Source organism: Cricetulus griseus, chromosome 8, assembly GCF_003668045.3.
Source record: "Cricetulus griseus strain 17A/GY chromosome 8, alternate assembly CriGri-PICRH-1.0, whole genome shotgun sequence".
NCBI classification, from domain to species: Eukaryota; Metazoa; Chordata; class Mammalia; order Rodentia; family Cricetidae; genus Cricetulus; species Cricetulus griseus.
Window position 1 is genome coordinate 63,059,842 of NC_048601.1, and position 144,179 is coordinate 63,204,020.

General features: G+C 41.9%; 3 protein-coding genes and 1 pseudogene across 5 annotated transcripts in view; 3 read left to right on the plus strand and 1 right to left on the minus strand.

Moving 5' to 3' along the window:
- The first annotated feature begins 2,757 nt into the window (after window positions 1-2,757).
- On the plus strand, window positions 2,758-7,297 carry Cd8a (CD8a molecule). The gene is made up of 6 exons (XM_035448967.1): window positions 2,758-2,838; window positions 2,907-3,269; window positions 3,757-3,847; window positions 4,031-4,141; window positions 4,857-4,887; window positions 7,246-7,297. The coding sequence occupies exons 1-6, from the start codon at window positions 2,758-2,760 to the stop codon at window positions 7,295-7,297; spliced, it is 729 nt and encodes a 242-aa protein (XP_035304858.1).
- Window positions 7,298-12,213: 4,916 nt separating this feature from the next.
- Window positions 12,214-66,217, minus strand: Rmnd5a (required for meiotic nuclear division 5 homolog A). Of its 2 annotated transcripts, XM_027429532.2 has the most exons (10): window positions 65,892-66,217; window positions 53,771-53,913; window positions 35,859-35,993; window positions 34,499-34,599; window positions 23,249-23,415; window positions 22,357-22,522; window positions 20,200-20,302; window positions 18,045-18,199; window positions 16,463-16,549; window positions 12,218-15,347 (listed from the first exon to the last, which is right to left on the minus strand). In XM_027429532.2, exons 1-9 carry the CDS (start codon window positions 66,031-66,033, stop codon window positions 16,486-16,488), a joined length of 1,176 nt encoding a protein of 391 aa, XP_027285333.1. In that variant the 5' UTR covers window positions 66,034-66,217; the 3' UTR covers window positions 12,218-15,347; window positions 16,463-16,485. The 2 variants fall into 2 exon arrangements, with proteins under 2 accessions (XP_027285332.1, XP_027285333.1); XM_027429531.2 differs by having other exon boundaries at window positions 12,214-16,549; window positions 65,892-66,216.
- Window positions 66,218-88,546: 22,329 nt separating this feature from the next.
- LOC100770257 lies at window positions 88,547-89,487 on the plus strand (annotated as a pseudogene).
- A 48,757-nt stretch (window positions 89,488-138,244) lies between these two features.
- Window positions 138,245-144,179, plus strand: part of Rnf103 (ring finger protein 103) — a 23,264-nt gene continuing 17,329 nt past the window's right edge. Inside the window, exons 1-2 of one of the 2 annotated variants that reach the window (XM_035448788.1) lie at window positions 138,245-139,268; window positions 141,482-141,621. In XM_035448788.1, the coding sequence (XP_035304679.1) occupies window positions 139,043-139,268; window positions 141,482-141,621 (366 nt within the window). In that variant the 5' untranslated portion in view covers window positions 138,245-139,042. The remainder of the gene's footprint in view (window positions 139,269-141,481; window positions 141,622-144,179) is intronic. The other variant, XM_027429529.2, reaches the window with a different exon arrangement.

Consider the following 144,179-nt stretch of genomic DNA (forward strand, 5'->3'; position numbering starts at 1 on the left):
TGAGATAGCTACAAGGGTAAAGATGCTCACCGCCAAGCCTGACAACCTGGGTTCAATCCCTGAAACCCACACAGTAGAAGAAAAAAACTGACCCCCCCATAGTTGTCCTCTGGCCTAGAATGCTGAGGCACATGGGGGTACACACACTAAATAAATAAATGTATTTTTTAATTGAAAATGTTGTGTGAACTTTATGACTTCAATGACACAATGTTACAGGAGTAATATTTCTCTCTCTCCAACAGCCTTGATAGTACAATAATCACACAAAATAGGAACTGCCTAAAAGCCCACTAATAGAACTAAATTATGAAACAGCCATGTGGAATGCGTCCATGTCAAAGAATGAGGTGAGTCTACACCTACTAGTGTGAAAAGCTTTTTTCTTCTATTCTCAAGTAAGAAAATTGAATATATATACATATATGTGTGTGTGTGTGTGTGTTCATAATACTACCTTTGCAATACATAATTTGAAATGATAAACATCTGTGCACAGACAACATCTAAGAGACATAGCCAACTGTTACAGTGGTTTTGACTGAAGAACTGAGCCAATGAGGAGTGATGAGATGGAGGACTTTCTCTGTACTCATTCTTGTATTGTCTGGCATTTTAGAATTTATAGTTGTTTATACATGTGATATGTATGCATGTGTGCCTCGGGGGGGAGGGGGGTGCGCCAGTGTGGGGCTACAGGTGCACATGTACAAGTGTATTCAGGAGTGCAGGGCCCAAAGTTGGTATCTTTCATTGCTCTCCACTTTATGGACTGAGACGGAGTCTCTCAGTTGAACACAGAGCTCACTGATAGAGCTGGTCTAGGTAGGTATCCCCTGTCTCTTCCTCCTGGCAATGGAATTGCGTGGGTGCTGAGGATCTGAACTCAGGACTTCAAGCTTGCACAGCAAATACTTTACCTATTGAGCCATCTTGCCAGCCCCTTGTCTAACGATTTTTTTTTTTCAAGAATGTATTACTCTTGTAATTTAAAAAGTCACTTTAGAGCAGAGGCGATGGTTGAGTAGGTGCTGTGCTTGCCATAAAAGCCAGGTGATCTGAGTTCGATCCCCAGGACCTATGTAAAAGTGGAAGGAGAGAAAGGACCCCATCAACCTGTCCTCTGATTTCCACATTCATTCTGTGTCACCTATGCACCTCCCACGTCAGACACAGTAATAATAAAATACATAAAATTACCCTTTAAGCAACTCTAAACATAAAATGTTCATGTTAGAGTAAGCGTTTGGCTGTTCTAAGAGCAGGGAGCATTGAAACCAAAGCTGCTTTTAAGAGCTCATTCCATACTTGTCTGCATATGTCAGCCTTATTGAGCTTGGTGGCTCAAGCCTGTAATCCCAGCACCCTGGAGACTGAAGAAATCAGAATACTGTGAACCCAGGGCCTATCTGCACTACATAGTAAATTCCAGGCCAGCCTAGGCTACAGAGTTGAGATATCATCTTCAAACAAAAACAACAGAAAAGCAAATTTCTTCAGAGGAGTGTAGTTCAGTAAACACATGTTACGGTGTGACATCAAAGACACACACTATCCAACATTTGTTTTTGTAAATTGGACATGGTGACTCAAGCTTGTAGTACCAATACTCTGGAGGCTATAGCAAACAGATTGCCACTGGGCAGAACTCAAGTGTTAGACAAGGGGCTGGCAAGATCCCAGGTGACTCCCCTCAAGCTATAATCAAACAGTAGCACTAACGGTTCATCCTGTATGGGATTCTAAGTGGGGAAACACCGCTAAGTGGAAACCCTGAGAAACTGAGAGGAAAGCACATCACTGAGGCTTGCGGCATTCAGGACAGCAGTGGGCAAGAAAGAATGAGGTCCATGTGTGCCGGGGACAGAAAAGAGTAAGTACCTTCACCCAGGATTCACCCAGGACATGCATGCAAACACTCTCGCAAGCATGCATGCCCACATGCTGGCTCCTTTGCTTGTCTTTGAGTAGAGCAGTAGAGAAATGAGGTCCAAGTCAGACTGCAGACTGCAGGGTCCTGGCATTTGCCAGGTAGAGAGTAGCAAGGGTTTGAAAACACAGGCTCCAGGGGAACCACCCCCTTTGAAGTCCTCTTGGTGGAAGGCACAAGACCCTTCTGGTTATGTCAGGTCTGCCTTGTTGTGATCGCTGTGAGTCTGATCCTTCCTCTTTTCACCTCAACCTCTGGTCCTCACTGAGCCGGGGAGGATGGGGGGGAGGACGGGGGACACAGCATAAGAGACACTATTGAGAGCAGAAGTGGGGGAGCGGAGGATTTAGAGTTCAAGGCCATCCTTTGCCATGAAGTAAGTCTGAGGCCAGCTTGAGCTAGCTACCCAAGACCCTGTCTAAAAGAAAAAGAAAAAAGAGTGGGCACTCCTCCCTTTCCTTCCTGTCACTCTCGTTTTATTATTTTAAGATTTGATCTTTTTCCTTCCTCTTTTCTGCCATTCTTGCAATAGAACAATCCCCAAAGGGCGCTTTCCAAGCATTTTCTCTTGCCCCAACCTCAGTTCTCAGCAGGCCCCAGCTGCTCTGCAAGGCTCCAGACTCTGAGCTCCCTTCCCCCTGGGAGGTGATAACCGCGAAAAGGGGGCTAACAATCTTTTCAGCGGGGGCTTCGGATGACATCATATCCTCAGATGCGAAATGAGCAGCCAGCTAAAGGACTAGTTTCCTCACCCACCACGCCCGCCCTGTTCCTGGGCCCCTCCCCTAGCGCCCTAGCTTGACCTAAGCTGCTGGTGGAAGCACACCATGGCCTCACGGGTGACCTACTTTCTGTCGCTGACCCTGCTGCTGGGTGAGTTGATGATCCTGGGGAGGATAGGGGCTGGAGTACTTCGAGGGTGTGGGGACCCCAGGCTCAGCCTCTTAACCTGGCACCCGCAGACATTGTTGCTGAGCTCCAAGGTTTGGAACATTTCCAAATGTCGCCTAAGAAGGTGATCACCCAACTTGGCGAGAAGGTGGAGCTTTCATGCCAAGTGCTGTTGACCACTTCGCAAGGATGCTCTTGGCTCTTCCAGAAGGAGGGCTCCGGAATTAAACCCACCTTCCTCGTCTATGTCTCTTCGACCCGGGAAAAACGCAACGAGGACCTACATTCAATTAAGTTCTCTGGCAAGAAGAATGGCGACAAGTACACCCTCACCCTGGAGAATTTCCGCAAGGAATCCGAAGGCTACTATTTCTGCTCTGTCACAGGAAACTCGGTGGTGCACTTCAGTCCTCTCGTGCCAGTCTTTCTGCCAGGTCTGGGCACAGAGGTCCCTTCCCCTGGGTGTTAGGTGTCACATCTGAACATGTTTCACACACAGATACCCTCCTCTTAAATCTCTTGTGGCCCCTTGGGGGCTATTTTCACACCATCTCCATTTCACAGACCAGAAAACTGAGGCTAAGGTGGGATTGGAGGTGACTCTTAATGCCTGGGATCTGGGATGGAGTTTGAATGTGTGTATTGCCCTGTCCTTGTTGGCTTGGGGGTAGAATCAGGTATTGATTCTAGGGCCACGTCTGCTGTTCTACGGGATCTGGTCCAGGCACACTAGGCCCAAAGTCACACTTGGCTCCACATGTGCGAGCAAGAACAGCAGAGTGGCCCAGCACTTGTCCAGGGGTCCCTTCTTCCTCTCTAAAAAAGCCAGGAGGAGGCGCCTTCTTGGGTAAAAGCTAAGCGGGAGGAAGTTGGGGCACCAGGGCATCCACCACCCCAGCCTGACCCGCAGGCATCCTGTTGCTCCTGCAGAGAAGCCCACCACGCCAGTGCCGCGACTGCCCACACCAGTGCCCACTACTGGGACATCCCGGTTTGTGCGACCAGAAGCTTGCCGACCCGGGGCGGGTGTCTCAGGTTAGGTCCTCTCATGGTCGGTGATTAGGGTAGGCAGACGACCTGGGAGGCTACTTGCCAAGGAAAACCCTGATCTTGGAGGGGATCTGGACGGGGAGAAGTGCTGGGGTGGGGTGGGGTGGGGTGGGGACTGCCCAGAAGGTTTCTCAATGCCACCCACTCGGATCTTGTCAGTAGAGAAGAGGGGATTGGACTTCGACTGTAATATCTTCATCTGGGCACCCTTAGCCGGAATCTGCGGGGTCCTTCTGCTGTCCCTGGTCATCACTCTCATCTGCTACCACAGTAAGTCCTGGGGAGTCCCCGCGGGAGGAGTCTGCCCCACTCATGTGCTTGCCCCAGATAGCTCTCGAAGGAGAAGTTCAGGTTCAGGAGAGCTCAGCTGCCCTGTAGGACCTGTGCAGCTTTCCTGAAGGCAGGAGGCAGGCAGGTCACTCTGCTGCTCCTTCTACCCTCTGGGAACTTTTCGGAGCATAGAGCCCTATTCCAGGACTGCCAGAAGCAGCTAAGCCTGCAGCTAGCACAGCCAGGGTAGTGTAAACCCACCAGGGAGGAGGCCGATGAGGCCCTGAAACCTGGCCCCAAGAAAGCTGGGTCAAAACCATGGCTGCCTTGAGATTTGCCCTTGATCCTACCCCACAAACCAGTCACTCTTCTGAGTCCTGTACAGGTGACTTATGCCAGCCAGGTCAGCAGATTCCCAGACTCACATCTACACTTATAATGTCATCATTGTGTGTCATCCCCCGTCCCCTCTCCATCTGGAGACAGGGTTTCACGTTGTCTAGGCTAGCCTAATACTAGTAATGTAGCCTAGGATAACCCCAAACTTCTGATCTGATTCTTCAGCCTCCTTCAGTCTGGAAGTGCTGGGACTGCAGACATAGGCCACCAAACCAAGTTTAAAATGTTTTATTTTGAACTGAAGTTTCAGGATCAGCAAAGTAGTGTTCACGCCAACTCTGAAGAGTTATTTACAAGTCCCTTCTTCCTTGTCTAGGAAACCGACGTCGTGTTTGCAAATGTCCCAGGTGAGTCAGTCTCTGAACTCTGGCCTGATCACCCTGGGCAGCCAGGGTCCCAGTGGTCCTGGCTGCCCAGTGGCATGTGGTTTGGGAATCTTACCCAGAGAGAGGTCATGGCAGTGAAGTCCTAGTGGCAGGTGTGCAGGAGCCAACCAGTCCCTGAACAAGGAGATGCAGAAGGCTGGTAAGGTATTGGAATTCATTCCTGAGAAAAGAAAGGACCACAAAGGGCTTAGTGGAAGAGCAGTGTGACTTTCTGACAATCCTGTTCAGTCTAGCTCACCTCCTCTACCACCACCAAAAACCAAAAACAACAACAAAATTCCCTCCAACTCCACATAGCTCCAGGAGTATGTGTGGTCCTTCTCTTGTTCTAGATGATTCCATATGGGTGTTTTAGAGGTGAATTAAGACACCTCTTTACTTTTCCCTCTTAATTGCTCCTTTTTAAAAGAGAAAGCCAAGCTTTATTACTGAAACATAATAAACAATGACCCCAGTTCCTAATTTTCTCATGAAAGCACAGGGCCTTGAGGTCCTTTCAGGGCCTAGGGGATAAAAGGACCAGAAGCAAAGGCAGTTTGCTCTCTGATAGCTCAAATATCTGCCCCACCCAATTCCAGTTCAGTCACTCTGAAGTGATCAGAAAACTCATTACAGCACCTAAGAGAGGTCTCTGTTTCCACTCTGCTTTGTCCTTATGTTAAGATAGCTCCTTCACCCCATGGGTGGCATCCAACAGCCCCTGCACCCCAGAGGGTGGCATCTAGCTACCCTTGCCTTCCAAGGATGGAATCATCTAATAAGTGTTGTCCCAGCTTGGCACTGGGGCAAAGGGATTCCACTTAGAATCTGTCTGAATCTACATAGCAGCCACAGCCTCGTCTTGTAGATATCATCACCCCCAACTTTCAGACCACAGCTGCAAGATAAGGAAACCCATCTAAAGGGGCAGAGATGGGATCACAGTCAGATTATCAAAACCAGACCTCTTAAAACAAGCCTTCAGTGTGCCATGAGTCCCACATTATCAGAAGGCATGACTATCATGAACACTTTTTTTGGTCATTTTCCCTAAATGATAAAGATATTTTACAGTTTTAGGTATTACAGGTCATCTAGAGATGATCTGTGTGGCAAGGGAATGTGTATAGGCTATACACCATTTTACATAAAAGGAATTCCAAAGATTTGGCTATCCAAGGTGGGCACTCCAAGCAGGGATAATATTGAAGTCCTCCTTAGATTGGAAGGACAACTGTATGTTTTGTTTTTCTTTTCAAGTCAGGTTTTGTAACAATCTTTAAAGTATTCACTATGCCCTCCATTTTACAGAGAAGGAAACTGAGGCTTAGGACTTTTGGTGATTTGTCTCAGGTCACACTGAAAATAAATATCAGGCTTGTAACTTCCACCTAAAACTCACTTTGGCTTCCCTGGTCACACACTAGCTGGGACTGAGTGCTAAGTACAACCCACTGTACACATTTTTTCCACTAGATGAAAGTATTTAACTTTCATATCTGGGTTTACACTTTGTATCTCCCTGTTGGAATCTGTGTTCAGAAGCTTAGCCATCACTTTAACCCAAGGCAATGTTAACAGTGTGGTTGTGTTATAGGCCGTATGCCAAGGACATAAAGACAAAAGCCTGTGAAGGGATTTCCTCATTTTCATGATCCCGGGTGTACTTGGTTGCTTCTGCAAGACAGTCACTTATTTTTACTTCTTCTGAATACTCTCATTTTGAAATGTAAAACAGAAAAGCCTGCCCTTGCCCTAAAAACCAGAGCTATGCTTATTAGCCCCTAGGTATTCACACAGCTGAGTTCCAGCCGAAAGGTAGAGAGGTTTTGAGGAGCCACTCAGGTCTCTCAGCTAGCCCTGAAATAGCACCCACTTTTAGTGTGACATCAAGTTCAAGGACCTTGAGCTTCAACACTCTGCCTGACTGAGGATGGCACCCTAATCCCTCTGCATCCTTAATTTTGGGCTGTGGGGATAAGAATCAGGTCACCTGGTAACTTAAAACAATTAGCTTCAATATCTCGCCTTCCTGGGACTCCAGAAGGTTTGAGGAAGCCTAACTGGGCTCAGATCCTGCTTCAGCAGATAGTTGTGTGACCTGAGACAGGTTCTCTAACCTTCCCTGAGCAGTGCACACCCCTATATGGGTGCCACGAGGACTAAAGGAAAGGGTAGCTGAGGTCATTCACCCATTCCTGCTGGCACCCTAGGGACAAGTTCTCAGAGTCATCAAAAACTGGCGGGTAGACCAGGTTGACCTTGTGTGTGCCATCCCCACCCAGGCTCATTAAAGAGGTTCTTGCTACAATGATGTTCAGTCTCCTGCCTCTCTTTCAGGCCCCTGGTCAGACAAGGAGGCAAGCCCAGCCCTTCAGAGAAATTTGTGTAAAGATGACCAGGAAGCCACATCTACTACATGACTTCAGAGACCTCTTCACGCAAGAGATCAAGCCCTCCTTTTCCAGTATTTCTCACCTTCCTATATATTGTTCTCTGTATTATTTTAGTGGGGGAGGGTTGGGTGGGAGCAGTTTCTTTTCTTTATGAATTTACTTTAACACAAAACAAGACCACATAATGTCTATAGGACACCACCACAAGGGCGGCAGATCGGTTGTTGCATGCACAGAATAGGGTAGAGAGCAGACCAGAGCTTGCTGAGTTCTTGGGGTTGGTGCATGATCAGCATCCACCTGATGATCTAAATTCCCTGTGTGCCCATCATATAGAAGAGGCTGAAGATGGGCAGATGGGGACGTCAGAGGTGGGGACGGCAGGATCTGTGGGCCAGGAGAGAAGCCAAGCTGGAGGAAACCTCGCTGGCTGACTCAGGACTCACTTCCATACCCTGAGCTCTCCAGTCAGGGCTGCACTGTGTAACATGCAGGCTGTAGAGTGGTGTGCTTGTGCCTCAAACCACAAGGGAGCGAGCAGTGTCATCCTTGATCTGCTCAGTGCTGGCCGTGAGCACAGACATCGAACAGCAAAGACAGAACTGCCTTTATGCACCTGGACATCAGAGCTCCTTGGAAGGAACTGGGAGACTGCAGGCGGTCCAGACTCCTACAAGCCAAGAGGTACCATCAGTCCTGGGAAACAGCTCCCTCTGGTGCTGAAGACCACCTCTGTGAGATTCTTTTGGAACTGATTTCTCTCAGCCCTTGCACTGCAGAGGGTGAGGCTTGACGAATATGATTTGAGCATCAGAGCATCAGAGCAGCTGTAGACAGGCCCTCTCCCATCTCTAAACATCTAGACTGGGATGTGCTTGTGGTCACAGACATGTTTATACTTCATACACACAGAATCCTTGGAGAGCACTCCTTAGCACCCCTGGAAGGCAGCTGTACAGGTGAGGCAGGGTAGGCTTGGGAGAAGAGGCTGATTGTCAAGAATGCTGCCCCAGTGTGAATTTCCTCTCACGGTATCATAAGCAACAGATGCTATGGAATAAAAAACCTGAAGGAACTAAGAGTCACCCATGACCTTATTGTTTCCTATGCATATATATATATATATATATATATATTATATATATATGCAAGAAAGATATACACTTTGGGTTTTCAAATGGGATTGTATCACGCCTTTTGTAAGTGGCTTTAGTAAATAAACATTTATAATATCATTTCATATTTGGTTGTGCCCCATTTACTAGTTAACATTAGATTGTGTCAAATTTCCCCCTACTTTTACACTACTGTGCACACATCTTTGGGGTTTGTTTGTTTTCATTGTTCAAGAAAGGGTCTCATGCGCCAGCTGGACTTGAGATCCCTAGGGAGCTGAAGATGGTCTCGAATTTCTGATCCTTCTGCCATCACTTCCCAAGTGCAGGAATTCCAGGTATGTGCCACCATGTCCTGTTTATGTGGTGTAACATGAAAAATAAAAACCCAGAGACAGATATTGGGCTTCAAGCTTCAAGCTGAAGATCAGAAAAGCAAAGCAGCCACTAGCTCTTACCTCTACCTCAGGCTGAAAACGTGGTTGGGGAAGAAATCTTCCCACCAGATTGCCCTCCTGACTCCACCAAGCCTCAGACTGCAATCCCAGAGTGCTGCCTCTTTTATACCTCTCAAATCCTGAAATTAAAGGCACGTGATCCCAAGTGCTGAGATCACCTTTGTGTGAGCTATTTCTCTTTAGGACTGGATCAATTTCATATAGCTCAGTGTAGCCTTGAACTAGCAGAGATCCATCTGTTTGTCTCTTGAGTCCTGGGATTAAAGGTATGTGCCACCATTGCCTTGCCTATGGCTTCTGGCTAGCTTTGCTTTCTATACCCTCAGGCAAGCTTTAATAAATCATAAATAATATACCACCACAATGTGGTGCTGGAGATATCAGCCATACAGGCATTTTACCAACTGAACCACACCTCCAGCCTTGACATGCCTCTCTTTAGGGTACACACTTGAACCCTCAGGCAAGCTTTAATAAATCATATATCACCACACTTACCTATTTTCAAAACCGTAGCAGACTATCTCCACAGAAAATACTAAAAGTAAAACTAGCAGGGGTTACAGAGGCGGTGAACCCTGCTTCCTAGCTCAATTATTCCAATGTGTATTCTCTGGCAAGTGACTTCTTTTCTTGGTAACAGGCCCTATCCCAAAAGAAGGAACATGTATTTATAGACTTCTTTAATGGACTAGAACCGTTGCTTGCAGGACAATAGATACTGAGGAAGTGAACTACTGAACTTTTCACAAGCAATCCCATATTGACTGGGTCTCCCCAGAATTTTTATTTTCATCTATGTGTATGAGTACCTTTGACATGTCCCCACCCCCACCGGAGCTGGAGTTACAAGTGGTTGTGACTGTGGAGATGGTGGGTTTTTTGTTTGTTTTGTCTTCAGAAACTGAACTTTTTACCTGACTTTCTAACCAAGTTAAAAATATGCATGTGAGCCGGGCAGTAGTAACACATGCCTTTAGTCCCAGCGCTTGGGATGCAGAGGCAGGTGGATCTCTGTGAGTTCAAGACCAGCCTTATCTACAAAGCTAGTTCCACAACATTCAAGGCTACATACAAGGCTGTCTCGAAAACAACAAAACAAGCCTGTGACAAAGCCTGCTTCAGTGGGATGCCAGTCTCATCTATGTCACCTGGATGTCGAGTTCCAAATGTGCCCAGGAGAGACCTACATTGTTTCCCAGACACTGCTAACAGACTCAGGTGGCAAAGCATAGACCATAGGAAACCAAAGCCTGAGAGGCGAGTGTTGGGCAGAAAGGCTTTGTTCTATGGCCACAGAATGAAAAGGAGGGAGCTTTGCTCATAATTTAGCTTCCCCACTCCTGAGACTTATGGGAGTCACAGATACAGGGAGATGGCCTGACCAGGGGGATAGACATTCATGTCTCTTCAGCAAGGAGGGGGATGATCTTTGAGGAATTCAACTGTCACTTTTTAGTGAGTGTTCTGCCTGCATGTACACATGTGCACCACATGCATGACTGGCACCAAAAGAAGTCAGAAGAGGACATGGGGTCCCCTGGAACTAGAGTAATGAATGGATGGATGGTTGGGAGCCACTGTGTGGTTATTTCTCTGAAAGAGCAACTAATACTCTTCATCACTGAGCCATCTCTCCAGGCCCTGTCACTTTTTTTTTTCACTGCTGTGATGACCTGGGTTGTGTCATAGTGATTGGTAGGTGTCACTAGCCTTCAATAGGAGTTGGCAGGGGAGAAATCATTAGGCAAGTCTAGTGAGTCAACCCTGTTTTGTGACAGCACTGGTCATTCCTCAAATGATCAACAAGTCTACATACCTGACCCAACTCAAAGGTTAATAGAGCAACAAGGAAATAGTTGTGTGACTATTTTGTTTGTGATCTAACAAAGTTTGCCTGAAGGTCAGGGTGCAGAGCTAGTCACAGTAGTTAGCCATAGAGCTAGTTAGGTAGTAGTGGCACACATCTTTAATCCCAGCACTCAGGGAGGCAGAGGCAGGACTGATATGGCTGGGCAGAGAGGAATATAAGGCAGAGACAGGAGCTCAGAACATTCAGTCTGAGGATTCATAGGAGAGGATCACCCCTTTGGTCTGAGGATTCAGTAGAGGTAAAAGGTCTCCCTTGTGGCTGGCTCCTTTACCTTTCTGACCTTTCAGTATTTACCCAGGTATCTGACTCCAGATTTTTACTAAGACCTATTAGAATGCATGTTACATAGATGCAACATAAAGGAAGAGATATCAAACATTTTCATCAAGTTCAGTCACCATCAGATACCTGCAGGTCCAAATAGTGTTTTTGGCTGTCATGCCCTTCACCTAAAGTAGCCTTGGCAACTGTTACCATAATGTGGCAAAGGTATCATACAGAGTTGGAAGTTGCCAATATATTGCCTAGACATGTACCACCACCCCCAATTAGCAATGTTTAAGTCGACTAAAAGGTAGAATTTATGTAGGGCTTTTTCCTCAATGATACTGTACTGGTTAGCTTTGTCAATGTGAAGAGGAAACCTCAATCGAGGAATTGCCTCCAATAGACCGGCTAATAGGCAAGATGCTTCTGGTCACGGTCACGGTGTTTGTAACAGCAATAGAAAACTAGGACAGACACCAAGGGAAACCAAATTATGATGGCACAATTCTGCTCTGAGACTGTCCAACACTCAGGTTGCCTCTAGGGGCTCTTTAAAGCCATTTCATGAGACAAGACTTTCCCTTGGTAACAATCTCAACCTCTTTAAAAACTAGAAAAAGGAACACAAATAAATTCTTGTTCTCTATGACAAGAGAACTTCGCTTCTTGTTCTTAGCTTCATATTGAGGCTAGACAATTCAGCCTCTGTTCTCGCCCAGCAGTGCTGAGGTACACCCCCTTACCCCAGCAACCTGGAAACAGTGTCTCCTCATCTCAAGCTCTAGAAGGTGTCCAGTCACCTCTTCTTCCCACACTCCTGGTGGTGAGATGTTGACAAAGACACTTTCTGTCCTCCCCATGCATAAAGACACTTGCTGACAGGGGCTTTCTCCTCGCACCAGTAGCACCTCCACACCCCACCGGGCCTTGTCACCTGGCCAAGTTCACAGACCAGTTCCACAAAACACTTTTTAAATGTGCAATTCTTTAATCTTAAAAAATATACACGGGAGAAGCCATGTGTTTTACATAGGAATACACACATTAACAAAGCATTTCTTATAGTTTTCCAAACTCTATTATATAAGTCCGAAATTTATAAATTAAATATATCAGAATTTTTAAGTTAAATGAAATCCCTGAAACTACTGGATATGTTAGACTTTTTTTCCCCCAAAAAATCAAATGAGCAGAGAGTATCAGTATGATTTAAGTAAGGTTTATTGTTACCTTTATTGCCTATAATCTAGAAGATGCAATTTTATTGTGCCTTTGCAAACAGGATACATCTCTTAAAAAAACTGATCAAAAATTTCCATACATATAGCTCTATATGATAGATTACAGTGCAACACTATTCATAATTATATAAACACTATAGAACCCAGGAGCATGGGGTAAGCCAAAGAATAGAATCCTGAGCCATCTGAGCAAGAGATGAGCTGATGAATTCTTAGTGTAGTTAGAAAACATGGTGAAGAAATACATGCACGCTGCAGTCATGAGTGACGGGGCCGACAGCGGTTGCCTGCTAGCTGCGGGGGTGATGGTGAATTTCCACACATGCACACCCACTCACACTCCTGTTTCCTTCCTGCCACCCCAGTACATTCACTCCAGCCCCTTCCCAGAAGAAATGTTCAGGCACTAAATCCTACAGAACCCCTCACCTGCCTGGCTGTGAGTAGCTTCAGACTGCTACTAAGAACAGTGTAGGTATCCCCCCACACCATGGAACGAAGCACGAGTACAAGCGAGTCTAGTTGCTTTTTGCCTCTTTGGAAGTAAATGAAGCATATGCCTGCTACAGCTTAAAAACACCTTAAAAAAATTTCTCTTGCTACATCTTGAAGTAAAATCAACAGTGGAAAATTCACCCTAAAACTAACTGCCTCATCTGCTACTAAAATACATTTGCCACTCTGTTTTTTGGTATCTACTCAATTATAGTTCAGTATGAAAAGTTCATGAAGCTTGTACCTGCTTATGGTGAACACTACAGTACCACATACAACCCGTCAGCTGCAGGGTTATGAAACATCGAGCTTTGTATGTGGTCCTTGCTACATGTTCCCTCTGTGTGTTCCCCAGGACCACAGTATTCTATTTTTACCAAAATAATGTACAGACAGTTCAATGGTGAAAAGTATTTGGTTTGTCTTCACCATACATATCCTAGAGATGATCTGAACAATCCATGTCTCCACACTTTCCCTGAAGATAACCTGAGTCAGCTGACTAAAACAGACTGACAGCATGGCTGACAGTCTACTTTATGAGAGGTTGAGCTGGGAAACCAGAGGGCTTGTGTAGTCTACCAGCAGCTTGAATTGTGCAGACAAACCAAGAGTTCTTGGCTTTTGATATGCACTGTCCCAAAGGCTGACACCACCAAGGTGGAAACATGGGAGTCTGAACTGCACAGCCTATGGGACTGGCTACCTGGAGAGGATGATTGGGGGGGGGGGGCGATCCTCATCCCCACATGATTTGGTGTGGGTTTAATGTCTCCCTACACATTAGCTGCTATGGAAAAAGTACAACGAAAAATTTACTTCCTAACTTTCTTATTTTCAATTAAAAGCTCACATACTCACAAAATACATACTCTATGAATATGAGGTGGCTCTTTTCTTCAATTTTTTTTTTAAAAATAAAAGAGGCACCAATACCCGTTCATTTATGTATTAAAAGTCTAATCATATAATCATCAATAAAACAGAAATGGCATCTGCGATGATCACACAAAGGAGAAAAAGATTAACGACAACCTTAGCCACTGTGGAGAGGCTCTGGCTACACCAGAATCTAAAGGTTTGCTAATAAGGTTATATTGGTTTAGCAGAGTCCCATGGCAGCCTTTGTCCACTACCGGGAAAGCAAATGGCTCTCAAAGAAGCCATTCTGTGGCTGTTTCCAATGCCTGTTATCCATGTGACTGGCAACCCTTGCCTCCAGCATTACCTTCTCTAACAAGAGGCTGAAAGAAACAGATGGCATCCTCCTGCATGCTACCATGTGAAGAAGGTTCTAGAGTACAAAGGTCCTAATGTTGTACTTCAGCATCTTTGGTCAAGATCTGGCTTCTTCAAATCCACCTCTGCTGCAGTCAGTCTCTCACAGATTAAAGTCCACACAGTTAAAGAAAACCTTAAGACCTAATTTCCACGATAAATTGTCAGATCAAGTTTCTGGTTTTGGCTCTTGCCCTCCCTGTCCAGTGGGACTATAAGACCTTACTTTACAGAGGAAGCTGTAAGGCCAAATACTTGTTAAAACTCATTCTTTTTAAAGTTTCATGAGCTTCACAAGAAACTGCCAATGTGACTCCCAGCACCAGGAGGACCAGGCAGAGCCTTTGTCCTTAAGATGGCCTGAGCCCACTGTGTGAAGTGTCTTGTTTCCAAAAAAATTTGCCACCAGCCTCAAGAACATGTCTGTATCACACAAATTTTTATGCTAAGTCTAAATGTCATGTAGATGTTTGAAGTTGGAAGGTAAGAATAAGTTATGCGGAAAAAAAACCCTAAAAACTAAATTTGGTTTAGGAATATCAAAGTTGTTTAAAAAAAAAAAAAAAAAGCCTGACACTCTAGAATTTAATTCAAAGGAAAGATTATCTATAGTAAACAAGTTTACTCCAACAGGATACTGCCTGGCACTATGCCTTTCTCCTACAGTTCAGAGGCATCTATCTCTGCTCTCTTTCACTGCTTCATGGGGCACGGGGGACCTCACAGAGCATCCCAACACTGAAGCACAAGTCATCGTGAGCCAGGCTGAGTTTGAACAAAGCATGCACTCTGAGCTGGGCCAATCATGATCCCGGCTAACCTACATGGCAAATGGTAGCCATCAACGTGAAACTGACCACCTGATCATGGCACAGGGCTTTCCTGCAGTATTATTCTTTCCCTTCACAGGCAAATGCCAGCTCTCCCAGGTAAACATTTCAGAAATGACCATGCAGGCTAGTATACCACTGTGAACACTGTCAATTTCTAATGAACTTAGCACCAAAGCTGTTATCCCCATCCCCTTAAACCAAGTCCATCTGTAGTTTAAAACCGGAAGAGTCACATTTCTCTCTGCTTCTGTGTTTACGTTTTTCATTTTCTCGTGAGGATATTCCTATGTTGATATTCAGATCTATGTCAGATGAAATAAAGTTGTGAACTATTTGGTGATTTCCACACAGCACTCTTCTCGATGTGAAGTATTTCATGGGTTTAAGTCAGAATTATGTCCACAGAAGTCCTTTCCATGCAGTTCCTCATTCAGAGAATAACTCCTACACACGGCTCTTTCTGGGCAGTGCATTAAATGAAGATACCTCACAAAAGAAAAGATCATTATCTGTAGCCATCTGATTAATGTACAGGTTCACAGTCAACTCAATAAGACACACTGCAGAAGAGAGGCATGAACAATATACTAACTCAACACAAAACAGCAGTAAACGTGGTCCACAGTACACAAAGTTACTAGCGTCTATCCTTAAGGACCTGAAGTGATGAGTCTGGCAACTGCATTTAGAACTGGAACATGCTTCTTCCCTTCCACATACACAATGTTTGATGCTGGTGTGCGTATTTATATACACATGCACAACACCGTGTGTCTATGATGACAAACTAATGTGATACCCAGCCAAGTCTTGAAGGCAGATTTCAAAGGGCAGGGTGCTCAGACCGAGAGAGCACACATCAACTTAGTAACACCCTAACTTCAGAATTCCATTTATTAAATACACTTTTTAAAAAGCACCTCTTGGTAATAAAAGCAAAGAACCAGTAATATTTCTTTCATTCTCACATCAGCCTGCTAAATTCATGATGGGATTTTAAACAGGAAGCCTGCTGGGGCTATGGACAACTCAAATGCAGGCGGGCTGACTTTGAAGCAAGAGCTGGAGCAGAGTAAAACATCAAAAAGCAACATAAATTTGGAATTTATCACAGCTTTCTTAAGCCAAAAAGAAAAACAAAACCAAACAAAAAAGCAAATTCGTTGTATAACCACAATTCAATCTGTCAAACTACTATGAAGAATTTTCATTTAATTATGTATACATAACAAGAAAGAAAGTTCTTCCACAAACACGCTCAAGCTTACAATTATCGAGAAAATGACAGAAGTAAAAGCAGGAGGAATATCAAACATATGCCAGGAAGGTCAACTTCTGTTTCTGCTTTTAAGTAAAAAAATCGCCATATAGTAAGTACAAAAACCTGCACTGAATGACAACTGCTGGTGTATTTACTTGATCAGAAACGAAGACCAAGAGTGAAAAAAGCCCTATGTAACACCCATCTGGAGCACTCCCCTTGTGCACACTCGCGTGTCAGCAGCTTCTGGTGCACAGCTTATTAACCCGGCAGTCCTTGGATAGCTGCAGTCAATGGATCGCTCTTGTCTCGAATGTACCCATAATTCAGTTTCACTTACAAATTGCAAACAAACTCATTTCTTCAGAAAAATATCTGTTTGGCATCTCCTGGACTTTGTTCCATTGGGCAATATGGACATTTTAATCTAAATACAAGATAGAAAGAATGAGTCAAACAATGTCAGCACTGAGCTCTCCATTTCCACTCAGGCACACACACCTACAACATGTACAAAAGCACAGCTTCTATGTTTACTTTGCCTGGAGGATTAGCTACGCTCTCTTAATGTAACTGCTAGCCAGGCTTTCAAGGGTCACAGAAAATTAACACCTCGGTCAGATCTTCACTGGAAAGCTTCTTTAATTCTTAGTAACTGATGAAAACTGTTTTGCAGTAAAACAAAGACCATTTTCTGAAAACTGATTCTTGAGTTTCAGAAGTAAATCTAATCTTAGTCCACCCAAGGTTTACACTGCACCTTCCCCTAAGTGAATTTCAAATGTGTGAACTGTGTTATCTATTCAAGGACAGCAAATCCGTTGTGAGCTGCCAAGCCTGCACCAAGAACAGCCCACATACCCTTCAGTGACAAAGAACACTGGCTCCATGTGAACAAGGTCACCAGTGATCTGCACTGCCAGACAACACCAGTGATCTGTGTTGTCTGGGAAGGGCACAAACAGTTTCTTTCTATCAAGAGACCTTGCAGGAAAGGGTTTTACCATAATGGGGCCAGAACCAGCAGCAGTGAAGACTCCCCTAACTACCTAAGCTAGACTACCTCTGAGACTTTTTGTTTTTTAAGTTGGGCTCATTATCTACAAAAATTACCAAGGTCTATGCACTTTGAACCGTGTTTACAATGGTAGGAATTTATCACATGTGGATAACACATGCTGGCACTGGATTCATCAATTGGAAACTGACTAAATAATAGTATTTCCATACTACAGAGTAGTCTACATTTTGGGGGGATGAAAGCAGGAAGCAGGCTGAAAAATTTTTATATAGTTCAGGATAGCCCTTCCAACTTGCTATGTAATTGAGGATGATCTTGAACCTCAGATCCTCCTGCCTCTATTACTCAAATGCTGGGATTATAAGCATGTAGAAGCATGCCATGCTATTCTGGTAACTGTAACAATAACAAAGGGCTCTTTTGCTGACTATAAAAAGATCTCAAAAATAAAATTCCCAATTAAGAAAAGCAAATCACAGAAGGGAGAAGGGTATATACAGTACATTACCCTTAAAAGCTTGGAGGGAGGGGATGCCCACCCAAAGAATAAGACTACATTTATAAATCTAATCACCAAATCCTTGAGCAGATTAAACTAACAAAAGAGATTAGATGTTATCCACTTTTGATAAATAGTTAAGAAACTACTTTCTAAATCTAATTATGGGCTGAGCATGGTGCTGTACACCTTTAATGCCAACACTTGGGAAGCAGGGACAGACACAAGTCTGAGTTTGATGCTGGCCTGGTCTACAGATCAGCCAGGGCTACACAGAGAAACCTTGTCTCAAAGAATCAAATAAGTAAATAACTACATAACTCTAGCTTCATTCATGTATCCTTATTACATCTTATCTTTACACAAGAAGGTTTATTTAATGTTAAGAAATCAGACACTTACTTGCTACCATTAAACATTTTATTCAGGGCATCTCTTGATATAATATGACCACAAACCAATTTCATGGGTGGATTGTTATCTGTTGTTTGCTGACGAAGAATGGGGCAGGCAAATATGGAGTGATACCAGCACTTCTTACCAAGGTCCACTTCAATCTGTTCAGAAAAGAAAAATGTAGAAAGGCTCGTGAAACCCTGAAAACGCTCCAGACACCTGTGCACGGTGCAGCAAGAACATGTTTGGAGTGACTCTAGGGGAACTGTCTTAAAGAAAGGGAAGTCTTAAGATTCAAAGTTGAGTTAAACTGGTCTGCAAAACTACACTACTACTTTGTAAACCAGATTTTGGGGTCTGAAGGAATCAGATACCATGCTTCAGAAACCAATACTTTTTTGTTGGTGGTATCAGGCAGCAAACTCACAGCCTAGACCACAAGTGACCACCACTAAGCCACATCCCCAGCCTAAACACCTTGAAAATTTATTAGAACATATATATCAAAGGCAAAACCACCAGATATCCTGACTGCCCTGTAGGCAGCACTCGGTTAGGTGATAAACTCAGTGAAACAACTCCTCCAAGCACAGCCTAAATATAGTTATCTTCTGTATGAACTTTAGGTCTGAGTTTCCTATGTCATTTGTGTGAAGTGGTCCAGAGAAAACCTGAAACAGGGAGGTAAGCCAAGTTTTGTGCCCCCCCCCTTTCTCTTTTCTTATTTTGCAGTGGTGGGAACCCAATGTAGGGCTTTGCATGTGGCTAGGCAGCTTGAAGCCAGCACCCCAATCCTATCCCTTATGCACATGCTTTTTTTTTTTTTTTTTTTGCTTATTGAGATAGGATCTCATAAGTTGTCTAGGCAGGCCTTGAACTTGTGATGCCCTTGCCTTAGCCTTCCAAGTGCCTGGAATTACAAGCTTGTACCACCAGTATCTGCTTGAGCCAAATCTCAACAGGATCTTTTGTGATTTGTACACTAAAGCTCATGGCATGCTATCACCATTATATTTTTGCCACAAACATATCTAATTATATAAAAGCTTGAAGTCATATAGCAGAGCAGCTGCTTCACCCCAGAACCTCAACACACACATTGTTTCCCTTCCTTCTCAATCTGCAACAGCTATAGTTCTACAAGAACTTCACTGCCAGGTGTGGTGGCACCTTTAATCCCAGCAGAGAAAGGAAATCTGAGCTTGAGGCCAAGCCTGATCTATTCATGGAGTTCCATGCCAGCCAGGGATACACAGTGAAACACTGATTCAAAAAATAAACAAAAATAAAAGGTTCTTTAAGGAAAATTGACAAAGCGTAGGAGATGTATTCACAGGGATCTGAGTCCAAACTACACTACCACAAAAATGGTGGAACAGACCTACAAACCCAGAGGAAACTAAATGAGACACATAGTAAGAGCATCTTTAAAAACAAAAACAGGAGGACAAAAGCCAAAGCACATCAAAGTAATCCTGAGGAAGGATTACCAGCCACTACCTCCTGTTGCTTTCCTAGCCCCCAATACACACTGTCAGTTGGATCCTACTGATTGCTCTACTTCAGTGTGCAAATTTCAAAGATGCTCACAGACAGTAAATAAAATTGCCCAAGCTGGGCACCTGCTTACGGAACTCACTATGTAGGCCAGGCTGGTCTCAAACTCAAAGATCTGCCTACTTTTGCTTCCTGAGTGCTGGAATTAGTGTGTGCCATCACTCCCTCAGGTCTATTTTAATTAGTTAACTGATTTGTTTCCTTTTTAGAGTGGTGTTGGACCCAAAACTATACTCCCAACCTTATTTTTTACTCATGTTATGTGCATTAAAACCAAACCCGTTAAATGGGTACAATAGTGTTTTCTGATTAAATGGCATGATGAGCATTTTAACTCTTAAAACATCCATTTTCTTTCTTCTTCCTTCCTTCCCTCCTCCTCCTCCTCCTCCTCTTTTTTTTTTTTTGTTTTACAGGACAGGGTTTCCCTGTGTAGCTTTGGAACCTGTCCTGGAACTCGCTCTGTAGACCAGGTTGGACTTGAACTCACAGAGATTCATCCGCCTCTGCCTCCCAAGCACTGGGATCAAAGGCGTGCACCACCACTGCCCAGCAAAACACCCAATTTCTAAGGTGGGAAGGGAAAACAAACAATAGAACTCACAGGTAATTCGTCTTTCTGGTTCCAGACTCCAGTACACTGCCTCTGTTCAATAACAGCTTTGATGTTGATTAGTGCTGGCAGTGCCACACAACCTGCCGAGAAACTGAGGACAAAAGAGAAGCATCAGGGCCAACTCCAAGGGTGCCAACCCCAAAGCAAAGAGCCAGGCAGCTGTTTCCTCTGAAAGTAAAATGAACTGATTTTCTCCCCCAATCCTTCTGCTCCCAGCCCTCAGCTATATTTCCTGTAGTTACTAAACCCTTTACAAACAAAACATAAAACCCTAATGCTACCACATAAGCTTAGCCAGTATGGCAGAAATGGGGAAAAAAAAAAGAAAGAAAGAAAAAGAAAAAAAGAACAATCGTTAAAAAGACCATTTTCTGATTGGATGGTTTAATTTTCATTTAATTCCTCAGCAATTAAAAAAAATAGTAGCTGGTTCTGCCCTATCAGAAGAGGGTCAGCACTGACATTGGTGCCGAAAGGGAGGAGCCACCATGAGAAGCATGAACGCCCCCACCCCCCAGTCACCTCCTTCAGAAAGCAGGGCACTAAAGTGCTGACTGATGCCTGCCTCCAAGCACAGCGGACTGTCCTTCTTCACATTTAAAGGGAAAGAGTATTTCTGAGTCTCTTCTCTATGAGTATGACTAGGTAAGGTTATATGAATTACACCTTCCAAAGTTTCCCTCCAGTTTACAATATAGAAAAATCTACAATCCCATCACCAAACTCATCAGAAAAGACTTTACAAGCTCATACCCAAAATTTCAACTTTAGCCTAAATTTTTAACCTTTATCATTATGTCAAAAGAAACACTTATTTGGCATCACTTGTTTCCTTAGCTTCCGTCAACCACTTGGAAAAATAACTGTCAAATCCAAAATGTGAGTAACTGTGGTTTTGGTTCTGTGGATTACATAACCTAATGTTAAAAATTAAAACGTACTAGCGGGACATTGGTGGCTCACGCCTTTAATCCCAGTACTCGGGAGGCAGAGGCAGGTGGATCACTGTGAGTTCAAGACCAGCCTGGTCTACAATAGCTAGTTCCAGGACAGCCTCCAAAGCCACAGAGAAACCCTGTCTCGAACCCCCCCCCCAAAAAAAAAAACCCCAAAAATTAAAACATACTAATTCACTGAAAATCACAATAAACACACTACATTGGAGTGTTTATTGCAAATTATTCCAAGTAAAAACCTGTGGCAGGCTCTCTTTTGGCCACCAATCAGCCCCAAATCATGACAGGGAGACTTATTATTAGTTATGAGTACGCCGCCTTAGCTTATGCTTGTCCCACTAGCTCTAGTAACTCATTTTAACCTCTTTCTCTTTATTTACATTTTGCCTTGGGGCTTTTTACCTTACTTTCATTCTGAATGTCCTACTTTCACTGCTTCCTCCATGTCTGGCTGACTGGCAGCTGCTGGCTGGCCCAGCATCTCCCTCATTCTTCTCTCCCAAGCCTAGATTCCTCCTCCTATTTAGCCTCTCTGCCCAAGAGCTCCGCTTATTCCTCTACTGCCTAGCTATGGGCTGTTCAGCTTTTTATTAATGTAATACATCTTTACCTAGTTAAACAAATGCAGCACAAACAAATATAAACACACCTTTACATAGTTAAAGTAATATTCCACAACAAAAACCATATTCTATGACAAGACAGTTCATAACTTTATACAGATGCTTTATCTCAAGCATCACCCTAGGGCATGAAACTAAGTGCTTTGTGAAAATGCCCTATTTACTCAGAATGCTAAAAAGATGTAGACCCAAATGTCAACTTAAAGCAAGTATTTACTGCCTACCCAAGGCACTGCAAGCTCAACAAGCATTTCCTAGGCAGCTAGCAAGGTAGTGGGGAAGCACAGAGAGTACCTGGTAAGGCTGGTGTCAATTCCCCCACAACACAGACCTTCATCTGTGCAAAGGTCATCAGTGGAAAGGGGGTTTTGGACTCGCCAGTTTCCAGACCACACTTGGAGAACAGCTGTCCTAAAACTGTCCCTGCCAACTATAGCAGACACTTAAAGTACCCACTGTACACTTCCCCAGAGAGACAACACAATCTACTGGGTTAATCATAAAGGCAACAGGCAAAGTTGCCCAATATAGTGCCCATTTCAGAGCAAGCAGGACCATTACTGCACCTGACACTGAGAGGAGACTCCACAGAGAGCCCCAGGAGGGCACAAGCATCCCGTGTAAAGATGTCACAGATGTCAGCCCACTGGTTTGCATCAAGCAGGTGAACATACGGTGAGTTCTCAATCCCTTGTCTCAGGTACACGAGGCTTCCCATCAACACCTGAATGTCTAAAGAAAGCACAGCAAATGAAGGTGTGCACAGTCATGTCTGAAACTGCACTGACTTGTGAACAACAGGTGAGAAAGCTGAGAACATCTCCAGCCTATGGAAGACATCCTAAAATAATGTAAACATTACGGTCCCCAAGCTTCACTGCAAAGTCCCTGCCCCTAAACTAAGGACACAGCATGGGAGAGAATGAGAAAAGGAAAGCACTAAAATACTGAACTCGGAATTTCTAGTCTTTAACTGTCACGTATGTTTGGTGATGAAGTGGCCATACTCACCACACTGACTTGTGAAAGCAGCACATGGTGATACAGGAGTGTCCAAGGAGCATGCACACCTTTGTCAGTGTCCTTACATTAAGGAATCCCCAACTCTGCAATAGCTGTGGCTTCAATGGTGTCCTGCTGCTCTAGTGTCAGTGTGCAGTGTTTCTATTATCCATTATCCCAACAATTTTATTCACTAGCAAATGTGTATGACAGACACCAAGTGAGGGCTCCTGGCTCCTTCCAAACACTAAAAATCTAAAGAATCTCTGACTCAAGCCATGCTAGTGGTGCTCACCTGTATTCCCAGCATTCTGGAGGTGGGCACAGGAGGGTCACAAGTTTGGGACCAGCCTGGACTATGCAGAAAGACTGTCTCCATTCCCTGTACACTCCCTACCCTGCCCAGGTTCCCTTCCCAAAGTACAAAGGAAAACAGATGTCTGACTCCAGACTCACCTTTTTGATGATTTAGGGCAAATGGCTGGAAATTTTTCGCATACTGTAAGGCTTCCCGCTGGTTTGTAGTTCCACCCATTAACAAGCTAATGAAGTACAGCCGGTGCAGCTTAAACTCCAAGGAGCTGTTCTGGGCTATGAGCATTTCTCGGTTTGACACTGCCCACCTAAAGCAAGAGAGAAATCAAGGGTGTGAGCAAGGTGTTTTAAAAACTGGTTGACATCTAGCATGTGAAAAGGGGGTCTGGTCTGCCATCTTGTGGGAAGCGATAGTAACATCAACCATTAGGAGATGTAAACACAAAGGAAAACATACTAAGTTAGAGAACAATACTTCTTTAATGAGGTTTTATAGTAAGAATAGCTCTGGTATGAAGAAGCCACACTCTGGAGTGTGAGTCTTGCGAGACACACCTAGATTGCTTAGAGCTACCCTTCTTCCTATTAAATCAGCCTATTGGCAAATGAATCAGAACTCTTAAGGGGAACCTCTTACTTTTTAAATTACATTCTCCCACTTATTTCTGCATTTGTTCCTTATTAGGGGGCACTCATATCATGACCTTCATGTGGAAGTCAGAGGACAACCTATAAAGTCATGCCTTTCCTTCCGCCATGGTGGATAGAGGGTACTGAATCCAGGTAAGGCTTGGTGCAAGTGCCTTTACCTGCTGCACTAACTCACTCAGAATTTATGCTACTCTGTTTAGTATTAAAAACTAGCTGTGGATACAGCTTAGTGAGAGAATGCTTGTTTAACACATACAGTAGGGCCCTGGGCTCAATCCCCAGCATTACAACAAAAATATATAAAACAAACAAAACCAGCAGACTATTTCTCAAGGTACTTGCTGTCTTTTTTAAAGATTTATTTTATCTTATGCATGTGTTTTGTCCCCATGTATGTATGCACACGGTGTGCATGTCAGGTGCCCTTGAAGGCCAGAAGAGGGCACTGGATCTCCTGGAACAGGAGTTTTGATCTGCCACATGGGTGTTGGGAAGTAAGCCCAGGTCTTCTGGAAGAGTAACAGGTACTCTTACAGTGTTGAGCCCCAGAACTTTCAGTCTTATTAGGAAGGAAAGAAAACAGCACACATACTGTATGTACATATGTCAAAAAGATTTGTATAGCTATAATGTCACTAAGGGAAAGAACAACATTTTGTTCTGAAACTGGGGGGGGGGGTGTGCCATGAGTGAGTAGGTGCCAGCAGCACAAGCAGGTACTAGCTCAGTGAGCTAGGACTGCCATGTCAAGTGTGACAAAACCAGAAATGTACCACAGGTCAGCTATCAAAATCACAGTTTACAAATGTAATAAGGAAGCATTACTACCCTAAGGATTCAACTATAAAAGCTATTCTTTAACTGACCTTTACTTGACCATGTTTTCAGCTAACCTACTTGAATCTGAGCTAGGTATGAGTAAAATGTGAGTAACTTGAGATGGGACTATGTTTCAGTGGCACAGTGCTTGCCTGGCATACAGAAGACCTCGGGTTTGACACCTAGCACCACTGGGTGGGGTGAGAGTAAAATAACATGACACAAAATCTGAGTAGCTCTTACTACACTGTACTTAATATTAAAATATTCCTTAACTAATAAATTTCCTGGCAGGACTCTTGTCCCCACCATTAGCTTTCTCAAGTAACTTAACACTAATCAACAATTTGAATGGATGAAACAAAACAATGTTTTTTCAGACCCGAGACTAAGGTCTTTTCCCAAAGGTTCACCCAATTTCAACATTTAAGCTGCCAGTTAGTCAAATTCAAATTTTTATAAAAGCAAAGGCTTTTAATCCAAAGCAGAAGTAAATGTGCCAGTCAGGTATGTCCACCCTTTTGACTTTGTGACATGATGTTGCCATACTCAAAGTTCATCCTCAAGAATCAGCAAGAGGGACTGACCACCTTCCCAACCCCCAGATTGGCTGATGATGCTTAATATTATATACTCTAAGTCTACATTTTCCTGAAAATCTTGTAATTTAACTTTTCGTTAGAGTTAAATAATATCCTACTATACACACACACACACACACACACACACACACACACACACACACATATCGTACTTTCATTATCCATGCATCTGTTGGACTAGGTTCGTTTCATTTCCTGGCAAATATCTCTGTGGCAGGAAACAGGGTTCTGTGTGTATATGTTCAAGAGTGGAATTCAGGCTTTAAGTAAGTTTACACATTTTTGTGTTGGGCTACTCAGCTGTCTTGGGACACAGGGTGCCTGAGGCTGTGTCAGCCTTCTGCTCAAAATTAATTCAGATTCAAAGAGACTGCAGCTACTCTGCTTGGTTTCCTCTTTACACTACAGCTTCGTATGGGCTAAGGACTCATCCTAGCTTCCCATGCTGTTGTCAAAGGACATGTAAATGTCACATCCCTTTAGCCACCACAGTCTCCGAACGAAGAAACCTTTGGGCCTCTTTCATAAACAGATCCCTAAGTAATGCACTTGGTGACTAAGCAGTGGAGCCCACACGATACTCATTTGGCAGACATCAGCATTCTACTCTGATTAGCCTGTGAAAGCTTGGTACACTTGGAGCTCTGTTTTTACTCCCTCTCCTCCCCTAAATTTGCCATAGGGATGGGTGTCTAGTTCTGGTAACAATGAAAGAAAAATACACCTGGCCAAATCTGACAACATGCACTACTATACCCTTCTTCAGCATGTTAAAGGCTGCAAACGCCCTCCCACTCTAGTCTTCCTTAGGGAGCCGTTCTCTACTCACTCCTATTTTTTTAGTCTCTTGGGAATGACTGACAATACTCAGACTTATAAGTACGAGCTTAATGGGAAGCTATTAATAGTACAACTCAAATGTCTTCAAAATTCAAACAGCAAAAAAAAAAAAAAAAAGCTTGCAATCCTGTAACTTCACTATGGAGATGAACCACTACCAGTTAGTTCATTCAACAGTATTATCTGCCATCTGGGTAGGGACCCAGGGTCTCACTGCCCCTCTCAGCCTTTTCTTCTATCCCATCTTTGTGTCCTGCCAACCTAACCACAAAGCACTCTCAACCAGGAATCCCAGAGCATCACAATTAAATAGGATCCAGAAAGGGCAACAACAACCAAAGAATGAAACACTTACCCTAAAAAAAACAAGTCCACATATCTACACCAAGAAACATCTCAAACATCTTAACTCCAGATACTTAGATCCGAGCCCCAAAATGCAAATAGAAATAGCAAAGACAACATGTCCCTCCAGAAACAACCCTATTACAATAGGCCCCGAGAAATGTAATTTAAGTGATGCACAGAGAGGGCCTTCAAAATACCAATTGTGAGTATGTTAAAGAGGGTATGAATAAATGCCTCAATGAAGACCATGAAAACACAATGGAATCAACATTTCAAATACAAACAGAATCACTAAAAAAAAGTAAACTGAGATAAACCTGGAAATGAAAAATTTAGGAGATCAAAAAAAAACTTCATAGGTTAGCCTTACCAACAGATTACAAGACATGGAGAATCTCAGGCATTGAAGACAAAGCAGAAGAAATGGATAACTCAGTCAAAGAAAATGTTAAATCCAAAAATAGCCAGGCATAAAACATCCAGGAAATCTGGGACACAATGCAAAGACCAAATCTAAGAATAATAGGAATAGAGGAAGAAGAAAACCATGTCAAAGGCAAATAAAATAATGTTTAAACAAAATCATAGGAGAAAATTTCTCCATCAAAAGAGAAAGTTGCCTATCAAAGTATAAACAAACAAAACACCAAACAGATGGGACCAGAAAAGAAATTCCCCATGACACATAAATCAAAACACTAAACATACAGAACAACAACAAAAAGGATGTTAAAAGATTTAAGGGATAAGACCAAGTCACATATAAAGGCAGGCCTATTAGAATACATCTGACTTCTTAATGGAGACTCTGAAAACCAGCGCCTGGATGGATGTTCTACAAACTCCGAGAGACCACAGATGACAGCCCAGAATACTATACACAGCAAAACTATCACTATCACTAACAACTGACAGAGAAAGAAAATAAACATTCTATAATAAAACCCAATTTAAGCAATTTTTATCTACCAATCCAGATCTACAGAAGGCACCAGAAGGAAAACTTCAGTCAGCAAAGGTTAATTATATTATCAATAGTTTCAATTCCCCAATAAAAAGACATGAACTGGATTAGAAAACAGGAGGAGGAGGAGGAGGAGGAGGAGGAGGAGGAGGAGGAGGAGGAGGAGGGAGCTCTCATTTATTTAATAACACACACCTGAAATCTCTAAAACAAGAATATCCAAAAAGAAAAGGAAAGAATAATCAAAATCAGGGCTAAAATCAATAAAATAGAAACAAGTAAAACTTCAAAAGAATCAATGAAAGGAAGACTTGTTTCTTGGAGAAAAATCAGTAGATTAACAGTCTTAGCCAAATTAACCAAAAGACAGAGAGAGAGAGATGAGCCAAATTAATAAAATTAGAGATAAAAGAGGCACCATACCATAGACATCAAGGAAATGCAGAGAAACATAAGGACATACTCCAAAAATCTGTACTCCACCAAATAGAAAACAATAAAACAGATGAATTACTTGATATGAAAGTTAAATCAAAACCAAATAAGCAACTTAAACAAATCCAAAACCCCTAGTGAAATAAAAGCAGTAATCATAAATCTCACAACTAAAAGAGCCCAGGGCCAGATGTGCTCAACTCAGAATACTACCAGAACTTCAAATATGAATTCATGCCAATACTCCTCAACTTCTTCCACAAAACAGAAACTGAAGGAATGGTTACTGATTCTTTTTATGAAGCCACTATGACCTGGTACCAAAACCACACAAAGATCCAACAAAAAAGAAAATTATAAACCAACATCCCTTATGAACATAGATGCAAAATTTCTCAAATTACTTGCAAACCAAATCTAAGAACACAACAAAAAGGTTATCCACCACAATGAAGCTGGAATCACCCCAGACATTCAGGGATGGTTCAACATACATAAATCAATAAACACAATCCATCATATAAACAAACTGAAAGACAGAAACCACACAATCATCATCTCATTAGATGCAGAAAAAGCCTTTGATAAATTCCAGCATCTCTTCAGGGTAATAGTTATGGAGAGTCTGTGCATACAAGGTCATATCCCAAAACAATAAAGGTGATTTCCAGCAAGCATTTAGGTGAAGTCAACATTAACCTAAATGAAGAGAAACTTAAAGTATTTCCACTAAGACAGGAACAAGATAAGGATGTCCATTCTCTCCCTACTGTCCAATATAGTACTTGAAGACTCTGTTAGAGCAGTAAGACAACTGAAGGAGATCAAGGGAACACAAAACAAGAAAGAAGTCAAAGTATCTTTGTTGGCAGATGATAGCAGTTTATTTATACACAAAAGTACCTGAAGACTCCACCAAGAAACTTCTATAGTTGGTATGCACTTTCAGCAAAGAAGCAGGATACAAAACTAAAATTAACACCTACACGTAAACAAAAACAAAAAGAAAAATAGAAGTCTTCCAGCCGGGCGTTGGTGGTGCACGCCTTTAATCCCAGCACTCAGGAGGCAGAGGCAGGTGGATCTCTGTGAGTTCGAGACCAGCCTGGTCTACAAGAGCTAGTTCCAGGACAGCCTCCTAAGCCACAGAGAAACCCTGTCTGGGAAAAAAAAAAAAAAAAGTCTTTCTATATATAAATAACAGAAAGAAATGGATGGAGAAAACACCTTTCACAATAGCTTCAAAAAAAAAAATCTTGGGATAATAAAGACATGTATAATAAAAACACTAGAAGACAGAAAGATCTCCATGCTTGTGGATCTGTATTATTAATATTGTGAAAAAGGCTATACTACCAAAAGCATTCTACAGATTCAATGCAATTACTATGGAAATTATTATTATCACAATTCTTTAGAGAACCTGAAAACACAATCTTCAGTTCATATGGAAGCTGACAAAAAGTTTTTTGGTGTAAAACCAGTCATGGTGACCAATGACTCAAACTGAAGACACAGACATAACTGACAAAGCAAAGAAGCCCAAAATATACACCAGAGAAAAGACAATACTTTCAAAACTGGTGCTGGTCAAACTGGATGGCTGCAAGTATATAAATAGATCATATTTATTACCAGCACAAAACTTAACTCCAAATGTTAAGGTCCTTGATCTATGTGTAGTTAAATTTTATGACATGCCTGCAAGGCATGCTAGTGCTGTAATAGCATAAATGTTATGGGTGCAACTGATTGTATTTAAGGCCCACTCCATGAGATGGAACCCATATCTGACACTGCCAAGAACCAGAGACCTACTATTACTCTGCTACTGAAGCACAGCATTAAAATGACTCCTAATGACACAGTGTTACACTTGTAGATGACTGCTGCACTCAACCCACATCAGACAGAGCTCTTTCATTAGATGAAAATGAACACAGAAATCCTCAACTGGACAATGTGCAGACAGTGAGATAAAAAGCCCCATGCTCAGGTGGAGTTGGCCAACACAAATGAACTCAATGGTATTTTTGTAGACTTTTTTGTTTCATTTTGCTTTGTTTTGGTTCCTCCTCCTCTTGCTTTTCTTCTCCTTTCTCTCTCTCTCTCTCTCTCTCTCTCTCTCTCTCTCTCTCTCTCTCTCTCTCTCTCTTTCTTTCTTTCTTTCTTCTTTTTGGTTTTCCAAGACAGGGTTTCTCTGGCTGTCCTGGAACTTGCTCTATAGACCAGGCTGGTTTTGAACTCACAGAGATCGGCTGCCTGCCTCTGCCACTCAAGTGCTGGGATAATGGGTGTGAGCCACCACGGCCATGCTGTTTGGCATTTTCTGTTTTATTGGTCTTTTGCTTATTTTTTTACATTTTCCTTTGTGTGTTTCTTGTGGGTTTATGCTTCTTGTGTTCTTATGTTTTGTTGTTAGCTTGTTTTCTTGAAAGAGAGAAAAACAGAACATAATACTGGATGGGTAGGGAGGTTGGGGAGATCTTGGAGGAATTGGGAGAGGGAGAAAAACATGATCAATATATAGTGTATGAATTTTTTTCATAAAGGGGGTATTCAAACAGTGAAGTCTTGGTTATTGGCTAACTAACATCAGAAGTACTTATGCTTTCTTCATCTCAGAAATATATCTTTCTTAAAAGATTTTATTATTATTATTTTAAAAGTTATATCCATGTGTAGGTATGTATGCATGAGTACAGTCTAGAAGAGTGTCAGACCCCCCTGGAGGTGGAATTACAGATGGTTGTGAACCATTCAGCATGGGTGCTGAGAATCGATCTTAGGTCCTTTCAGAGAGCAGTAACTGTTCCTAACAGCTAAGCCATCTCTTCTACCTTTTTTGTTAGCTGTTTAAAACACATGCAAAGGGACAAGATTACTCAGTGGGTAAAGACACTTACTACCAGGTCTGACAATTTGAATTAAATTCCCAGGGTGCTTATGGGGAAAAGAAAGAACTTCTGCAAACTATACACGTAGCACAAAATAAATAAAATGCTAATTATCTTTTTCTTAAAGAACTTGAAGTCACATGTGCTGGTACATGCCAGTGTTCCCAGCACTAAGAAGGCCAATGCCAGCACTAAGAAGGCCAATGCCAGCATGGGCTATAGCATTAGTGAAATTTTGCTTCAAAAAGAACAAGGAGAAGTGGGAGACCAGAGTATTACACATGTGAATAACACAAACAAACTGGTCACTGATCCCAATATGTGGGAGGGAGAGGCAGCACAATCAGAAATTCAAGACCAACCTAAGCTACCCGAGACCCTATCTCATAAGAACAATATTAAAACAAAATAGCAACACACACACATACTCAACTTTGCATGAAGTTCTCAGACATATAGGTCCACTTTGTTCCAATGTTGCTAAGCCCTCCTCAGTGAGGATAGATTATGCATTTTCTTGTCCTGAGGACTAGGCTTTCATATAAGAATTTATAAGAATTTCCTATAAGCTTTCATCAGTAGTAAATTTAAACAGAAAAGGATGTTATCACCGAAAATGTTTTTTCCTCTCTTCGAGTCTCCCTGCTGCACTGCATTATCTTTTCTGTAACCTTGTCACTGGCACCTCATTACACTACTTCCTAAGACAGGCAGCCCAGACTGGCCGATAACCTTCTACGTAGCAGAGGATGACCTTCAATTCCTGATCTTGCCTCCACCTTCCAAGTGCTGGGATTACAGGTGTGTGCACCATACCCCACTCTTTTTAATTAGCTTCTGTTTAATTGAGGTGTTCTTTCTCTATCACTTTGCATATAGAAAGAATTCGTCTAAAATGGATCATCCTTTTTTTTTTTTTTCCCCTCTTTGGTCTTCTCAGAATTAAGGCCAATTAATTGGGTGAGAAGAAAATCAAACTCTAGGGGAAAAAAATCCAGCTTGTTCAACCTTGGATGCCCTTCTTCCTTGTCTCCCCACTGTCTGTAGTGACCGAGAGCAAACTAAACTGAGAGATGCACACCGTGCGTGAGAAGCTTCAAAGTGCAGAACAAGAAACAGACACCACTACTTAAAATTTAAAAATTATTTTGTGCATGCATGTTTTGCCTACATGTATGTCTGTGTACCATGTGCATGCCTGGTTTCCACAGAGGCCAGAAGAAGGAGTCAAATCCCCTGGAACTTGAGTTATAGATGGTTGTAAATCACCATGGTGGGTACCCAGAATTAAACCCAGGTCCTCTGAAAGAGCAACCAGTGAATGTTCTTTTAACTCTCAAACCATCTTTCCAGCCTCAACAAGAAACTACAATTTCTGTACAATTTAGTTTGTCATTCAAATCTCCAATCATCTGGTACTTCCACTTGCTTCTTCTATTTTTTACTTTCTAACCAGTTTTCTATTAAAAAGCTATATTTTATTCATTCATGTATAGTTTTCTCTTAAGTCTAATGAAGGTTTTCTTATCCATAAGACCACTAATCAAACATTATACCACTAAACCAGAGGGTAGTCTCATCTCATTTCCTTCTGACCTTTCTTTCCTTCCCCACCAAACTTCTGGCCTGGTCTAACCTGCCTGCCCCACCTAAAACCCTTTTGTGCAGTATAAACCATTTTCCTATCTGAAAAATTCTGCAACCTTTATTTTTCTCTCTTCCTTACAACCACTTATTTATTTTGGTTCCTCAAGGTGTCTCGTGGAGGGTTTTGCACTAAAAGAAGCAATGGAGAAAGCTCTCACAGGTCCTGGGAAATCCCATCATATATCATCAGCAGTTATCCTTAAGACATTCCCCAGAGTCAAAAGATTATGTCTGTGCCAGCATGAACACATAAGCCTATCTACAGAAGACACAGGTAAACTTCCTTTTAAGATAAATGCAAACTGAGTATACTATGAAGCTGTCCTTTCCTACAGCATACATGTTATAAACTTGCAAAGACTTTTTAAAATTATTGTGTTTTCATTTTTTCCAAGGCAGGTTTTCTCTGTTTCTGCCTTCCAAGTGCTGGGATTAAAGGTGTGCTCCACCACCGCCCGGCTCTAAAAGCACTCTTAAGTGGATTTTTAAAAAAGGAAAATGTTTGTCCTCAATCTATAAAGCTAAAGTCAGATTCCAACTGTTTCAAATCTATCAAGGTAATATTCTGATGCTTTAGCAAAGCAACCAGCTGGCTTCACTGGAAACAACACTTTGCTTCTGAATGCAGTCACTGGAATAACTCCAAAGACAGTTTCCAATCACTTAGCATTTCCTTCTCCAAAAGGAAAAATGGTGAGCGCTTCTGAAGCTAAAGGAGTTCAAACACTAAGCGAAGTCTCACAGTCAGCAATTAATACAGGTTAGAGCACCCTAAGAAACAACTGAAGAAACAAGCTGTTTCAAGAACATCCAGCTGCATATCCTAACCACTGTAGAACTGGAAAGCTCAGTACACTTATGGACTTGGGTTCCCCACATTTCATTTAAGAGTAGATGCTAATTTTGTAAATAAAAGGTTACAGACACTTAAACTTACCACCTAGGTGTGCCACAATCTAAAACCAACCCAAAACCCCACAAAACATGCCAAATATGTTACCCCAAGAAACCAAGAGACAGAAAAATCACAAGTTCAAGGCCAACCATGGCTATGAATAATAACCCCTCTTCTCCAAAAACTGAACTAAAAACAATAGTCCTCATATACACTATACAAAAGTAACACACACCTTACAAAGGCACATAGTTTAAAAAAAAAAAAAAAACATAGTTCTAAACAGATCACTTTAATTTTTATACAGAAATCATAAAACACATTAACACTGGAACTGTTCATCTGGGTTAGTTCTAAAAATATGCAAATTTTTTAAAAGAACTAATCAATTGTAGAAACTATACAGTAACCTCCACCCCAAACTCAAAATACAATCACCTGTTTTAATAATTAAAACACCACATGGATTAATACTGATTTCAGATCTTCCAAGTTTGAAAACACTAGGACTCTACTTTGATTATCTTGTTCTTTTTTAAAAAATATTTTATTTATTTATTTATTATGTATACAACATTCTGCTTCCATGTCTATCTGCACACCAGAAGAGGGCACCAGATCTCATAACGGATGGTTGTGAGCCACCATGTGGTTGCTGGGAACTGAACTCAGGACCTCTGGAAGAGCAATCAGTGCTCTTAACCTCTGAGCCATCTCTCCAGCCCTGATTATCTTGTTCTTTACCTTCATTTTATATTATTTATTGTAAATATCCTGGTAACCTTCACATTAAAAATTTCAGAATGGAATCAGAGAGCTTAGCATGGGACAAACAACTTCTCCCTCTTTCTCCCCACCCCCACCACAGATCTTTTATACAGAATTTTTGCTCTGCTCATGAGTATCACTTAGTTCTCATAACCAACTAAATCACCTCTCAGAATGACAGCACAGCACCCAAGTAGATTATGGAAGCTCAAATATCACATAAAGATTATCAAAACAATGGTGCTTCAGTTATAATACTGGTCTATTCCGAGTAGGGTTCCAGCATAGACAAGGAAACCCTTCTCTTCTGGGAATATGATCAACTGTTCAGTTAAGCAGGTTGCCCAGGTTCTCATATTATACAGTCCATATTTCACTTGGCTAAAAGAAATGCAAGTATTCTTTCTCAAATCCTCTGAAGTCTACCCCAGGTAAAACAGACCTATCGAAATATGTCTCATGTGGTTTACAAACATGTTCTTACAGAGTTCCCGTCACAGTAACCTAAAAGAACGAGTAACTTACTCAAGAGCAGGTCTCAGTACTCTGACTTTTAATGCTTCTAATATTCGATTCAATTCCACGAATGGCTCTTTCTGACTTGGGTCCACAGACAGTCCAGATTCCTGGAAGGAAAAGAAAAACGAACAGGAAAAAAAAAACTTGTTAGTATACTCATTTGCAATGGAAAAGGCTGGTCTAGATTATAAAATACAGGGCTGTCAAAGCTAATTTCCTTTTAGCATATACTTCTGCGGCAGAAACTGTCCCATCACTAGGCTTCTGACAAATCTGAGTTGAGCACAAGACCATGGACTAAAGCTGTGTGTGGTTCTGCACATTCAGGCCAGTGAACTGTAAGCACACACTCTTTCCTGGGATACAAGGTCTGGCCACAAGGAGAGAAGGAAACATTGGAAACTACAGAGCTACAAGGACTGTCTAAGAACTTCACAGGATAGATGCTATGAACTTCTCTTACTACCCCTCTTTCCTGTACAGGAAAAACAAACTTTTTTGTTAAGCTATTGTCTTGAGGTTGTTACTTGAAAACAAACTAATCCTCAATTTACTATAAGATTTGTATGGACACCAACACATACCTTAAAAGGTACAAAGAAAGACCCAATTACTGTTTTTTCCAGCTGTTTCAAATAGAAAGGATTTAGATTCACTTTAAATTATTTTATCTTTTGAGTTCTTCATTTTTTAAACAAAAAATGCAATAGAATGGAGTTTGAAAAGATAAGGGACTGAGTCACCAGTTCCTTCACAAAAGCTCCTAGAATGGCCCTGGGCACATTCCTTGATTTTCCAAACCTCACACAGCAACAATAACTACGACTTCACAGTGGAACAGAAAGGAATAGCAGGGCGTGGCTTGGAGGAAACACTCAAACACAGCAGCTACAATTATGACTTCATGGTGTTCCTGTCTAACAGAAATAAGACCAGATATATTAATTTCCTATCAAAAGAGGAAATAGGGGTGTAGTAAACAGTGCATACTGTGCTGCACTGGGGAGAATGAAATAGGAGGAGTCAAGGACAGCCTGGGCCACATAGGATAAATATTATCACTTTTGATACTTTTGACTACTCACGACTAGGAACCAACCTATCAAATTCAGAATAAGTTAAGAACAACTCAGATATTAAGCTTCAAGAGTGTAATTGCTTAAGGAAAGGGCAATTCAGATATTAAATTATAGCACTATAATTTCTAAGAACTTAAAAAATCTAACAAAATGAGTTATTTATGGTAATTAAAAGATTACAAACCTCGCTACAGTTTGAGGGACAAATAGTCTCACGTGCAGATAATGCAAACACCACAGCATTGCCTTGTTTGTTTTCCCTATGCTTTGTTGGCGTTTGTGATTACCTGGCAGAGCTCTTCAGCTACATCCAGCATGCCTTGTCGGAAGAAGTGTTCCACCATCACCTCATTGAGAAGCCGTTGGCTGTCTGCCTGCCAGCAGCCATCTATTCCCACACTGCTAATATCAGAATCAAAATTCTGCAGGGAAAATAGGAAAGAATCATGTATAGATGACTTTCTTTTTCACCCCACCTAATAGAAAAAAACAAAGGTTTACATCTTACTTTGGTATCATTAAGTAGCCAATCCAATTCATCTACACAACCACAGTCAGGAATTTTCCTAGAGTTTCTTTTAACTCTGTTCATTCTCAGGGACTACTGTTGTAATGATCACATATATTAAAAAAATAAAAAAATAAAAAAACTTCAGAAGCACTTTGGGAAAATATATAGACAAACGGAAATCAATAAACCAATTTCTGGGCATTATACTATAGCCATATTTTCAGAAGCATGCTATAGTAATCTGTTACAAGTATGCCTAATACAGCACTTTCTGTAATGTAAAGGACAGAAACACATATACATACATATCTCCATCAACATGGGACAGATAAATAAACCATGCTACAGCCCAACAACTGCAGTTCGGAGGCTGGGAGTAAGAAGATGGGGTGGCCAGGTGGTGAAAAGAGCAGGTTACACATTACTAGGCCTACACTTGAGCTATAGATACATAGTTCTAACTCCACAGAGCACCCTATAGACTCTGAAAACTGAAGTAAGGCAGACTGGCTACTTAATAGTACATTCAAGACAACTGTGAAGGGCACTGAATCTGCAACCCACAGAAGACTGCCATCCGCAAGGTGAAGGGCAGCACAAATTTGTTTGGCATACAAGGAACCAAGCACAGTTCAACTAGTACAGGAGAGGAAGGGACAGCACCAAGGTCAAAAGGACAAATGCTGAAACCCAAGACTTCCAAGCTATCATTACAAAAATATTTCCAAAACAAGGACAAACACTCCTTTAATTTTTTTCTTTTATTGTATGTATGAATGAAGAGAAAAAGGAATAATAGTCCCTATGGAAAGCAGAAAACAACTTGTTCTCTTTTTTTACCACATGAGTCCTGGGGATAGAACTCAGGCCATCAAATTCTGAAGCAGTCTTCACAGGCTGAACCCCATCCATCTCAGGCCCCAGAAGTCAAACACTCTTGGAACACTAAGGATACATATAGTAAAGAATCAGAAGACACAGTAACCAAAATGAACTCACTACAGACACAGAAAAGCAGATACAAAGTGGCAGTGCAAGAAGCCAGGATCTGTATTATCCAGTTTGAACAACAGAAAACCAAGACTCAAAACAAAACACAAATGAACAGAACATCAACAACTGGGAAAATAACAAAACTTAGAATGTGCTATCAGAAAACCAAAGGATGGGAAAAAGAATTGCCAAAGAAATACATTCAGATACAAGAGGCTTAGGGAATTCCAAAAGAGGACAAGTTCAAAGAAATTCTACTCCAGAGTGTCAAAACGCTAAAATCTAAACAAAACAAAAATGAACCAAAGCCCAAGGCAACCAGCCAACAAAATGGCCTGTTAGGCTAAAAATATGGTTTAGTGGGACTAAGAATCCCCAGGACTGCATAGGCCAAGCTAGCCAAGCATACACAGCAGGAACAAGAGACCCTGTCTCAAATAAGGTGAAAGGCAAGAACAGCTGAAGTTGTTATGGGAGTGTGTGCGTGCGTATGGCCTGTTACTTACAGAGGGACTATGATTTCAATAATTATAGATTTCTCAACAGAAACTATGAGTTAAAAGAATATTTTTCTAGTAGCAAAAGAAAAGGTCAGTATTCCCAGTAAAAATATCCCTCCGGCCCGACAGCTCACCCTTGTACCCCTCTGCCCTCCGGCTGCCGCCTGAGCCTGAGGTGAGTCTGGGCGCTGCTCTGGCCCCAACCTCCCCCATCACTCCCTGCTCCCTTCCTCCTGAGCCTCCCCCTGGACAAGAGTGGACCTGCCCAGACTGGAAGGCCCACCCTGAGTCTGGACGCACCTCACCCTTGTACCCCCTCTGCCCACCGCCTGAGCCCTCCACTTGCTGCCTGAGAGAGGGAGAGACCCCACCTGCACCCAATGGAAGAAGGGACGGGAAGATGACAGAATAAGAACACACTCAACAACAGAAAGACCAATATGACACCACCAGAATCTAGGGACTCCACACCAGCAAGAACTGAAAAGCCCAACGCAGAGAATGAAGAAGAGACAGACCTTAAAAATTATCTTATGAAGATAAAAGAGACCATTAAAGAGGAAACAAGAAAATCCCTTAAAGAAATAGAAGACAAAACAAGCAAAAAAACCAAACAAGTGAAGGAAACAATTCAAACAGTTCACAGTTTGAAAGTAGAATTAGAAACAGTAAGGAAAACACAGAATGAGGGGATGCTGGAAATAGAAAAGCTGGGTAAATGATCAGGAACCTCTGACGTAAGTATAACCAATAGAATACAAGAGATGGAAGAGAGAATCTCAGTTATTGAAGACTCGCTAGAGGATATACAGTCATCGACCAAAGAAAATCTGAAGTCCAACAAATCCCTAACACAAAGTATCCTGGAAATATGGGACACTTTGAAAAGACCAAACCTAAGAATAATAGGTATAGAAGAAGGTGAAGAAATTCAGCTCAAAGGTACAGGAAACATATTCAACAAAATCAGAAGAAAACTTCCCCAACCTAAAGAAGAATATGCCGCCAGACGTTGGTGGCGCACGCCGTTAATCCCAGCACTCGGGAGGCAGGGGCAGTCGGATCTATGAGTTCGAGACCAGCCTGGTCTACAAGAGCTAGTTCCAGGATTGCCTCCAAAGCCACAGAGAAACCCTGTGTCAAAAAAAAAAAAAAAAAAAAAAAAAAAAAAAAAAAAGAAAAAGGGAAGGATATGCCTATGAAAGTACAAGCTTAACAGAACACCAAATAGAGTGAACCACAAAAAGAAGTTCCCTCACTACATAATAACCAAAACACCAAACTTAAAGAATAAAGAAAAAATATTAAGAGCAGCAAAAGGAAAAGGCCAAGTAACATATAAAGGCAGACCTATCTGAATTACACCTGACTAATCAATGGAAACTTTGAAAGCCAGAAGATCCTGGATAGATGTTCTACAAATGCTAAGAGAACATGGATGCCAACCCAGACTACTGTACCCAGCAAAACTTTCAATCACTATAAATGGAGAAAACAAGATATTCCATGACAAAACCAGATTTATGCAATACATATCCACAAATCCAGCCCTACAGAAATTACTGGAAGGAAAACTTCAACACAACAAAGATAACTATGTTCAAAAAACCATAGGCAATAGATAATCCCACTTTACCAAACACCAAAAAAAAAAAAAAAAGTGGGGAAATCCACACACAATAACACCACCACCAACAAATCCAAAACAAACAAGAATCAACAATCAATGGTCATTAATATCCCTCAATGTCAATGGTCTTAACTTGCCTATAAAATGATACAGGCTAACAGAATGGATACAAAGACAGGAGTCATCCTTCTGCTGCAGACAAAAACACACCTCAACTTCAAAGTCACACAGTACCTCAGAGAAAAGGGTTCAGAAAAGATTTTCCAATCAAATGGACCCAAGAAACAAGCTGGTGTAGCAATTCTTATATCTAACAAATTAAGACTTCAAACTAAAACCAATCAAAAGAGATGAAGAAGGGCATTTCATACTTATCACAGGAAAAGTCCATCAAGATGAAGTCTCAATCCTGAACATCTATGCCCCAAATAAAGAGGCATCCACATTTGGAAAAGAAATATTACTAAAGCTCAAATCACACATAAAACCACACACACTTATAGTAGGAGACTTCAACACCCCCCCTTACACCACTGGACAGGACCACCAGACAGAAACTTAACAAAGAAACAAAGGATCTGACAGAAGTTATGACCCAACTGGGTTTCACAGACATCTATAGAACATTCATTCCATCTGAACACAAAAGAATGTACCTTCTTCTCAGCGCCACATGGCACCTTCTCTAAAATTGACCACATACTCGGTAATGTAGCAAACCTACACTGATATAAAAAAAAATGGAATAACCTCCTGTATCTTATCAGACCACCATGCTTTAAAGCTAGAATTCAACAACACCACAAATTGCAGAAACCCTACAAATTCATAGAAATTGAATAATGCACAATGGCACCATTCCTGGGTCAAGGAAGAAACAAAATTAAAGACTTCTAGAATTTAATGAGAATGAAGACACAACATACCCAAACCTACAGGACACTTTGAAAGCAGTGCTAAGAGGAAAGTTCATAGCACTAAATGCCCATATGAAGAAACTGGAGAATAGTCACACTAGAGAATTAACAGTGCAACTGAAAGATTTAGAACAAATGGAAGCAAACTCTGCCTAGGGCCCGGTGACAATTCTGCCTCCATCCACAACAAGACGACAGACATCAGAGTATTGAAACTGTATGCATCTACCAGAAGGGAAACTTGGTCCCATAACCACCAGGAGAGGAAGAGACTCCAGCTACACCCACCAGAGAAAGGATAGAAGAGGTCAAGGAAAAAGCAGGTTCAACAACAGAAAACCCCATATGACACCACCGGAGAGTAGGATCCATTCACCAGCAAGATCTGAACATCATCACAATGCAGATGAAGCAGAAGAGAATGGCCTTAAAAACATCTTCATGAGCCGGGCGTTGGTGGCGCACACCTTTAATCCCAGCACTTGGGAGGAAGAGGCAGGCAGATTTCTGTGAGTTTGAGACCAGCCTGATCTACAAGAGCTAGTTCCAGGACAGCCTCCAAAGCCACAGAGAAACCCTGTCTCGAAAAAAAAAAAAAAAAAAAAAAAAAAAAAAAAAAAATCTTCATGAAAATGATAGAAGGGCCTCAAAGAGGACATGAGAAAATTCCTTAAAGAATTGAAAGAAAAAACAAAGCAAAAAATACAAGATATCAACAAATCTCTCACGGAAACAGTTCAAGACCTAAAAACTGAAGTAGAGACAATAAAGAAAACACAATCTGTGGGAATGCTGGAAATAGAAGGAACTTCCGAAGGCATCACCATCCCTGACTTCAAGCTCTATTATAGAGCCATAGTCCTGAAAACACTTGGTATTGGCACAAAAATAGACAGGATGACCAATAGAATTGAATTGAAAACCCTGGTATTAACCCACACACCTATGAACACCTGATTTTTGACAAAGAAGCTAAAGTTATACAATGGAAAAAAAGAAAGCATCTTCAACAAATGGGTGCTGGCATAACTGGATTCAAATATGTAGAAGACTGAAGATAGATCCATATCTATCGCCATGCACAAAACTTAAATCCCAATGGATCAAGGACCTCAACATAAATTCAGCCACACTGAACCTCCTAGAAGAGAAGGTAGGTGGTACCCTCAAACAAACTGGTACAGGAGACCACTTTCTGAACATAACACCAGTAGCACAAACATTGAGATCGACAATTAATAAATGGTACCTCCTGAAACTGAGAAGCTTCTGTAAGGCACAGTCAGCAAGACAAAACGCCAGCCCAAAGAATGGGAAAAGATCTTCACCAACCCCACATCCGACAGAGGGCTGATCACCAAAATATACAATGAACAAGAAGCAAGCCACCAAAACACCAAACAATGCAATTAAAAAGTGGAGTGCAGAATTAAATAGAGAATTCTCAACAGAGGAATGTAAAATGGCTGAAAAACACTTGAGAAAGTGCTCAACATCCTTAGCCATCAGGGAAATGCAGCTCAAAACCACTCTGAGATACCATCTTATGCCTATCAGAATGGCTAAAATCAATAACACCAATGACAATCTATGCTGGTGGGAGAGCAAACTTGTACAACCATTTTGGAAATCAGTATGGTGATTTCTCAGGAAAATGGGAATCAGTCTACCTCAAGATCCAGCAACTCCTCTCTTGGGCATATACCCAAAGATCACACATTCATACAATAAGGACATATGTTCAACTATGTGTATAGCAGCTATATGTAATAGCCAGAACATGAAAGCAACCTAGATGCCCCTCAACTGAAGAATGGATAGAGAAAATGTGGTACTTTTACACAATGGAGTACTACTCAGCAGAAAAACAAAACAAAACAACAACAACAACAAAAAATGGAATCTTGAAATTTGCAGGCAAATGAATGGAACTAGAAGAAACCATACTGAGTGAGGTAACCCAGTCACAAAATGTTTTATGTACTCACTCATATATGATTTTTAGACATATAGCAAAGGATTACCAGTCTACAATCCACACTGCCAGAGGAGGTAGGAAACAAGGAGGACCCCAAGAGAAGATTGCATAGTCCCTCGAAGAAAGGGAGGGAGACAAGAACCCCTGAACAAAGTGAAAGTGGAATCACTGGATGAGGGTAGAGAGGAAGGAGGTGGGAAGGGAAGAAGGGGGCGGGAAGGAGAACAAGAGCAGTTAGACAGGGGAGGAACAGAGGAGGGCAAGAAAGGAGATGCCTTAAAAGAGGGAGACAGTACAGGTTTGGAGAGAGTTCTGGCACAGGGGAAATGTTAGGGGACCCACAGGGATGACCCCAACTTTAAGAATCCAGGCAGTGGTGGAGAAAATGCCATTGATGCCCTTCCCTATAAAGAGATTGATGTCTTTCTTGGTTACCATTCCTAGAGCCTTCATCCAGTAGCTGTTCGAAGCAGAAACAGGTACCCACAGTAAGCACTGAACCATACCCCTGGAATCCAATTGTGGAGAGGAAGGAGGGATGAGCAAAGAAAGCAAGACGGTGCTGCAGAAACAGTTGACCTGACCTAATGAGAGCATGGAGACCCTAATCATAAAGCTTCGGAAACAGCATTGGACCGAACCAAGACCTCTGAATGTGGGTGCCAGCTAGGAGGCCAAGACAGTGTATGTGATCCTTAACAATGGAGCCAGTCTTTAACCCTAGAACACAAATGGACTTTGGGGGCCCATTCCCTATGGAGGGATGCTATTGCAGCCCAGATACAGCAAGGAGGGCCTAGGCCCACCCCCAAAAGGATATGACAGACTTTGAAGGTCCCTAGTGGAGGGCCTCACTATCCCTGGGGAGGAGTTTGGGGATGGGTTGGGGGGAGTTGGGGGAAAACATAGGAGGATGGGAGGGCGAGGGAATGGGGGATAGTATATAAATATGAGTAGTAATTAAAGAATTAAAAAAATATCCCTCAGAACGGAAGATGAAGTAAGCATTCTCAAAGATTTTTTAATCAAGAATGAAGAAAGAAAAAATCTTTATCATGGTCTCAAAGTTTTCTGCCTAGTTCACTTTCGCCTTCTTTGCCTTGCATAAGCATTATACTTTAATAAGTCCTACCATTTAATGTTTAAAAACTACACAAATCAATGAGACAAGACCATCTGGATATAGGTGAAATTACAATTCTAGGCAACCACTGCTTAACTAGCCTAACTAACAGGATACTAGTTTTAGAATATAAAAGAATAGACTGTAAGTAATCTGCAATCGCAATGCAAACAACTTACTATTTACAATGACCAATAGAGTGCTCCTCTCCAAAACAGAGCACATTTTTCCACAGTGATCTTTCCAGTTTTAGGTGTCTATTCAGGAGCCCAAGTAAATACATCAAAATCTGGAATCACTCAGGCAAAATGAAATCCAAAGAAATTCAGTATTATTGTCTTAACTATAATATAATACTTTTTCTCATTTCCAATTTTTACTTACTCTTTGACAATTTTATGCATGTATATAATATATTTTATCATATACATTCCCCATTTACCTTGTTTTATTGGTACTTCTAGACTCCTTCCTAGTAAGTACCCTCCTATTTAATGTCTTTTTTTTTTTTTTTTAATGACTCAGGAGTTACTTGCATGAACAAGACTGTGGGGCTATTTACTGGAGAATAAATAATGGGTAACTTAACAGTTAAGAAAACAACTTCCTTTCCTCCAATAGCCATTAACTGCTAAAAGCTCCTCAGTCCACCTGAGGCCTCAGGAGCCCTCAGTCATCATTGTTTTCTAATAGGATCTCTTGTACTAGAACTTAACCTAACCAGTGGAAAAAACACAAATAACTTAAATGCTAAACTAATGTACTAAGGAACCACCATCACCTATAATGTTTGAGTTTTACTTCTGCTTATCAGGGAGCCTGCCTTTGAGAGTTGATTCACGGCAGGTCACTGACACGTTTAAATAAAGTCATTTGTATTTTGTGTGCTGTCTATAATAACCAAAACACAAGAGTGCTGGTATTTTGCTCTTCTTCTGAACTCAACTAGAATCCCAAAGAATGATGGGACTATTTTACAGTTCCAGAGGCCATTTAAATGAATAAAATAACGAGTATCTAATGATGTAATTCACTGCAAACTCAGGAATCTGCCTATAATTCTCCACATGCTGAAGCTTATGTAACCATCAACCACTTCACTGATCTATGAACAAACACAGTCCCCAGGGTAGTAATAACTCGTCTAATAATTACTTCTCAATCTTATCAACCTCCTATAAATTTGTCATCAGGTATTTAACTCCCCAAGAAAGAAAGAAAACAACCATGGAAAATAAATATGCTTTCAAAGACATTTTTACTTGTTGATATGTATTAATCAGTTTGCTTGTTTTTATAAACAGGCTGTCATGTAGCCCAGGCTGGCTTCCAACACACTATGTAATTAAGGCTGACCTTGAACTTGTGAGCGCCCGCCTTCCTCACAAGTGCAGACTACAAGTATACAGACACCATGCCTAGCATACTGTCAGAATTTTAATAGCCACTGACAGTTTCCTACTGATGGACTACACTTTCCAGCTTTTCTTGAGGACTACAAAAGTGATTTCTGCCCACTATAAAAGACCACATCCCATCTTCCTCTGTAGGCATTTTGGCCATTCACACATGTGGGCAATGAAGATGCCTCTTGCCGTGAATAAACATGGTCTTGCCTAAGGACAGACCAAGCCTCCCTCTTTCCACCTTTTCTCCCTTACAGCTGCTTTTAAAATAATCTAAGGGTTATCACCAACAGTATCTGCTCACATAGTAAAATCATTTGGATAATTAGTTTCCTGGAAATACATTCTAAAAAATAAATGCTAATTGCTGAGAAAACTTTAAAAACAGTCAAGTATTTAAACAATGTTACAGAGTTTTACAAGGATGCCCTTTACATCTTTACTTCCAAAAGGCTTTACTATGGTTACTACTACATGGGGAAGAAAAATGGAACAGTATGAATAGCTGCTTTGTAACAGTTGCTCGTCTTGGAAAGTGGGCAAGAACAATGCATGTTTGTAAGCTCCCTTCTATCACTCTGATTTTTCACTTTAAACAACCAAGGAAGACAGGAAAACCTTTCACAGTTTATGTTCTGGTTGGATATAATAAATTATAAATGGATGCTGAAGAGATGCAGATTCTTACTTTCTGTTGCATCAGAGCTGGCTTCTGTTACTAGGTAACCAAACACATTTACATGGCTACCCAGGAAATCAGCAACAATCAGCAACACTGTAAACCAGCAGAGGTGCTAATGTGAAGAAACACCTATCTATTAATAGCATCATCTGCTTTACTTTTTCCTTTCACTTTTTTTTTTTTTTTCAAGACAGGGTTTCTCTGTGTAGCTTTGGAGCCTACCCTGGCACTTGCTCTATAGACCAGGCTGGCCTCAAACTCAGAGAGATCCGCTTGCCTCCGCCTCCCGAGTGCTGGGATTAAAGGCATGCGCCACCAACGTCCAACTTCCTTTCACATTCTTAAAACAATGAGAACCACCTATCGTATTTGTAGCACTTGGGAAGCAAAGACAAAGGATCCAGAGTTCAGAGTCAACATGAGTTTCTACAGCAAGACCTGTCTCAAACTTAAAAAAAAACAATATGCCTGGCATGGTGGTGCACACCTTTAATCTCAGCACTCAGGAAGCTGAGGCCAGTAGATCTCTGAGCCTGGTCTACAAAGTAAGAACCAGGACTACACAGAAAAGCCTGTCTTGAAAAACAATCAATAAAGCAAAGAGAAACCTGACATGATGTTCTTACTCGGGGAGAAAGGATTCAAAAAAGGACCAAAAAGGAAAAAAATGCATGTTCAAGGGTGTGTCCATTTATGCAGTATGTAATAAAGCTTGGAAAAAGAAATCCACAACATTAAATCTGGAGACTGAAGGGTGGAGGAACACAAAAACATCATGAAGCCATATGACCTAAACAGCCTATCTATGCTATCTCTTTGGACATCTGATGAATACAACAAAACCAATTTAAAGACTAGTTTTCACTAGTTGCTCACCAGATACATTCATAAATCATAGTTATTAGCAGTTCATGAAAAAAAAAAAAAAAACCCAACCAGTATTGCTTTAATTCCAAGTGTCAGCTCTCAGGGTTATTTTTAAGCTTCCCATCTACTTCGAAGAAAACTTAGCATATTGACCCCAACAGTTGCTGCACTGTATGTAGGTCACTGCTTGCACCTACAAGGAATTGTTTTTGTATTGTTTTGTTGTTTTTTTCCTCAACATCTAGCTAATCTGGGTTAGAAAGAGAGAGCAAACTCCAAAGGACTCTCAACAGAAGAAGCAGACCTGAACTGGGAGAAGATGGCTACTTCACCCTCAATTCAAAGATTACGTTAAGGATACAGAAGGAACCAAACCCTCCAACTGATAAGACAGACCTGGCCATCCTAATGGTCACAAGTGCAAAGATGCTCCACCTCAAAAGATAAGAAAGGTAAAGTGAGTGAGACCAGGTAATGATTTCACACCCATCCGGTTAACCTTTAAAGATTTTAAAATCTGGCACTGCAATGTGGTGAGAAATGAGGGAATAGGGCTGTCAAGCATGCTGGGCAGGACTGTAAACTGCATAAACACCTGAGGGAAGAACCCAGCAACGCCCTGTTGCTGATGATAAGGTGCAGGACCTATGAGGAAATAAACCTGTACTTAGGCATACTCTCGACAGCAGTGTTTCACAAGCTATGGCTGGGAAGTGAACTCGGTAGGGCAGCATCATCAGTGGCATAGTTGGAATTCTAGATGCCAACACCATCTTTCTTGGCATCCTATTCCTTTTGTATTAATATTCACACTCATACCTCTGCTTTGATTTTCAAAGTTAAGAGAAAGATAGTCACACTAGTAAGCTTTTACTTTATGAGCAAAGGGCATACTAAGCCACACCACACAAAGCTCTTAAAAGATAAACATGCTCCAAACCTCCTGTCTGTCACAGCCCTATCTAAGGGATCTTATGTTCTAATCTACTGCCCCACTGACTCCTTATTAGGACAGAACAGAGAAATGACAATGGTTTTATCCTTCCAAAGATGGCAAACATCTTTTACAATTCTACAAGAAGAGATGCCTGTGCATACAGCAGGTGCTCCCCAGACAGTAAAGATCACTTCTCCCAAGGAATTCTAGTAGAGAAGTTTTAATCTTAGCCTTTCCATTTCTCTCTGGCTCTAACATAAACCTCAGTTTTCACACTCAGGCTCCGGATGGCACTTGCTGGGTTATAGACTAAGTTAAACAGTTGTTCAAGATGATGTAAATGATGTGCATGAAATGTTCCACCAGTATTCATTCATCCAACAATAAATATCCAGCATGCAATAGGTGAATCTGACACAGTCCTTGCAACCAATTCTGATGCCACATTTAAAATAGCTTTCATTAGAAAACACAAAACTTTTAAGGTTTTATTATTGTTGTGTGTCTATGTGACGTGTTTTGTGGAAATAGACTTGTGAGTGCCATGGCACATATATGGAAGAGTCAGTTCTCTCTTTCTACCCTGAGTTCTAGAGATCAAATTCAGGCCACCAGGCTTGTGCACTTTGTACTTTTATCTGTTGAGCCATTAGAAAATACAAACAACCATACAAAAAACAAAAAATTGCTTAATTTAAAAATCACTTAAACTGCAAATTTGTCTAATCTCAGAAGGACCTTGAGGAGGTCAAGGCCAGCTTAGGTTATGTAGCTAAGACTGTTTATCTTAAAATACTAACACACACACACACACACACACACACACACACACACACACACACACACACACACACCACTTAAATCCAATTACATCCTAGATTCATTTGTACAATTTCCTGTAGGTTTTTTTTTTTTGGAGGGGGGGCTTCTTGGCCTAATTTGCCACAAAGACTAGACCAAGCCCAGTATTTGATCTTCTATCTTCCTGATCAGGTAAAGTGGGAATCCTCTAGTCTAGAGTGACTCTCTGACCCTGATCCTGTGAGACCTGTCTACCAAGCTTTAAGCTTTCTTCTGTGACCTGCACTATAACTCAATAATCAGTTCTCATCTGAACAATGTAGCTTCATTCAATTTGGAACAGGATTTTAATAAGAAAAAAAAAAAAAAAAAAAAAAAGCTCGCCTCATAGCTAGAGCAGATGATGTAATGACAGATGGCAGAGAAAGCAAACCTCCACACAGCTTCCCTCTGGGCACAGGCAGTGTGGTTCCATACCAGTGCTGATGCTCAGGAAGCAAGGAACCACACATCATCTAGCAGTTACTTAGGACGCTTGGGATGCTTAGTTCATATAAAGAGACAGTCTCTTTACCCAAGCAAGGTAGATTTAAGAGAATCGGTGGGTAGGGGAGATAACGGCCCCAGAGATGCTCTCTGTTCTCTCTCAGCACCTGTGCTTTGTCTCCTACCTTCCAGGACCACTAACACCTCCCAGACCCAAGTGGACAGAAATGAGACAATAGCAACTCCTACTGAAACCATGCAATTTCAAAAGTAAGAGCTTCCAAAGATCAAGATACTTTATTATACCTTAACAAATATCTCGATGAAGTTCAGCACACTGCATTTTTACTTTCATTACTCTTAGTTATTTGGGGTGGGGAACAATGTGGTATGCTTTATTTTACTCTTGGGGAATGCCTTCCTTGCATGTACCACATCATGTACCACAACTTGAAGCTCACTCTATATTCAGCTCTACTCACTCATCTCAATCACTGCTTTAAGTTAAGTACAAGATCTTATTGTTGCATTACCTCTTTCCATTCTTGAAACCAGTTAACTTGGCATAAAAGGCCGTTCCAACCGGAACCATTTAAAAAATATTAGCTATTTCACTTTTTATACTGTCAGCATTCAGACATCAGCATTTTGCTTCCCCAATGTCAGCTGCTCCATCTAGTGGCAGAAAACCAGTTTGGGCAATGCAGTTAAAACTTTTTAACCATCACTTTACCCCAACATTACCAGCCCTGACATGCCTCACTGGTTTTCAAGAAAAGTTTAAGAACAAATTCTCAGTTGAAAACATTTTCAAACCTTGGTCTGCCCTTCAGGCTGTATACTCAGGGTATCTTGTTCAACATCGTTTCACCTCAGTTTGCTCATAAGTCAATGAGATCAACATACTAGCATCATGGGACACATAAACGCAAGTAAAGCACTCAGCTCAGTATCAGAAATAAGTCACCACTGGGTAAGTAAAGCTACCATCTGCCCACCCCTGACTACCACTAATCTCATCATATACGAAGTCAAGCTAATCCTCCCCTGCTTTCACCACCTTCGTTTCCTCTTGGTCACCTATTGGATAGAATTCAGGAGGGCATCCATAATCGCTAAATCTTTCCCAACTGGATCTTTCCTTAGTCTCAAGAAGAGAACCTACCCTAACAAAGTCAGTCCTTCAGTCTTTAATATGTGTTGCACTTTTGTTATCTATCCTACAGAAAAATCTCACTTCATGGCTTTCTTCTTCCAAATCCTACACATTCTTCCAAGTCATATTTAAGATACTAACTCTGCAAATCTTAGATTAGCTAAAGGTACAATCTTTCCTTTACAATTTCAATGCACACTTGCCTCAGAACTTTTTCTATTATTTTATATACTAAGAAAATCCAGCACACCTTTAATTCTAGCACCCAGAAGGCAGAGGCAGGTGGATCTCTGTTGAGTTTAAGGCCAACCTGGTTTAAAAAGTAAGTTCCAGGACAGTCAGAGCTGTTACTCAGAGAAACCTTGTCTTGAAAAACAAACAAACAAGAAAACAGAAAACTTAGCACTTTTTACAATACTAGTTAAGATTCCTAGCATATAAATAACATGTACTTAGCTAACTATAACATACATTTTATAAACTTAAAATCTCATTGTTATTCATTTTAGTCCCCCCCCCACCATAGCCCTAGAAAGAATTTCTACGTAGGAGGAGACAGAAAATTAAAAACAGTCCCCTCATACACACAAAAAATCACAGAATTCAAGGGCTAAAATACTTTAATAGCCAACACATTAAAGTAAAAACTTCAATGTTTTTATTTTTATTATTCACAATAATAAGCTAGAAAATTCCTTAGATAATACAAAGTTGTTTTCTGCTAACATTTTCAGAAAATAAAAAATTTAATACTAAAACAAAACAAAAAAACCCACTTAAAACATTGAAGAAAAAAATTACCACTTAGCACTTTAATGATACACAAAAAGTTTCTCACTCATCCCTATCCACTTGTCAAACAAATGTCCTAAGCGTATAGGAATATACACTTTAAGTAACACAGGCTGGTGTGTCTGTGACTTTAAGCTACCACCCCCCTGAAGAGTCTTCTGAGAAAGGAAGTGATGATTAACCTGAGGGATGCATTGCAAACTGGAGTGTCCTAGGTCTCATGTGTACAAATACACACACACCTAATAGATGATAACTGCCTGGTTGGTCCTTTAACCATTCCTTTTCCTTTAAGACAGGTCAGGATTTGTTTTTCTCTATGTTGTTCCAAAACCCTGTTTTGAATCTGTAGAAACTGAACACTCATTCCTGTTCATAGACTGTTCTTTGTTAATATGATTTTTAAAACAACTCTAGCCTGCTCCTAAGGAGCCAACTGTTTGTCACCTTTCCAAGGGTGCCCATAAAATGGCATTCACAGGCAGCTAGACAGCATTCCAATCTATTACTCAGATCAGCTTGCCTGGATCCCACAATCCTTGAACCACAATGGTTTCAGCTTTATCCTATTTACTCACTACCAAAACATGAATGCTCCCCACCTTTACATCAAGCTTCTCAGTGCTTGTATCCATTTGTCAAGTTCAAGTTAAGTGGGTAAGATTTAACAAGTCAGAGGAGTTTTATTTGTAATAACAGCTTACATGGATTCTTCATGCATACACAAAACCTCTTCACATCTAGGAACATCAGCTGGGAACAGCTTCCTCTCCAGTCAATGCAGAGAGTATATGCTGAGAGATGCCTGAAAACCACAACCCAGCAAGTACTTCAGAGTATTCACTAACTGCTGTAGCTGTATTGGATGAGAAGACTCTATGGACATAGAATCTAAACTGTCTTCCTAAAAACAAAAACACATTTCTAGAAGGAACTATTCTGTTTCTTTCAGAATTGTAGTTATTTGAAGTCCTTAGAACTTCCAAATACATGAAAAATATTCTCAAAAGTATAAACTAAACAAAACACCCAATAAGAAACATGTTTCAAATATCCTCTCCTCAGAACATAATTAACTATAAATGTGGATCCTAGACACCAATTCTCAAAGAGATACTATTTTTAGCACCAAGCACATCTTGCTACTTTGTTCAAAGACTAGCCAAAATATTTGACAACCCATAGCGGTCTTTAAAAATTTGCTGCATATGGAAGAAGCCATGCACACCAAGTCACCTGCAGGGAGGAAGAGCAAAAGAGAATTCTGATGATAATTAAAGCAGGACAACAGGAAGAAGGCCAGAAATACAGTATCCTACCATAGCAGCATACACACAAACCTAAGGTGACTGCTGAGACCATACGCACCTACTCCAAGCATTAACTCTCACTGTCATGACATCGGGTCTGTTGAACAGGTAATGACTCCCTAACATTAACTACAGGGAGCAGCAGGCCTGGTGGCCCAACAGACATCCTCAGGACCCTCCCAAGGTTCTCTCTATGCCGTCAGAACCACCAGGATACTTTGACCAAAGAGATGAAAACTTCTTAAGCAAACACAAGGCCCCTCATTCATAGATTATTAAAATTGTCTCAAGTATTCACCACTCCACATACATCAAAACAACCACTTCAGGTACCGACTAATAGCTTCCAGTGCCACAGTGCCACAATGGTGTGATGTCAAGCCTACTTCCACAGCCATGTTCACCTGCATCAAGTTACCAAACAGACTTCAAATCTCAAAGGTATTTCAGAGAATACTCACTACATTCCCAGCCTTTGCCACCATTAATCCAAGCCCATCACTCTCTGACAGGCTGCTAAAACTTCCCTAAGTCACACAGTCCTTAGAGTACCTGCCACTTGCAGTCCTACTGTACCACACCAACCAGAGAATGTACCTCTTTAGAAGCTGTCCAGATTTCGGTACCACTAGGCCTTGCCTTTCCATACTTCTACTCTATAGGGTAATTTATGAGTTTCTTGGACACACTCACTCTCCAGGCTATTCTATTGTCTATGTTATGCTGCCATCGTTGTACAACATTGTACATATAGGTTAAGTAACTCAGAAATGTTCAGGAGGTATGTTTGCTACAAGAGCTGTTCACCATTCTGCCTCCTCTTTCAAAAGTTCACAACATATAAACAGAAATGGCCATGGCCAGTCACACTCTCCCTAATAGGTGGAGAGGACAGATGAAACCTTGGGCAGCTCCTCTTAAACTGCATTAGGACTGTGCACCCCATGGGAAAAATGGCTCCAGTGCTAAAACTGGAAACTGCTTATAAATCAACCACTAAGTCAAGGATGGCTTAATCAAGAAAAGTCACAAGAACAAAGAAAACAATAAAATCACCCAACAAAAGTTGAGTGGCTTGCCTGGCTCTCTGACAACCAAGTCACTCACTTGCACAAAAGACAACACTAAAGAAATGCAACTGGTCTGCCTACAGGAAGAGGAGACTTAAGGGGAAGTGGGAGAGACAGATACAGGGTGTTATTCTAATCATCCCACAACAGGACAGGGTCATCACCAGGGACTCGCTTAGGAAGCAGCAAAGCTTATTCCTATAAACAAACTCCCACATAGTGGTTTAAAATTTCTCTGCACTTTTATTCATCAGGACTCTAGTCATATAAGCAAATGGATAAACAGTAAAGCTATAAAAAGGAAGTTTTATTGGTTTATTTTTATTTCTGTTTCTCAAATAATAGCAACAGGGAACTTTAAAGAGGATAACACAGTAAACAAGAACCTTAAAAGTTATCAGAAGCAAAGAAGGAAGGGATAGCCTAAAGCAATTTGAGAAAAGTGTGTCAAAATACTGGCAAAGGAGCCTGGCATTGGTGGTGCACGCCTTTAATCCCAGCACTCGGGAGGCAGAGGCAGGTGGATCTCTGTGAGTTCGAGGCCAGCCTGGTCTCCAGAGCAAGTGCCAGGATAGGCTTCAAAGCTACACAGAGAAACACACACACACACACATACACACACAAAATACTGGCAAATGAAGAGTGTTAGAAACACAAACAGTTCTTCTGGGTGGTGAGGGAGGGGCTCAGTAGGTAAGAGAGCTTGCTGCCTGTCTTGATGACCTGAGTTCAATCCCAGAGACCTACATGGTAGAAAAAGAAAACCAACTCCCAAGTTGTCTTCTGACATGCACACACATGACACATGTACACACAGACAGTAACTAAAATGAAATTAAGATGATATGACAGACTTTGATAGTCCCCCGAGGGCCTCACTATCCCTGGGGAGGAGGTGGGGGTGGGTTGGGGGGTCTTGGTGGAGAACATGGAGGATGGGAGGGCAAGGAAATGGGGGGAAGGAATATGTAAATATGAGTGCCTCTAAAATTAAAAAAAAAAAAAAAAAGGTAACAAAATCGATTCCTTCAATTCCATACCTTATCAATGGCTTTTCCAACTCGAGAAACACTGCTATGGATGTCTTTGTGATCAGAGGCCAACTTTTGAACAGTGTCCTTTATTCTTTTGCAGCACTGTGTCAAAACAAGCGAAAGTGTCCCTGATAATTCAGCATCTTGACCTATTAAAAAAAAGGAAGAAATATTGGTGACTCACTAAAGCAAACTCCACAAAGAAAGCTGGGAGAAAACAAAGAGAAATCAGTGTTTTTTGAAGCAGATGGTCACATTTCCCAGATGTTATTTTTCAATCGAACACTAAGAAGTAACTGAATTTGTTCACTCTTAGAAATAAAAAAATTAAAATTTCACTATGAAACAAACGTCCACCACACTCTCATCACCACAGACTGTGAACTATACTATCATGCAGTATCACTATTCATGTTTAAGTGAATGAGCAGACTTAGATACAGGATCAAAATCATAACAAATACTTACTACGCATCCACTACGGGCAGGTAAAATAGCAATCAAAAACCCTTCCCCTACAATTTACCTTCTGGAGCAAGACAAAAACACCACAATGAGGCAAATCAGACAATATGACAAAGATTGCTGCATGCAAAAGAGTCACATCATATACAGAAATTAATTCAAACAGAATAAAGCTCCAAAACTAAAAGTTGAAACTGTCAGAATTTTGTAAGAAAAAAAAAATGTGTTTTGGATCTTGGATTAGCCAATGGTTTCTTAAACATGACATCAAGAAGCATAAGCAACCAAAGGAAAATAAGTTCGATTTCATTAAAATTAAGTTTCTGAGCCAGTGTGCCTATAGTCATAGCACTTGGAAAGTAGAATTAAGAAGATCAATACTTCAAAGCTGGCCTTGGCCACAAGAAATTCTGTTTCAGGAAGTTGAAAAAAACAGAATGGGAGAAAATATTTGCAAATCACACTTTTAATATGTCAAGAATAAAACAAAGCTAAATTTGCAAGGAGACTCACTCACACACACACATACAATGTATTAAGACAGGATATAACTCAGTGGTGGGACATTTGTCTAGCTTGTGTAAGGTTATCCGTTCAATCCTCAATACAGCAAAGTAATAATAAAACAAAAATACACAGTTCCAAATCAACAAAACATGACAATTCAATTAAAAAGCGGGGCGGGGGACGGCGATAGGGAGATGACTTAGTGAGTAAAGTGCCTACTGCACACACATGAGGACCCCATCACATGTAACCACCACAGTGCTGGGGAGGCAGAGCCTGGATGGTTCCTGGTGGTGGCTGGCCTGACAGTAACTGAATCAGCTCCAGTGGAGTCAGAGACCTGAAGACAGTAACGTACTACATATAGATGCTTCAACAACAATGGGTCACCTATACGATGATGTGTAAGAGGCTATGCCATCTAGATGTATGTAAGTACATGACAATGTTCATACAACAATAAAACTCCTTAACAGCACATTTCTCAGAGAACGTTCCTACAGTTAAGCAATACCTGTCTATCTGGAAGCCCCAGAAAGTTATTATAGAATAAGCTGAAGGAAAGCCCTGACCAGAGAGGATCCACTAATGCATTTTTAAATGGATTCAGTGGAAAGCAGCCAAAAGTAAGCACAGCCTTGAAAATCACTAAAATGACCTGACTGACTGAGACAAGTGTTGTTTTCTATCTTTCCATGAAAACATGACCAACTTCTAGAACCTTCCTGTGCAAAAAAATTAATTAGAAATTAATTAATTGGAAATAGTAAAACAATTATCTTTACCATAACTCAAGTAGAGCCCAGGTTGACCACTTGTCACCCAGAATAAAGTCCTATGTCCACTGTATCTTAATGTGATAAATTCCTTGGACCCCATATGCATGCACAACTGAGGAAGCACTGCCAGCACTGACTGTGACAAGTACATTGTAAGGTCACATCTAACATGACGATTAAATAAATGAGCATGAGCATTACTTAGCATGTTAAAACCAAGAAACCATCACATACAATGGTTAAAAATCATTTCTGTAACTATAGGATGCAGCTCAGTGGTGGCACTTGCCATGCAGGATCCCCCAGTACAGCAAAAAAGCCCTAAAATTACTTCAATGTAACAGAACAGCACCTTTAAAAAATAACTATATTTGTATTATTATTTTTGCTATCATTGTCATTGTTGTCACAGTAGTTTTTAGAAAAAAATCACTCTGCAGCCCAGGCTGGTCTCATACTCAGGGACCCTCCTACTTCAATCTCCCAACTGAGCTACCACACCTGACTAGCACCTTTATTTCAAAAACAGATTTTTAAGTAGGTACTTAAATATACACTTATAGTATACAGAAATTTAAGGCAGTATCTCCTCTAAACCAGACATTCACCAAACTAAATTAGATATCATCAACTTGACATCTGTTTTTTTGTGACACCTAGCTAAGACTCCAGGTCTAACTGTGGGCTTCCACGCCTACCCATTTCAGGAGTTATGTCCACTAGTTCACAGAAACAGTATGTTAGAAAAACATCTATTTCCATAGCATCCCTTCCCAATCTGGGTTTTACAATTTTTAGCTTTGTGATATACCTCTTTAAGATATGTACTCCACTATGGTGATATTAGGATGTACTTTTCTGAAAAAAAAAAAAAAGTGTGTGTGTGTGTGTGTGTGTGTGTGTGTGTGTGCGTGCGCGCGCGCGCGCGCGCGCACCTGTGTTGAGGTCAGAGGATAACTTTAGAGAATCAGTTCTTTCCCACCTTTATGTGGGTTGCAGGGGTCAAAGTCATCAGGCTTGGCAGGCAGGGCAAGCTTCTCACCAGACCAGGATGCACTTTGATTTAACAAAAATTGAGATGGATGTCAAAAAAAGTACATCCTACTATCAGAACATAGTAAATATCTTAATGAAGTATATCACAAAGCTAAAAATTGTAAAACTTCTAGTTACAAGCTGGTTTTGATAAACTACCAATGCATTTTTAGCATTTCCTACCATTTATTTGGTCTGTATTTCTCCTTACTCATCACAAAGCTAAGAAATACATGTGCCCAACTACGGTAATATTCACTGTTTGACTTATCTAAATTCTATCAAGTCAAAGATAGTAAAATTGAAAACTAAATTCCTACCCAGTGCTCCAACTTTCAAATTTGTCTGGTACTTACTTTCATAGGGGGTGGAGGTAATGCTAAACAAACAATTGCACAAGCACATGCTGTTAACAAAATAGTGTTAAACCATGGCTGGAAGCCAGGCAGTGGCGGCACACGCCTTTAAACCCAGCACCTCTGAGGCAGAGACAGGCGGATCTTTGTAAATTCCAGTAGGCCACCCTGGTCTACAAAGCTACATAGAGAAACTCTGCCTGGGGTGGGGGGGGGATCCCAGCTGTCAGTGGGCAGCATCTGCATGCACAAGATTGAAAGGTCTGCCCCATCAGCTGACAAAGTTCTAATTAAGTTTATAAAAGGAAGCTTAAAGGTGCCAATATACCACGAAGCACGGGCTGCCCAGTAGTCACATAAAATGAGACCCTTTATAGTGAAGAACATTATAAAACCAGTGAGGCAAAAAACACAAAAAGGTGCTAATCCGCAAGATAATTATGATTCAGTTTTCAAAAAGTCTACAATCTACTGCCTAAGACAAAAATATTTTGGCATAAATGAACTGCTAGATTCCCTAGAAATCACAGACCCTAGTTATATATTTTTATGATATGCTTGAGGCAAAAAATAATTTATAAGTATTACACATACTGCATGTGAACTCTTCTGAGTTATTTGCACTTTCTCAAAATGGACAGAGTTCTTAATAGAATAGAAAACAATAGGATACAAGTTATGATGCAGAGAAACAGAACTCCTTTTAGGAAATATAATCCTAACTATACCTAAATGAAAATTCAGACCCTGTGAATTTGTATTCCAGAATTCAATAAAAATCATTTCCTAAAAATTAAAACAAAACACTCAAACAAACAACTCCACAGGGGCTGGGATGTAAGAGTACTTGCCTACCATACATAGAGTCTTAGGTTCAATCCCAAGCATGGAGATGGCATTCACTTGTAATGCTAGCACTACAATGGAGGTGGGGTAATGAAACACGGTGTTCCCTAAATTCAAGGTCAACTTGCTAGGCTATCTAGCAAGATCCAGCCAAACCTAGAATATGAATGAGACTGTCTCAAAAACAAAGTTTTAAAGCATAAATTCAAACAAGTCAAAAGAATACTAGGTATCCTTAAGAAGACAGAGGGAAATTTTTATGGTATTTTCTCTTAAGAGTCTTTTTTTTTTTCTTTTGAAACCTTTTAGTTTTGTTTATTTATTTATTTATTCTTTTTTTTTTTTTTTGAGACAGGGTCTTACAACATAGCTCTGGCTGTCACAGAACTTACTATGTAGACAAGGGTGGCCTCGAACTTACCCAAGTGCTGGGATTAAAAGTTGTGCCCCACAATACCCAGCTTAATATCTGAAAATAAAGTGAAATCAAAACAAACCTACAAAAATGTCAAAAGCAAGAGGAAAAATAATGACATTTCAATTCAATTAACATTGAGTGCCAAAGCTTTGGCCAGCAGTGTTCAAGGTGCATTCCCTCATGCTACTAGTTTCTAAAATAGGTTAAGAACTTTAGGATGTGAAAAGACAGAAGACAGACATTAGAACTTAGAGCTAACTCTTAAAAAGTCACCTGTCAAAGTGAACATGGCTCTCCTTGCAAAGTATTAAGACAGAAACTTGAAAAACTAAGCCTGATGATGTTAAAATTAACAATGGGATATCTATTTCACATGTTAGTAACCTAATGATGGTCCAGGAGAGCTGGGGCCTTGAAAGCAACCGCTTCCAGCTGGTTCAATAATAGGAAGGAAACAAACTTCTTCTTTTTTTTTTTTTTTTTTCTACAGGCAGTACACTGAAAACAAACTCTGAGGGGTATTCTCAAGATCAGCTAATCTGTAAAGAACTCATTCTGGAATCAAGCCCTGACCTTTTAGAACAGGGCAGTGGATTCACAGAGGGGTGTTCTCATCCAAGGATGTATTAAGGACTACTACATCGGGTCACAATTCTAGAGCATCAAAAGCAAGCAGGAAAATTGAAATAACAAAGTTTGTATCTCAAAGCTCAACAACATGGTAGACTCAACAGTGTTCTTGGATTTGAGAACTGGCCAATGACTGTTGTGGAAGGGGGTGGAAGATTTCAAAGCACATAAGACAAGAATTACACAGAAAAGGAAGAGATGTGTAGGCACGTGTTTTTAAACGTCTGCTACATGATCCTGATTTTTAAAGACCCTATATTAAAAACATAGATACTTAATCTCTAAGTATCTTGAAAATGAACGGTTGAACCCAATGTAACATTTAAATCTAGATTTCATATTTTAAAATTCAGACTCAGGTTTCTCCACCCATTCTTCTAAACTTTGTTGTTGTTTTTTTTTTTTGTTTTTTTTTCCCCTTGGTTCCATAATTATCTACCTCATTCCTGCTTAAAACCTTGGATTAACCTTTGATTTTTTCCAACCTTTACCCCACTCTGCCAGACGCCATCATTGTACAAGTCCTGGTCACTCTCAAAGTGACCATAGGAAGTGACCAAAGGTTTCCTTAGGAAGCCTCTTTACATTTCTACGACGACTACCCAAAAAGGCCCATGTCACCAGATCAAACTAAACTTGAGCACTACAGGCAACAGGCCTCAATCACATCCCAGTCCTGTCCCATCCTTAATGAAAATGTCACTTCAAAACTCAATGTCAGTGTCTCCCCTGTTTCTCTGTCTCTGGTGTCTATGACTTTACAGAATGCTTCCAATTTATTTTTAATGCTTTTATCCCACATTCCTTCACCACCTCCCTTTTCTGCACCTTTGTGTTCTTGCTTCCTTCTTCTCCTGGTTCTCCATCCCATCTTCCTGCTTCCCAAATCTCCATGTGTTACTAAAAACCTACCCAGGTAGGAAGAGCCCAGTCTTAAAGCTGACTCCTTTCTCTACCACTCACCAGCATGGTTTATATGGATGTTCTTGCATCACTGTTTGTTAAAATTCATACCAGTCTCATCTCCCTAATTAGACACAAAGTTCATAGAAACTTGTCCTTTAAGTTTTTCTGGAATGACCTGAATTAAAGACACTTAAAAGATAAAATACTCTTAGAAATGGCTTTCTTTATGTTAAGCATCAAAGCCATTTCAAACAAGTCCCAAAACTTGCATGAATTAAGATCTATTCAGTATTTAGAATTATATGAACACATAGTTAGGATACAAGGCTACAGCTAGGTAGTAAAGGTTGGCTTAGTCACCAACACTTCTCAGAGAGCACTATTGTTCAGAGTTCAGAGTTCTTCCATTTTCATCAATATATGTTATGGACAAATGTGCATTTCCAGAGTTGTTGTTCTGAAGAATGGAGACACATGTGGCTATGTATCTTCTGACATAGGATGAGCAGAGCTCAGGACCAAACTCCGGCTCCAGTTACTGATTAAGGACAAAGGACACAAAAGCAGAAATGTTGGCCATATTTCTGTCTTTTGAACTCCATCAGCCATCTTCACCTCAATGTGGGGAAAACTCTGAAAATGCAAGTAATCGTCGAAAGTATAAATGGTGGAAGACAAGGCTTCCTGGTGAATCTTTTGTGTCTCAGGAGACAGTCTTACTTAACCTGGGCACATTTAGTCATGTCAAAAGATTCCACTTTCATTAAAACTATGATGCCATCTGAAACCTAAAGAATACTGGGTAACACACAAATCTAAATGAATAATGTTTCAAATAACAAAGAATTATCTCCTACATGAGTCTGGACAGGAATGGCTAGCAAAAGTTAAATGCTTCTAAGACCAACTGGAAACACACTGACCTTTTATTTTCCTGTTTAAAATAGCCTGAGTAGCTTGGCAACCCATCTATTCTGCTTTTACCGTGTTTAACAATGGTACAGTCATCCACCCAAACTTTTATTTATGACCCATTCACACATTACTTTCTACTCTAGATGAAGTTTAGACAACACTGTATTCAACTCAAAGCTCAAAAATCATTCTTCTCTCAAGAGTATCTTGCTTATATTTAACACAATTTCAACAAATGGAGGCTGGTTATGCGACCTAATCTGAGCTAACTAAAAAGTAAGGCTGAATGAGTCTATCAGGCCCTAATGATACCTGGATGGTCTAAATGTGAGCTTAAAATGTCACATTCATATTTTTTCATATTCACCTGCCTAATTATCATTGCATCTGACCACTCCCAAACTTAATAAAACAAGAAAAAGCTTTGACACTAGTAGCCAAATGTTCAGCTATTTTCTGACTCAACAGTAAGATCACAGAATCATAGTTTAAGTTTTACCGATTACACACAAAAAATGTGTTTCAAGATGCTACTTTATGGGACAGCAAAAGAACTCAGATAAAGGCTTGCTGCCAAGCCTGATGACCTGAGTTTGATTCCTGAGACCTACATGATGCAAATAGAGAACCAAATCCTGCAAGTTGTCCTCTGACTGCCACCTGTGTTCTGTGACACTCTGCCATACAAGTGCATGCATACACACACACACACACACACACACACACACACACACACACACCCCAAATAAAAAAAGTTGCTTAAGATACTTTTGTGTGTTCATCCCTCAACACACAATACCTTCTTTAAGCAACTCACAAAACCTAATCTTATTAAGTGTAACTACACAGCCAATTCCATTTTAAAAAGTAACACATTACCCTACTGTACTTTTGTTGTTGTTGTTTTTGTTTTTTCAAGACAGGGTTTCTCTGTGGCTTTGGAGGCTGTCCTGGAATTAGCTCTTGTAGACCAGGCTGGTCTCGAACTCACAGAGATCCACTTGCCTCTGCCTCCTGAGTGTTGGGATTAAAGGCATGTGCTGCCACCTCCCGGCCAAATTCTTTTTTTTTAAATGTTTCTGAAAACTGGCATCTTCATCATCTGTCAGTTAGGCAACTAGGAGATCCTGGAACAAGAATAATAGGGTTGCTTGTTCCCAGAAAGCCTATTTATTGTTTGGATTCAAACTATCTGTATGTATTATCTACTCAAAATAAATAAAAATGTAAAAAGAGAAAAAAAACTCCTTTGGGTATACATACACAGCTCAGTGGTCAAGAGCTTGCCTAGCATTCATAAGGTCCTGGATTTGATTCCTAGTACAGCCAAATTTCTTTTAGTAATAGTCTAAAAATAACCAAAAAATAATACAGCACACCCTTAACTGTTACAATTATAATTCCCCAACTACATTTTAAGCATTTTGTCAAACTGTTACCAAAATTGTGTCCGCTTCTTTTGTTCTTCATTCTACCACAAAATGCTAACAAAAAAAATATTTAATATATTTTCCATTAGGAAAATGCTAAGGGTGGGGGGGGGGTAATAATTATCACAAGCCAGATCACAAAAGCAGAAATGCTGGCCATGTTTCTGTCCTTTGAGCTCAGATCAGCCATCTTTACCTTGCTGTGCTTTGCTTTATTATACCTAATATCCTAATATCCTAACCTCACAAGTACCAGTGTCTGGAACTGAGGATAAAACCACATATGTATCTACAAGCCAATGTGAAGACAAGTGCACATACATGTATGAGTAAGCCATCGCCCACATCAGATCAAGGGACACATACATGTATAAGTAAGCCATCTTCCAAGTTAGACCAAGGGACACATACATGTATGAGTAAGCCATTGCCCACGTTAGACCAAGGGCATATTGGAAAAGATCCCTAGCCAGCATCAACCACAATGATCTTATACTGGACCCAATTTTTCCCTTCTGAGAAAACTCCTACTAAAAGGGGGACACAGCTAAAGGACAGGTGTGTGCTCCTCTCCTTTAAGTTGGGGGAGTTCATGAACTTTAACTTCAATCAAAATAATTCAGGCTAAGCAGAAGAGCTCAATACAATTCTTGAACTTCTGACAAAGCAGGTTAAAAAGTGGTCTTACTGTCCCAGACCAACATAGTGCTCCCTGTTTTCCATTTGCCATGAATGAAACTCTGTGTATCCCTTTCACTTCAGGTACCCCAGTGAGGCCTATCCTCCTGCCTCCAGGCCCTATCCAAGGCAACAAAGAGAAGCCTCTTGAGTCAGGCTCCATGAAAAGTAATGGCCACGTTCAACCAGACTTCTCTAAGCTCGCCCTAACCTCTACTGTCCCTTTATCCTCCTAGCTGCCCTACAACCACCCAAATTCAAGGCCTGAATTTCCTTCTCTGAGTCTTATACTCCATTATTCCTCTAGCAGAAGCTGGACACTACACACACACACACACACACACACACACACAAAAAAAAAAAAAAAAAAAAAAAAAAAAAACACAACCCACCAGATGTGAGTGACTATCCCACACCACCCTCATTCTCCTGAAGAATATGCATTAAGAAACCTACATTTTAAAGAGATAGCTAATAGCGAGATTTCATACAAAACAATTTAGGTGTTTACAACCTGGAGCACAGTAAGAGCTTACTAACTATATCTAAGTGCAACCAGTTTCCAACACAAACTTTAGAACTATGGTCATTTATTACAGTTGTCTGTGATCCCTCTTACCTCAGACACCCCACTACAGACTCAGATCAAACCTACAAAATTATGGCTTTTTAAAATTGGTCTAATCCCCGCTACTGGTACAAGTGCTTCTGAAAGGGGAAGTTACCTACCACTATGTACAATGATCTGTCATTTACCTGGTCTGGCGGGCTAGTGTGTACAGTCCCCCAAAGTTCTGCTTCACTCATTCAAAAATATTACCTCTCTAGCTCTGAGCACAAGGTCCAGAGAACCCTGACAGAAGAGCCCAATTGCAGCCCCTCTCTCAGATCACAGTAAGCAGTCTACATTCCAAGCCTTAAGGCAGAGCAGGCATACCTTTGAAAGGGGAATAATTAAGACTCAATGTAATATCCACCGCCCATCACCTGCATGAAATTTTAATTTAGAAATTAGCTTCTTCAAAGAGACCACAACCAGATACCAAAGCATATTTATCTTTACCCAAAAGAACACCTTTTTTAAAAACTACTTTTCATCACTTAATCTTATTCAATTAAACTACAAGAGCTGCCACAGAGGACAGCAGGCATTTGGTTTGCAGGAAGGTTTAAATGGGGGTGGGGGGGGCTGAAAAATGAAGAGAACAAACACAACTATGTGTTTAACAGCATGGCATACTGTGGCTACTAACCCTCACACCATAGTTGTGAAAAGTTCCCCTACTGAGCAGAGACACCTAAAATCCCTGCCTTGGCAATCTTTACAATCATTTTATCCATCTGGGACTGGCTCTAACTTTGCTAAAACAAACCTCACATTCACATCTTTCTTCTACTTATTCATTCTTGTTATGAACCCTACATTCCCATCTTCTCTCTCAGATCCTCCCTGTCTAACCCCCCAATCTCTGGTCTGGTCCCAAAAAGGGAACATCCCTTCACCTCTCCAAGTAGAAGCCCTATATTCACTTTTTCCCTATTGGCTTCTTCCTTTTTGGTGAGAAGACAAAGATGTCCTCTGGGGAAGGGGATGTGGTGTCTTCAAGCACTGAATCTGAACCACCTTGCATTGCCTTCCACTTCAGTATGCACTGTATTTTTCTTAGCTCCAATCATCTGGCTTGACCATGAAATGGTCAAATGACAGACAGGCCTCTCTTTTCCTGCCTCTCTCCCCCTTTCACTTCTGCTCTACCTTGGTTGTGTTTACAGCCTAAGATCCTTCATCCCAGAGCCTATGATCTCCACTGCTGTCTTAGAAGTATCAGAGAACACAGGTAGCAAGCATACCAGTAATCGAAAACACTAGAAAGATAAAGACAGGAGGACCATGAGTTCAAAGCTGGCCTGGGCCACACCGTGAGACTATCTCAAAACACCACACAGGAAAGAAGACAAGTTTTAGTCTCTAGGATATCCCAAGATCTTTGCTGTATCTTCAGCAAACCCTTAACTCTATCTGACAAATCAAAATTCACCAGTCGTTTCCAGATTCCCTCACACCCTCCCTTATTCTGTTTGTATCAACTATATTATCACAACCAAAACATATGTCTTTCCACATGCAGCCATCAACATCCGTTTGCCATATGTTTATGTAGAAACCCCTATTACAGTTAAAATAGTCGTCGTCCCCCCATATCAATATTTCAACCAATGGCTCCAGCTTAGCTCTTTCCCAGAGTTCCAAAGTGACAGCTGTGTCAGAAGTTGTCAGACTCCTTTACCAGGGAGGGACAGTCACCCTCAACTGAACTGTCTGGGAAAGGAAGGTGAAGAGGAGAGGGGAGGGGAGGAGAGGAGGGAAGAGGAGAGAGAGGGGCAAGGCTAACATTGCCTTCACCTCCCGTGGTACATCTGCTTTTCTCCCGGGCTACCAAGCATCCCTTAAATTTCTGTTCAGCCCACCAACCGACCAGGGCTCGGCCTCTTGAATGAATCCCTTACAAGTCTTTTACCTCTCAAAAGAGATGGCACTGTAGGTCCCAAATACCAGACCTTCAATGTTATTTTTAAAACACAAAACCCTTCCTCAAGTTAGCCCTAGCATCTGCCCTCCAAGACGTAGGCCAATTAATGAAACAATCCAGGCAAAGCACTTTCTACGGAAAACCCGTTTTGTGAAAGGATTAACAAGTACAAACCGGACCAGGTTAAGGCAAGTAAGTAACAACCCGACAAGTGCTCCCATCGGTCTCAAGAGAAGCTACAGCTGAACGGTTTGATTCGGCCAGCTTCCTAGGAATCTAGAGTTCAGAAAAGCTGCCTGCTCACAACAGCCCAGCTCTGAAGTTGCAGGAGCGGCTGATGTGAAAACCCACAGCTAAAATCATTCAACTCTCTAACCCCAGAACCACCAGGGGGAAAAAAAGTCTCCGAGACGGAGGAATTGGACAGAGCCCCGAAGCAGACCTTCTTCATCACTCGCACACCTGCGGCCCGCACGACCACCCAAGACCCGCGCCCCGCGCCGTGTGCAGCGGACTGCTCCCCGAGGCCACCGCGTTTCCGGGTGGGTCCGTGAGAGGAGGGAAAGTCGCCGCGGCCTGGGGAACCAGCAGACGCAGCGACGGGCCCCGACCCCCGAGCGGTCGCCCTCACCGTGGCTCTGCAGGATCTCGTGCTTGAGGCCGCCGGTGTAGTCGATGAGCTCCTCCAGGCCGCGCTCGCACAGCTGCCCGTAGCCCGAGAACTTGTGCAACACCTTCTCCAGCTCGCGCTCCACCGTCACGCACTGATCCATGCCGGAGACCGCGGCGCTCGGCTCCCCGCAGCGATTCGGTCCGGGCCCCACCGAGGCCGCGTCCTGTTCCTCGTCCCCCAAGGCGGCGGGCGGCACGGGAGGCTAAGGCGAGGCGGGCGCGCTAGCCGCGGCGCCGGGGTAGCCCCGCGCAGCCCGTGCCCGCCCGCCCCATGGCGCCCCGGCCCCGCCGCTCGCGCTCTCTCGCCCGCCCCCACCCGGTGCCGCGTCCCGCCCCGGGCCCCCCGGCTCGCCGCGTTCGGCTGCCCCCCGGCGGCGCCGCCGATTGTTTTGTTTTCACGGGAACCGGCCGATGATGACCTGGTTCTCCCGGGCGGCACCAAGAGCCGCGGCCCGGGAGGGGGTCGAGCCTCCCTCACGAGCGGAGGAGGAGGTGGCGCGGGCCGTACCAAGCGCGGGCTCGGTGCGGGGTGTGTGGGGGAAGCAGCGGGCCGGCGCGGGCGGAGGGACGCGCCGGCGTTCGGAAGGCGTGGGCCGTACCACGCGGGAGGCGGCGAGGGAGCGCGGCGAGGGAGGAGCGAGCGGCGCGATTGGCCGGCGCGGCTCAACAGGGAACTTTAGCGATCGCGTCAACTACGCGGCCGGTAAACAAGAGGGTGGAAACCGTCCCCGGCTACTCCGCCCAGAAGCGGAAGACGGACCAATGGACGCGGGGGCTAGGAGGGAGACGAACGTCCTCCAATCCCCGGCCGCGGCGTAAAGCTTTAGCCAATCCGGGAGGAGGGGCCAAACCAATGCGGTCGCTGTTGGAGGGGGGTGGCAGGGAGGGCACAGAGAGGATCTTCTCCTACCGGGATGCCGCGAGGGGAAGCCAGACAGAAATCCGCAGGGCTGCTTTCCACGGGACTTCGTCCTCGTCGCAATTCGTGTTATCTCCGCATGGCATCTTGACCAAAGTTCCGGCATTGAGGCCCGCCTCCCGGGACGAAAGGCAGTCAGTCAGGCCGCCTGGGGGCGGAGGGCGCGGGTGGGGTCGCTCACCCGGTGGAAGAAGGTGGTGGCTCTTCCAGGGATGGCCAGCGCCCGGCCTCGTCTAGCCCTCGTTCCCCGCAGTCCCCCGGCCTGCGAGTGGCCTTTCCTGTCTCCTCGTCCACACGCCGGGCGTATTGGCAGCGGTCACGAACACGCGTCGGCGAGCTGGGCAACCTGGCCCTTGCTCCTTGCCCTTACCTTGACGCAGGCTTTGCCCTGGTTCACCACGGGCTTCCGGCCTTGGCTGGTGCCTCTTTGCTCACCAGGCTTCTACCCCACTACCCTTTCGCCAAATCCTTGCCTCACACCTTCCGCACTTGCCCATGGCTGGGCCTCAGACAGTCCTCCTTCCAGGTCCCGAAGTTCCCAGCTTGCCTGTCTACTCATCTCCACTTCACCTCTGTCTCCTCACATTTTCTCCATCAGTCCACCATATCTCTTATGGCACCGTTTTTGTTTTTTGCTTTTTTTTCACATCATTTGGCGTTTCATTTGTTTTCTTGCACCACTTAAGTAAAGCTGTGAAGGGCAACCCCCTTTGTTGTGGTCTGTTTTCTAGAACACTGCCTGAAACATAGTGGACAGTCTTTGTTTTCCTTTAATTAAGGTGGTAACCTTTTTGAAAACTATTTCCGTTTCCATCATGTGGAAGCAAGTGGAAAAAAACAAACAAACGACAGCCAGGCGTTGGTGATGCATGCCTTTAATCCCAGCACTCGGGAGGCAGAGACAGACGGATCTCTGTGAGTTCGAGGGCAGCCTGGTCTACAGAGCAAGTTCCAGGATAGGCTCCAAAGCTACACAGAGAAACCCTGTCTCGAAAAACCAAAAAAAAAAAAAAAAAAAAAAAAAACAAAACAAAACAAAAAAAACCCAACGACAACTTCCCTGGGTGGTTGGACTTAATGGGTTAATGTCTGATGGCCTGTGATGATTGGTGCCTGGTATCCAGGGCTCCTTTCTAACCCTTATCACACCATTTATCCCTCTTTCTTAGTAGATGGCCCTGATTCCTGCTTCACGAAGATAAAAACCGTTTAGCTCCAGCAACCTTACCATTCTCCCCCAAGGCTTTTCTAGCTAACATCCATATTGTGTAAGTCTCAGACACCCAAAGGAACAAAACACCCTCTTCCTTTCTAAGACAAGCTGGAGGGCAACTGGGCATGATCCTAGATCTTCCTGGCCGCTGTACTTTGGTTCTTCCTTCCTCCTTTGGGGCTGGAATGCCCGGAAGTGTGGGCAACCTTCCCTGGGACCTTGGAGCTGTTTCCCTCTTACTGCCACACTGCACAGACAGATCTGCACTTGTGCATCAAACCAAGGATCGCCTTGACAAATCTATTATTTTTTTTTTCCTCTTTCCCCTCCTATTGGTAGAATAGCTAAACGGTGTAATCCATGTTAGGCCTTCAACATAATTCCTGGCACAGGTAAGCGCTATTATTAGCCACCAATCAAAAATAAACAATGACTCTTCATTATCTGCAGCTTCAAATCCAGTGAGCCGCAGTGATGCTGGGTGTAACCTGTCGTAGTCCCATCATATTACCCAGTACTCTCATACTCATTGTGAGCTGAGCACAGCTCTTCATGCCACCCCATCCCTGAGACAGTACAAATTTTATTTGTTGGTAACACCTGAGCCTGCACAGATAAACAAAGTACTGGTCCATACTTAAAAGTGATGTAATCAAAAATGTAGTTCTTTAACTGTACTAACCACATTTCAGATCGTCAGTAAGCTGTGACTAATGGCTACTGTACTAAGCAGTATAGAATGAACAGTTTCCTCCCTTTTGGAAGTTCTAGTAGGGCTGATTGAGACTTTAACCACAGTAAAACCACGAGGACTTCATCCAACACCTACATGCATATTGCACCGTATTTCTAGTTCAGTTTCTAGTTGACTACACCATGTGTACTGGCCAGGCTAATTTATTGCCACCTTGACAAAGTTGTCTATGAAGAGGAACTTCAACTGAGAAAAATGTCTCCATCAGATTGCTGTAAGCAAGCCTAATGGACATTTTCTTGATTAATGATTGATGTAGGAAAGACAAGCTCACAGTGCCACCTCTAGGCAGATGGTCCTGCCATGTCTAAGAAAACAGGCTGAGCAAGCCAGTCAGCAACATCCTTCCATGGCCTCTGCTTCGGTCCCTGCCTTGAGTTCATGCCCTGACTTCCCTCAGCCATGGAGTGTTATAAGTTGAAATAAACCCTCCCATCTCCTCCAGTTGCTTTTGGTTGTGCTGTTTTATCACAATAAAAGCCCTAAGACATTTATGTAACCACATTGGTAGATCCCAGATCAAACCTGACTTCTTTCTCTTCTTTTTGAGTTAAACAGAAAAAGTGCTCTCAAGTGTTTGTTAGAGGATAGTAATGCGTTGGGTGAAAGGAAGCCTCCAGCTTGAGTGGAGAGGTATAGTACTTAGACCGTCAGAGGCTTTTATGTTCCGGTTGTGTGGGTCTTCTCACCCAGTTCATGATTGTGTTAAGCCTGAGCACAGAATTCTCAAAGGATCTTTAGAAGCAAGAAGTACTTTGGGGGCTGAAGAGATGGTCTGGTAATTAAGAATACTTGCTACTCTTGAGGAGGTCCTGGGTTCAATTCCCAGCAGCTGACAACAACTCCCATTCCAGGGGATCTGATTCCCTATTCTGGCCTCTGCATGCACTAAACTTACATGGTTGAGGACAGGCATAAAAATAAATAAAATGAAACTTTAAAAAAAAAAAGGATTATGGTTTGACTATGAAATGTTCCCCAGGAGCTCATGTGTTGATCACTTGACGGTATTTGGGGAGTTTCTGCAAACTGTAGGATATGTGGTTTCCTTGGGAGAAGTAGATCCTGAAGGTGAGTCATTGAAAGTTGTGGTTGGTCCCCAACCCCTTCCTTGACTTCCTTACCCTTTATGAGGTGAAGAACCTCCATTCCATGTTTCTACTACAGTGGTGTTCTTCCTAGGGACACGAGGCAGAGCAAGCCCAGAGGGAATCCTCTGAAACCATCAGCAAAGTAAAAGCTTTTTTGGTGGTGGTGGTGGTGGTGGCGGCAGGCATTTTGTCACAGTGATGAGGGCAAGTAACAAATCCTGAAGAGAGAATTCAGTCTCCAGAGCAACTACCAATTGGTTTTTTTTTCTACAATTTTTGCATTTTTACCGTAAGAACAAACATACACACACTAAGGAAAGCCATTGCAGTGTTGAATAGACTCCTGGGACCACCTGCTGTTCACTATAGAGAATCTTTACAGTTATTCTGGACTTTGCTCTGGCCCCCCTCCACGCTAAACCTGATTCTCTGGGGCCTGTAAATAAACATTAACTAAAAGATAAAGAAGAGCTAGGGTGTCACTCAGTAGCTTAGTCGGAAAGCATGGGTATGCATAAGACCCTATATTTGATCCCTGTACCAGGTTAAATAAAAGGAACGGTGTATGGTTATTAATATTGAATCTCTGTTGACAGGATCTAGAGTCATTGGAGACAAGCCTCTATGCATGTCTGTAAGAGGGTATCTGGATTAGGTTGTATGATATGGGAAGAATCACCTTAAATGGAAGCAGGCACCATTCCAGGAGGGGTACCCCAGGCTGGATAAGGAGGAGAAGCCTCTGGGCTGTGGCTGCAAGGTGACAGCTGCTTCACACTCCTGCTGCTGACTTTGCTACTATATGGCTGTAGCTTTATTTTTGAGCCCAAACACACCATTTCATGCATCACTTCAGTCAATACTTTGCTGCAGCAACAAGGCAGCTAACTAATAAGGAGGTAGGGAGTTTTTGTCATTTGATTAAAATACACATTAATGTTAAGAAAACTAGAAGTTCAAATAAGAAAACAAAAATAAAAATCCTTTGAAATCCCAAGGCTTGGGATGGGGGTTGGGAAGAAGAACTTTGGGGTGAATTTCCCTAGTTATTCCCATGCAGATAACCCCATGTGCATTTTTACAAAGAGATTTCATTATATATACTACTTTACTATCTTATCGTCAAGAAAAGGTCTCATATATTCCAGGATGGACTCAAACTCATAATGTACCCAGAGATGAGCTTGAACTCCTGGTCTCCTATCTCTACGTCCCTGGTGCTGGCACTTCTAAGATTACAGGTGTATGCCACCATAACAGATGTCATATGGTACTAAGGGCCAAACCAGGGTTTTGTGCATTCTACCAACAGACCTTCATCCCTAACTCCATTTCACTATCTTATAAACTGCTTTTGTTGTCCAGTAACAACAACTACAACAACAAAAACCACAAAATTTTATTCTTTTTAAATAACTACTTTGCACTGGAGAGAAGGTTCAATGAGTAAGGTACTTGTCAAGCTTTAGGACACGAGTTTGGGTGCCCACAACCTACAAAAGTTTGGTGCCGTCATGTGTCTTTGCTCCTGGCACTTTTATTGAGAGATGGGGAGATAGAGATGGGAGGATGCCTAGAAAGTTCATGGGACAATTAGCCTGGTGTATTCCACGGCAAACCACAAGACATACCACCTTATACAAGTTAGAAGGTGAAGACTGATACCCAAGGTTGTCCCCTGAATCTACACATGCCATGAGGTATACATACCCTCATACATGTGAGCACACACATACACAACATTTTAAAATGGAAATTAAATGTGCCATTTTTTGTCAACTTGACACAAGCTAGATTGATCTGGGAAGAGACTGAGAAAATGCCTCTATCCAGTTGCCTGTAGGCAAGTCTGTAGGGCATTTTCTTAGCTAATGGTTGGTGTGGTCAAGCATAGCTCACTGAGGGAGGGACTGCCTCTAGGCAGGTGGTTCTGGGGTGTCTAAGAAAACAGACTGAACAAGCCAAGGGGAACAAGCCAGGAATTAGCACTCTGCTTCAGTTCCTGCCTCAGGTTTCTGCCTTGAGTTCTTACCCTGACATCCCTGACAATGAACTGTGACAGAGAGTTTCAAGAGGAAATAGACTCTCTTCTTCCCAAGCTGCTTTTGATCATGATCTTTAATGCAACAAAAGAAATCAAACTAGGACATAAAAGAACATATTGATTATTTCTTAGAATCTGGAAACCAGATAGAAGTAAGAAAAACCAACACACACACACACACACACACACACACACACACACACACACACACAAATAAAAAATAAAAACTTAAATTTCCTCTCCCAGATTTGAGAAATATTTTTTTACTTCCTTAAAAATATTTTTATGCAAAATATACTTTGAGATAAGGATAAGAAGGACCATGATCATGATTTTGAAAATGAATCAGCAAGGTTTTCACAGATCTTGGAGCAAGTGTCTGGCTTTGTTATAGCTCACAGCTAAAAAGGAAAGGGCAAACTGACAAAATGTGCTGTTAAGAAATACTGAATTATGGGAAATATTCCTCTTCAATATTTCACAAAATCAATTTTCATCATGTTCATTTCTGGAAATCACCAAGACCAGCTCGGGAAGTGAATGAAAGCACGAGGTATAGTGTTATATATTGACAACTTGAATGCTCTCTGCTCTTTGTATCCACTCTATGGTCTGGGACAAATTGACATTTGCCGGGTAGATGATGTTTGTTTGCATCGTGACTCTCTAGGATCAGTAAGCAGTGCAAAAACTAACATGTTTCTTCTATGCCAATCTCCCGCTTTCTTCTGCATTCACAGAAGTTAGCCCCTCCACAGCAGCCAAGTTCTCACAGCATAGCCTTCAGGACTCTTCAGGCTAGAGTGGTTCTAATCTGGCTAGCAAGCAAAAATGCTGCTCTCCTCTAGACTTCTAGTGAGGATGGTGTCTGGTGTCTGGTGTCTGGTACGCAACCACTGGGAGTACTTACGCCTTACAGACCTGTTCGTCTAGATTTTATTGGTCTGACTCATTTTCTTTCTATAATCTGGATGTCTTAGTTTCCTGACCTCTCTTTTGTGTGCTTTACTGGATAGGGCAGGAAGGATGCTGACTCTGTAACTTTGAAGTAATTCTTTCAATGCCTCAGTCTCCTTATCTATAAAATGGCTAACTTAGATGAGGTAAACTGCATCTTCATTTCAGCCAACAATGAATGACAGAGATGTCAACGCTTATTAAGTAACATGAAATGCTGCACAACGAAACAGGGATGGGAAGATGCTTTTGAAAGCTTGAGTTTGAATCATGACTGCCTCTTTACTGGAATGTAATGAAGTGTGTGTGGGGGGGTGGTAGCCTGTGTCTTTTTGTAGGTGAGTTAAAACCATTAATATTGAGGGATATTAATGACCATTGATTGTTAATTCTTGTTTGTTTTGGATTTGTTGGTGGTAATGGTAGTATTGTGTGCAGATTTCCACTCCTTTTTCCACTCCTTTTGGCTGTTGGCAAAGTGGGATTATCTATTGCCTATGTTTTTGTGGGTTTAGTTAACTTCCTTGGGTTGGAGTTTTCCTTCCAGAACTTTCTGTAGGGCTGGATTAGTGGATATGTATTGTTTAAATCTGGTTTTGTCATGGAATATCTTGTTTTCTCTATCTATATTGATTGAAAGCTTTGCTGGGTACAGTAATCTGGGTTGGTATCCATGTTCCCTTAGTGTTTGTAGGACATCTATCCAGGACCTTCTGGTTTTCAGAGTTTCCATGGAGAAGTCTGGTGTAATTCTGATAGGTTTGCCTTTCTATGTTACTTGGCCTTTTTCCTTTGCTGCTCTTAATATTCTTTCTTTATTTTGCATATTTGGTGTTTTGATTATTATGTGGCGAGGGGACTTTCTTTTGTGGTCCACTCTATTTGGTGTTCTGTAAGCTTCTTGTACTTTCATTGGCATGTCTTACATTAGGTTGGAAAAGTCTTCTTCTATGTTTTCTGCACCTTTGAAGTGGGTTCCTTCACACTGGGAGAAATACATTCATTGACTAAAGAAAATCTTAAGTCCAACAAATCCCTAACACAAAATATCCAGGAAATATGGGACACTGAGAAAAGGCCAAACCTAAGAAAAGAGGTATAGAAGATGGTGAAGGAACCCACAAGACCCAGCAATTCCACTCTTAGGCATGAACCCAAAAGATTCATACAACAAGGACATCTGTTCAACCATGTTCATAGCAGCATTATTTGTAATAGCCAGAATCTGGAAGCAACCTAGATGCCCCTCAACTGAAGAATGGATAGAGAAAATGTGCTACATTTACACAATGGAATACTACTCAGCAAACAAACAAACAAACAAACAAAAAACAATGGAATCTTGAAATTCGAAGGCAAATGGATGGAACTAGAAGAAACCATCCTGAGTGAGGTAACCCAGTCACAAAAAGACAAACATGGTATGTTCTCACTCATATATGGATTTTAGACATAGAACAAAGGATTACCAGCCTACAATCCACACCACCCGAGAAGCTAGGAAACAAGGAGGACCGTAAGAGAGACATACATGGTCCTCCAGAGAAGGGGAAAGGGACAGGATCTCCTGGGAGTACGAGGGAAGGGTAGAGGGAGTTAGGAGAAAGAGAAGTGGAGAGGAGGAGGGGTGAGGAGGACATGAGGGAGCAGGAAGTTGAGTCAGGGGAAGAATAGAGGAGAGCAAGAAAAGGAAGACCATAATAGAGGTGCCATTATAGGTTTAAAGAGAAATCTGACACTAGAGAAATGTCCAGAGATCTATAAGGATGACCCCCAACTAAGAATCTAAGCAATAGTGGAGAGACTACCTTAAATGCCCTTCTCCGATAATGAGATTGATGACCACCTTATATGCCGACCTAGAACCTTCATCCAGTAGCTGATGGAAGCAGAAGCAGACACCCACAGATATACACTGACCCAAACTCCTGGAATCCAGTTGCAGAGAGGGAGGAGTGATGAGCAAAGGGGTCAAGACCAGGCTGGAGAAACCCACAGAAACAGCTGACCTGAACAAGCAGTTGCTCACGGACCCTAGACTGACAGCAGGGAAATCAGCATAGGACCGATCCAGACCCCCTGAATGTGTGGGTCAGTTAGGAGGCCTGGGCAATCTATGGGGCCTCTGGTGGTGAATCAGCATTTATCCCTTGTATATGAATGGACTTTGGGAGCCCACTCCACATAGAGGGATACTCTCTCAGCCTAGACACATGGGGGAGGGCCTAGGCCCTGCTCCAAAGGTTATGACAGATTTTTGAAGATCCCTCATAGAAGGTCTCACCTCCCTGGAAAGCAGAAAGGAGATGGGCTAGGGGGTCAGTGGGGGGCAGGGGAGGAGGGGAGGGAGAGGGAACTGGGATTGACATGTAAAACAAGCTTGTTTCTAATTTAAATTTAAAAAAGAAGAAAAGACTTAATACAAAGAAATTACAAACAGTGGAATAAAATAATGTAAGTAGTAACAGAATCACTAAAGAAAACCCAAACTGAGGGCTGGAGAGATGGCTCAGTAGTTAAGAGCACTGCCTGCTCTTCCAAAGGTCCTGAGTTCAATTCCCAGCAACCACATGGTGGCTCACAACCATCTGTAGTGAAATCTGGTGCCCTCTTCTGGCCTGCAGACATACATGCAGGCAGAACACTATATACATAATAAGTAAATAAATTAAAAAAAAAAAGAAAAGAAAACCCAAACTGAGATAACACTGTGTCTTGTCCAGTAGACTTATTTGTCTGTGCTTGAAAGGAACAGTGAGGACTGAGGAAAGAAATAGACAAGAAACAGTAGATAGAGTCAGGAGGGCATCATCCAGTGACTACCCAAGTTTATTGCTCCAACTTCTTATATACCCCAATCATGGGTATACCCCTTCTTATATACCCCAATCATACCCCAAGGGGGAGGGGGGGCAAAAGACCTCCTTACCATGATACAAAGAACAAACAAGTTTAATTACCTCCTTAAAACACAAAAGATCAGTAACCACACTGTAAACCAAATATCCTCAATTCCCCCAATTAAAAACAAACAAACAAACAAACCCCACAAACTAATAGATTGTATGAGAAAACAGGACCAACTTTCCAGTGCATCCAAGAAGAAGACTTCACCATCAAGGATAGACATCACCTCAGAATAAAAAGGTAGAAAAAGATACAGTAAGCAAATAAACCCCAAAAGTAAGAAGGTGTCTATTTTAATATCTGACAAAATAGACTTCAAATCAAAACTGAAGAGATAGAGAAGCACACTGTGTATTCATTAAAAGAAAAGTCCACCAAGAAAATATGGTGGTTCTAAGCGTTACTGCACCAAATACAAGGGCACTCGAGTTCATTTTTTTTAAACTTGCAACAGCTTAAACCACATACTAACACAGTGATCGTGGGTAACTTCAGTACCTCATTCTTGGCGATAAATAGGCCATCCAGACAAAAACTAAACAGGGAATCATTGGTGCTAAATAATGTCATAAATAAAATCGGCCTAGTATACATCTACAGAACATTCCACCCAAATGCTAAAGAATATAACTTCCTCTCAGCACTTTATGGAACTTTCTCCAAAACTGACTACATACGTGGACACAAAGCAAGTCTCAACAGATGAAAAAAAAAAAAAAACTTGAAATATCGCCCTACATTCTGTTTGACTACCACTGATTAAAGCTTGATAGCAATGACAGAAAGTTTACAAACTCATGGAAACTGAATAACTCACAACTGAATGAAAACTGGATCAAAGCAAAAATCAAGAAGGAAGTTAAAAATTTTTGGAACTGAATAAAAATATGAAGGTCGTTCTAGGAGGGGAGTTGATAGCACTAAGTCCCTACATCAAAAAACTCTTCTCAGTAACTTAGCAACACTCCTGAGAGCTTTAGGACAAGAAGAAATAATACCCTAAAAGAGGAGAAGGCAAGAAACAATCAAACTCAGGGTTGAAACAATGAAATATAAACAGGCAAACAAACAAAACTTAAAATGAGTGATCTAAAGGAAGACTTACTTCTTTGAGAAAATCAACTAGAGTAAGAAAGCCTTAGCCAAATTAACCAAAAGACACACAGAGAAGATCCAAATTAATAAAATTAGAGATAAAAGAGGCACCATACCACAGACATCAAGGAAATGCAGAGAATCATAAGGACATACTCCAAAAATCTGTACTCCACCAAATTGAAAAAAACTAAAAGAAATGAATGAATTACTTGATATGAAAGTTAAATCAAAACCAAATAAGCAATTTAAACAAATCCCAAACTCCCAGTGAAATAGAAACAGTAATCAGTAAATCTCACAACCAAAAGAGTCCAGGGCCAGATGTGCTCAACTCAGAAAACTACTAGAACTTCAAAGATGAATTCATGCTGATACTCCTCAACTTCTTCCACAAAACAGAAACTGAAGGAACAGTTACTGATTCTTTTTATGAAGCCACTATCACCTGGTACCAAAACCACACAAGACCCAACAAAAAAGAAAAGTATAAACCAATATTCCTTATGAGCATAGATGCAAAATTTCTCAAATTACTTGCAAACCAAATCTAAGAACACAACAAAAAGGTTGTCCAGCACCCCAGAGATTCAGGGACAGTTCAACATACATAAATCAATAAACACAATCCATCATATAAACAGACTGAAAGACAGAAGCCACACAATCATCATCTCATTAGATGCAGAAAAGGCCTTTGATAAATTCCAGCATCTCTTCAGGGTAATAGTTATGGAGAGTCTGTGCATACAAGGTCATATCCCAAAACAATAAAGGTGATTTCCAGCAAGCATTTAGGTGAAGTCAATATTAACCTAATTGAAGAGAAACTTAAAGTATTTCCACTAAGACAGGAACAAGACAAGTATGTCCATTCTCTCCCTACTGTCCAATATAGTACTTGAAGGCTCTGCTAGAGCAGTAAGACAACTGAAGGAGATCAAGGGAACACAAACAGGAACAAAGTATCTTTGTTGGCAGATGATAGCAGTTTATACACAAAAGTTCCTGAAGACTCCACCAAGAAACTTCTACAGCAAAGTAGAAGGATACAAAATTAACACCCATAGACACACACAAACAAAAACAAAAAGAAAAATGGAGAAAACAACACCTTTCACACTAGCCTCAAAAAAAAAAAAAAAAAGAGTAATCTTGGGGTAACTCAAGATAGTGAAAGACTTGTTTAATAAAAACAATAGTGAAGAAAAAAATTGAAGAAGATGGAAAGATCTCCATTATTAACATTGTGAAAATTGTTATACTACCCAAAGTAACCTACAGATTCAATTCGATTACCATCAAAACTGTATCACAATTCTTCACAGAAATTAAAAAAAAACTTTCACTTCATATGGAAACACATACAAACACACATACAAAAGGAAGAAAGAAGGAAAGAAGAAAAAGAAAGGAAGGATGGAAGAGAAAGAGAGAAAGAAAGAAAGAGAGAAAGAAAGACGGAAGGAAAGAAAGACACAATTCTGAATACTAAAAAAACTCATGGGGGTATCACCATCCAGATTTCAAGATGGATTACAGAGCTATGGCATAAAAGCAGACTCTGCTCAATGAAATTAAATTGAAGACCCAGACATAAGTCCATAAACTTATGGACTTCTGTTTTGTTTTGTTTTGTTTTGTTTTTTCAAGACAGGATTTCTCTCTATAACAGCCCTGGCTATTCTGGAACTCAGTTTGTAAATCAGGATGGCCTTAACAGAGTTCTGCCTTCCTCTGCTTCCCGGGTGCTGGGATTAAAGGCATGCGCCACTACACCTGGCATGAACTCCTGATTTTTGACAAAGCAGCCAAAAATACACACCAGAGAAAAAACAGCACCTTTAAAAATAGTTCTGGTCAAACTGGATCACTGCATGCAGAAGTGTGCACACAGACATATTTCTCACCCTGGTCATTGCTTAACTCTAAAGGGATCAGGGCCTCCACATAAAACTGGGTATTTTGAGTCTGAGGGAAGGAAAAGTGGGGGGTTGAATTGAACTCACTGACACAGGAAAGGATTTTCTGAACAGATGCAAATATCGAAGGCACCAAGCTCAACAATTAGTAAGTGAAACCCCATGAAGCCAAAAGCTTCTGTACAGCAAAGCTTGTCATCACTCAGGCAAAGCAGCAGGTTACAGAATGGGCAAAGATCTTAACCAATTATACATCCGATATAGAGTTAATGTCTAAGATATATAAAACACTAAAATAACTGAATATCAAGAAAACAAATAACCCAATTTAAAAACAGTGTACAAAACTAAGCAGAGAGTTCTCAAAAGATGAAACATGAATGACTGAGAAACACTTAAAGAAATGTTCAACAGCCTTAGCCGTCATGGAAATTCAAATTACAACTACTTTGAGATTTCTTTTCATCTTATACTGGTCAGAATGCACAGGACCAATAAAACAAATGACGGCTCATACTGGAGAGACTGTAGAGGTAAGGAAAACACTCACTCATTGCTGGTGGGAGTGCAAACCTATACATCTACTTTGGAAATCTGTGTGGCATTCCTCAGGAAGCTGGGAATAAATCTACCTCAAGATCCAGCTATACCACTTGTGGTAGTTTGAATGTAATTGGCCCCATAATCTCACAGGGAGTGGCACTGTTAGGAGGTATGGCTTTGTTGGAATGAGTATGGCCTTGTTGGAGGAAGTGTGTCACTGTGAGGGCAGGCTTTGAGATTTCCTATGCTGAGGATATTGTCCAGTGTCTCAGTTGACTTCCTGTTACCTGCAAGACATAGGACTCTCAACACCATGTCTTCCTGCTTGCCACCATGATCCCCATAATGATGATAAGGGACTGAACCTCTGAAACTGTAAGCAAGCCACTCCAATTAAATGTTTCCTTTATAAGAGTTGCTGTGGTCATGGTGTCTTTTCACAGCAATTGAAACCCAACTAAGACACCACTCTTGGGTATTTTAGACCCAAAGACTCTACATCCTGCCAGAGAAACACTTGCTCAACCCTGTTCATTGCTGTTCTATTCATAATAACCAGAAATTGGAAAACACAAGACAAATATTGTATGTTTTCTCTTATTCTGGTTGTTAGTTTTTAAGCTTATGATTTGTGTGCTATGATACAAATAACCACAGAGGTTAGGTACTTATTAGTAAAGGGCCAAAGAGGATTTCCCAAAACAATAATAGAAGTAATAGAATATAGTATTATGGAGAGACAAAAGAGAAACTAGAATAGGAGCATTAAACAGGAAGATGGGTGGGAGAAAAAGGAGAATATGGGGAGGGACAACTAGACTAAAGACTGTTTGAAAAACCATATGGAAACCTACTAGTGTAGAAGCTTCCTAAAATATATAAATATATGAAAGAAATGTAAACAGAGTCACCAAATAATAGGGAAGACAAAGCCTCAACTAGACATCTTAAACCATCAAGTAAAACCTGCAGTGCTAGGAAAGATGCTATATCTTGTTGTGTTGTTGGCCAAAGGGACCTTATGGAAATCCCCAAAATTCACAGGCTATTGCCAAACCTATTGGTTGCTTCCCCCAATCTGGCAATAATGCCCTATTTTACTGAAGATAACACTTAATTTATGTCCTTGAACATGGGGACCTTCAGCTAGTGCCTTGCCAGAAGTTCTGTCCTACTGACTAGGGTCATAGTACTGGAAGGTATGCTGCATGGTTCATCTGAGGAGAAATGTAATTATCAATATCAGCCAGCACAAAATCTGCAAATTACAACAGTGACCAGTTTGTAAAGTATACCGATGCAATAGTGGCACAAATGTTACAGGAGCCACCAACTACTTTCTGCTTGGATTTAAGGTCCACTCCATGAAATGAAAGCCATACCTGACACTGCTAAAACGGGCAAGAACAAGAGACTGGCTAGGTCATGGGTCTAAAGGAAAACCTACTACTATTATTCTGCTAAAGGAACATAATATTAAAATGACTCTTAATGACAGATCAGTGCCTCATTCAACCCACATCAAAGAAACTTCTTGCAGTAAATGGTAATTAACATAGAAACCCACCACTGGACAATGTGCAAACAGTGATATGGAGCACTGGTATGCTTTCATCAAACCCCTTCCCTCAAAGCTCAGGGATCTATGGGGAAGGGGAAGGGGGAAGACTGTTAGGAGCCAGGGGAGGTGGATGACTCCAAGGAAACAATGTCTTCCAGACACAAGACTGGTGCACATATTAACTCAGAGACTGCAGAAGTATGCATAGTACCTTCACAGATTTAAGCTATATGGGGTCCCTGCCCTGAGATAAGGACCAGAAGTCCTACTCCTAACTGAGAAGCTGTCTGCAACTGACAGCCACAGGGAAAGGGAAAGCAGTTTTGCTCCTTTTTTTTTTTTTTTTTTTAGGAGAGATTTCATGTATATCTTTCCTTGTTTCTTTTTTCCTTTCCAAGATCCCATTCAAATGCCACACTCAGGAAATTCACAACCCCATGAGTAGAAAGAGAGAAAATGAACATAAATTTGGGAGGGTAGAGATCAGGGGAGGATCTTGCGGTAATTGGGTAAGAGGAAAACAAGGTCAAAAGATTTTGCATGGGAATTTTTTTTTTTTAAATGTGGGGTAGTCAAATGCATCTGTAACCCCAGCACTAGATGGATAGAAACAGATGCCTGGAGTTCACTGGGCAGCTAATCTAACCAAATTGGTGAGCTCCAGGTTTTGTGAGAGACCCTGTTGCAAAAAAGAGGGAATAATTAAGGAATATATCCAGTTTCAACTTTTCCCTATATACATTCACAAGTGAATGTGAACCTGCACATACATATATTTAGAACACACACACACACACACACACACACACACACACACAGGATTACACAGCTGATAAGATGGTAAAACCAGAATTTGAGTTCAAGTCTTTCAGATAAGTGACTATCTCAAGGAAGCAAAGGTTTGTATAGTTATCTGTGAAGCATGTGCTCTCCAGTAAATAGGAGATAATTTATCCTAAATTCTATGGTCTTGTGATAAGAGCACAAGGCTAAAATTCACAATTACAACTCCAGTAAGAAGAATAAGCAAACGAAGCCATAATTAGAACAAACATCACACCTCCAAATCCCTATTCTAGTTAGTTTGTAATCTCTGTCTCCCTCTGTCTCTGCCTCTCTTCCTCTCCCTCCCAGTGTAAATGCTTTGTACAGCATCACACCCATAGAATGAGGTTCTGTTTCTCCTTCTAATGACTCCTTCTAATGTTCTCTTTCCTTAACACCAATTGCGCTTGTGTTTTTGATGCACCTTACAGCCAAGCCAAGTTCACTTTCACATATCACTCGATCGCTTCCGCAGTTGAATGTGTACTTTAGGGTAACAAATAGTCCTAATACTTTCCTCTGGTCGCTGACATTTATATTTAAAACATTGACTACTAATGTTGTTATAATCTTGGGCAAACTCTTAACTATTAGGTCAGTTAAAAGCAGTAATTAAGGGCTGGAGAGACTGTCTGCTGTTAAGAGCACCTGCAGCATTTCCTAAGGGCCTGAGTTCAATTCCCAGCACCCACGCTCAGGCAGCTCACAACTGCCTATAATATAACTCTAGCAGCTCTTTGGGATGGGACACTCTCTTCCAGTCTCTGCATCCACATACACATGGGATGTATGGGATACAAACATACATAAAGAAAACAATTCTATTAAAGAACAGTAGGAAAAGTAAGATTTTAACTCATCTCCACCTATCTCATACAAAAGACTTTCTTTGCTTTCATCTGAATTTCTGACCCATTCCATCCTTGCTTTCTGGAGAACTTTTTATGACAATAATAAAGAATTCTCATCTTGCTTCCTCTGCATCTGGATGGAGACTCCATCTCTGTGCCTTCTTCTTCCCAGAATTCTCCTAGTCTGGTTGCCCCATCTATATATCTCCTGCCTGGCTACTGGCCAATCAGAATTGTATTAAACCAATATGAGTAACAATTATGAGTAATGACTATTGATGATTTGGGGGGTGGGGTGGGGATTTCAAGACACGGTTTCTCTGTGGTTTTGGAGCCTGTCCTGGAACTAGCTCTTGTAGACCAGGCTGGTCTCGAACTCAGAGAGATCTGCCTGCCTCTGCTTCCCAAGTGCTGGGATTAAAGGCGGTGTGCCACCACCGCCCAGCTGATGATTTTTTTTTTAAAGGAAGTCTTTGTTTCTCTTTTTTTCTTTAAAACAAGTTACAAGTAGCTCAGGCCAGCCTGGAACCTCTTGTGACTGAGGCTGACCTTGAACTCTCAGTTCCCCTTCACTCTTTCTTTTACTTTGTTGTTATAGTTTTGTTTTGTTTTGTTTTGAGACAGTGTTTCATGTATCCCACACTGGCCCTCAAAGGATGACATTTAACACAGTCTCAGCAATTCCCCAAATATACTTTTTATGTTTTTCCTGTCAAAACTTGTTTCCTTTAAAGGCAGTATTTTGTTTTGTCCTTTTTTGTCTTTGTTTTGTTTTAGACAGGGTCTCATGTATGCTAGACTGGCCTAAAACTCCTGATTCTCCTGCTTCCACACCCCTCCCCCACCCCCAAGTGCTGGGACTACAGGCAGGTGCCACCATGCCTATCCCCCTCAAAGGTTTGGATTTGTTCACTTCTTCTCTAGTACTGTGTGATTCTCTGTATTGGCCATCATCACTGTGTGCATCTCTGTGAGTGGGGCCTAAGGTGTGAACTGCTGAAGTAAAGTATTCATGGATACTGACATTCTGCAGAGGACTCCAGTTGCTAAAATAAACAAGTCCCTTATAATTGCTTTGGGGCCTCCTGATGGTGATACACAACCCTAACCCCAACACTCAAGAGGCAGAGGCCAAGGGTTACATAAAGTTCAAGGCCAGCCTAAGATGCATAGAAAGTCCCAGGCTAGCCAGAACCAGATAAACAAACAAACAAACAAACAAACAAAAATGACCCTTTGAGGCAAGCATGTGTCTGCATTTGCACAAACACCCACATACATCACAAGAGCACCAAGACTTCAAAAAGTGAGACAAGGGGCTGGAAACATGGCTTAGAGGTTAAAAGCACTGGCTGCTCTTCCAGAGGACCCAGGATAGATTTTTAGCACCCACAAGGCTTTTCACAACCATTTGCAACTCCAGTTCTGGCATCTGAGAGCACTTGAGATGTACATGCACAAACATGCATGAAGGAAAACACCCATACATATAAAAATAAATGATTTTTTTAGAGGTGATACAAGGTTGGATATCCTAGGCATCCCAGGACTTAAGGAGAGGCATGATGGTAAACACCATGAGTTCCTTTACTCCTTCCACATCCTAACAGGGCGCCTCCATCCCAGTTCCACAAGCAGATGTCACAAAACAAAGGTCCAAGTATAGCAGTCGTTCCCTCACCAAAGAGTGGAGAAATATGGCCCAATAGCAGAAAGCAAGACCAATGGTGTCTTCCCTAGACTCTAAACAGACACTGGTGGCACAAGTGAGCGTTCAGTGCCTCCTGACCCCTTAACTCAAGGCAGTGGGAGGCAGTGCTTCAACTCCTGAGCGTGTGGTTTTGGCAAGACCTGTCTGCCAAAACCTGACCGCTCACCCCCTGCCTAGTAGAAACAGGAAGTTCTAACAGGCAGAGTCAGCTGTTGAAACTGGACACACACCCAAGTCAGAGCCAAGCAGACAGTAGGAGTTGGTACTCCACTTAGCTGGGAATTGGTCAGTGTAGCAAGGGCGAAGCCGAACATTAACACCGCCATTTACCTGGTGGGTGTGTGGGCCCTCCAGTTTTGCCAAAGTTGTGTCAGCATGGCCCAGAGGGCCACTGCTTGTTAAAAATAAAAAGGAGAGGGAAGAGGAGAAAAGATAAAGGAGCAGAGGTAGTGGTAGGGAACAAAATCTCACAACAAGCTACCCAAAATGTTCAGGGTATGAAAGAACAACCATCCAAGAACCAGGAAAACAATGTATGAAAAAGACAAATCAGCATATATTAAGTTGTGAGATAAATTGAATGTTGAATTACCTAAAAGTGATACTAAAATAGGTATTATAAAAGGGTTCAGCAATAATTTGGCTTAGGGGGTAAAGGCACTTGCCACTAATCCTGACGGCTTGAGAGTTCAGTTCCTGGGCCCCACATGACTGAATGAGAGAATTAATTTCTGAGAGTCATTCAGAGCACTCTTTCTTACATACACAGCAAATACATAAGTACATACACATATACATATATACCTAGTAAATAAGTATCATAAAATGTTAAACCTCAGCAAAGAAATGGAAATGAAGTAAATAAAGATAGTAGAACAGAAAAGCACAGAAAATTCAATTCAAAACATGTGGAACAGACTCAGTAATAGAGTGAAAACACCAGAGATTAGAACCAGTGATTCTAAGGACAGAGCTGTGGAATACAGTCAAACCTGACAGACCCGTGGAATACAGTCAACCTGACACACCCGTGGAATACAGTCAACCTGACACACCCGTGGAATACAGTCAACCTGACACACCCGTGGAATACAGTCAACCTGACACACCCGTGGAATACAGTCAACCTGACACACCCGTGGAATACAGTCAACCTGACAGACCCGTGGAATACAGTCAACCTGACAGACCTGTGGAATACAGTCAACCTGACAGACCTGTGGAATACAGTCAACCTGACAGACCTGTGGAATACAGTCAACCTGACACACCTGTGGAATACAGTCAACCTGACACACCTGTGGAATACAGTCAACCTGACAGACCCGTGGAATACAGTCAACCTGGACAGAGAAAAAACAGTCCTAGAGATCCATGAGACGATTGGAGTATTCAAAAAAGCCTCATTTGGCAAGAGACTTGAACCTACAAATTCAAAAAACTGAATCAAATAAGGCAAGCACAAAGAAATTTGTGCCAAGTTACACACTCATTTCTGAAAGCTTAAGAAAACAATATTGAAAGAAAGCAGAAGTAGATATTACTTATAGGAAATGCCACTGTGAGTGACAGCAGATTTTTCTTTTTTCCCCGGTGTGTGTGTGTGTGTGTGTGTGTGTGTGTGTGTGTGTGTACCTAAAACTGGGGCTAGAAGGAAGTGGTATTTCTTTTCTTCTCAGACAAGGTCTCACACTAACCCAAGATAGCCTCAAACCTGAGGCCTCAGCCTCCAGACCATTGGAATTACAGATGTGCATTGCCATGTCCAGCTTTTATAACATTTTTTAAGTGCTAAAAGAAAAGAATCAACAGATAAAATTTCTTTCAGTGATGAAAGAGAATTCATCCCCAGAAAACCTATCCAGAAAGTGGCTAACCAGAAAAGAAATGAGAAAAGAAGGAACTGTGGGGTATTTGGAAGGAAAAGCACTGCTAAGAAAAAATGCGTCATACAACTATGGGTGTGGCTTGGTCGGTAGATCGCTTGCCTAATATGCACAAAGCCCTGGATTCTGTCCCCAGCACAGAATAAACCCGGCTTGTTGATGCACAATGGAGGCAGAAGGACCGCAAGTCCAAAGCTGTCCTTGGCTACATACAGGCTTCAAGGCCTGCCTGGGTTCCAAGAGACCATGTTTCAAAGAAAGAAAGAAAAAAATCTCCTTTAGGTTTTTTTAAGTTTCTAAATTGTTAACAAATTTTTAAGCACTGATGCTATTCTAAGCTATGTAGAATAAATGATCAAAACAGTTATCTTGTAAACTGAGAGAATGATGATTCAAAGGGAGGTGGGGTAGCTAATCTTGATTGACAACTTGATTGCATCTATGTGTGTTGGGGGTAGTGCAAAAGAGAGTGTCATATTCTCCTGGCGTTAGAGTTAGAGGCAATTGTGAGCCAATCCACTGTGGATGCTGGCAACCAACTCCCATTCCCTGAAAAAGGAGTAAGTGCTCTTAACAACTGATGTTAACCACTGAGCCATTTTTCCAGCCCCAAACACGTTCTCTTTTAAGTTGCTTCTTGTCAGGTATTTGATTGTAGAAACAAGAAAAACAACTAATACTGAAGGTGAGGTTTCTATATTTATCTTGAATGGGTAAATTGATGACATCAGTGGATCAGGATAGACTCACATAATATGATCTAGAGAAACCACAAAAACAACAGCAATAACACAAAGATACTTTAATAAACATGGCTAAAGGGGAAGGGGAGGGTTATTTTTAACAGATACAAAGTTGCTATTTGGATGAAGTTCTAGAACTGAGATCCTGGTTACAGTTGCGTAAGTAACCCACAAGGATTGGTACAAAAAAGAAACTAAATGACAAAAATAGAACACAGAAAACAAAACATAAAATGGCATACTTAAGCTGCATCAGTAATTACATTAAATGTAAATGTACATTATAAATATTGCAAGGAGATTAAATTGGCAAAGTGGATTTAAAATCACAACCCAACTATATGAGGGTCTATAGTGTGCTCATTGTAAATATGATAAGGGCATACTGAATGTAAAAGAATGTAAAAGGATATATCATGCAAATATTAATCAAAAGAAAACATTAGTCACTGTGTTAATGCTACATGAAGAAACTTCTGAACCAAGAAAAGTATTACAGACACAGGTGGGCTTTATATTAGGAAAAGAGCAATTCATTGAGGAGCATGGCAATTCAAAATAGGTAAGCACTAGACAAAACACATGAAACAAGACAACTGATAGAACTAGGAAGAAAAAGCAAATGCATTTATAATTCTCAATCTATCCATAATTTATAGAATAGCTAGATAGAAAATTAGTAAGGAGTTGGGCGGTGGTGGTGCACACCTTTAATCCCAGCTCTCAAGGTAGAGGCTGGTGGATCTCTGAGTTCAAGGTCAGTGTGGTCTTCAGAGCAAGTTCCAGGACAGCCGGGTTTATAAAGAAAAACCGTCTCAACAAACAAACAAAAAGAATCAAGCAAGCAAGAAAGGAAGAGGAAAATTAGTAAGGACATAGAGATCAAAATCATGGGCAAGGAGATAGTTTAGTTGGGAAAAGTCTAAGCACAAAACCGGAGTTTCCAACCCCAGAACCCAGTTAAAAGCTGGGGATGATAGTTCATTCCTGTAACACCAGCCCTGGAGGCAGGGAGCCCAGCACCCTGGAGCCTAGCCAAATCGATGAGATTTAGGTTCACTAAGAGATCATGTCTCTAAAATGGAGGGGAGTTGAGGAGCTGGAAAGATGACTCAGTGGTTGAGAGCACATGTTTCTATACAAAAGGGCCTGGGTTCAACTCCCAGGACCCGTGTGAGGGTTCACAAGCATCCATTACTCCCTTGTCAGGGGATCTGATTCCTCTCCTGACTTCCACAGACATGCATGTGGTACACAGTCATACAAACAGGCCGAACACTTCTACATATTAAATAAATAAATAAATAAATAAATAAATAAATAAATCTAAAATAAGGCGGGCAGGGCCGTCTGTGAGAGTTTGGCGGGATTTCTGAAAGTCACTCATCACTGGGTGAAGCGTGCCCAGACGGGTTCCTGGCCAAAGCCATGTTCTCCGGAAACGCGGCTGCGAAGGCTAAAATTTGCTCCTTTTCTTCACAGAAAACCCGACAGAGGAGCTGCGAAGTGGGTTCGAGCCGGTGCTGGAGATTCTTGTGGCGTGTGCAGACTCGGCCACCAAAGGAGCGCGCTGCCCAGGGTTGCGGACCGTAATGGCTATGCAGATGCAGCTTAAAGCAAATACAGATAGTCCCGTGGAAGAAGAAAGCTTTGGCCCACAACCTGTCTCACGGTTAGAGCAATGTGGCGTGAGTGCCAATGACGGGAAGAATAAAAGAAGCTGCTTTCCATGCGGTGGAGGCTGTTGCTTATGCACCAAAGAAGGAGCTCGTAAATATTAAGGGAATTAGTGAAGCCCAAGCTGACAAAATTCTGGCTGAGGCGGCTAAATTAGTTTCAATGGGTTTCACCACTGCAACTGAATTTCACCAAAAAGCTTGACAAACTGCTTCTAGGAGGAATTGAGACTGGATCTATCACAGATGTTTGGAGAATTCCGAACTGGGAAGACACAGATCTGTCATACATTGGCTGTAACATGCCAGCTTCCCATTGATCATAGTGGAGGTGAAGGAAAGGCCATGTGCATTGGTACCGAGGGTACATTTAGGCCAGAGTGGCGGCTGCTAGCAGTGGCTGAGAGATCCCGTCTCTCTGGCAGTGATGTCCTAGATAATGTAGCATATGCTGGAGGGTTCAACACAGACCACCAAACCCAGCTCCTTTATCAAGCATCAGCCATGATGGTAGAATCCAAATACGCACTGCTTATTGAAGACGGTGCTACTGCCCTCTATAGAACAGACTACTCGGATGGAGGAGAGCTTTCAGCCAGGCAAATGCATTTGACCGGATTTCTGAGGATGTCACCAACCAGGTAGTAGCCCAAGTGGATGGAGCAGCCATGTTTGCTGCAGATCCCCAAAAACCCATTGGAGGAAATATCATTGCCCATGCATCAACAACCAGGCCGTACCTGAGGAAAGGAAGAGAGGAGACGAGAATCTGCAAAGTGTAAGATGCTCCCTGTCTCCCTGAAGCTGAAGCCATGATTGCCGTTAATGCAGATGGAGTGGGAGATGCCAAGGACTGAATCATCAGAGCCTTTTTTTCTGCGATAAACTTTTAAATGCTATATAGCCCAATGAAGAGGACTATTCCCTGGCTTCTTCAGGCTCTTCCTGATGTGACTGCCACGATATGGCTTCCAAGAAAACAATTATCGTATCAGCTTTCTGGTGGCAGAAAAACAGAAGACAGGTCAGTAAGTAAACTGATCTAACATGTTCATTTCTTATAGACTATATTAATGTCTGATTTCTTTGGCGTTTGGGGGAGAGATATGAAATAACAGCTATCAGACTTATGTTCAAGAGAAGTAAACCTGGAAAAACCTGAGCTTTCTCTTTCTTCTCAATAATGGTAAAATAAAATGCCTGCAATGTGGAACAGTGGGAATAGGTGTTTGCCATATTGTTTTTCTCTATATGTAAGATACAAACTTTAAAATTATATGGCTGAACTCTCACATAATTAAAAAAATTGTTTTGGTTAAGGAGTCATGAATGAGGCATCAGTTCTATAGTGCATCTTGTTCTTGAAGCATTTATCTAAATTGTTCTAGTATTAATAAAAACTTGGGAGTCAGATATTGGAGTAAAAACCTGATAGATCAAGAAAGAGGCAAAGGCCAAGTATAGTGGCGCATGCCTTTCATCCCAGCATTCGGGAGGCAGAGGCAGGTGGATCTCAGAGTTTGAGGTCAGCCTGGTCTACTAAGTGAGTTATAGAACAGTGAGGTTCTCTAGAACCCAGAGAAACCCTGTCTCAAAACTAAAAGAAAGAAAGAAAAAGCAACAGAGAAACAACCAGTTGACCGCACTTCCCAGTTCAAAAAACTCATCAATCTTTCTAAGACCCTCCCTACTCCTTCCTGTGCCTCTCAGTCGAATCCTGAGTCCTCCAAAATCTCCATGGCTAATTCGGTCAGCTAGTGGATGACTCTGCCCCTTGATTCAGGGTTAACTTTATTAATAGCCTTGGAGTATCATGGTGTAATCAAATATCCCATGTGTTCTTTCAATTACTAAGCGAATTCATTCTGCAGCTGCTAATAAAGTAGTTATGTGCAGTAAATGTGTTTTTTTTATAGGAGATAGTCTCATGCATACTGAGAACTGCAAAATAATCTCCATAATATCTTTGGGTACTGAGTAGTTATGACCAGCTGCTATAGTTGTAAGATTTGAAAACTAAAGAAAGCCTATATTCTGGTTGCTGTGCTTATATCGTTTGGCCTAGGGATGAGATTGCCAGGCTGATTTACTATGTCTTTTCTGTGGCCTTTGTTTTTATTCTCTAAGTCTTGTGTTGCCGAGGTCTACCACTGGCCAAATGATTCTACTTTACGAATGTCTCCAGAAACTGTGCTTTCCTTTTGGACTCTTGAGTTTCATTAATACAGAATTTCAAAACAGGTTTGGAAGGAAGCTCAAATGCTGTGGGAATGTATTCAGCCAATAGCTTTTGGGGTAACAGCTCCTTCTGGGCGTGGTCTGAGGTACTACTTGTGACTGATAACTGGGAAGAAGAGGTGTACTCACTCTCTCGGGAGGTCAGAAGCAAGCTTGTGTAGTTGTTCACATCTCTCTGGGGCAGAGCGGTGGGACATGGCAGCTTCCACCTTGTCCAGTATTCTGTGAGTCTGTGTTTCCTTTTGAATCCCATATCCCTTTGAATCCTCACAATAAAGACAATTTGTAACTCTTTAAAAAATCTAAAATAAATAAATAAGCAAAGGCAGAGAGCAATTGAGATAAGAGGCTTCTAACCTCTGGACATCTGCAGGCAGAACATGCACAAACCACACAAGTGCATGCATTTATACTAACCACATGGGCCTCTTTGAGTGATCTCTTTAAAATGCATGAAAACAGGGCTGGCAAGATGGCTCAGTGGGCCTGTCTCAGAGCCTGATGACAACTCAAGTTCAGTCCCTAGACCCACAAGGTAGGAGGAGAAAACTGGGTCCCTCAAGTTGTCCCACAGCCCCCACATAAAATAAAATTTTAATTTAAAAAATGCCTGAAAATATACAAACATTTCAAACCAGTTTTTAGGTTTATTTTTATTTTAAATTGTGTGTGTAAGGCCGGGTGTTGATGGCGCACGCCTTTAATCCCAGCACTCTGGAAGCAGAGGCAGGCAGATCTCTGTGAGTTCAAGGCCAGCCAGGTCTCCAGAGTGAGTGCCAGGATAGGCTCCAAAGCTACACAGAGAAACCCTGTCTCGAAAAACCTAAATAAATAAATAAATAAATAAATAAATAAGGTGTGAAATAAATAAATAAGGTGTGTGGGTGTGTGTGGGTGTGTGTGTGTGTGGGTGTGTGTGTGTGTGTAGGTATGTGCACATGAGTACATGTGCCCCCAAAAGCCAGAAGAGGACATCAGATTCCCTGGAGTTGGAGTGGTTGTAAGTCACCTGACATGAGTACTGGGAACTGAACTCAGGTCCTCTGTAAGAGAAGTATGCACTCTGAACTGTAGAGATTATCTCTCCAGTCCTCACGCCATTTTTATATAGGCTTTTAAGAGAAGAAAAAGAACAACCACTCATTATGTCCCTAACTGTTGTGTTGATAGCCTCTTACCTGAGTTTTTAGTGTTATCTGGTTTAATTTTTCCACTAATTGAGGATAATTCCTTTATCCTCCCTTTTTTCCTGTTTTCCCCATTTTCCTATCAAATAGCTAAGAGGATACTCTGTGCAAGAGTATTTAGGTACAAAACTTTGTTATTCTCGAACTCATGACGGGTCCTCCCATCTGTCACGAGGGCAGTGCACAGTTACTTTCCAGTTGCTATGCTAAAACACCAGAGCCAAAGGCAGCTTAAGGAAGAGAGGATTTATTTTGGCTCATGGTTCCAGAGGGTTAGAGTCCACTGTCCGTCACAGCAGGGAGTCATAGCAGCAAGCAGCAGGAATGGCAGCCAGAGCAGGAAGCTGACAGGTTATATCTTTAACAGCAAGTGTGAAGCAGAGAATCAGGAATTGTAAGTGGGACAAAGCTATAAATTCTCAAAGCCTGCCCTCAGTGACATACTTCCTCCAACAAGTTTGTACCACTTCCCCAAACAGCGTCATTTTACCAGCCTGATGGTGCAAAGTATTTGTCTCATTAAGTCATTCCAAAGTTATTACACAGTTTGATGCCCTACCAAACACCCTCTCCATTTCTGTGGGTTAGGAATCTGGGAGCACTTAGATGGAACACTCACAGACTATAATCAATCACTGCTCAGTGGCTACCAATCAGCAAGGGAAGAGTCTGTGGCTGAGGTCACTCACAGGGGCTGGGCTCTGCCTTGGTTCCTCCAGAGGCTGCCCTTTGTTCTGCATTGTAATCTTCTCTGTAGGGCACTTGAGATGGCAGCTGGCTTCCCTGGGGATGACCAGACAGGAAGGTGTGAGCCAGCCTGACAACAACTTGTTTTTACTACCTCATCTCAGAGTGACTCACCTGCTGGGATGCCAGTTGTTAGAAGCCAGTCACTAGGTCCAAGCCACAACACAGGTGAGAGAATTGGACAGGAGTAAGAATGAGGACTGGCAGGTCACTGGGAGTCTTCCTCAAGGCAGTCTGTCTTCTGACCCTGGGGTTTCACATTGCAGTCACATGCAGAGCACACAGCCTTCCAAAGTCTTACCCAGCTGAACCCTATTCACAGTTGGAACTGTGATCCTCTTTTCTTATTGATTTGAAAAAGAAGAAAAGGGTAATGGACTTCAGTATGAAAAAACTGTAGGAGTTCACACCAACAAAGCCAGCTACATGAATAAAGTTCTAGAAATGAAAATATAATCAAGATTTTTCTGACTGTTAATTTGAATATCCTGATACTTTTGGGGAGGATTTAATAACCAGATTTTAAATATTCTCATTTAATTTGATTTCCATATTTGATTTGAAACTGAAGATGTAGCAGGAGATGAAAAAGTAAATTATACAACTTAAATGTCAGTCAGTTACCCCTTGTGACTCTGCTTGATTGGTGGCACTAAGTAATGTGGATCATTTATATTTCATGCCACAACTCAACTCCTGACTGCAGCTGTCCAATGAGATACAATCAACAAAAACATTGTTGCATGGAAGAAGAACTCTCCTCCTCCAGCCACATTCAGGCCATAGGTCCAATCTCTACCTACAGGTGTCTGCAGCTACAGTGGCCTTGTTCTGAGGAGTGAAAGGAGGGCAGCAGGAACGGCCACAGCTTTTGTCCTCTAACTCTCCAACCTGACTCTTTGTGACACACATTTTCTTAGACATAGGTATTTATGTCTATACCTATGGCACTGAGCCTGCCCAAAGGTCTTAAACAAACATTTCTCTTTTTTAAAGATTGATCTCATTTTTATTTTTTTCCTTCCTGCCTCATCTTCCTTTCCCTCTCCTCCAGCTACTGTGGGCTCCTTGATCCTCCCTCATTGGCAGCCCTGCTTTCACCTTAGATCTTTGTAGATTGATCTCATTTTTAAATGTGTGTGCGTGCACATTCACACATGGACACACGCATGCTCATGCTTGTCCATGAGTGCAAATGTCCACAAAAGCCAGAAGGAGGCTTTGGATATGTTGGAGCTGGAGCTACAGGTGGTTGTGAACTGCCTGATAAGTGTGCTGGGAACTGAACTCCAATCTTCTGCAAGAGCAGTACATGCTCTTAACAGCTGAGCCATCCCCATAGCTTCTACAACCCTCATTTCTATGAGAAGTAGAATATCTTGACACACACCAGAGGAAATGAACCTGAACCAACAGGTCCCACAGCATCCATGGGACATTGACTTCAAGACTCCCAAGGACACCAAAACCTCTGATGGTCAAGTATCTTATATAAAATGCCTTAATATTTTCATATGACCTGACAATCCTCTTACAAACTTTAGATCATCTCTCAAGATTACTAATGCAATATAGATAATATGTTGTTGCACTGTATTGTTTAGAGGATAGTGGCGGGGAGAAATGTCTGTACCTATTCAGGACAGATGCTTTCCTTAAATATTTTCCATATTGAGTTCATATATGGAACCCACATTTATGGAGGACTGGCTGTATTTTGATGGTATTATGATCAATTTCTACCTTCCTTATTCCCATCCTAGAGGATCAGAAAGTTTCTTCTCCATTAAAATTTTGACGGTTTTTAAGGCTTACATTATCAAAATTAGGGGAGGTTCTTAAGTTACCTCATTTATTAGAGACAAAGATCCATTCTATTTTTTTTAAAGAAAGATAAGAAAATCCTTCAGTGGAGAGAGACCTAGTGGCATCTTTGAGGTAAGTACTGTTTTTTAAAAATATTGTGTGTGTGTGTGTGTGTGTGTGTGTGTGTGTGTGTGTGGTACATGTATGTGAGTATGTAGGTGTGTACACTCTTGTATATGCATGTGTGGGCCAGAGGAGGATCTTGGTGTCTTCTTCAATCATTCTCTGCCTTGTTGCTTTGAGACAGTCTTTCACTGAACTGGAAGCTTGCCATTTAGGATAGACTGGCTGGTCAGTGAGCTCTTGGAACTCTTTTGCCTCTAGCCCTCAAATCTGGGCTCACAGGTGTGCACAGCCATATTTGCTTTTTATGTGGGTGCTGGGGATTTGGGCGCAGGTCCTTGTGTTTGTATGTTGAATGTTCTTACCCATGGCATGTTTTCTCCTAAAATATGACTTATAGAGCTCACCATGTACTGTCTGCTTGTCTAGGGGCCAATATCCATGCCTACTCATTAAAGTCAGTAACCAGGGTTCCTTGTCCCTCTCATTCATCGCTGACCCCACTGTTCCGGAAAGGGCTGCCCAGTTTAAGCTTCCTGTTCTAATTTAAATCAACCCTCTTGTGTTCTTTGCTCACAGTCTTCTTGACCCAGCTCTGTTTCCCACCCTTAGGAGACCCTCTTGAATCCTGCTGATCCTCAGAGAGTCCGTACTTCACACGAACCCTCCAATGGATTGCTCTTGTAGATTGCTGCTAATTCTTTTGTTTAAAGATTTGTTTTTGGTTTTCTTTTTCTTTTTGTTTTTGTTTTTGATTTGTGTGTGTGTGTGTGTGTGTGTGTGTGTGTGTGTGTGTGTGTGTGTATGTGTGTTTTAGCTACATGTATGTATGTGCATTATATGTGTGTTCAGGGACCCACAGAGGGCAATGAGGGCATTAGATCTCTTAGAATTGGAGTTACAGGCAGTTGTGAGTTGCAGTATGGGTACTGGGAATAGGACTTGGGACCTCTGCAAGAGCAGCCAGTGCTCTTAACCCCTGAGCCATCTCTCCAGCCCCTTGCTTTGGATTATTAACCTACTCACCAGTTTTGGATTATTAACCTTTCCATGTCTAATATCTCAGGATATTTGTTTCTCAAGTTCAGACCTTTGGAGGTAAAGCAGGTTACAGGGTGGAAGTTAGCCCTGTGCGGTGTCACCACATGGTGGCAAGCAATGTTGCCCATCCTTGAGGTTTAAGGGTGGGGGGGCAGGAGAATGCCCTTCCTCCATTAAACAGAGGGTTTCTGCCTGCCTTATAGCAAAGTTAAAATTCCAGAATATGTCTAAGAGACATATGATTCACATGCAACTTAACAGTTACTTACAACTCATGTTTCAAAGCATCTTACTAGAAATATTATGTGTATCAAGTATTATGTGTTGAGCATGCATGCATGTATATTTTCTATGACATGTATGGATTTATTTCATCTTTCTTTTACTTCCAATATTTTATACTTTAAAAAAATGTCTTGGGTTTTTTTAAATTAAGCTAGGTTGTTTTTAGGGCAGTTTCTTGAGTTACCTATCTTTCCTATTACCATTTATTCATTTTTATTTATGTGTATGCATGTCTGTGTAGGGCAATGTGCATGTGGGTGCAGTTGCCTAGGGAAGCCAGAAGAGGGCATTAGATTCCCTAGAGTTACAGTTCCCAGACATGGGTGCTGGGAACTAAACTCAGGACCTCTGCAAGAACAGTAGGCGCTCTTAACTGCTGAGCCAGCTTTAGCCATGCTGGCACCTGTTTTAGATGGCTGCCCTGAGGCCCAGAAGTAATCTATGCTTCTTTACCCAGATTTTCTCTTCAGTCACTTCTTCATACAAAATATACAAGTCTCTGACAAGCTCAGCTACCACCCAGGTCCAAATCACCCTAACATCTATGCTGTCTATGACCTGTTGGATTGTGTGGAGGAGCTGGTCCTGCAGAATCATAGCCACAGGATCTCCATGACTCAGGCAACAGCAGGTATCTGAGAGGAATTTCGATGAGGGTTCAGTGATGATGGTGTGCCAGAGGCCAGAGGCCTTGAACCAGACCAATGACTCATTGCAATGAACATTTGTGGGTTGGGCTAATTGGATAAATTGTATACTGTGTGACACACCACAGCCCCCAATGCCACTAAGATAGAGGAACAAGATGGGTTTTTTGTTTTGTTTGTGTTTAATTAATCTTGGGCGGGTTCTTTTGGTGGAGGAGCTGCAAGGGTGAAGGGAAGATATGGAGGGGCCAGGAGGTGAGTGGGATTGCTGTGCACGATGTGAAGTTTCCAAAGAATCAATAAAGAACTATGTTATCAAGATATACAAGTCTCTATTTTATAGTCAGGAACCAGAATTTCTCACAGATTTTCCACCAAATAGAAGATTATATTCAGCTGTTTAGGAAAATTCAGCTGAATTTTACTCTCCCATAGCCATTTATGTTAGGAACCAGTTTGACAATTTTCACTGACGATATTAGTTAGGGTTTCTTTGATGTGACAACACACCATGCAACTTATAGAGAAAACATTTATTTGGGAGCCTGTGTAGAGCTTTAAAGGGGTAGTCCATGATCATCATGGTGGAGAGCGTGGTGACAGGCAAGCAGGCATGTCGCTAAACAGTAGCTGAGAGCTCACATCCTGATATGCAAGTTCCAGGCAGAAAGAGAAAGCAACTGTGGTGTGGGCTTTTGTAACCTCAATGCCCACCCGCGAGTGACACACCTCCTCCAACAAGATCACTCCTCCTAAACCCTCCAAACAGTTCCACTAACTGGGAACCAAGCATTCAAACATGAATCTATGAGGGCCATTCTCACTGAAACCACCACACTGACCTATGCTACTCATATAACAGATCTTCCACTAGTTTTCCCTTGGCATATCAGTGGTGCGTGTACAGAGTTCATGACTCACTTCACATTAACCCTTTAAGACAGCATTGATTTAGTAGTATCACTATAGCTGGAGCTTGATCTATTATTTCTTTTCAAAGAAAAATCTTTTGGACTTAACTTTTTCTCTTGATTTTCTGATTTTCTTTTAAATTAGTGTGTCTTTGCTTTGATTGTTGTTATCCCCTCCCTTGCTTTAAGTTTAATCTCTTCCTAGTGCTTTAAGATAGCACCTGATATCACTGACTTTAGAGCTTTTGTTACGCTCTAATCTAAGTGTCCATTGTTTTTTGTTTGTTTGTGTTTTTTTTCAAGACAGGGTTTCTCTGTGTAGCTTTGGAGGCTGTCCTGGCACTCACTCTGTAGACCAGGCTGGCCTAGAACTCACAGAGATCCACCTGCCTCTGCCTCCCAAGTGCTGGGATTAAAGGTGTGAGCCACCAATGTCCGGCTCAAGTGTTTGTTTTTAAATTACCCTTAGGTGCTGCTGAGAGCACACCCCAGACATTTCAATGATTGTGTTTTCATTTTCTTCCAGTTCAAAAATACTTTGCAATCTCCACTTTGATTTCTACTTGACTCATTATTTTGTTCCTGGGTATTTGGGGTCTTTCCAGCAAATTTTTGTCAGGTATTGGTGTAAGACATGCTTTGTATGATTTGAGTTCATTTTACTTTATTGACACTTGCTTTATGGACAAGAATAAACTATATTTTAATAAATGTCACCATGGATACTTGAAAAGAATACATAGTCTATTGGCAAAACTACCATTATAAATCCCACTTCTTACATCAATTATTGGCAAACACAATGTGGAGTCAGATGCAAGATTTATAATGGTAGTTTATTAAGAAATAGTACTCATGCAGATCCGCTTAGCCAGGCAGCAGGGAGTGAGAGAAGGGGTCCATGTGTGTGCCCTTAAACTACTTAAACCTTTCCCATGTCACTCTGACCATGCCCAAGTGGGCGTGGTCAGCGGTACCTCTAATCATGCTTTCTCCCTACAATAGTCATATTGTTATATGGAGACATAAGTATCAATAAGTGGGGTTGATAGACTGTGGTGTCAGCTGCAGAATTCGCTGACTAAAATTGTAGGTTCCAAAGTGGGTACATACATCCTTGAAGGTATACAAAATATTTACTGAATATATACAATATATAATTTACTAAAATAACATAAGTATTCATATATCCTTAAGATAAAAAACTAAGTTTAGTAATGTTTACAGACTGATAATGTCATTTACACTTTTTGTTATTTGTTTATCACTTTTTTACATTATAACATTCAGGTTGGCTTCCAAAATGGCTAGTACTGGAAGTGTTTTAGATTTTGCATTGTGCTGTTCAGATTTGCATCCTTGGAACAAAATATCTGAGAATAATTAGTTGAAAAGGAAGAAAGCTTTTTGGCTCATGGTTTCTAAGAAATTAGTCTATGGTTATTGACCCCATGGCTTTGGACCTGTGATGTCACAGTAGATCACAGCCAAGCAAGTGGCAGAGGTTGTTGTCCTTGAGATAGCCATGAATGAAGAAAAAAACAGGAAGTAGTTATGGTCCCAATAAGCCTCTCAGAGGTACATTTCCAAGCCATGGAGGTAATTTCACATTCAAACTGTAGCAGATTTTCAAATTTTGGAATATTCACATGTTTATTTACCTTGGAGATGAAACTCAAATCTAAACACATGGTTCATTGATGTCTCACACAGCTTCTAAACATACACCTGAGATAATTTTATATCTTCTTCATGATCTTGTGTTTGAAACAGTTTGTGTGTTGTTTTCTTCAGGAGCTGATCTGAATGACCTCGGGTGAGGGGGGTGGAGATGCTGAAGAAACTGTGTAGATGTAACAATCCAATAATAATTGCCAATTTTCTTTTGAATTGGTAATGATATATTTTTTTTACAAGGATCTTTTATTTTGGTTAACTTTTTAGCTAAAATTTTTGTACAGTTCCTTCTCCCCATCATACTTTTTTTTTTAAACTTTCTGCATATATCCAAACATCGTCACAAATCCAGACCAAGAAGGTTCTGATGAGCTTGATACTCATGTATGCAGCTGTAGCTCTCATTTAAAATTCAAATGTCTCTGAGCCATCTGCTCTTTAGTTAAAATTAGCTTACCTTTCTTCAAATGAATGTCCTTAGTGCCTTTTCATCAAATGTGAAAACTCTGGAGAAAAAAAAAAAACCATACATTTTTGTTAAATTACTTTCTTAAGACAAAATGAGATTTGACTTTTCTGAAAGTGGAAGTAGATTAATTTATATAGCTCATCAATTGACTTTCATTAATGTCATTTACAAGATGAAAATTTGTCAGCAATTTTGTTGGAAGGAAAGCTATTAAAACTATAAACAAAATAATATGGTGAATAAAAACAGATTAAAACTGTTCTTTTGTGGTTTATTTTTTTGACTATTTTATTTTATGTGTATGAGTGTTTTGCCTGCATATATGTATATGTCCTTCTTGTGTGCCTGGTGCCCACAGAAGCCAGAAGGGGACATCAGATCTCCTAAAACTGGAGTTACATATGGTTGGGAACTACCACGGAGGCACTGGGAACTCAGGGCCTCTGCAAGGGCAACAAATGCTCTTAACTTCTGAGCTATGTCTTCAGCCCCCAAACTGTTTTTTTTTTTTAGAACTAAACCTAAAAAGAAAAGAATGAAATCTCTTAATTTAAGCCTGTGGTTGTGTTTTTGTTGGTCCAACAAAAAATTTATTTTTCACTAAATTAAGGAAAATTTTTCTTTTTCTTTTTGCTGTTTTGAGACAAGGTCTGTCTACATAGCCCTGCTGTCCTAGAACTCACTATGTAGACCAGGCTGGCCTAGAAGTCATGGAAGTCCACCTCTGCCTCTGGGGTGCTGAGATTAAAGGCATATACCACCATAAATGCGGGCAATTGCTTCTTAAACAAAAAAATTATTTACACATTTAAGAAGGTAAATCCTCTGCAAATGTCCATTTCTTTCCCACAAATAACTTTCTTTTCTCCATAAACTTCTAGAACTTATAGAGGCAGGTCAGTAAACCCCTCCTTGTATGTCAGGTTAGGTCACATCTTCCTCTGCTCTGTGTTACTTCCTCAGGATGAACAGACGATCTGATGAATCTTCCCACAGTCCTTCTCTTGTGTTTCCCTGCTCGTGTCTCACAGAGATATGCAGAACCTCTTAGCTTCAAATCCAGAAAGGTCCCGATGGACATATATCAAGATTTCCTGTGGAAGAGCAGCAGTAGTGTTATATACCTTTCAACCCAGCATTTAGGAGAAAGAAGCAGTTGGAGCTCTGTGAGTTTGAAGCTAGACTGGTCTATATAGTGAGTTCCAGACCAGCCAAGGATACACAGGGAGACCCTGTCTCAAAAACAAACTAACCAACCAACAAACAAAAGCCCTTTGTTCTGGCAATGCTATGTTTTGTAAAGTTCTGTTTCATATAGCTCCAAGAACCTTGCCACTTGATCCTAGAGTTCAAACTTGGGCTGTGTGCTTGTGGGCAGGTGCCTTTACCCACTGAGCCATTTCACTAGCTCCTTGTTCAATTTTTAAATGCTGATATCATTGGGCTCTCATCACTGTGTGCCATCTCATTTCCTAGATGATGAACAACTGCTACTTCAACACAATAAAGGCGAAGGGGAGGAAATGGAATCCAGTGTTCAACTGTATTATTGTTTTTTATGAAAAGTATAAATTTTTTGCTATTACTTAAAATGTTGAAAACCTGAAAATCTTTGTGATCAATGGCCAGAGAATCCAGCAATCCAAACATACCTTGTATTGATAAATCTTTACTCCATCCGCCTGAGCCCCGCCCCCACCCCCAACGTGGGCGCCCAGAATAACACACAGAGACTTATATTATTTTACAATGCTGCTGGCCAACTGACTAGGATTTCTTATATGCTAGCTCAGTCTTAATTATCATAAATCTGTATATTTTATAAGACTTATCTTATTGAGGATGCCTTCTGTTGGCATCCTCTTCCGGGTATCACATGGCAACTCCAGAGCAGAGAGCAAGAAGAAGAGGAAGAGCAAGAGAGCAATTTCCTACTTATATTCTGAGTCTGCCTGCTATGTCACTTCCTGCCTTGATCACAAGACTTCTTTATTACATTTCCCAGAATCCTCCTCAACTCCTAGTCCCACCTATTTTACTTTCCTATTGGCCAACAATACTTTATTTATCAACCAATAACATAAACATACACAGAAGGACATTCCCCATCAATACCTAGTTGTAAAAGCTTCAAAGGCAAACCACCTCACTGACTTCATTGTTGCCTCCACAGACTGAGTTTCTTTCCTCCTGCCTTAAGATGGCCTTCTATCCAGCCACCTCTCCATCACTACACCTCGTCCTCATGTTCTGCTCTCAACTTCAGAAGTCCATTCCACCTGCTCAATCTCTCGTCCTTCACGTGGACATGTTCGTATCTCTGTCACTTAACTAAGAAAGCAAAATAGTGATATTGATACTGTTGTCATCTTTGTGTCTTCAGTGATGTTTCTTTTATTTGTGTGTGTGTGTGTGTGTGTGTGTGTGTGTGTGTGTGTGTGTGTGTGTACATGCGTTTATGGGTGTCCTCAGAGGTCAGAGACCTCAGATACCCTGGAGCTGGAGTTATAGGCATTCGTTAGTCATCCATCCTGGGTTCCAGGAACCAAACTCAGGTTCTCTGCAAGAGCAGTACATGTGCTCTTAATCGCTGAGCCCTCTCTCCAACCTTTTACTGACATGTCTTAAAAGCAAAGTCTAATAATTTGCTTCCATTTTCTCAACTCTCTGCAATCTTGCTTTCTTTCCCATCCTGAAATTTTCTCTCCTCGAAGGCACACACGACCCTGTGCAACTCTGAGACTTCTTTTCCTTTCTTCTTCTTTGTCCCTCCTTAACCATCTACCCCTCCTCAGCCAGACTCTAACTAACCTTCTAGGCATTTCTATCCATATGCCATCAAACTCCCAAATCTCTGTCTCAGTCAGCACCACTTTCCAGAACTCAAGAACTAAGTATCGAGTGGTTGAATGGACTTCTCTACCTGGACATGCTACAGACACCTTGGACTGAGAATTTCCAAAGTGACTCTGTTATCTTTTTTAAAAAAGATTTTATTTATTTATTATGTATACAACATTCTGCTTCCATGAAGCAGGCACCTTCTAGAAGAGGGCACCAGATTTCATAATGGATGGTTGTGAGCCGTCATGTGGTTGCTGGGAATTGAACTCAGGACCTCTGGAAGAGCAGTCGGCGCTCTTAACCTCTGAGCCATCTCTCCAGCCCCTCTGTTATCCTTTCTATGATGCCATCACCTGCTCTCCACTCGTTTGCCTTGTGTTAGTCAGTCTATCAACTTAGCTACCTAAATATCATCTGTCTACCACAGTCCCCAGGACTCAGTGTTATCCCAGTTCATTTTTCACCTGTGCTGACACTGAAGTCTTTTACCTAGAAATGTGCCTCTAGTCTTCTCCTCAAACTATCTGAGGCAGATTGAAGGACCCAACCCTCCTTAAGGATATCTTGGTAGATATTAAACCCTGTTAATGTTAATTTTACAATAGATCTTGGTTATAAATACCCTTAGTGGATTTTCCCCTCCCCCTTTAAGAAAAAGATTTATTTACTTTTATGTGTGTGAGTGTTTTGCTTGCCTGGTTCATGCCTGATGTCCATGGAGGTCAGAAGAGGGCATCAGGTCCCTTGGAACTGGTGTCATAGATGATTGTAAGCCACCATTTTGGTACTGGTAAGCAAACCCAGCTCCTCTGCAAAAACAGCCAATGCTCTTAACTTCCAAGCCATCTCTCTAGCTCACTTTCCTACTTTTTAAATGATGAAGGCTGTCAGGCACGGCAGTTTGGCCAAATGAATAGCAGCTCTCAAACCCTTCCCCCCTGCACTGCCACAGTAGCTAGCTGCTGCCCTGAACTGTGCAGGTCTAGAGACCCACTCAGGACTGCCACTGTCATCTTTATGGTTCCCGTGCCTGATGGTACTGTGAGCAACATTACTGCTCACAGGTTCTAGCTAGCCAGACAACACAAGTGCAGCTTCAGGAAAAGGAGATGCCAAAGAAGTGGTCACTCCCATCCATTCCATTTGTTCTCATCATTACAGCCACGGCTGTTCTAGACATCTTGCCACTGCTCAGGAAGATTCTGATGAAGCCGCAGACACCAGGGGAGACTTCCAACCAGGCATGAATGTCCTGAAGCACATTCTCTCCTGTCATGGCTGCCACCTCAATGACATTTTGCCTCAGGATGCTTCACTTCAGCCATGACAGCTTTAGATCATCCTTAGCAGACCCCATCCAGAGCCATGTGCAAATACAGTCCTCACCCTGATTGGGTACCAGTGCCTCCGAAGCGCATGGTAGCTAGTCTACAAGCGTGAGAGGATTATACAAGCAGCTCTGGCTGCACTTTCCTCACGCCTTCTTCCCATGTGTTGCCACACTATGTGCAACAGCTCAGGTCTCAATAAGCCCTATACTATTGTTTTTTGATTGGTTCTGTGTTTACTATAGTGTGATGATTAGCTGTAATTGTCAACTAGACACAACTTAGAGTCACCTGGGGAAAGAGTCTCAATGAGGAACTGTCTACATTGTGTTGGCCTGAAGGCATGTCTGTGGGAGGTTGTCTTAATGATGTTAATTGATGTGGGACAATGTATCCCACAGTGGCAGAGCCATTACATACATAGAGAGTTCTGAACTGTATGAATGGAAAAATTAAGCTGAGCACAACCAAGGTAGCAAAACACAAGCAAGGTAGCAACTGAGCATGCATGCATGCATTTCTCTGTGCTCTTGATTATGGAGGTGATGTGACCACTTGTCTCAAACTCCTGAGACTGTGATGTCCCCCACTGATGGACTGCAATGTTGAATTGCAAGCTGAGTAAACCGTTACTCCCCTAAGATGCTTTTTGCTGGACTATTTAATCACAGTAACTGAAGTGAGACTAAGACACATGGATAGAGCAGGCTAACCTGCTAACATGAGAGTAGACATCTTCTGGGGTTGCCAGTCAGTAGCAGCTGGAGGGCAGCTGAAGAGTTATGGAGATTGCAAAGAATGGAGGTGACAAATGCTTTCTGAAGGGCTGCAATGATCTGAGACTACAGAATCCTTGGCTGCTGAAAGAGCTCTTGGGGGGGGGGCGGTATCCCTCTGACTTGGGAAGCCACCAAAGTTCATTAATAGAGCTGGAAACAGCAGATTCTGGGTGCTGGGTTGCTGGCACTCAGGGCCTAGAACTTTATGCCTCTGGCTTAAAGACCCAGAGAGATGGTGTTCACTTCAGGGCCTTCCTATCAAAATTAGACCCAGTGGCTAGAGAGATGGAGAGATGGACCTATGTCACCCGAAACTCCAATTCCAGGGAAATCAACACCCTCTTTTGGCACGTATGGGCAGTTGCACAAATATGGTGCATTTAAACACACAAGTATGCTTGCATGTGTGACACACACACACACAAACACACAATCTTTATAAGACAATGAAGTTAGATCAAGACAGGTAATTAGCATGGTCTCTGTGCAGGAACAACATGTTAATATGTGAGATACCCTGTATTTTAAAAAAATTGACAAGCTTGTCAAAGACAGATAAGCCACTGGCCTAAGGCTATTTCAAATACAGACACTTAATTGGGACTACAGCTTCTCAATTTGAACATTAAGCATATTTTTTATAATCTTTCTCTTTTGAACAAGTTTGTAAGCTTACTGCTCAGCAGATCTGACTCAACTTTCTCAAGTCTGATGCTGTTCTGACTCTCTTCTTTCCCAATCTCTGTTGCTCCCCTTTCCTTTCCTAAGGCAGCAACACACAACTTAATGTTTTTTTAATTCAGAAATTTGAATAAAAAACTTCATGCCATTTTTTTGCAATGATAACCACTTATCACCTTGTTCAAATACAAATATTCCCCAAGCTTTCAAAATATATTTCTTCTTATAATTTTGAAGAATTATAAAAGCCCAGAGCTTGCAAGCCTCTGGCACTCAAAGCTTGTAACAGCTAACACGAGGAAGTTGCAATCTGCTTATTCATGACTTGTATCAGAATAGAACAGCAATAGAACCCTTGGCCAATTAATGAAACACCCATTCTGTTTCCTGTCCCTCATGTTATTCTATTAATTTCCTAAGTTCCTCCTCTTGGTCACGACCCCTCAGTGACGCCTCCTCTGCCCAGGACATAAACTCTAACTTCTTCAGCATGGCTCATAATACCTTTCCCCACCTAGTCCCTGCCATCATTCAACCTCCCCTACCTCTTCCTCGACAGTACTTGAAAACAATGAAACACCTCTAAGTTACCATTGGCACATTTGTTCAGCTATTGAAATGAGTGTAATAGCATCAAAATACAAAGCACCCAAATTCCCACCATGGATAAGTAAATGATGACATAGTCATTTAATGGAGTAATAGTTCTAAAAAGAGAGAGAATATACAACAGCAACACAGGTGGATTTAACAAATACAGTGATGAGCAAAAGAAGGCAGGCTCACATCTCCAATTCTATACATCTAAGACTAGACAAAGCGATTTGATAGTGAATAGTAATTGACTACATACAGTATCGCCTAGAAAAGGACATAAGAGAAGTTCTGTGGAACTAGGAATGTTTTGGTCTCTGTCCGTCTGTCATCTCTCCTCTGAAAGCCCCAGGGGGTCAAGATTTTCAGCACAAAATAGGGAGGCATAAAGGTTCTGCTCATAGAGTGCCTGGATTCAGCATTGCTAAAGTGAAAAGGTTGCTGTGTGGCAATGGGGTATGTGTACACTGTTGACTGAACACAGATTGAAAATGAATTTTTGGAAAGCACCAGGCAATGTGTAACAAAAGTTAACATCTGATACCTTTCCCTAGTGTTCCCACTTCAGTAAGCAAAATTCCTAAGAAGGTGTTGTGGATATGGTTTAGAAGTAGTATATGTGAGGCTCCAGGCTCAGTCCCCAGCACTGAAAAGAAAAATCTACATAAATGTACACATACATAGTTTTGTTTTTAAAAATTTTTATTTTGATATTTATAACGATTTGCTTTTGTTTTATGTGCGTTGGTGTTTCTCCTTCATGTATGTTTGTGTAACAGTATCAGATCCCCTGGAACAGGAGTTACAGACAGTTATGAGTTGCCATGTGGATGCTGAGAATGGAACCCAGGTCCTCTGGAAGAACAGCCCATGTTGTTAACCACTGAGCCATCTACCAGCCCCGATACATAATTTTCTTAAAACAAACAAACAAACAAACAAACAAAGCTTTGTAAACCAGTTGTAGAAAGATGTTTGAAACAATATTATTCACGAAGATAAAAAACTATATGCAAACCTAATGTACCATCATTGGGAAAAGTTTAAGGAAACATTGGTAAAGTAACACAGTCCTTGAAAATAATCTTTCAGCTTGTCAAATATTGAAATATTATGACAAAAGAGTTAATTCTGAAATCAAAATGCAAATATCAGGTACCAAATTATATCAGCTAATCTATTTTACACAGAAACTAAATAAAACCTAGTGACCTGAAACAACCACCACTTTATTTAATCACAGTTTGTTTGATCACAGATCAAATCCAATAAATTTGGTCTGGTCTCAATGGGTGGTTTTTAAGTCATCTGGCCTGAGGTTGCTCACTAGACTGTATTAATCAATCTGGGCAGTTCTGCTTGAATGTCTGTGCTGGAAATTATCTGCAGCACTGGCCCATCTCACTCTAAAAATCCATCTTGGTAAGAAAGTTGGTCCAAGCTGCTGTTGCAACTGCTGCTCTCTTCCTCCTTTTTGCAACAATTTATCTCTCTGCCCAAGCTGACCTCAAGTCCTCTGGGTATCAGAAGATGACCTTGAACTTCTAATGTGAGTGCAGAGATCATATGCATATTCCACCACGCCCCATTTATGCAATACTGGGATGGAGCCCAGAGCATTGTGAACACTGGGGAAACAGTCTACCAACCAGGCCACATTCCCAGCCAAAGTCTAAGTTTCTTTAACTGATGCTGGTGACATCAAAGCAGTGTAAGTATAAAAACTGCTGCTGCTCAAAGCCAGTCACAGGCCAACAGAGAGGCAAGAGCAGAAGTGATGGACTCCACCTTTGGATGGAAAGCACATCTAAACCGCATTGCAAAGAGGGGAGTGAACAGGGATGAATATGTGGCTGTGATCACACAGTGATTGACAGCCAGTCTCAAAATGAACATGTAAGGTGATTCTGTACACTGACATGAATCAGCAAAATAACCACATAACTATAGGAAGTCATTTTGCATATAATTTTCCCCATAAAATTAAGGGTGAAATGTTCGAACCTAAGAAAAAGTCCTAACATACCACAATACATTATTTGGCCACATTAAAAGCAAACACGGAAACTGTTTTGTTCATGAGCAGTGCTCATAAACATACCAGCTATGCCCAGCATAGTGGTGCACACCTACAGTCAGATGCTTGGGAAACTGCAGAAGGAGGGTTGCTCGAGTCCAGAAGTTGTGTGCTAGCCTTACCAGGCATTCACATGAAGGTCAGCTGGAGCTGTAGTTGTTTTTCACTCTTTGCTGTTTGTAGACCTGCCACCCAACTCCCAAATAATCACAGGGAGACTTACTCTTTCTTATGAATGCCTGGCCTTAGCTTGGCTTATTTCTAACTAGCTTTCCTAACTTAAGTTATCCCATCTACCTTTTACCTCTGGACTTTACCTTTCTCTATTTCTGTGTATCTTTTCTTTCCTTCTTATTCCATGTCTGGCTGTGTGGCTGGCCCCTGGCATCCTTCTCTCCTCCTTTTCTCTCTCTCCTTCTATTCATTTTCTCTGCCTGGAAGAGCCGCCTATCCCTCTTCTGCCTAGCAATTGGCCATTCAGTTCTTTATTAGACCAATCAGGTGTTTTAGGAAGGCAAGATAACACAGCTTCCCAGTTAAATAAATGCAACATAAAAGAGTGCAACACATCTTTGCATCATTAAACAAATATGCCACAGTATGAACAAATGTAACACATCTTTAAGCTAACATTCCACAACAGTCAGCATCAATATGGTAACCGCCCAGGAGTGAAGAACCATCAGACTGCCCAAGGGGTGATTGGGCTCATTCCAAAAACACACCAGATGAGTGACTTTTGTATCAGATCCCATACTTAGTTACAAAGTAGATACAACAAGAACAAGATTGGCTTTTAATTTTTTAAAGGAAGGAAAGACGTACATTTTTCACAGGGTGCAGTCTATCATGGCAGCTTGTGTAAGCTGCTCACATTACATTTCCAGCATCTGAAGCAGAGGTGGAGGATGCACTGAAGTCTCCCAAGCCCCCTGAGCTGAGATAGAATCTGCAGAGAGTCCTCAAGAAGCAGACTGGCTTTTTTAGATGTACACCCCAAAGATTTTCTGGAATATTTTCCATTTTGTTACAGAAGCAAATGTATATGCCTACTTTTTTAATTTTAAAATTCATTTTACGTATCAACCACAGTTCCCCCTCATTCCCCTCCTCCATTTCCCCCATCCACTCCCGATCCACTCCTCAGAGATAATAAGGCCTCCCATGGGAAGTCAACAAAGCCTGGCACATTAAGTTGAGGCAGGACCAAGACCCTTCCAGCTGCATCAAGGCTGAGCAAGGCATCCCACTTATAAGCAAACATTTTTTATTTCTTCTAGAACATCAGAAGGACAATGCTCAATGATACCAAAACAGGTCTCTCCACACCCATCCATCATTTTAGTTTTCTCTCACTCAGTAAACACCTGCCCTTAAATTCTTTCTAAGAAGGTCACCACTGCAGTACTCACTGAATTCCCAGTAAGTATACTTCTTCTCCCATTTAGTTTTGAGTTATGTCTAAATAGAAGCTTAGGACTCCTTCTAAATCTAAGGCTATCCTTTAAACTTAGCATGATTGACATAGAATTCATTGCCCCCATACACTCTCTTGACTTTCTTGGTTACCAACCCCCTCATCATTCCAGGTATATCCTGGATCAAAATTCTGGAGTCATCCAGGTATGGTAGCATACACCTATAATCCTAGCATTCAAGAAGTCGAAGCAAAAAGATTGTAAGTTCAGGGCTAGCCAGTAAGTCCATGTCTCAAAACAAAAAAACTAACAAAATGATCTACAGTCCATTTTATTTATTTGTTTGTTTGTTTTCTCTCTCTCTTTACTGACAACAGCATGCTGGTTTTCTCGGCCATCTGAATTGCCTTATAAAAATCTCATCCATCCACTTTCCTTCTAACCCCCAAGAGGCCTCGATTCGTCCTTTTCAGATAATTTGTCTGATAACAGAGACTCTCATTGCTCTACTTTTTCTTCATGCCCCATGCTGCCAAATGCATTCTTTGTTAAGATAGATCTGACAGATTACCTGATGGGAAAATGGAGCTCCATTTCTCCTCTATGTTGTAGACAGAGGGCCTCTTCCTCAACTTTCTATTCTTGACAGCTATGGCTCTGTGCACTGCAAAGTTGGTAACATTTGGAAACCACAGGAAGATGGGAAGAGGCTGATGTTGCAGTCCAGCTAGAACAGGAGGTCTGGTGCAATTCTTTGCTATTCAGAGTGTGGTCTGCAGACTAGCACCACCCTAGAACTACAGAGACTGGTTCCACATCTCAGCAACACCCTTGTGTGATTCTCTTTGAGACCTGGGAAATATTGGGAGGGATATCTCTCATGCACTATGTTACACACTTCCAGTCATAAGTGTCATCACCTAACACCTCGGTAAGAGTGGCAGCTGTCTGCAATGGCCATGTCGCTCACACAGTTACACATTACAGTCTCCCTTTCCCTCTGTTGTCTCCCTTATTTCTTTTTCCTTTGTCTCCCTGCCAGCACACCATCCAGTGAAACCAAGTATTTTGCCTGTTCTGACAAATGGAGAATGGAGGAAATGTGGCTTATTTTGGAATTCAAACAAATTAAACTTTTTTTTTCAGAGACAATTCTTCTGCCTTCTCTGAAGGTTTTATATCAGTCTGGTTTACATTCCACAGTGGCTTTCTGCTACTGAGAAGCCAAGGGGCAAACCTCAGAGCACAGGACTCAAGACTCCCCATGTTGCAATGCCACTGCAGTCCTGCTGACTATTGAATCCTTGAACTCCTGCCCTGACTGCCCCCAGTGATGGAGTTGTAAGCTGATAAACCCTGTCCTCCTCAGGTGACTGTTGATAGAAAGCAAACTAGGACAGACCCAACCACTCCCAACAGCTAAGCATGGATATCATTTTATTCTAAGCATGCAGAACTTTTTGAAGTTTAACTCGTCTTATTTTGCTTTCTATTGTTGTGATAAACAACCAAAAGGAAGGAAATGTTTATTTCAGATTACAGTGTATAGTACATCATGGAGAGGAGCCAGGGCAGGCACTAAAGCTGGGAACCCAGAGGCAGTAACTGAAGCAGAGGTCAGGCAGGAATGGTGCCAACTGACTTGGTCCTCTTGGCTTGCTCAGCCTGCTTTCTCATACAGCCCATGGCCACCTGCCTAGGGATGGCACCAACCATAGTGGGCTGGGCCCTTCCCCATCAACCATTAGTTAAGAAAATTGCCACAGGCCAATCTGAAGGAGACATTTTCTCAGTTGAGATTTCCTCCTCCCAGATACATCCAGGCTTGTGTCAAGTTGACAAAAACCAGCCAGCACAACAGATGTATGACATGCAATACATTCCCCTTCCTAATGGAAATAGTCACACCTGGATTCATTCTCTGATGTTCTGTGATTTCCATCCTCTCTCCGCCCTCTTGACAGGATTTTTTTTTTTTTTTTTTTTTTTTTTTTTTTTTTTTGGTTTTTCGAGACAGGGTTTCTCTGTGTAGTTTTGGAGCCTATCCTGGCACTCGCTCTGGAGACCAGGCTGGCCTCAAACTCACAGAGATCCACCTGCCTCTGCCTCTCGAGTGCTGGGATTAAAGGCTTGCGCCACCAACGCCCGGCTGACAGGATATTTTTTCTATCCTTATCACTAATTCTATCCTTCCATCAATAATTCCCAGTCTTCTACACTTGTTGCGAGGATTTCTCCCTGAAGCATTTCCCTAGTGTAAAGAATGCCTTTGTGATTAGCCATTTAACAGCTTTTTAAAAAGTGTCTCCCTTTTCCTTTGGCATAGCAAATTACACAGTCTAGATAAAAAAGCAAGAAAAAATGTTCTTATTTTGTAACAGCAATACAAGCAAGCAATATAACAAAGTAACATGTTTGGAGGACAGAAGACAAGGCAGTGGTGAAGGACACTTCTGTAAGCAAGCATGAGGGCACAAGTCCAAATCCCAGTACCTACATAAAAAGCAAGGCATGGGGGGGGAGGGCAGGGAGGGACTGAGGGGAAAGAGGGAGGGGGAACTGGGATTGGAATGCAAAAGATAAATTAATAATAAAAAAGGCCTGTAACCCTAGCATTGGGGGATGGAGACAAGCAGATTCTGAGAGCCCACTTGTCAGCCAGCCTAGCAAAAAGGCAAGCTTCCAGTTCAGTGAGAGACTTTCAAGGAGTAAAGACACCTGTCATCCTCTTCTGATCTCTACATACAGAGGAATGGACATATGTACCCTCATGCTCACATGTATGCACCACCCACACATATCACATATCACATAACACATAACACACACACACACACACACACACACACACACACACACACACACACACACGGTTTTTGTGGATAATAGACTAAAACATTTAAGAGAAGGATTATTTTGGGTCCACAATCCAGCCTCTGGTAGGCTGGGCCCATGTTTCTGGCCTTTGCCACCACAGGGGCAGGTAAGTCATTGTGGCAGGAAGGAGGGAGGGAGCAGGCAGCTCACATCGTGGTATCCAGGAAGCAGAGAGAGAGGGTGTCTACATGAACAGACTGAAAAGGAAGAAGATCTTACCCTGACCTAAGTCTCCAATAAGGTGTTTCCTTTTCTCACCAGAAGTATGAGTTTTAATGAACTGAATTTTGCCTGCATGTATGTCTGGGTGATCCCCTAGAACTGAAGTTACAGACAGTTGTACACTGTCATGTGGGTGACTGGAATTGAACCTGGGTCTTCTGAAAGAACAGCCAGTGTTCCTAACTGCTGGGCCATCTCCCCAGAGCCATCAGCTGAATTTTGTATTTTCCAACATGCCCTATCATTTTATTCTAACCCAGACTGAGCTCAAGTCTACTAGATTTCTAATTGTCTTCCATCTCTGTATTACAAGTGCCTCACGAGTGATGGCTTCATCACCTTTGTCGATAGTACATCTTGTACACATGCCAATCACCCTCATTACTCAGTGCTTTGGGAATCAAAGCATGAAGTCACACAGTGCATCTGAGGCTGCTCCTCTTTCTCTGTTTCCTGCTCTATTAACTGGCTTGGGGAGTACCAACGGGATTGGTATATCACAGAGAACACACTCTCTAATTAATCAATAACCAATTCATGTGATGAAAATTTTTGCTAACAGCCTTTGGCAATAGACACTCCCTGTCTAGCAGGGATCATGCCTTCAAAACCTGCAGCCCCACAATGAAAACATCCAGTGGCCAACATGCCCATCCAGTGAGGAAATGTTCAGGTAAGAGGTCTGATTATCTTGGCTGGTATTACACATTTACCCCTGGTCTAGTCCATATGGCCAAAGAGATGGAATAATATTACTGACTAAATCTAGGTCCTGGCTCATATTCTAAGAAGAACCAGGTTATCTGTGAGACATAGGCATCCTAATAGACAAAAACACCAATTAAGTATATGAATCAAATATCACATTATATCTCACAAAATATGTTTAATTATCATGTCAATTAAAATAAATATTTGTGATGTTTCCTGTCCTGACCTCCCCGTCCCAAATAACCGACTCAGAGACTGAATATGAATTATAAATGCTTGACCAATAGCTCAGGCTTATTACTAACTAGCTCTTACATTTTTAAGTTAACCATTATTCCTCATTTACACTCTGTTATGTGATGGTACCTTTATTAGCATAACATGTTCATCTCCTGCATCTGACTGGTGACTCCTGACTCCACCCTTCTCCTTCCCATCATCCTTAGTTTGGTTGCCCCACCTATATTTCCTGCCTGGCTACTGTCCAATCAGCATTTAATTAAGAGTAACAAATCTTTACAGTGTACAAGATTCCACAGCATTTGTGTGTATTATATGTCTGTGAGTAAATGTGCATACATTCCTATATATGTGGAGACTAGAGGTTGATGTTGGGTATCTTTATCACTCTCAACCATTTTTTTGAGACAGCATCTCAAAATGTAGCCTTTACTGGCCTGAAACCTACTATGTGGACCCAGGTTGGGGCCAGATTCACAAAGATCGGCCTGCCTCTGCCTCCTGGGTACTAGGATTAAAGGCGTGTGTCTCCATGCCAAGCCATCAACCTCACCTTTTGAGAGAAGATGCTCTTACTGAAGCTGGAGCTCAGTTGACTAGCCTTACTTACCAGTGAGGCCTGGGATTCTCAGTCTCTGCCTCCCAGCACCCAGATTACACACACATGCCTCTATACCTGCCTTTTTATAACATGGGAGTTGGGATCCAAACTCAGGTCCTCATGTTTGAGGAGAAAACACTTTACTCAATGAACCTTCTCCCAACCTCCTGAAAACAAACCTTAGAAATTAATGTCTTAAAAATAAATAAAAAGGGTTGAGGCCAGCCTGGTCTACAAAGTGAGTTCTAGGACAGCCAGGACTGTTAGACAAAGAAACCCTGTCTTGGGGGGGGCAGAAGAAAAAAGAATAAATAAACAAACAAACAAATAAGTAAATAAATAGAGCATGACAACTCTACATTGAACTGAAATCTGTCTTTTACATCATCCCTCACCTATGTGTTTTGTTCTACCTCTTATAGAAATACCTGTTGCATACTTGTTACATTAAACAAGTTTAATTCCTTTTCTATATGAAAACTTCAAATATGTTTAAAGTATTCTATTGTGTGTGTGTGTGTGTGTGTGTGTGTGTGTGTGTGTGTGTGTGTGTGTGTGTGCGTGTGTGTGATGAGAGAGACTGTATGTGTGCCATGTGGACATGCCTGTATATGGCATGTACCCACACACATGCAGAGGGCAGAGGAGGAGGATGGGTGTCCAGCTCTGTCACTCTGCGTCTTATTCCTTTGCGACAGGGTCTCTCCCTAGACCTGGAGCTAGATGGTCAGCAAGCCCCAGAGATCCTCCTCTCTCTGCCCATAAGAGCACATGCCTGAGTTTTTATGTGCATGTTGGGAATTAGAACTGTGGTCTTCATGCTTCACAGAAAGCACTCCTACCTACTCCTCATCTCTGTAGCTTGCCTTCAAGTGTCTGTGATCACTGTATGTGGCTGGCCTCCTTGTCCCTCCCCTTCTTCAGCCCATGAAGCACTACTGGTTTCTTCCAGGGTAGCACTCAGCTACATAGCAAGCCATGGAGTAAGAAGTAAAGAAAGGTTTATACAACAGAAAAAGGTAAGAGCCCAGAGGTAAAGGGTAGATGGGATAATTTAAGAAAAGCTGGCTAGAAACAAGCCAAGCCAAGGCTAGGTATTCATAAGAAAGAATAAGCCTCTGTGTGACTATTTGGGAGCTGGGTGGTGGGCCCCAAAAGAGGCAAAAGAAAAAGAGAAAGGACCCTCTGCCCAAGCCTCCTTCCACTGGGAGCACCAGCCAACTGCCTCCACTGCCACGGTCAATTTCTGCTAGATGTTACCTTCCGTCCCCCTTCTCCAGTCCTCTCTCTGCTGGGTGTTGTGAGCACGCGAGCTGACAATGTCTTGCTGTCTGTCTGCTGCTTCTCTCTACTGATGATCAGTATTTATTCTCTTACATTTTGCTTGTTTTATACTTAATATAAACTTGTTCATTCAAAACCAAAAATACAGCTATCACAGGTCATTCTCTGGATCTCATGGAACAGTTGTTTACATTTTATTTTTAGACATTTCCTCCAGCCCTCCCAGGGCCTTCTTTTCCACTGACTTTGACCCTTCAAGTCACATCCTGGGACAGACATCCTCCATCTTTGGAATGACTCTTTGCTCCTTTTGAAAAAAAAAATGTATTGCAAAAAGCAATTTTACAAGACAAACAAAAATTGGCCCACTATTGATGGCCTCCTATTTCCTTGAGAAGGCCTTTTGCTTCTTCTATTTTTATGCAGAGGTTAACACCTTCTGTTCCCCAGTTCCAAGGAAATCCATCTGCTTTCCCTTGATTACCATGAGCTGCATACCTAACTCCAGTTTTGAATGTACAACAAAACCCCATTTGCATTGCGCTTGGCTACTCACAGATAGAAAGTGGGCACAGGATACATATGTTCTCATGTTCTCCCCTTGTTGAGCATACTTTGAAGAAAAAGTATATGCACTGATAGTAAGGGCTGTATAACTTCTTTGATGGCTAATAGGAGACTATACCAAAAATATTTAAAATGCCCCTACCTTGTGGTTAAAAATATCTTTTACAGAATTTCTCCTAAGAAAATTAGCAGTTGTGATAACCTGAGGGATCTCATAGTAGAATCAAAGATGGTTGGCAATGCCCATTGGAATTCCAAATGTTGAAAATGTCCATCTAAAACATTAGAGGTTACGACACATAGATTATGGTAATGCTATACACAGAAATGAAACAGTAGAATACATTTCCAAGTGGAAAAAATCAATTTATAAAACTGTATCTGCTATTGTCCCATACTTGTTTCTGTTTATTTTCATGTTTGTGTATTCATTTATTGAGTTGCTGTGTGGGCATGTCTATGTACATTTTCACGTGTGTGCTGGGTACATGAATGACACAGAGTGTCCGTAGAACGATGCACATGTGGAGGCTAGACAACAACCTTGGGTGTTGGTTCTTGTCTTCTTGAGACAGGTCTCTTTGCTGTATGCCAGACTCTATGGTCCACAGGCTTCTGGAGATCCTCCTAGTTCAGCCTCCCATCTTGTTTTAGGAGGGCAGGGATTTCAGACACTTGCTGTTGTACTGAGCTTTACATGAGTTCTGGACATTCAAACACAGGTCCTCATGTTTATCTGTCAAGTGCTTTACCCACCGAGCCATCTCCTAGCCCTTGCTATCACATCAAATTATTTTTTTTACAATAAATCTGATGCTGTCTTTAAACTGTGCCTTTGTGTGTAAATGCACCTCTTTATTCTGCCTCCTGGCAAGACTTTTTTCTTCAACGACTGCTCTTCCAGCGCTAAGACTAGATGAGTATCTTCCAAAGTCTACGTTAAAGGCTTTGTCCCAGGGTGATGCTATTGGGAGGTGGTGGGTCCTTTAATGGACAGGCCCAGTGGAAGGTTAGGTCATTGGGGGTGTGTCCTCAAAAGAGACTATGTCTCAAATAATAATAAGGTAGAGAGGGACAGAGGAAGACACTAACCTTGACCTCTGGTCTCTTTTCTTCCCAGCCACGAGCTTTTTCCTCCCCCATGCTGCTGCTGTAGAACTGCCTTATCACAGACTCAGAGCTAACCCATCACTGGTGAAATCCTCCCAAACCTTGAGCCAAGTAATTTTTTTCTCTTTGTAAGATTATGTCATGTGTGTATTATGGCGCTAAAAGGCTAATGAACACAGCGTGCTCTGCTAGCAAGCTCTGCTCTTGGGTGCAGCTGTTCCCTGGAAACAGCTTGATATTTTGAACCTTACTTTCATGATCTGTCAGGTGAGACCAGACCAGTGCAGACTTCAGAGCTAGTTGTTCTTCCATTGAGGGGACACCTTGTATGTTGTCCAAGGTTTAATAAATCATAAACTTCTTCACCCTAGCCTATGGGGAAAAGGTTATTCTCAGTTCTGCATGAATTCCAGCTACTGTTATTTCTTTTCCCTTTAGTGGCTCTTCACCTGTCTTTGGGAAACTATTTCAGGTGCACGCATTGATCAACATATGGCCAAGTACTCAAGGGAAACCCTCTGAACATCTCTGGAAAAGTGTCTCTGCAAAACTTTCTTTTGTGGGGGCTGGAGAGATGGCTCAGCATTTAAGAGCACTTACTGCTCTTCCAGAGGCCCGTTCAGTTCTCAGCACCCATGTCAGGTGGCTCACAACTGCCTATAACTCCAGCTTCCAGCTCCAGGGGTTTCAGTGTCCCACTGGCTTCCATGGGCATTTTCACACACTGGGAAAACACACACACACACACACACACACACACACACACACACACACACACACACACACACACAATCCTTTCCTCAGTGAAGCTTTTAATCTTAGCACTCAGCACTCATGAGGCCAGCCTGGTCTACAGAGCAAGTTCCAAGACAGCCAGGGCTACACAGAGAAACCCTGCCTCAAAAAGCCACACAAAAATAAATACACAAATTGCCCTCTCCCCACTGATACTCCATCCTGCAAACTTTGTCTCTTCATCTTCATAGAGGCTAGGCATCATCTCTTTGTATAAGCACATTAAGACTTTGCTAGTGGCCTGTAAGTATGGATTGGAAGAAGATGGAGTTTCAGAAAAGGGACTGTCACTGGCTGAGGCAGAAGCTTGTGTGCTGGTCCTAGAGAAGGAAGAAGGGCGTCTCCAAAGCCAGCAAGAAGCTTCAGAAGAGGTTATCCTGGATGTGCTATGAGCAGAGACAAAAAGGGCAAGAGGAGAAATAGGTGAACAGGGACCTGAGATAACTTCAGGAAGAGGAGAGGGAGGGGAGGGAAGGAGCTGGCATAAAAGGATGACTCTGATTAGACAAATGGGAAGCAGAGCTGAGGTGTTCTAGGAAAACAGTCTGAAGAAATCCTAAGTTATGACAAAATAAAAGGTGAATGAGGGCCATTGAGATGACTCGGGGGGGGGGGAGTAAAGGTACTGCTGCCAAGCCTGGTGACTTGAGTTTGATCCCCAGGGCCCACATGGTGGAAGGTGAACACCAGTTCCGGGATGTTGCCTTCTGACCTCCATGCACAAGCCACATGTGCACACACAAAATACATATTAAAAATAAGGAGAGATGAATGGGAAGGGGAGGTCAAGGGTGGGAGACATCTCTGGGGAAGGTTCTGTGGAACTCAGTGCTGCATTTGATGTGGCCTTGGAGGAGAATTGAGATCCAGTGTCAATTTGATACTCAAAACCCTGTCTTTTCTAGAGACGCCTTTGCAACAAACCCAGGGGGTATTAGTTCCCTGTGGTACATGGTAATCAATTAAATCATTTGGGAGAAGTAAGGTTTGGACTAGCTGACTGGCTTCTTCCTTCTTCTACCCTTTATCTCAAAGGTGCCCTCAGACTATTGAGTGGTTCTTCCCACATTCAGGGTGGATCTTCCCACCAGTTACTCTGGTGGTATTTCAACAGTCTCTGAAATACTCCAGTGACACTCCCACAAGGGGATTTTACTAATATTGGCATCTCTCAATCCAAACAAGCTGACAACTGTGTTAATCATCACACTATCTGATGTCCAACCCAATCTTGGAAATAGACACAAATATTCCCTGTTTTACAGATAATGTCCTGAGACCCAGATTAAAAAAATTTCTGTATTCCTGAAAGCAAAGTCTGAGACAAATACTTATGAGTAGGGTGCTTATTTTTATTTTTGAGACAGGGTATCACTACATAGCCTGGCTAGCCTAGTTCACAGTGGCCATGAACTCTCACCAACTTTCCTGCCTCTGCTTCCCTGGAGTTAGTATTAAATACTTACATGCCTGGCTTGACTAAGGTTTTTAATTGAAAAAAATAATCCCAAGGGGTTAGAGAGGACAGAGGAGACAGAGGGGACAGAGTTGGAGGAAGTGACATAGGGAGTAAGTGGAAAAGAAACAATCCACCAGAAGGCTGTGCATTGAGCTGAACAGCACCATAGAAGACTGGATACATGCAATCTTCTGAACATAACCCATCTGTCTTAAGGTTTCTATTGGTGTAAAGAAATGCTATGACCATGGTAACTCTTATAAAAGGAAAGCATTTAGCTGGTGCTGACTTACAGTTTCAGAGAGTCAGTCAATTATTATCATAGCGGTAAGCATGGCCATATGCAGGCAGACATGGTGCTGGGAAAGTAATTGAAAGTTATGCATCTTGATCTGCAGGCAACAGGAAGTGAACTGAGACACTGGGTGTAGCTTGAGCATAAGAGACCTCAAAACCCACCTCCTCAGTGACACTCTTCCTCCAACAAGGTCACACCTACTCCAACAAGGCCACACCTCCTAATAGTACCATTTCTTATGAGCTTATGGGAGCCAATTACACTCAAACTGCCACACTGTCCAAGGATGACAGAAGACATATTTACCCATCAGTGACCCCAGCCTGCACCCAATAAATAAAGGCTGATTGAACAGTGTGCTAAAGCATCATACCTTCATGCTGCAGGTGACAGCTGAGTCCCCCCACACAGGACAAGAAGATTGACACCAAGCCATACACCTCCTTGGATCCCTCCTTGTCTACCTTTCTCTGCTTGTGCTGCCTGGTTTGGGAAGCCCTCTGTCTGTGGTAGCAGCAGAAAGTCCATCTCCATGCTTGACACAGTGGCTCTACCTTTTCCTGTTCTAGGGAAGCAAGCTCAGGCTGGTTACTGGAGTTGTAGTAGTAGCACCAGGTCTCATCTGCCTCTTTTGTCCTAGGTATCTATAACTCTTAAAGTTGTTAAGGAGACTAAGTAGGAGGGGCACGCTGGCAGCAGTAGTTGGGTAACTTTAAGTGTGCTACATTTTGCAGGCCCTGGGCATTGTCTTCTCCTCCTCCTCTTCCTCCTTTAGGATCTTGTACATAGGCAAGCACCCTACCACTAAGCAACACTAGATCTTTTAAGATAGGAACCACAATAGCTCAGACTGGCCTTTAGCTCACAAATCCTCCTGCCTGCCACATACCAAGTGCTGGGGTTACAGATATGTGACAGCACACATTACATCTTAAGTCAGAACTACAGGATCTGCAAGTCTCACAGAAATCTGCTGCAGAGCCCACAGTCACATGGGAGAGAGGATCAGAGCCTGTATCTGCAAAGCTATTTGGGGGAGAGAGTTGGAAGATACCTCAACATAGTTGGGGGGTTCTTTTGTTAATACTTTTAATCTTAGTTGGGGGGGTTCTTTTGTTAATACTTTTAATCTTTACAGTTTGGCACATTTATACACTGTCTTGTGTGCATATTCACTCCACATTAACTTTTCCTCATTATCAGGTCCCAAAGAAACTCAGGACAAATGGCTAACCAAGGTGCCTATTAACATGCCAAAGTAGCCAAATGGACAGCCAGGCTCACTCAGTGTCTGTGGCCCCTCCCAGCACTTCTCACCCCTGCACCCTAATCTAAACCTCTCCAAACCAAGGGCTTTCCATCCCTTCCTCCAGCTTCTGGTTTCTGTGAAAACCTGTCATTCCTGCCTTACATTCTCTTTGTCCTCTTATTTCCCTTGGCTTTCTTTGGTTTCCAATCCTTTGGTCCCTCTCTGTTCTCTTCCTCTTTTGCTCTCCTCCTCTCTCTACTCCCAGCCAGTTCAGTCTGCTGGCCAAGTTCAGATTGCTATTTTTCTCTCCCAGATGCCTCTGTCTGTCCTCTCCCTCGTATTTACAATAAAAACCTTCTCTTCAACCATACCTTGGAGCAGTCATGTCTTCATTTTCATTCACGTATCCGTCTCCCATTCCTGTTGATGTCCTTCTTTTTACCAATCACTCCCTCCTACCTTTGTATTTGAAAATATTTATTATAATTATGTATGTGTGGTGTGTGGGAGTTGGAGGAAGCATGTGAGGACCAAAGGACAATTTTCAGAGATGTTTCTCTCCTTCAACCTTTACATTGGTTCCAGGTATTAAACCTGGCCTTCATGGCATGCACCCTTACCTGCTGAGCCATCGTGTGTGTGTGTGTGTGTGTGTGTGTGTGTGTGTGTGTGTGTGTGTGTGTGTGTGTGCGCGTAGAATACCTGTACAAAAACAAAGCCTGCTGTGTGTTTCATGATTGCATTGGCCATGCCGAGAAGATATAATTTCACATACTCCTCTCCATCCTCCAGTGGTTATAATCTTCTCACTCTCTCCTCCTGAGTGTTTGCTGGCCCTTGGAGCTGGTAATAGCGATGTGGAGGGCTGAACACCCACCACCATGTATTCAGAGTACCCTGGCCAGTCAGTGGTCTCTTCATTAATTACTTACTCAAAAGGAAGCTTGTCCAACCACTTGCCTTCCCCATACTCAGGTCTATCGTATGACAATGAATGTCAATATTTAGAAAGCAGTCTGATTCCACGTCCATTTAGTAAGACATCAGTAGCACATTCTTCCCTATGGACTTTCTCCTGCCACACCCACCACATTCTCAGGTGACTGTTCCCGCTTTGACCTTTTCTAAGCAGCCCAAGGCCCTGTGGCACCTTCTTCTTTTATTTTCCACAGACTAACCCATCATTTTCTTCCTTCCCCCAGATCCTTAATGAGTGTCTCTTGCCTAATACGTGGGTTTTAAATTTTTTATTGTTTCTGAAAACATGAGTTTTGAACACAGATTTATTTCAATCATGCTTCTGCTCTGGGTCTCTGGCAGGTCACTTGCCCAATTCACTGTGTGAGAGCAGGCCTTGTTCTCAAGCTTACAAATAGCCCCAGGACATTATGGCTGTCACAGCTCCTAGCAAAACACAGCTTATTCTCGGTTTGTGGAAGTGGTTTCACTGAGCACCAGGATATTTTCTGAGTGAATAACTCAGAACTATCAAGTCATTGATCCAGGTGTTATTCAAGATGTAGATCAGTGAAGAGTTCAGGTAACAGTCATGCTTGTTAGGGGTTGACAGTCTAGCTATGCGCTGTCAGACAGTTCACACACAATAAGTGAATTAATGAAAGTTAGTGTGATAAGTTCTGTGAAAAAAGTTAATTGGGACATTATATTAAAAAGTGTCCTAGGATATAGGCAGTACAAGAAAAAAATTGCCTTAAGCCAGAGAGAGGGAAGAGGTATCTAGAGGAGGTGACAGAGCTGAAGGTGAAAGATGAAAGTGAGCCGCTGTGTGTATCAGTTACCTACTGCCACATAACAAATTATCCTGCAATGTGCAGGGTTAAAATCGCAAGCCTTCATGATCCCTGTGTTATAGTTTCATTCATGTTGCTGTAACAAATACCCTGACAAAAAGAGAGTCTGGAGAGAAAGGGTTTATTTGGCTTATATTTCCAGGTTATAGTCCACTATGTAGGGAAGTCAAGGCAGGAACTCGAGCAGCTAGTCACATGATACCCATAGTCAAGAGCAAGAACAAAGAGAGAATAAGCACAGTTTTACTTGCTTCATCTAGCTTTCTCCTTTCTTCCAGGTTCAGGACACCCTGCCTAGGGAATGGTGCTACCCACAATGGATTGAGTCCTCCTCGGTCAGTCACCAACTAAGACAGCCCGTCAAGGTCATGCCCACAGGCTACAAGATATAGACAATGCCTTTTGAAGATATCCTCCTAGGAGATTCTAGGTTGTGTCAGGTTAACTACAAAAACCACCCTGCACCCCTATTGTTTCTGGGAGGCTATGATCAGGCATGGTTGAGTTGGGTGCTTCCACATAGTCTCTCAGGATGAATTCCAGGTTTCAGCTAAATGTGTGGTGAATGCAAGGAGTAAGAGAGAATAAAGGAGGATGAGCTCTTATGCTCACCCTTGTGGCTGTGTGTTAGAGCTCAACTCCTTACCACTTGGGCTGCTGGCCCTTCTCAAAGTAAGCTAGCAAGAGAGTGGATACAGTGAAGCATGCCTATAATCCCACCTCAGGAGGCTGAAAGCAGGAGGCCAGATAGGCTATCCAATGAGACCATGTTTCAAAATAAAAATGCTGGTAAGGATGTGAGGAGTGGCAGGAAGGAACCCTTACACATTGCTGGTGGGAATGTAAACTAGTGCAACTGCTATGGAAAACATTATAGAAGTTCCTTTAAAACACACACACAAACAAAAAATAATAAATAAATAAATAAATAAACAACAAAAAACCTAAAACTAGATCCAGCTGTACATTTCCTGGGATCTACTGAAAGAAATCAAAGCATACACACAATGGAGATAGCTACACATCTGCAGCTCTATTCACAGTAGCTAAGCTGTGGAATCACCTAGGTATCCACTAGTGGATGAATGGATAAATAAATATATATATATATATATATATATCATATTTTCATATACAAAATGAATTATTCAGCCACAAAGAAAAATAAAGTCATCTAGGCAGTGGTGGCACAGGCCTTTAATCCCAGCACTCAGGAGGTAGAGACAGGTGGTCTCTGTGAGTTTGAGGCCAGCCTGGTCTGTAGTGAGTCTTTCTCTGTCCCACCAGCCAGCTCCTAAATGGAGACTTCTTATTAATTATGAAGGCTCGGCCGATGGCTTAGGCTTGTTTCTAACTAGCTCTAATAGCTTAACCTATTTCTATTAATTTACTTTCTGCCTCCTGGCTTTATTCCTCATCTCTGTAGTGTCCATCCTGCTCGCTCTGTGTCTCATGGCGTCTCTCCTTCTTCTTCCCAGCATCCTCTCTGCTCCCCAAAATCCTGCCTAGCTATTGGCCATTCATCTTTTTATTAAACTAATCTGAGAGACACATCTTCACAGTAAACAAAAAGATTATTCCACAGCACCTGGCTGTCCTGGAACTCACTCTGTAGACCAGGCTGGCCTCAGACTCAGAGATCTGCCTGTCTCTGATTCCTGAGTGCTGAAATTAAAGGTGTGTGCCACCACTACTCAGCCATTTTTCTATTTTTTTCAACACATATATAAATGAATAAATATAGAAATAAACTTACATGTCTGAATATGTATTTTCAAATATATATATATATATTTCAAATATATATATATATATTTCAAATATATATATATATATATCTCAAATATATATATATATATGTATATATATATTTGAGATATATATATATATATACACATCTTAGTTCTGTTTATGTCTGCTTATGTATTTTCAAACATGCTTATATGTCTTAGTTCCATTTATTGCGGGGGGGAAAAAAAGTAAGAGCCAATGTAAATATGTTCCCAAAGTCAAGTCTGAGACTACTTGGTTAATAAAAATAAGAATAGCTATGAGTTATAGTCCATAGATAAAACTGAATATCTTTGAGTATGATGTTATAAGAGTTGAATAAGTAAGCAAGCAGAGAAAAATGGACAGCTCTTATTTGAAGCAAAATTCTATTTGCTAAGTATTGATAGGAAAGATTCCATTTGTTAAACACTGTAGTAATAACTGTTGGAGGCAAGAAACATGAAAGAACACTAAAATAAATTATGATGGAAACAGGACAGCTGCTTAGTTTTTAGGTTTCTCCTCACTTGTTAATTAGCCAGAAAATAATACCAAGTCTCTCTCTCTCTCTCTCTCTCTCTCTCTATATATATATTATATATATATATATATATATATATATATATATAGTGAATACCCATACGGAGCCAGGTAGAGATATTAGGGTATATTTATTAGGGAGATGCTTTACGTACAGAGCACCTAGCCAGCCAGCAGGAAATGAAGTAAGCAGAGCAAGCCGATGAAGCAAGGGCAGAAGAAGGGGCTACCATGTGCATACCCTCACTCTTAAACCTCCTTCATGTCACCCTGACCACACCCTGGCGGGTATGGTTGGGCACACCTGTAGCCAGCCCCTAGGAGGCGAGGTTGCAGTGTCCCCTACAATTCCCCTTTTAGTCTAAAAGAGGATTAAAATTTAACAGTGTGTCCGGGCGTTGGTGGTGCATACCTTTAATTCCAGCACTCGGGAGGCAGAGGCAGGCAGATCTCTGTGAGTTCAAGGTCAGCCTGGTCTCCAGAGTGAGTGCCAGGATAGGCTCCAAAGCTACACAGAGAAACCCTGTCTCGAAAAAACAACAACAACAAAAACAGAACAACAAAAAAATAACTTAACAGTGTGAAGTATCCATAATTAACAATCATAAGGGTAAAATACAAGAAGATACAATAATCTGCTTATGTCACATCCTAACTATATCTATTTTAACTAAACCCTAAAGTCATCTGAAAGAGGTGTCCAAGCCTGAACACCTCCTTTACGGTGTTCCCTACATATATGCACACACACACACACACACACACAATTATCAGTCTTTTTATTACAAAATAGTATTCCATTTATGGGTATGTTACAGTTCATTCATTCATCCAGTAATGGATAATGAAATTGTTTCTATTTTCCAGCTATTACAGTTAAAGTTTGGGAGAACCTTTGTATGTAAGTCTTCATGTAGTTATAAATTAATATAAATAAATGTCCAGAAGTGGATTGGTGGCTCATGTGGCTCACTCGTGACTCATTGCATGTTTAAACTGCCAAGTCATTTTCCAAGTCGGATGGATCATCTATGTTGTCAAAGAAGTTCACAGGCATCCTGCCTCCTCCGTATCCTCACCACATTTGGGCGGCCGATCTTCCAAATTTCATTTTCATTTTTCCAGTAGATATGTCGTATCCTCTCATCCAGGGTTAAAGGTATGATTCATGGCGGTGAGCAATTGGTTATGTTTACTTGCCATCCATGTATTTAAAGTAGTTTAAATCTTTTTGAAATTTTTATTGTTTGAAATTCTGTATGCTTGTCTGTGTATAGGTATATGCACATGAATGCCAGGTGCCACAGAGCTTAGAGAAGTTGGATCCCCTGGAGCCAGAGTTACAGATGGTTAGGAGCCACTCAAAAAGGGTTCTGGGAATCAAACTCCAATCCTCTAGAATAGCAGTTCATGTTTTTAACCACTGAGCCATCTCTCCAGCCTCTGTTTAAACCTTTTGATTAGTTTTCTATTGCTTTGTTAGCCGGGTGTAAAACTTTGTGGACATACATTATGGATTATCAGATGCAGGTTTTCCAAACATTTTCTCCTTTGATGTATCTTGTCTCTTATGAGCCTAAGAATGTCTTTCAGGGTCAGTGAGGTAATACTCAATGGGCAAGCCAGATAATATAGTGATATTTTGTTTATGATCTAACAAATAAAGCTTGCCTGAAGATCAGAGTGCAGAGCTAGCCACACTAGTCAACAATACAGGCCAGGCAGTGGTGGCACACACCTTTAATCCCAGCAGCCATATTAATTATCCACAGAAGCTGGGTGGTGGTGATGCATGCCTTTAACCCCAGCACTGGAGAGGAATATAAGGCAGGTGGAGACAGGAGTGCAGTGTATTCAGTCTGCAGTCTAGGCAGTCTGGAGATGCAAACAGAGGACATAATCGTCCCTTCGATCTGAGCATTGGTAGAGGTAAGAACTCTTTGTGACTTGCTGCTTTGCTTTTCTGATCTTCAGCTTTAACCCCAATATCTGTCTCTGGGTTTTTATTATTCATGCTACAAGATGACCTGAGTTTAATCTCTAGAGCTTGTGTGAAGGAGGAGGAGCGGGAGGGGGGAAGGAGGGAGAGGAGGAAAAGAACCAGCTCCATAAAGTTGCCTCTGGCCTCTGTTTGTGCAGTGGCACAGACACTGTAGGCACAACCATATAAACTAATAATACTTTTTTAAAGGAGTTAATTAATTTTAGATTCATTTTAATTTTTAACAAATATAAGTTTTTAATGTTGATAAAATTAAAGTTCAACAATTTATTCTTTTAAAGATTGTGCTTCAGTGGCATCTAAAAGATTATTTGCCTAAGGAACACCAATTTTTGCCTGGGTTGTCTAAAGATTTTCTAGATATGTGTCTTCCAAGGTTCTGGAATATTATAATGTAAATTATTAGTTCTAAGTTGCCTGTATTTCTATTACTTGGGAAGCAGAGGCAGGGAGACAGCCTAGGCTACACAGTGAGTTCCAAGCCATCCAAGGCTACACAGTAAGACTATGTCAGCATTCATATGTAGATGATCATGTCACCCAGGAATGGAAATTCTCCTCCCTTCTCGTGCTCTTTTTCATGTTAGCCCATTTTTAATCTCTTTGATATTTCCCTACATGATTTAATTTTCTCTCTGAAATTGTACTCATCAAGCTTTCGGGGTCTTTATCTTTTACCATGTGCTTGATTAAAATGAAGGTATGTTTTAAATTACTCCAGATTAACAACCTTGAGAGTTTTTTAGAAAGACCTTCATAGGTTTTCTTTCAATAATACAGAAAACAAATTTCAACTAAATGGTAGTTCTCAACCTGTGGTCACGACCCCACTGGAGTCTAGACACAGACATTTACATATGATTCATAACAATAGTGAAATTACAGTTACAAAGCAGCAATGAAAATGGTTTTACGGTTGGAGGTCACCACAACATGAGGAACTGTATTAAAGGGTGGCAGAATTAGGAAAGTTGAGAAGCACTAACCTAAAACATCTGTTAGCCAGACTGACCCTTGAGAGGAAAGGCAAGCTGGCTGTAAGCTTCAGCCAGAGGAAGGTGTTGCCATTCCCATGGGCTGTGATGGAGTGTACCTACTATACAATAACCCCGAACTTCAGTGTGTTTATGGTGTACAGCAGAAACAGGAGGACGTGGCTGTCTAGGTAGGAGGCCTCTATAGAAGAGCAGTCTTAGGTTGTAATCACCCTAGAGGAGGAAGCGCACTTGTTAGTTTTTGCACAAACTGGTCAATCCTTGGTAAATACTAGTTCTTGCACTCGGACCAGAGGAAGGTGTTGCCATCCCTCTGAATCTCACCCAAAGGAAGGCTTTGCCACTTTCATGGGTCTTAGAAATTGGTCCTTAACATGGCTCTGACCATAACAACAGTACATACCACTCAGGACTTCTGCTCTTTATACATTCACTCTGGGCTTCCTCAGCTACACAAACTTGTTCCTACTGGCTTCAGTGCACTACTAGAAAAAGCAACTTGCTACCAGTACCATGACATTAGAGAGTCAATGAAGTCCTGGTTACATGGCAAGGACAAGACAGACACTTCTCATGGTCACAGAAGAATATATACCTGGAGGAGGCACGCTGAGGCAGCTGGGTTGTTTCACAGTAACAATAAACAGTAATAGGTAGGTAGCTACTTGCCTAAGGGCTCAATCTAAACTCTTCTTTTTCAGTGACTATTAATATTACATTGAAATCAACTGTACATACAGTGTCTAGTGGTAAGCTTTCAAATACAAATCAGCTAGTTAGGGTGGCAAAGCTTGAAGTCTCAGCACATGGGAGGTAGAAGCAAAAAGACTGTCAAGTCAGAGGCCAGTCCAGGCTGCATAGAGAGACATCCTATCAAAAACAAAAAGTGTGTTTTAACTACTGGAGAGCTGCCCTCAGAAAGTGGGTTGATGGGAGAATCCAGGTGAATGGGTTACAGTGGTTGATGTGTATCCTTTGCCTGTTACCACTTCATGGCAGAGATTTCCTTGGCAAAGATCTCTCAGGGCAACCTGTTGAATGGGAGATTCCCTACATGAAGGGCTCCCATTCTGCTATTTTTAGTATTTGTTATTAGTTAAATTAACATTCATGACTGTCCTAGTTGTTTATCCTGTTGAAGTAAACACCATGGCAAAAAGTAACTTGAGGAAGAAAGGGTTTATTTGACTTAAAGTTTACAGTCTATTATTGAAGGAGGCCAAAGAGGACCCTGGAGGCAGCAACAGAAGCAGAAATCTTGGAGGAATGCAGCTTACTGGCTTACTCAGTCTGCTTTCTTACACAACCTACTACCACCTGCTCAGGGTAGCATCACTCACAGTGGGCTGGACCTTTCCAAATCAATTAATAATCAAGAAAATTCCCTATAGACATGTTCACCATCAGGCCAACCTGATGGAGGCAATTCCTCAATGGAGGTTCCCTCTTCTCAAGTAATTTGAGTTTGTATCAAGTTGACAAAAAATAACCAGCACAATTACTCAGAGGGGAATATAGACTAGTGGTAGACCACTTGCTTAACACCTGATGACTCTATGGGTTCCGTAACCAGCACCACACACACAAAAAACAAACAAACAAACAAAAAACAAATGCACATACATATGTACTTGCTTAACACATGTATGACTCCATACATGCAGGTGCACTCGTGCAAGCGCATGCACACACACGCATGCACACACGCACGCACGCATGTACGCACAAATGCATGTGCATTCTAGAAGTGAGAAATATTAAATATGCTAGTATTCTGGATTATATGCTAGATCCAGACTTAAAATTGTTTCCTTGCCCATGTCAAATCTGTGCTACCAGACATAAAATCATAACATCTAGACAATCTAAATAGAACTCAGGTCTCTGCCTCCCAGTGCTGGAATTACATCTATGCACTAAAAGGGACAGTGGGAATTCTTTGTCTTCTATTTGCTATCAACCATTCTCAGGTTGCTACAAACCCCATCCTTGCATCACTGACTCTTTGGAATTGATTGTGTCTTAAACACAAAAGGAATAAGGACAATAGAAAATAAAAGAACTCCTACACGTACACACTCACACACAACACACACACACACACACACACACACACACACACACACACAAAGCTGCATGGGCTGTTAAGTTGGGTAGATAGCAAGAGACAGCCAAGCACTGGGAGCTCACGGACACTGGACCCCGCATGGGATCAACCTAGGCCCTCTAAATATGTATGATAGTTGTGTAGCTTGCTCTGCTTGTGTGACTCTTAGCAGTGAGAGCAGGGCCTGTCCCTGATGCTTTGGAAGGCTTTTGGAAGGCTATTCCTCTTACTGGTTACCTTACCAAGCCTTAATACAAGGGGAGGAGCTTAGTCCTACCCCATGATATGCCATGCTTTGTTGACACCCATAGGAGGCCTGCCCCTTCCTGAATTAGAAACAGAGGAGGAGTAGATGCAGGGGGGCAGAGGGGAAGGGAGAGAGGGAATAGGAAGAGAGGAGGGAGGGTAATCTGTGGTTGGGATGTAAATAAAAGAATACGTTTAATTAATTTTTAAAAAGGAAAAGAAAATGCCTTCATATGATCTAGTGGTAGGAAAGCTTCTAGGGTATTTTCTTAATTAGCGATAATTAATTGGGGGGAGAAGGCCCAGCCCATTGTGGGTGGTGCTATCTCTGGGTTGGTGGTCCTGGGTTCTATAAGCAGGTTGGGCAAGCCATTTGGAGAAAGCCAGTACAGCAGCTTTCTTCCATGACCTCTGTATCAGCTGCTGCCTCCAGGTTCCTGGCCTGCTTAAATTTCCTTTGATGGAAAACTGTGATGTGGAAGTATAAGCCTACTAAACCCTTTCCTCCACAACTTGCTTTTTGGTCATGGTGTTTCATTCAGCAATAGAAACCCTAAGACACATCCTATAGGAATCCACATTACTAAGTGGATAAGCCAAATAGCTGACGCTCACTGTGTCCTGCTCTTCCTCTCAGTCCTAGACTGCTGGTGACCATATTTGAACACCCTAGGTAGGATTCTTCTTTGAAGAAGGCAAACAGATTGGAGAAACTGTGGTGGCTCAGCTCTGCTTCTCACCCTTCATGGGCCTCACCCACTCTCAGGCAACTCGCCACCTGTGAGTTGTTTGGCATCTCATATTATGAACATCTGAACAGAGAGCCAAGACTCTCTAATTAATTAAAACAACTCTCTAATGGGAGAGACAAAACCCAAAATAAACAAATAGAAAATGATTACAAGTAGCATAAACTCACTGTCCCAACACTTAGGAGTCAGAACTTTTTGGCAGGAAAAGCCCCACAAATCCAAGGTTACACAGCAAGCTCCAGGCCATCCAGGGTGCAGAGGGAGACCCATTCTCACAAAAACAAGATGAAACAAACAAGTCCACATGGGAATGAAACCAGGTCAAAGAGACAGTGCAAACAGCCAAGAAACTTTAGGGGAAAACAGCTATAATTAACATCTTCAGAGTGATCACACAAAAAGAATGGGAGAAAAGGCATGTCCCAGGTGTACTAGTGTGTGGGGGATGAAAGCAGGAGAAGTTCAAGGTCATCTACACAGTAAGTGGGAAGCCAGCCTGGACAACATGAAATTAAAGGGCAGCAATCAAAATGGTGCCAGCCTTCCAATAGAAATAATAGCAGATCAATGCTTTAAAATCTTTTTGAGGGGAAATGATTGCCAAGTTAGACTCTATACTTAGTAATAATGATAATGTCATTTTAACATGAGGGGAGCCTCAGCTAACTCTCAAATGGTTCAATTAAAAATGTATGTGTATATAATCTAGAAAAAAAGATGTATTTCCTGTCTGCTGTTGGCTCCAGTGAAGTGTAAGCAAAACATGTGATGATAGGGAAGAGAAAATAGATTTGTTTTGTTTGTTTTTGCTTGCATTTTCAAGACGGACTGTGTAGCCTTGGCTGTCCTACAACCCACTCTAGACCAGGCTGACCTTGACCTCAGAGAACTGCCGGCTTCTGCCTCCCAAGGGCTAGGATTAAAGATGTGTGCCTCCAGGCCCAGCCTGTGGGTTGATTATTAACTCCAGGGAAAATAAATAATTACACTAGAAAGGAAGTATACACTTTGTGGTTCAACCATGAATAAGATTTATATGATTATTAAAATGATACATAATGTAATATTGGGAATGAAGGGATGAAATGGTATAAGGACAGGAGATATGAAAGATTTCATTCTATAGTTTAAAATACATAATTTATAAAATAGAAAAATCAATAAAAATGATTCTTTGAAAATATAGAGGTAGACATAAAAAAGAAATGCTAAAAATAGGAATGAGGAAGATGGCTCAGCAAATAAAGTGCTTGCTGTTCAAGAGAGAGGCCTTGAATTAGATCCCGAGCACCCAAGTCAAAAAACTCGTGTGGCACCGGTAATCCTGGTCTTGTTACCTAGCCTAGCCCAGTTGGTGAGTTCCTGCTACTGTGAGAGACCCAGAATCAACCTCTGACCTCCACATGCACACATGGATACACACACACACACACACACACACACACACACACACAGGGAGAGAGAGAGAGAAGAGAGAGAGAGAGAGAGAGAGAGAGAGAGAGAGAGAGAGAGAGAGAAGGAGGCAAGCAAGGAAGTGAGGAAAGAAGGCAGGTAGGCTGGCTGACAGGCTAAATTGAAGGGAGTCGTCTCTGAGAAATGGGATAAGCAGAGATGTGTTTTTCCTAATAGCACTTGTCTTGGAAAATTTTGCTTTAGATTTGTCAGCTTGGCACAATTTTATTAGCATTCTCTTCACTCTCAAAATTGTCCCAGTTTGAATAAAATGTTGACTTGCTCCCTCCCTCTGTAAACTCTGTGTGTGTGTGTGTGTGTGTGTGTGTGTGTGTGTTGCCTCTGTGAAAAGAAAGTCAAAACAGAATCTTTAGACTCTAAATAGAGTCACCCCTATCTTTCAGACAAGGTCTTATTCCATATCCCAGATGGCCTCTAACTCAAAGTCCTCAGACCTTAGCTTGCCCAGTGCTGGGGCCACAGATGTGGGTCATCACACTTGGCTACTTTTGACATTTTCCCCTTAAACTTAGTTCAATTAGCATAAGTAATGTGTCAGAAACAGGAGTGATGTCTGCCTCTGAACATTGTTTCTTTTACTTTCTCACTTAATCTTTTTGTTTTGTTTCTCTTTTTTTCAAGACTGTAGCCTTAGCCAGGAACAGTACCTAGAACTCCCTCCGTAGATCAGATCTCTGTCCTTGAACTCAGAGATCAGCCTGCTTCTCAAGTGCTGAGAGAGACTAAAGGAGCACCAACACTGCCCAGCACTCTCATTTCATCTTTTCAACAACTTAAATGGTGGGCAGTCTATTCCCTTTTATGGATGGTGAGAATTCGGTCAGGAGGGGTCTTCTGACTGACAAGGTGACAAGGACAGTAGACATTAATCCTCATGGGGCAGGATTCTAAATTATGGTCCCCATGCTCTGTGACAGTATCAAATCATGAGGCATGTAAGCTTTCCCACACATGAGGAGAATTTAAGATGGAAAACCAAGAACCCAGAATAATAGCCTCTATATTAGAAAAAGAGATTATGTAAAACAGTGGCTCACTCAACCATGGTTTTGTAAGCCTGCTCTTTGAAGGAGGTGCTCATAGCTTGTTGCTATGGATTGGACATGCGCCCAAATTTCATGTGTTGAAAAGTTAAGCAGCACCGTGTTGAAAGGTAAACTTTTCATTGTTCTTCTGTTTTAGTGATAGAGTCTGATTATGTAATCCAGGCTGGCCTCGAAGTCACTATGTAGCCCAGGCTGGGATCCTAACCACACATGACTATGAAGTGAAAACTATTTTTTTTTTTTTTTGGTTTTTCGAGACAGGGTTTCTCTGTGTAGCTTTGGAGCCTACCCTGGCATTCGCTCTGGAGACCAGGCTTGCCTCAAACTCACAGATATTCACCTGCCTCTGCCTCCCGAGTGCTGGGATTAAAGGTGTGCGCCACCAACGCCCGGCCTGAAAACTTTTAACAGTGTTTGTTGGGTAAAGGAGTTCACCTCCCCATTCCCATCTTCATCAAGTGGTGCTGCAGCAGGAAGGCTCCCTCCAAGTTCTGAGTTTCCCAGCCTGCAGTACTGTGATCAAAATAAACTTCTTCATCACAAGTTACTTAGTCTGTGGTACTCTGTTTTACCAGCATCGCAGGGTCTGCACCACATGCCCAGCCAGGTTTAGGGGAAACTAAAATCCCCCTTGGGTGAGGACAACCCTCCTTTCCCACCTCCTAACCCTTGGATTCCAAAATATAAATTGTTCCTGCTACATAATTTACTTAAGAAAAATTAACAAAGTCATGGCTCCAGCTTCAAAATGGCCATTTTAACTGTACAGAGGCCACTGGGGTGTGTAGACTTTGGATCCAGTTAATTTTGCTATGTGGTGTTTTTTATTTGCAAGTCCTTTATATGGAAGTTTTAATAAATTAAGAAAAAAAGAACAACAGGAAGAAAATCTGAATCCCAGTATCACATAAGCAATAAATACAAATGACCCTTTAGGGAATTCTCTCTCTCTCTCTCTCTCTCTCTCTCTCTCTCTCTCTCTGTGTCTGTGTGTCTGTGTGTGTGTGTCTGTGTAGAGAGAGAGACTCTGTGTGTGCATGTGTGTGTGTGCAGGGTGTTCCTCTATGTCTCTTTATCTTACTTATTATTGTTGTTTTTTAGGCAGAGTCACATGATATAGTCCTGGCCAGCCTGACATTTGCTATGTAGACCAGGCTGTCTGTGAACTTAAGAAATTCACCTGTTTCTGCCTCCTAAGTTCTGGCATTAGGAGTGTGTGCCACCACGTCTGGCTCTACTTTATTCTTTGAGACAGGGTCTCTCACTGAACCTGGAGCTCACTAATTGGATAGACTGGCTTGTCAAAGATCCAGGCCTCCCATCACCACCCCTCAGCACTAGAGTTACAGGTACATACTTTTACATGGATTATGGGGATTCAAACTCAGGTTCTCATACCTGTAGAGCAAGCACATTGCCCACGGAGTCACCACCCAAGCCTCTTTCCAATACAAATCTAAAAGTAGGAGCACCATGTAAACTTCTGAGTTACCTGTTTTGTTTGATTGTTTGTTTTTAGTAAACACTATTTTGGATAGGAGTCCATATCTATAATCACTTGACTACCTTTCCCTTCTAGTAGCTATGTAATACAAATCATTTGTATTATTGTATTTGTTCTGTCCTCATTTTTTGTTTGTTTGTTTTTTACTTTTTCATTGCTGTGAGAAAAGCAACTTAAGGCAGAGGGGGTTTCTTTTGGTTCAGTTTGAGGGGGTACAATAGTCTATCATGGTGGGAAAACATGGAGGTGTGAGCTTGAGGTGTCTGCTTACCTTTTGTCCACAGTCAAGAAACAGTAATGAATGCTGGTACTCAATTGGCTTCTTTCTTTTTCCTCCTGTTTATTCCACTCAAGACCACAGCCCTTAGAATGGTGCCACATTCAGGGTGGGTTTTCTTTTCTCAGTTAAACCTCTTTGGAAGCTCCCTCACAGCCATCCCCAGAGCTGTTTCCAAGGTGATTCCAAATTCAGCCGTGAAGATTAATCATCACATGTGAGTTTTTCTATTAACTCTTCCCCTAAAGTAAGATGTTATACACATATGTAGTTGATTTTTTTTTTTTTTTACTCTTTGCTTTTGAGGAACCTGCCATCCAGCTCCCAAATAAATACATTAAATACATGAAGACTTATTCTTCCTTATGAATGCCTGGCCTTAGCTTGGCTTGTTTCTAATCAGCTTTTCTTAACTTAAATTACCCCATCTGCCCTTTGCATCTGGGCTTTTACTTTTCAATATTCTATATACATCTCTTTACTTCTTACTCTGAGTTGGCTGTGTGGCTGGTGGGTGGTCCCAGACCTCCTCTCTCCTCCTTTTCTTGCTCCTTGATTTCCTCTTCCCAGATCTCTCCTATTTATCCTCTCTGCCTGCCAGCCTCGCCTAGCCTTTCTCCTGCCTTGCTATTGGCCAGTCAGTGTTTTATTAGATCAATCAGATGTTTTAGACAGGCAAAGTAACATAGTTGTACAGGATTAAACAAATGCAATATAAAAGAATGCAATGCATTGCATCATTAAACAAATACTCCACAGCATAGACGAATGTAACATATCTTAAACTATATTCCACAACACACATCATTGTATCTGTGGCCAATGATTTCCTCCAGATGATTTCCCTGAAGAAAGATTCCTGTACCAAAGAACACACATTTGTAGGGTCTTCTAACACACATTACAGATTACCCTCCTGAGAGGTTGTCCCCCTCTACCAATAGAAGACATGCATCCATATGCCCTTATCTAGCCAACATGTCTACTTCCATTGGTGTGTCTGCCTTTCCTAAGGGTTAAACCATTGAGGCAACAGGGCAAAGAGCTGGAAATTGAGGCAATGGGAACAAATACACGAAGTCAAAATTGTTCTTTAATCTCTCTTTTTCTCTAGTCCCTCCCACATGGTTTATTTTTTTTTTCAGTTTTAAACTCTGTACTCAGCTTGTCCTCCCCACTTTCCCTGCCTCTTTTCTTTTCTTTTTTTAAAGATTTTATTTATTATGTATACAACAACAACATTCTGCGTCCATGATCTCGTAATGGATGGTTGTGAGCCACCATGTGGTTGCTGGGAATTGAACTCAGGACCTCTGGGAGAGCAGTTGGTGCTCTTAACCTCTAAGCCATCTCTCCAGCCCCCTCCCCCACAGCCTCTTTTCTATTATTGACTATATGTCAATCTATTATTACTAAAATGCATTCCTTTGAGGGGGCAAGGGATATCATTTCTGTGTTTAAGATTTGAATAGCAATGCCACCATGTAACAGTGCTACCATGAAATCAAGGATGCAGAAATTCCAGGCTCAAGCCTGTTAAAGTGAACTGTTGAATACAATCGCCTACATGGTCTGCGGATCTGGAAACAAAACCACCTTGAAGCTAGCTAAGACAGGAGAGTGAAGCTGGACATTCTACACCCTCTGCTCCCTGGCCTGTTCCTCCTAATTCCTCCGCTAGCTGGACACCAAAATGTCTTTGTTAAGTACATTTTAAAGGTGTGCATGGTCCATTCTTTGCTTTCCATGGCTCATTTGCTCTTGGATTGAGAGTTATAATCTCTCCCTAAAATTTCCACCCCTAGTTTAGGGTTGTTTGTGTTTTTGCATGTTGGCTAACATTTCCCCTAAAATTCCAGCTTGTTTTCCTGATCAAGGGGTTCATGGAAGCCTTGTTCAGTTCATGAATCCAACTATGCTCTCCCTCAAGACTGCCACAGAAATTTAAACAAAGAATATGGCTCTACTAGAGTTAAATAAACACGGAACCAGGTACCTTGTGCTTGTCTGCCAAACTCGTTTTATATAAGCTCCTCTGGCTGACTAAAACACACAGACCTTTGCACCTGGACCTATTGGCACCTAACAACTCAGCGTCTCCATGTCTACTTTTTAACAACCTGAGGAGGACATTGTAACAGCTAGTCACAACTTGGTCTTATACTAACATTCTTTTTGGCTAAACCTCCTCCAATACACATGTGTGAAAAACACATTCTATCGCAAAGGTAGACAAGGAACTGTTTTTGGAGTTTCACCTCAAGCACCTCAAGCCAGCTGTGCCCCACCCCTCCCCCAAAGTCCCCAGTTCTCGGGGACCCGACTTAAAACACGGGCTCCGATTTTTACAGATCCTGACAATTTGGGGTGGGCGTGGTGGAGCAGGTCTTCAGTCCCAGCACTCCAGCCACGGAGCAGGCGATCTCTGCGAGTTCTGAGGTCAGCTTGGTCTACAAAGTGGTTCCAGGCCAGCCAGGTCTTCAAAATGAGACTCTCTCAAAACAATAAACCACAAACAAAAACGAAGATCCTTAGCTGTCTTTTTTTTTTTTTTCTTTCACACACAGCACAAACTTGCACAATGCCGCAGGGTCCAATGTCCAATCCGGGGACTGAAACCAACGAATAAACATCTGCGGATAAGAGGGGTGGGAACGCCAGAAGCACACTAACCCAGCAGGCGTCCGCCAGCCCAGCGCGGGTGGCAGCCCCTCTCTCTTCCCCCCCGCCCCCGCACCCTGCAGCTTCTGGCCCCGCCCCTCCCGAGGCCCCGCCCCGATGCCGACGTCAGTTGTTATGTCTTGACTAGGGCCGGGGCTGCAGCGGGTCCAGTGCTCCGGGGGCGGCGGCTGCGGCCTGTGGAGGCGGCCGGACGGCGGCCGCGGTTGGCGCGGCACATCCGCACGGGGCTGGGCGCCGCGCAGCGACGCAGCTGACACAGGAAGCCGCCCGGGAGAGCCGCGTCCGGGCCTAGCGTTATTTGCTTTTTTTTTTTCTCCCTTCACGACAGTCGCCTCGCGCTCTAGATCGTCCTCTGCAGGAGCCGCCGCGACGCCCCCTCGCGGGCCGCGGCCTCAGAGGCGCCGCCTGGGAACCTGGAGCCCCTGCCGGGCCTGGGCGGCCGCCGGGCCCTGAAGCCTGGGCGCTCGGCGCGGCACTGCGGCGGCCGCTCCTCCCCGCTCAGGGCGCGCCGGGCCCGGGCCTGGCCCAGCGGAGCGCCGGGCCTTCCCGACCGCGACCACGCAGCCCGGCCTCAACCGCTCTGCGCCCGCCCGCAGTCTGTCGGAGCCGCCGCGGGCTCGGGCCCCGCCGCCGCCGTCACCCCCGGTTGGCCCCTGTCCGCTCCCAGCCGTCCGCTGCTCGATGGGTGGGGTGCTTTTGAGCGTCCCCCCTTCTCCCTTTCTCTGCTGTTGACCGCAGGGACAGCGCCCGTGCCCTGCCGGTCCCCCTCCGCCGCACGCACGCCGCGATCCACCTGCCTCCCCGCGGGGATGGCCCGCCGGTGACCGCCACCTCCGCGCGCCCGAGCTGCCCTCGTCCAGGCTGCGCTGCGTCGTCCTGCACTCGTCCCCCTCCCCAGTCCACGGCGTCCCGGCTCCCGGCGACGCCAAGAGGGCGAAGATGTGGCTGAAGCTGTTTTTCTTGCTCCTCTATTTCCTGGTCCTGTTCGTCCTGGCCAGGTTTTTCGAGGCCATTGTGTGGTATGAGACTGGCATCTTTGCTACCCAGCTGGTGGATCCCGTGGCATTGAGCTTCAAGAAGCTGAAGACCATTCTGGAGTGTCGAGGGTTGGGCTACTCCGGATTGCCCGAGAAGAAAGATGTTCGAGAGCTGGTGGAGAAGTCAGGCAAGTGCCGGGATCCCCGGGGTCGCCCTCGCTGACCTGGCTCTTTCTACTGAAATGAGGCGGTCCCCGGAATGGTCAAGCAGACTGCTCCGGAGAGCTGCCCAGGTCTTCTTTGACCACGTTTCTACGAATCTGTAAATCCGGGTTTTGTAAAGGGGGCTGTTAGGTGTATTGGTGTGTTTCTAAGGTTCTTTGGAAATGACAGTTTGAAAATGTAGCTTTAAAAAAAATTGTTAAATTGAATGATTTATCTCAGAATTCAGGAACGTCTGTTGAAATTGAGTAAAATGTAGGGAAAGGAAAAACTTCAAAATGTAGCTGTAAATAGCAGCATCTGTCTCCATAGTAAAAACAAGCTACCGGGAGGGTAAAGCATCATTAAAATAATAACAAAGAGGCACGTGGATCTAAGATTTACATGTAAATTATGTGTTTGGGTATGGTGTACAAGGTGCAGATTTTCTCCTTTTACTTTAAATGCAGTGAACATTTTTTGTGACTGTCGGCCTTACTTGGAGTTCATATTTTCTTGCAGGATTACAATTTTTATTTTTGAATTTTGAATGTATACCTTTCTGGTCATGTGTCACAGGCATCTCTGCGTCACTTAATGGGTTGAGGAAGACAATTAAAATAGGGCTGAAAGAATATTTAAAGCCTTAAATAATATATTGCTGAAAGAATATTTAATGCCTTAAATAATATATTTCCAGTAGGCGTTAATTTGGGGTTTAGGATTGGGTAGGGAAATACAGTTAATTTGTTTCACTGCTGTACAAAGAAAAATGTCTCCTGACAGAGAATGTAAGTTGAAAAAAGGCATTCTGAATTGCTGTAGGAAGCATTTAAAACTGCTGATTGTCTTTTTGTTATTTCAAGTACATCTGTCAGTTGGGCCTTTTACAACATAATTTTTTTCCATATGTAGTACTATCTAGACACTGTAGTGTGATAGGCAAGAATACAAGCTATAGCAGTTCAACACTTGTGGATTGATAGCATAAGAGTTATAGAACTCATCTCACCAATGGGGTAGAGGGCAGGAATCCTTTGCATAAGGACTACCTTTTTCAACTTGTGTATTATTATTGCCCTTGTTTGCTGCCTGGTTTATGGTGCTATTGGTTGTTGAGGGAGGGAAGTGGGTTGGTGAAAGTAAAAGTTACTATCTCATACAGTTATTTGACCACACTCCCCCCACCCACTTTGAGCTTTATGTTAGGCATTTTGCTGCCTTTTGAGCCTGTAATTGTTCTTTTTGTTTGTTTGTTTTTTGTTTTTTTTTTCCGAGACAGGGTTTCTCTGTGGCTTTGGAGGCTATCCTGGAACTAGCTCTTGTAGACCAGGCTGGTCTCGAACTCACAGAGATCCGCCTGCCTCTGCCTCCCGAGTGCTGGGATTAAAGGTGTTCACCACTGCCCGGCTGAGCCAGTAATTGTTATTATATGGAATGTACAAGGAATCAACATATAGCCTAAAGGATATACAATCCAAGTAGGATTCATCAGATCACACATTTTATAGCATAACAACAACAAAAAACCAGTCTTGATGTGGCAATTTAACTATAAAACCTGAATGTTTGTTGTGGATGGTTTTGCTATTTGGAGTGGAACAGTATTATTGACTCACTATGCAATTTTTTTTAAGGCAAGAGTTAAATAATGTGACATGAATGGTTTGGTTTTTACATTTTATGATACAAGATCCAAACTCACATTGTAAACTTGTGTTTGAATGTGAGGTTTATTCTGATAGATAAACATTTTATTTCCCACTCATAAAAACCTTGTTGCTATTTTAAGCAGACTGATGGCAAGTTCCGTGAACCCACTTGTAAATCTCTTCAGTCAGAATACTGTTGAAAAATGTGAAACCTGCACAAGTTTTATGTAAAATTAAATGATTACTAGTTTGATTTTTTTTTGACTGGTGTAATTTGGTAATTTACTAACAAGCTATATAGTGACCCTATTAGAATATAAGCTGTATTGTTAGAGATGGCTTTTTGTCTCTTCATTTTTTGTGAATCTTGTATTCAGGTGTTTTCTTTTTCCCATAGAATGAACATATAATAGTGTGATTATTTGTGATATAAAATGGAATTAGTCATTGAAGTTGGGAACATGGGATTTTTGATTATGAACTTAGCCTTCTCTCCAGCCAGGAACATGGGATTTTTGAAATCTAACAAAGTTTTTTGTTTCCTTCAGGTGACTTGATGGAGGGTGAACTCTATTCTGCTCTCAAGGAAGAAGAGGCTTCTGAGTCTGTTTCTAGTACCAATTTCAGTGGTGAAATGCACTTCTATGAGCTTGTTGAAGACACAAAAGATGGCATCTGGCTTGTTCAGGTAGAAAGAGCGATAATACTTGAGAACAGTATTTATACCAAAGTAGTATTTACCATCGAGTAACCCTTCTGTTGTGCCATGCTTCTTAGGCAGAACTCAGCGATTCTCATGGGTTTTTTAAACCAATAATAATGAAAATTAGGGCAGAAGATGAAGCTCAGTTGGTAGCATACTACTATGCATGATGCTCTTGCCTTCATTCCCTAGCACTACTTAAACCAGGCATGGTGGTACACATCTGAAACCCCAGCACTCAGGAGGTAGAAGCAGGAGCCTCAGAAGTTCAAGGTCTTCCTCAGTTGCTTAGTGAGTTCAGAGCCAGCCTAGGATACATTAGACCCTGTCTTTGAAGAAAAGTGAAAATTCTAGAGTGGAATAGGAAAGCCTGGAAAAAGGAAGTTGTTTTGAGAATCAGCAACAAGAAATGTATAGAAACAGACATGCGTTCCTTCTGTTTAGCAGTGTGCACTATTTTTATGTTTTTTTTAAACTCTAGTTTTGAATTCATTAGTGTCTAAGGGAAGAACACTGAAGTAAGAGTAAAGAAATCTTTGCCTTAGCGAAGTAGCCCACCTTGAATGGCAGCTCTGCTAACCAGCACAGAATAAACAACTCAGCTAAGCAGACAACTTAGCTGTACTGGGGAGCTGAGGAGCATGCATTATTTTGTTTATGGTGATGAGATAGTTTTTTATGATACCAAAGCTGTGAGATTTAATTAGTATATTAGAAATTTCAAGCTGTAAAGGGCCTTAAAAATTATCCTTTATGCTTTTCATAGCATGGCTTAGAATAAGTGGATGCACATTAACATTAATGTAACCATGTAAATTAGAATAATTATGTGATATTGAGCATGTAATGTCATCCTAAATATTGCTTAGGAGAAAGCTCAGTTTAATTTTTAAAATCACTTACAGTAACACAACAAGTAAACTAGAAGCCTGAATGTAGCCAAAATTAAGACTGTAGTGTGAATGGCTAAACTTAGAGTCCCGTCAGAGTAACCCTTTCTGAAGCACTAAGATGTGAAGTGGTTTGTCCCAGGGGACTTGAACTAGGATAAGATTTCAGATCCTCTGAGTTTTGTCTTTTACAGACTATATTTTATTTAACTGTTGACAGTTCATACAGATATCATTCCATTTCCTCAGTGCTTTTGACCTTTCACTTTGCTGCTGACAAATTTTGATTTAGGGTATAAAAATTAAAATAGCTTCTTCACATTACTTTCTGAGAACAAAGACTGTAAGAGTTGGTTTTAAAGTAAGTTATGAATTCAGAAACCTTAATTGGAGGCTCAGTGTCATCACTGGCTTTCAATATGATTTGAAATAGGTAGGTTTTCTCTGTGTCTGGCCTCAAGTACAAATGCATTTAAAGAGGATGGAATGATGCTGCCATCCACTGTGCTGAAAGGATGAGCTTTGACAATTGGTGTGGAGATCTCCTTGGATACCCCTGGGTTCATTCCTACTGCACTGACTTTTTACCTTGTCATAATCAACAAAGGTAGAACCTAAGAGGGTCTGAGTTTAGCTGTACACTGTCCAGTCAATTCTAGTTTATTTCTGTCTTCATTGGTTTAAGAAATACCCTTCATGAAAGGGTTGAGAATATAGCTCAGTGATAGAATATTTGCTTAGCATGCATGAAGCCCTGAATGTGATATCCACTATTGAAAGGGAAAAACAAAAACAAATCGTCATCTCTTTAAAGCCTTAAGAAATTGTTATTCTGTTTCTTTCCCCCAGTACTTATTTCTAATAGTCTGGACAAAGGAAGATTTATTGTTTTTGATAATTTTGGATCTATTAACAAGATAGAATTGCCAGGCGTTGGTGGCGCACACCTTTAATCCCAGCACTTGGGAGGGAGAGGCAGGATCTCTGTGAGTTCAAGGCCAGCCTGGTCTACAGAGTGAGTTCCAGGACAGGCTCCAAAACAATACAGAGAAACCCTGTCTCAAAAAACCAACAACAACAACAACAACAAGATAGAATTGAATAGCCAATCCCATCACTGTGTATTCATGGCCTAAATGCTATCGCTCACATGAATCAATTCTCTGCAAATGAGTGGTGAAGAAGGCATTACACATCCACCTCTGAAACTCAGAACCATGACAAAGATCGTTAGTAACTGACCCATCTTTCCAGCCCCAGTTAATCTATTTTTGTTGTCTTATTCAGGATATGTATGGATTAAATCCCTGAATATATGACAAAATTAGCCCATTTATTCAGTATAAGTGGCTGTGCCAGGCCCCGGAGATGTAGTAGGAAGATACCAAAGGCTATGTTTAGATAGCTCACATGCCAGCTATGAGCATCAGACACCAAATAAATTAATATTTAATACAATACCAATAAATTGAAAGTTACAAGAAGAAAAAGAAGCAGACTAAAGAGATAGGGTAATGAGGAATTCTTTTTTACAAGGTGGCCTTTGAACAAAGTGAGTAATAAGTGATGGTGTAAATAAATGTAACATTATAGCCATTATAGTTTCTAGTCTCTACATTACCTTCTCCCAAAGTATTTTAAAGGCGTGTATTC

What these genes read in the sequence shown, in the direction of transcription:
- Cd8a (XM_035448967.1), top strand. Translation starts at nt 2,758, where the DNA reads ATGGCCTCACGGGTGACCTACTTTCTGTCGCTGACCCTGCTGCTGGGT. An exon ending in TGGGGAGGATAGGGGCTGGA is followed by an intron (nt 2,839 to 2,906) that starts GTACTTCGAGGG and finishes ATTGTTGCTGAG; the next exon opens with CTCCAAGGTTTGGAACATTT. An exon ending in AGCTTGCCGACCCGGGGCGG is followed by an intron (nt 3,848 to 4,030) that starts GTGTCTCAGGTT and finishes GGATCTTGTCAG; the next exon opens with TAGAGAAGAGGGGATTGGAC.
- Rmnd5a (XM_027429531.2), bottom strand. Translation starts at nt 66,033, where the DNA reads ATGGATCAGTGCGTGACGGTGGAGCGCGAGCTGGAGAAGGTGTTGCAC. An exon ending in GTACTGAGACCTGCTCTTGA is followed by an intron (nt 23,416 to 34,498) that starts GTAAGTTACTCG and finishes CTCTTGCTTTAG; the next exon opens with GTGGGCAGTGTCAAACCGAG. An exon ending in GAGTCTCCTCTCAGTGTCAG is followed by an intron (nt 20,303 to 22,356) that starts GTGCAGTAATGG and finishes TTTTGTCCTCAG; the next exon opens with TTTCTCGGCAGGTTGTGTGG.